The following is a 139,314-nucleotide window of genomic DNA, read 5'->3' as shown; positions in this document are numbered from 1 at the left end:
TCCGGCAAAAGGTGAGGATTTCATGGAAATGATTACCGGGCGGATATCCCGCGTCAGCCACCAGGGGGCGCTCCGTCATCGCGTTCCTGGGGTCTTAGCTTTAAATGCAGTTAAATGTTTATTTTTAGCCGGACGTCGCTGATCCTTTACAGAGTCAATTGCTGATCCCGCGATGTTTGTTTATAACAACGCAGATCAGGGACCCCCGGCAGCGAGTGAGCCTGCGCATGGTGCCCCCGACGCGTCGGACTCTCCCCCTCTCCTGACTGTAGTGTAGGAATATTTGGGGTAACCCTCAGTGACCCCTCCGCGCCGTGTCGCCTGTCTATCTGTTTGTATCGTGTCACTGATACGCCGGCCGCCCGCTGCTCTCTAACTCTCCGCCGTTGCGTTGTTTCACTGCAGATTTCCCGGATCGCGCAGGATCCACGGCGGGGGCCGCGCAGCGAGGTGAGTGGGCCGCGCAGCGAGGTGAGTGGGCCGCGCGGCGCTCTTTTCTCCGCAGACCGTCTCGTCAGAAGAAGCGTCATCCATCGATGTGTTTTTTTTCCTTTTTTTGTTGTTTTTTGTTTGTTTCCCGTTTCCAGCCACTTCTGTTGATTTGGGTTCCTTTGCAGACAGATGCAGCGGCTGGATAGAGCAGATTAAAGCGAGAGCTCACATGGCGAGGCGCGGATCGGTTAAGACAAGTAGGCAGCTCTCCTTTCTCGCTTGCGATGATCGTTTCAGATCCACGGCGGTGACGGCTGGAGCTTCCTTCTCATTAATGGCTACCGAGATCAAAAGCGCCACGTTAGCGGAGTGTGAAAGCTGCCGGCCCCTCGTCACCGCGTCGACAGAACGCGCCTTAGGTGACGTTCCCCAAATCTCACCCGTCCAGGGTTCGGGTGCCCGAAACGCTAAACCCGGACGATAAATGGTTAAAACCCCCGATTGTTCTGGAATAACAGCCGAGAGATCTTTAAAATATGTCTCGTCCAGTGAAAGGGATCGATAGCACCAAGGCGTCCTGTCTGCAGGGTCCCGGTGCGTCGCGCATGCGCATTCCCACAATGCACCGCAAGCAGAAAACGGGGAAATGTATCAAGATTGAGAACGGTCATCTTATACGCATGTTGGATTAACCCTTAGAGCATGAAACTAGTAACATCAAGCTGTAAAGCGCCCAAGGGGGCCGAACGCAGCCCGCGCACCTCTCCCGATTCCTGCACCAGTTGGAAAAGTGTTAGAAAGGACAGAGCGTTGCTGGAGATAGATTTCTATTTAATTTCCTCCTGGTGGTCTTTTGCCGACCCCCCCCCGCAGGGGACTCCGTAGCTTTAAATCATGGGGGCTCTGTTTGGGCGAGAAATAATTTAAAGATACAATTATTGCAATTAGAAATAATTAATAAATAAATAAAACCGGTCAGTTACTGAACCCCGGCATTACATTTCCATTGGTTGTCAGCGGTTGCCGTTGGTTTCGGGAGGTTCGGGGGATTTTCAGACTCCCGGCAATCTCCTCGATATTCGTTCCAACTTTCACACTCTATGAAACGCGATGATCCTTCCGCCCGATGACAGAAATCCCGCCATCCTTTTCTCTCCCTCTTTTTTCCTAGTTTTTCCTGTTTTGTCGATTTTTTTCTGCTCTCATTCATGATTCTTTTTGCAGGAATGTGTTTTTTCCCCCCCCGCCATCTGCGCATGCACGCTCTCGCATGACCCTCCTTCATTCACTCGCTCTCTAATGATGCCACACGGCCCTGCTTCACCGGTACCGCGTGTGAATGTGGCCCCCGATCGCTGTGTATCTCGCAGCCCCCGTCCTTTGCCCCCCCCCGGGGGTCTCACCGCTTTGCTTTCCTTTCAGCCACGTCGCTGGAGAAGGCGAGTCCGCTGGCCGAGGGGCTCCTGCGGCACCGATCCGCCGGCGCGGTCCCCGCCATCACCGTCGTCAAGATGACTCCTCTTTCATTCATCCCCGGGGCCAAGATTACCAAATACCTCGGGATCATCAACATGTTTTTTATCCGAGAAACCACGTCCCTGCGCGAGGTGAGAGACCAATCACAGTGATCCTCGGCCCCGTAGACCACCCCGCGGAGCCCCCCGACCCGCCTGAAGCTGGTTTCATTTCACGTTTTTTTGCACGTTTTTAGGAGGGCGGAGTCAGCGGCTTCCTGCACGCGTTTATCTGCGAAGTGTTCGCCATGGTCCGGGCGCACGTGGCGGCTCTCGGGGGGAACGCCGTGGTGTCCTATATCATGAAGCAGTGCGTGTTCATGGAGAATACCAACAAGAATCAGGTGCCTTACTGCATTGTGTAGATAGGGAATTATTTATATCGCTCTACAGATCTGCCCCATCCGGCCCCCGTCTACTCTGCCAGTCCTTCCATCCCGTAGAGACTCAAACCTTAATCAGTCGTCGGTCTCGTCTTAGATTCAGGAGCCGTATGTCTATCCCGCGCATGTTTAATACCCTCACTGTATTACCCTCTACCACCTCTGCTGGGATTCTGTTCCACTTATCTACCGCCCACTTTGATATAATTGCATGATACCAGCGCCTGGCTGAGATCTGTTAATGGTTTCGTGTAGTTTAGGACCGGGACGGGTGGTCAGAGGGTCCGCTGGTGGCCGGGACGGGGTGTAATCCTCTGCTCTCCTCCCCGCAGGCGCAGTGCCTCATTAACGTCAGCGGAGACGCCGTGATCTTTAACCGCGAATCAGAACTGGAAGCCGCGGCCGCCGCCACACACCCCGCGCCTCAGGGAGACGGCGCCACATGAATCCGGCGTCCCGCGTGCCGGCGCCGCGTGTTGCTTTCAGTGAAAGACGCTAATGGCGCCGATCCGTGGCTCCGGAACGTGTTTTCCGCGTTATTTATCCTCGCATGCGCGATGCTTGTGGCCGCCGCACGGTCAGCCGGTGAAACCGCATTCATTTAAACGGCGCCCCGGGGAAGAGCGGTAATCCGCCGCCGGACTTCTACGCGCCCAACCAGCTCCTCGAATGCAACGAAATTGGAATAAAATATTTTTTCTCATTTTGTAAATATTTCACACAAATATATTCTTGATAAATTATCACTGAGTGGCTGGCGTTGCCGCGGCGATACCCCGATGTACTTCTCTGTAGCGTGTAACGGCGGCTCCCCCGCTTCTGTGAAACGCCCCGCCAGGGACCCCCAAACCCCGGCAGCTTAAAGCGCGATGAGGAGACGGGAAGCGAACCGCGTCGACCTCCACTCGTCCGTCAGATGGAGCCGCGCAGCCGAGTACAACAGCGGCAATCCCGGGGCCCCTCGCCATCCGCTCCCTGACCGTATCCGGCCCCAGAGCCGGCGGGCGGACAGCCCTGGACTGAGATGGAAATACCTGGAACGCGTCTGTTTGTTACAGCGAGGGCTCCACGCAGCGCCTGCGCAGTAAATGGTCTGCTGTGAGGAGATCGTCCGCGGGTTCCGAGCTGCAGGTGGCGCTGTCGCTTTAGCACCTTGTGTTACAATGTAGCGGACGGGAGATAATGGGGGGGCAGGGGGGGTTCTACCTCGTAGCCGGTTCTAGGTCTGCAGAAGTGAAATAAAACGACAGAACGAAGCTGAAAAAGCGTTTTCTCTGATTTTGTGTCGTTTGCTCCGTGATCTACTGAGAAACCCAGGAGATCGGCCCCCATCCGGCCCCCGTCTACTCGCCCGTTTCTCCTGCTGTAAAGACTCAAACCTTAATCGGTCGTTGGTCTCGTCTTAGATTCAGGAGCCGTATGTCTATCCCATGCATGTTTAATACCCTCACTGTATTACCCTCTACCACCTCTGTTGGGAGGCTGTTCCGCTTATCTACCACCCTCATGGTGAAGTAAAACTTCCTTATGTTACATCTAAGTCCCAGAGCCTCTTAGATTCAGAAATTAAAGTTAGGTGACGCGTAAAGGGATGGGGAGAGAGGCCCTGGGGATTGGCTGAGGCCCGGAAAGTTATTTTGGTTTATCCGTTAGATTTGTCCAGCCGGCTCCTCCATGGCAGAAACGCGTCGGGTCCTCAGCGCAGTCAGGAGTCTTTCTGCGGTCGGGGGGGGGGCGACGCACGTTCATGGCGGAAAAATCCTGTGAGCTGACTGCGTCGGGTAAAGAGAATACAAATCTATTGAAAGAAGAGTTACTGAGAGGGTGGTCTATAAATGGAAGAGTCTTCCGGCAGAGGTGGTAGAGGGTAATACAGTGAGGGTATTAAACATGCATGGGATAGACATACGGCTCCTGAATCTAAAACGAGACCAACAACTGATTAAGGTTTGAGTCTTTACAGCAGGAGAGACGGGGGGCCGCCGGGGCCACTAAATGGTACCCCCCCCCGGGGCCACCGGTCTCGTCCGCATCATAAAATATTAATCAGTGTTTAATAAACGCGCCGGGGATCAGCGGACAGCCCAGCGGATCGCCGCCTCCGACGGGGGATCCCTGACATTTACATTCACGATGAGCGCGCTCTGCAACGGCTGCCGGGCGTTTCCATAGCAACAACCCAGGAAATGTGCCAAGTCAGCGATATTAAAAAAAATGGATTGGTTGCGTCGTTTGCCGTAATGAAAGCGAATGGCGTCCCGTCGCTCCGGTTGTCGCTGTCCTCCTGTCTGCCGGCGGCTGTCAGCCTGGGGGAGGGGAAGGCGCGGGTTCTGTTAACGCTCTCGTATAGTGGGGGGCAGATCGGAGTCGGGGTCACCATGAGCCACCGGCATAAATTTTCCCATTGTTACTGATGGGGCTTTTACCCGGCCGGGGTATCCGGGCGCCGCGTGTGACATGTTAGGGTATCAAACACGTCGGGGCAAGAAACCATCTTACCCCATGGACTAATGGTCCAATCACCATAGCGACCTGTAATAAGACCCGGTCCTGTTTGTACCATAGCCCCATCGGCAGATGCGTTTCTAGCCCCGTTGCCCCTACCCGGTGCCAACTACGTTCAGGTTTTCAGATTATGCAGCATTCCTGTTGGTTGGTCCTTAAAGTCGGAAGCCCCTGATTGGTCGTGGAACGGGGCAATTTGCTTTGCTTTTCTTTGTGTTTACCCCGAGTTACCCCGCTTCTGTTGCCCTTTAAACCCCCGATATTCTTCCCCAATAAAGTGTGTTATTTTGGGGGATCCTGCGGAAGCTGTCATGCGTATTGAGGTGGAGACGCATTAAAAGCCCCCCAGTGCAGTCCATTTACAGAGGGAAGCCGCTGGTGATCTCCTTAGCTGAGTACAGCACTGGGTACAGTGCTGGGTATATTGCTGGGTACAGCGCTGTGTATATTGCTGTGTATATTACTGGGTATATTGCTGGGTACAGCGCTGGGTATATTGCTGTGTATATTACTGGGTATATTGCTGGGTACAGCGCTGTGTATATTGCTGTGTATATTGCTGGGTACAGCGCTGTGTACACCGTGCCTTTTGTCTCTGGAGTCTCCGGGGATTTAAATCGTGTTGGGGGGGGGTCTGAGTTGGGGGTGTATGTAGGGGCGTGGCTGAACAGATTTGGGGGCGGGGCCGATGAGAGATCGCAGTCCAGACGCCGGGGCAACGGGAGGAGGATAGTTACCCCATCAAGAGCACAGATACCCCGTCAGGGGCCACAGCTGGACACCCAGGGATGATGCCAGGCATGTACCCCCCCGGATGAGGGCCGCCGCGGGGCTGTGGGGCAGGATGTGGCCCCGGAGCCGGCTGCCCGTGGGGGCCAGTGCCCTGTGCGCGCTGCTGCTCTGCTGGCTCTACCTGAACCCGGGGGACCGAGCCCCGCGAGCCGGGGACATCGTGCGGGACGTGCGGAGGCTGGGGCCGGAGGGCTGGAGGGGCAACAAGACCGCGGCCGAGGCATTCAGGTACTGGACTGCTGCTGATAATACCCCTCCGACCCCGACAGTAATACCCCCCCCGGTACTATTACCCCCCGACCCCGACAGTAATACCCCCCCCGTCCCCGGTAATATTACCCCCCGACAGTAATACCCCCCCCCGGTACTATTACCCCCCGACCCCGACAGTAATACCCCCCGACAGTAATACCCCCCCGTCCCCGGTAATATTACCCCCCCCCCGTCACACAATAAACCTCCTTTTACATCCATTGAATCCTCCTTTAAACCCAACATCCCCATCCAAACAATGCAGCAGCTTCATGGTACCCAGAACTGCCCCTCCCCGGGTTCCTGCATCCAGAACTGCCCCCTCCCCAGGATCCAGCATCCAGAACTGCCCCCTCCCCAGGATCCAGCATCCAGAACTGCCCCCTCCCCAGGATCCAGCATCCAGAACTGCCCCCTCCCCAGGATCCAGCATCCAGAACTGCCCCCTCCCCGGGTTCCTGCATCCAGAACTGCCCCCTCCCCGGGATCCAGCATCCAGAACTGCCCCCTCCCCGGGTTCCTGCATCCAGAACTGCCCCCTCCCCGGGATCCAGCATCCAGAACTGCCCCCTCCCCGGGTTCCTGCATCCAGAGCTGCCCCCTCCCCAGGATCCAGCATCCAGAACTGCCCCCTCCCCAGGATCCAGCATCCAGAACTGCCCCCTCCCCGGGATCCTGCATCCAGAGCTGCCCCCTCCCCGGGATCCAGCGTCCAGAACTGCCCCCTCCCTGAGATCCAGCATCCAGAACTGCCTCCTCCCTGGGATCCTGCATCCAGAACTGCCCCCTCCCCGAGATCCAGCGTCCAGAACTGCCCCCTCCCCGAGATCCAGAGTCCAGAACTGCCCCCTCCCCGAGATCCAGCGTCCAGAACTGCCCCCTCCCCGGGATTCTGCACCCAGAACTGCCCCCTCCCTGGGATCCAGCATCCAGAATTGCCCCCTGCTTGGGATCCAGCATCCAGAACTGCCCCCTGCCCGGGATCCTGCACCCAAAGCTGCCCCCTCCCCAGAATCCTGCATCCAGAACTGCCCCCTCCCCAGGATCCTGCCTTCTCCCCTGGTGCCACCTTACACCCTAGTATCCATATTATTACTGCCCCCAGGTGCCCCACTGATATCGCCCTGTTGATGCCCCACGTGGTGCAAATTCTTTCATTCCCCTATAGGGTTCAAAATCACTTGCCCCTTGGCCTCCCCCTCCTGAGTTGTGGCCCTGGCTGTGGGCATCGCCTGAGGGTACTGAGGATTTATCTGCCCAGCAAAATGTAATTGCCCCACGTGTATGCGACGTGTCGAGGGAGGGGTACATAGAACGGGTTGGTTGAGTGTCCTGAACCGACACGGAATCCAAAAATAACGAGGCGGAATATAAAAAGATCCAAAAATCAGATAATCGGCCCCAAAAAGAGGAGCCCATTTGCGGGAGATGGCGCAGACCCTTACAAAATAACCCTGCAGTGAGAGCAGTGAGAGTGCAAAACCGGTACGCGGTGCAGACAGGGGGTAGGGCCGGGGTAGGGCCGGGGTAGGGCCGGCAGACAGGGTTCACAAACGGGGTATCAAGGCAGAGGTCAAAGTCCGGGGACTCAGATAATCAGACAGATAATCGCCCCACAAACAGAAGCAAAAACAACAGCCAGATCCTGGGCCGGAGGTGCGGCTGATCTTATAAAACCCGGTGATGAGGTCAGGTGAGAGGGGCGGGGTTCAGGCCATAACCACCCGGCGGGGGCAGAAGGGGCCACGCATTTAACTTCTCGTTTGGCTCCATGATCGTTTACGGTGTAATCTCGACTCCATACCTCATGTGTGTCCTTATTTGGTTGGCCCAGTCCCTCTTTGGGCCCTAAATCTAAATGCCCCCCCCGATGTCTTCTAAATAGCTTAGTCAGTAAAACTAGGTCACATAAAAGTCACATAAAAAGTGTGGACAAAGCCACACCCATAGCCACACCTCCTGCCACACCCCTGGAACCAAATTACCCCTGTCTGGCCACTTGAAATGTTGACGTGTGGCCCTGAGGTGCAGGGTGATGGACGCAAAGCTGACGACGCGTTTCGCCGCCGGGTCTTCTGTCTCCGCAGGAAGCTGCTGCAGGACTGCTGCGACGCGGGGAACCTGTTCTCTGTCACCAAAGTAAACACTCCTGTCGGGGAGAGCGTCTGGTTCGACGGAGAGTTCCTGTATTCGCTGACCATCGACAACACGACTCACAGCCTCTTCCCACAGGTCAGCGGAACGACTCATAAAATCTGCGTAAAAAAAAAAAAAACAGCACTTTATTTACTTATTTATTTGCTCGAGTGAGGTTAGTGGATAGGAGGCCGGGGGCTTCACTCCTGCCTCTCTTCACACCTGCCTCGCTTCACACCTGCCTCGCTTCACACCTGCCTCGCTTCACTTCACACCTACCTCGCTTCACTCCTGCCTCTCTTCACTCCTGCCTCTCTTCACACCTGCCTCTCTTCACACCTGCCTCGCTTCACACCTGCCTCTCTTCACACCTGCCTCGCTTCACTTCACACCTGCCTCACTTCACTGCTGCCTCTCTTCACTGCTGCCTCTCTTCACTCCTGCCTCTCTTCACACCTGCCTCGCTTCACTTCACTCCTGCCTCTCTTCACACCTGCCTCGCTTCACTTCACACCTGCCTCTCTTCACTCCTGCCCCGCTTCACACCTGCCTCTCTGAGAGGCTGGGGAATGTCACATTTGGGGGTGTTGAGATAATGCATTTGGGGGGACAGGATAATGTCACATTGAGGGGGGGGGAGTGTGTGAACCAAAGAGATTTGCTCTGGATTATCACCTTTTGGTGGTTTGTTGGTGTAATTGCCCCTCAGGTGGTACATTGATCTGCCCCTGGACCACTGAAGCTCGTTGCCCCCAGAGGTTATTTATTGACCTTATGCCTCCTCATTTAGGGCACAATGCGCAGACCACCAAATATGTTAACCCTATAAGAGCCACGGACTGCACCCCCTCCTCATTGTAATGATTTAGGTGGAATGGGTTCAGGGTCTGGGGGCTTTGTTGGATGTTGATTAATACCCCCCCCAGTACCCCCCCAGTACCACGCTATCCCTGCATTGGGTGGGATGCAGCCCTGGGGCTTTAACTCTTGCTTTGCCAGCTGCCCCTCCCAGTTTTCAGTGTAACAAAGACCGCGGCAGCTTGTTCACCCCCCTTTCTGTTGCCAGGATACGCCGTTCAAGCTGCCATTAAAGAAATGCTCTGTGGTGGGCAACGGTGGGATCCTGAGGGGCAGCGGCTGCGGGAAGCAAATAGATGAGGCCGACTTTGTTGTGCGGTAAGTAAGACCCCCAAGACCCCCGCCCCCATTCTACCCCCCTTTATGCCCCCCCTCTACCCCCCTTTATGCTCCATTCTGAAGAGTCTGAATGCGGACTATTAATACCCCGGCAGGGGGTAAAATCTGTTATTTAGAGAAGCACATCCAGCATTTCAGCTCTAACAAGGGAAATACCTGCCGAGTGTCCCTGTTAAGTCTGTCCAGTCCCTCCTGTATCCTCATGCCCTTCCTTTCTCCCTGATGCCCCTCTCTCCTCCCCTGATGCCCCTCTCTCCTCCCTGATGCCCCTCTTTTCTAGGAGGTCAGAATGTTTGCTGGGTATGAGGGGATCGCAGGGTTCTACAGCCCTAAAAGCCCCGATAATGTGTATGGAAATTAAACAGAACATCCAATCATTAAAATACCCGGAGCCCCGATATATGGGGGCAAGTGGTTAAGGGCCGGGGTATGAATGTTTTATTCTGGAGGGGGGTGTAGAGGTTACTGAGTATTCAGACATGGGCACGATGGGTTAAATGGCTAAACTCAGCTCTCCACGTCGGGGCAGGAGCGTAAGGGAAGCCTGCTGAGGAGCAAATAATGCGCAGAGCGGGGGCTTTTCATGGGTATGGGGCAAATTTTAGAGGATACGGCTTTACTGAGATATTGGGGTGGAAACTGTGGTCACGGCAGATGGGGGTATTATTGGGGGTAATAACAGGGTGTGACCCCAAGAATCGTCAGTCGCTGTGCGAGGGGACTAAAGGAGGGGGGAACGGGGAACATGCGCAGGCTGCAGCGCCTCTGTCTGTCTGCGGGTCACTTAGTAGACCAGCCCCGTTTATACTCTCTGCGGATTAAGTACCCATCAGGGCTGTGTCTCCCCCACAGGTGCAACCTGCCCCCGTTAACCAGCAAGTACACCAAGGACGTGGGCTCCAAAACCCACCTGGTGACCATCAACCCCTCGATAATCGATACAAGGTAAGCGGATCCTCCATACGCGGCAAGAAGGACACATTGGTCTCATCTACACGAGACGATACATCGAAAGGGCCCCTCCAGCCGCCATCCGCACGTAAACACCTACGCCCCGCGGCCCCGTCACATTCCCGGGGCGGCCCGCTTGCATGAATCTGCAGAATTCCCCCCCCCGTATACGTTTGCCCCTTTACACCCCCAGCCGAGTGCTTGTCCCTGCCCCCTCACCTCATTCAGCTCCAGCACGGCGGGAGCAGCCAATCAGCTCTCGGGGCGAGGAGGGCAGCTGCAGCTCCGTTCCGTAGCGGATCTTCCGGTTACATTAAACTGTCCCTTTACTGAAAGCAAGAAACGCCCTGAATTTCCGCGCGGAACGTGTTTAGCGAGCCGGTCGCCGCCTCCCACACGCGTTTGAGAAGCGCAGCCGCGCGATAGTCTAGAACCTGTCCTGAACGACCCAAACCTCCCTTTCCTGCAGGTTCCAGAACCTTCTGTGGTCTAGAAAAGCCTTCGTGGACAGCGTGAAAGTCTACAACTCCAGCTACCTGTACATGCCGGCTTTCTCCATGAAGCACGGAACGGACCCGTCGCTCCGCGTCTATTACACGCTCGCCGACTTCCGCACCAACCACACCGTGCTCTTCGCCAACCCCAACTTCCTGCGCAACGTCGGCAAATTCTGGAGGAGCAAAGGCGTCCGCTCCAAGCGCCTCTCCACCGGGCTCTTCATGGCCAGCGCGGCGCTCAGCCTGTGCGACGAGGTCACCATCTACGGCTTTTGGCCCTTCCAGACGGACCTGAACGGGAAGTCCATCAGCCATCATTACTACGACGACGTCCTGCCGCTGTCCGGGTTCCACGCCATGCCGGAGGAGTTCCTGCAGCTCTGGCTGCTTCACAAGACCGGAGTCCTGCGGATCCAGCTGGACCGGTGCGCCACCCACTTCAGCTAATAGTGTGGGGGTTTTTTTTGGATAAAAACATGGAGTTTCTTGTACTGGGGCACATCTCTTCTCCCGGATACCAGCAGCGGGGGCCGTGATTGCCCCCAAGGGCAGCTTTTCATGAAAGTGCCAAACTGTGTCCGCAGCTTTACCGTCTTCCTGACCCCCCAGCTGATGAACGCACGTCGTGGACGTTTTTATATGTTTTTTTTGTTTCTTTTTTGGCTGTTTAGGATCAAAAGAATGTAGTATTTTTTAAGACCAGCGCGGGACGTTTTTTTGTAACTCGTTCCAGTCGATCTCCGGAAGTCGCAGAATATTTTATTTTTAATGCAATCTGCATTTTTAAGACAAAAATTTAACTCTTATGGTGACTCATATGGTGACCGCGTTGCGCATGTTACAGCCGCTCTTTCTCTTGCTGGGTCAGTGGTGGAATTTGAACGTGTCGCATCCGTGTCTGATGTGCATGGGGGGGTTATTTTGCACTGATTTGTATTAAAAAAAATTGGAGATGGTAGGATGGGCCGTTCGTTGGCAGGATGGGTCTTTCCTTGTGGGCAGGATGGACCGTTCCTTGTGGGCGGGATGGGCCGTTCCTTGTGGGCGGGATGGGCCGTTCCTTGTGGGCGGGATGAGCCGTTCCTTGTGGGCGGGATGAGTCGTAGGATGGGCCGTTCCGTGTCAGTAAAGATCGGCCAGTTTTTACCGTTTACAAGGTTTTTGCACCCTTTGTTGTTTAGAGGGTTTCTGCTTGTGATGTTTTTTTAGCTGCATGGGTGATGTCTGTCTGTCCGGGGGGCAAACTGTGTGTCCTTCTGCATCCTAAAAATACCCCTTTGGCTTTTTGTTCTCCCTCCGAGGGGTGAAACTTGGGTCTGTCTTAAAGGGACAGTGACCCCTAAGCTGCCTTGGAGCGGGACGTTTAACTCTACGGGGAATGTGCCAGTCCTCAAAGCCAAGCGTATTAAACTATTTAAAAACATAAGACTAAAAGTAATTGTACAGCGCCGCTGAATATGATGGCGCTATATAAATCAATAAATAAGATAAGTAAGGTTAGTACTCGCTTTCATCGATAGTTAGCAGCTTGGCGTTAAGTTAGAGGGCCGCTGTCACCCGGGGTCTTTAGGGTGAACATAAGCACCCCGCCCGATGATGTCATATAATTATTAGATTACCCAAAATCGGGACCTTCTACATGATTTCATTTTACAGAAACACGAGTGTTCGAGGCCACGCGGCAAAGCATTATGGGAACAATGGCACCGAAATTCATTCACGACGACTTATGATCAATTCCTTCTTCTGGCCCGATCAGCCGAGAGCGCAGGGTCCTCCTGCCGAGCGCGGGGTCTGCATGTAGAACGAGGGGTCTTCCTGCCGAGTGTGGGGTCCTCCTGCCGGGCGAGGGGTCCTCCTGCTGGGCGAGGGGTCATCCTGCCGAGCGCGGGGTCCTCCTGCCGGGCAAGGGGTCCTCCTGCCGAGTGCGGGGTCCTCCTGCCGGGCGAGGGGTCCTCCTGTCGAGTGCGGGGTCCTCCTGTCGAGGGGGGGGTCCTCCTGCCGGGCGAGGGGTCCTCCTGTCGAGTGCGGGGTCCTCCTGTCGAGTGCGGGGTCCTCCTGTCGAGGGGGGGTCCTCCTGCCGGGCTAGGGGTCCTCCTGTTGAGTACGGGGTCCTCTTGTCGAGGGGGGGGTCCTCCTGCTGAGCTCAGAATCTTGGCCCAAAATAGCACAAACTGAAAGCGACTGACAGATTGTGCGAGGATTTCCCGCTCTTCTCTCGCGTGTCGCCGGCTCATCTATTTCCTTTCTCTGTAAAATGACGGATTTAGTCTTTTTTTCTCGTAGGAGCGGAAACTGCGGGTTTTTTAACCGATTCGTTCACAACTTTCCCCAAAAAATAAATTTTCTGACAGCTGCAGATTAAATTGTGGGAAGCGTCGGGTTTGGGGCCAAATTCACGATCGCTGGAGATCCCGACCCCTAAGAATTAAGTAAATCAGCGCTTTTCAGATATCCCCTTAATTTATTTTGGGTTCATTTCTGTGAAATCCCAACGGCTGCCGTAATTCCTGTAAATATTCTATTCAGCGAGCGAGACGAGTGCCGCCGGTATAACAAACGCATCCTCGGGGGCGGAAAATAACAGCAGGTCGTCCGCTAAACTTCAGAGAACCCGCCGGCAGATCGGCCCCCATCCGGCCCCCGTCTAGTCGCCCGTTTCTCCTGCTGTAAAGACTGAAACCTTAATCAGTCGTTGGTCTCGTCTTAGATTCAGGAGCCGTATGTCTATCCCATGCATGTTTAGTCCCCTCACTGTATTACCCTCTACCACTTCTGCTGGGAGGCCGTTCCACTTATCTACCACCCTCTCCATTCCATCTGAGCCTCCGACCCTCTAGTGTTAGATTCCGGTCTCTCGTTGTCACTTCATGGTTAGTCCTCCTCCCGGGATTCGCAGGAATCCTCGTAACGCAGTCCGTTCCATGTTTTTACTCGGTCAGAAGTTAAAATAGTTTTTTTTTATTTTTTTATAATGTTATGTTCTTGGTATCGGTGGCCGCCAGCGATTAATGACTACAGATTGTATTATTTCGTTAGCCGCGTCGGGCGCCGGGCCTGATGGAAGCAGAGATGCGTTCTCCTTCGATGGTTTTTTTTTTTATGGCAAAAAGAAAAAAACTATTAAAATATTTCCAAAAATGTGATATATGGTATGAGGTCATTATTCTTTTTATTATTATTATTTCATGGCTTTATTATTTATTTATTTTTATTCTGATTTTACAGGAAGAAATCAATTTATTGCCTGAAATTAAATGCAAAATATTCCGCAGAACCGAATTTCTCAAAAGGGTAGAAAATAAACAAAATAAAGGAAAAATATCATTAATCTGGAATTAAATGAGATTTGTGTGAAATGATGTAATAATTGTTTAATAATAAATTGATGACGGATCATTTAACCCTTTCTTTCCGTCGCCGCGGCGTTTGCGGGAGGAGGGATTTCGAGGTCGCGCCGTCTCTCCGCCTGAGCCAGCGCTTCGGGATTTTTGGCCGGAACCGTCTTTAATTTGCTGCCATCAGGAACTTACTGTCTTTCCCCGACCTTAATCAATGGCGGCGGGGGAGGGGATGATGGCTGCTCCTCATACCCCCTCCCCCGCTCGCTAATTAAACAGGGAACTAACTTTCAACAATTTACGGAGTGAAGCTGCAGAAATGTCTTTCCGCCGGAGCGCGCGGGGTTAAAACTCGACGACGCGTTTTATTTAAAGTGACAGAACGCTTATTAAAGCGCTGCGTAGATCGTCGGCGCTATATAAATAAAAGATAATAATAATAAAGTATCTGTGAGTAACCGGAACCTTCCGCGAGGACTTTAACAAGCATTCATCAAAGCAAAATGAGAAAAAAAACGCACTTGACCCTTCTGCTGCCGCTGCCCTCCTTTGTGGTCCGACAGTCCTTGCCAGTGATTGGCTGCATCGAGGCGGGGGCAGGAAAGAGCTCCCGCCGAAATCAATGGAAGCGCTTTCTGAACAGACCCCGCCCACAGCGGCCCCCGAGTTGGAGCTTATTGGTGGAAAGTAAATTCTGTGGGGGAGGTGGGTGGGGAAAAGGGGCAAAAGGTATGAAAATGTAAAGGGGTCGCGTGGCTGAAGCCCCCTGCTGGCCGGAGGGGCCCTTTAAGAGATTGTTTGGCAAACGTACCGTTATTCAGATCTTTGTGAGAAAATCCCCAATCAGCGGCCCCAATGCGCTGGGGGGGGGCATCGGGGCGGGGGATGGGGGGGGGCTCCTCTGTGCCGAAGGAGATTTCTCTTTTGCCGGAAGATGCTGCCCCAGTTTTGGGATTCTAATTATAGGAAGGTGGGGGGTTCGGTGATTTTTATCTCCGCGGCGACTGATTTTCACGTTAAACGGTTTATTGAAAAAACCCATTTTGAGAACGAAGAAAAAAAATTGCCCAAATGCGAAAGGTAGAGGGGTGACCCGCAAAATGTAAAGGGGTGACCCACAAAATGTAAAGGGGTGACCCACAAAACGTAGAGGGGTGACCCGCAAAATGTAAAGGGGTGACCCGCGAAACGTAAAGGGGTGACCCACAAAATGTAAAGGGGTGACACACAAAACCTGAAGGAGTGGCACCAGAAAACCTGAAGGGGTGACCCGCGAAATGTAAAGGGGTGACCCGCGAAACGTAAAGGGGTGACACACAAAACCTGAAGGAGTGGCACCAGAAAACCTGAAGGGGTGACCTGGGAAACGTAAAGGGGTGCTCCCCTGAAACATAGAGGAGTGACTCGCGAAATGTAAAGGGGGAACCCGCAAAACGTAAAGGGGTAGCACCGGAAAACCTAAAGGGGTGACCCGCGAAATGTAAAGGGGGGACCTGGGAAACGTATGAAGCGACTGGCAGCTGCTGCCAAAAAGACGCAGTTTGAAGAGGAGATAAAACGTGACTCTTACCCCAAAAGTCTAAAATGAATTACGGAGGTGGGGTTTTATTTTTGGGGGACGTCGTAACCCCGCCGTACAGCCGCTCTGCTCAGGGTCCCTCTCCCTCCCTTTACGGGAATCATTTTTTCCGTGTCCTGTTCCGGCCGGGCCGTTTTTTTAATGACCGGTTTTATGAAGAGGATTTGGATTTTCCGGCGTTGGGTTACCAGGGACGCCCGCAAGTTTCTGTATTATTAGTAAATAAGCTGCAATGTTCTTGAAATCCTCTATTTTTGGTTTTGATGCCCGGCCTGTCTGCTGGGGGGGGGGGTTGTCCGTCTCGGCCCATCTGGTGTCTTCTTCCCCGTTTCATCTCCTAAACCATCTGCTCTCCGAACGTCTTATTCCTCCCCTGAAATCCATTTCCTTCTCGCATCCAGCTCTGTAATTAGCGCTCTCTGTGGAGCTCGGAGTGAGGAGTGAAGTCTCGGGGGGCCACAGGGCCGTCTCGCAGGGGTCCCTGACCCTCCTCCGACGGGACCACCTGCCGGGTCATCAAACCACGAATGGCAGCCAAAGGGATTTAAATAATAAAAACCTTGCAAATTCCACAACTACAGAATCCGTCTAATAAAAGTGAGTTGGGGGGCCGCCGCGTCGCCCCTCGGAGATTCTCATTCACAATGCCGTCTTCCCCATCCCCGCGGAGTAAGTCACGGCGCTGTCGGCGTCCTTTCCGCAAATAGCAGCCGTTTGCCATGTCGGGAAATTTCCGAGGCTCTGCGTGACCTCATCGATTATACAGAGACGCGCACTGATGACATCATAAGTCACACCCGGGATTCTAGCTTTATTAGTCTTTACATTTAAACAAATCATTTTAATTAAGTTTTGGGGGATTTTTAATCCCGAATTCCGGATTTTGTGCAGAATAAGAATTCTTTTGGAACTTTTTTTTACCAGAAATTTCTCGCCTCTGATTCTGATAAAATAACTTCAGAAAGAAACAAAAAACGTATTTTAAAAACGTTTTTTGGCACGCCGTCATACTCTGCAGCGCTGTACAATGTGTGTTATTATTTATATATCGCCGTCATACTCCGCAGCGCTGTACAATGTGTGTTATTATTATTTATATATCGCCGTCATACTCCGCAGCGCTGTACAATGTGTGTTATTATTATTTATATATCGCCGTCATACTCCGCAGCGCTGTACAATGTGTTATTATTATTTATATATCGCCGTCATACTCCGTAGCGCTGTACAATGTGTTATTATTATTTATATATCACCGTCATACTCCGCACCGCTGTACAATGTGTTATTATTATTATTTATATATCGCCGTCATACTCCGCAGCGCTGTACAATGTGTGTTATTATTATTTATATATCGCCGTCATACTCCGCAGCGCTGTACAATGTGTGTTATTATTATTTATATATCGCCATCATACTCCGCAGCGCTGTACAATGTGTTATTATTATTTATATATCGCCGTCATACTCCGCAGCGCTGTACAATGTGTGTTATTATTATTTATATATCGCCGTCATACTCCGCAGCGCTGAACAATGTGTGTTATTATTATTTATATATCGCCGTCATACTCCGCAGCGCTGTACAATGTGTTATTATTATTATTTATATATCGCCGTCATACTCCGCAGCGCTGTACAGTGTGTGTTATTATTATTTATATATCGCCCTCATACTCCGCACCGCTGTACAATGTGTGTTATTATTATTTATATATCGCCGTCATACTCCGCAGCGCTGTACAATGTGTGTTATTATTATTTATATATCGCCGTCATACTCCGCAGCGCTGTACAATGTGTTATTATTATTTATATATCACCGTCATACTCCGCAGCGCTGTACAATGTGTGTTATTATTATTATTTATATATCGCCGTCATACTCCGCAGCGCTGTACAATGCGTCTCTTAACACCTTTGAAGATTATTAACTGTTTTCCTGCTGCTTTTTTGTCTTTTTCACTAATTAGCTGGAAATTTGGTGTCGAGGTGGAAGGAAAACGTCAGACAAAGACCCCGGAGGATGCGGCGGCAGGAAGCCCGGGGAACGGGATCCACTTCCTTCTCTCCTGCTGTTTCACTTCTCCCTCAACCACCGACTAGATTGTAAGCTCCCGGGGGCAGGGCGCTCTTCTTTTTGTTCCGTTTTGTTACAGTGTTTGATTTTAGTTTATTCTGACCCTGTGGTAACAGCGCTACGGAATCTGTTGGCGCCATATAAATGCCATGTAAATGAAATGAATGATGGCGGGGCTTCTCAGCTGGTGGTACCCCGTGGGGGGCTTCAGGCAGGGCTGGAGGGGGGGTTACTTTATCACCTATTTGAATGTAAATGGCAATTGGGATAAAACACTTCCTGGTCGGGGTCCCCGAGGGGTTAAAATGCCTTTAATTTGCTGAATTGAGTGTTCTGGGCTATACAATAACATCGCGGGATTACAGAAATATCTCATACCGAGGTAAAACGTTTGGAAAATGGGCTTCAGGCGGATCTTCGGGGGTCCGGGGCGGAAAAAAAACCTGACATGCGATTGCCGAGTTTGTATGTTACACGCGTGTTTTGCAGATTTTGTGTATTTTTTCCCCTTTTTGGTTAATTTTCAGAAAATTCCCTTCTTTTCGGGTTCTTCGGGATGCCGGCTGTATTTTTTTCACCTTCGGATTCGCCTGAACTTTCATTTTAACGAAATTTGCCGATTGTCCAAAAACAAAGAGGAACCCAGAATGCGTCATCCCCACAATAAAACATATCGCTGCCTGAGGGTGATGGGGGTTGGGCTGTGCGGCAGATGGAGGATTTATCGCCCGCACACATTAAGGAATTGACTATTGACCGGTTTCTTCCCGGTTTGTTGGGGGGGTCGGAGGTTATAAATCCCAACATCACTAAATACGGAGAGAAATAAAATCTCGTGAAATGTTCCCCCCTCCCCCCTACGCAGAGCGGGCCGGGGGGTCTTTGAGTCACTGAGGGGTATTTGATTCCCTGAGGGGTAGGTTCAGGGTCCCCCCCCCGCCGGAGTCTGAAGCTGCATTGCAGAGATTTCTTTGTCCCTTTGTCACTCTGTGGGACGCTGGCGCCCCCTGGGGGTCTCCCTTCATACGGCACCGGATGGCGCACGTTTCTGATGAATTATTATTTATTGATTTATATAGCGCCAACGTATTCTGCAGCGCAGTACAACGGACTAAACCTCGTCGCCCCAGGGCCCTTATTATTGTTTTTTTTAAGCCCGCCGCTCCGCAGTGCCCCCCGAGGGCTTCACGGATAAATGATACCAATAAAAAGCACCAGGCAAAATGATGCATTGTACAGCGCTGCGGGATAGGGTGGTGCTATATAAACCAATAAATAATGATAATAATAATAATAATAAATATTACCGTCCTCCATAATCTATACGCGCCGTTTCTACGTCTCTCTCTCTCCAACTTTGTGTTCAGGTGGAGGGGATGAGATAACTCGGTTATTATACCCTCTGATTGCTGCAAATACCGTATAGAAAAGCCCTGTTATGGCGTCCGTCGCTAAGGAGGAATAAACACTGATAATAGCTGCTAATAGCCTAGATAACAGGACTGGCCCAGAGCTTCGGATACGCTAATCAGGAGCCATAAAACGTTCTTAGAACATAAAGCTGCCACGATTGCCCCATCTGGATATACATTAAACATATAGAGGATCGCCCCGTCATCGGTTTATTATCACTGCTATTATTAGTGTTCCTATTATTATTATTATTAATAATATAACGTATTATTGGTGTTTTTCTTTATTATAAATATTATTATTACGTCCTGTGTCTTATTATTTTTATTATTATTATTATTATTTGTATGTTATTATTGTTTTTAGCAGTAGTATTATTACTTCCTGAGTATTATTATTTTTGTTGTTTTTTATTATTATTATAAGTATTTTCATTACTTCCTGTGTCTTATTATTTTTATTATTATTTATTATTATTATTTTTGTTGTTTTTTTAATTATTATTATAAGTATTATTATTACGTCCTGTGTCTTATTATTATTATTATTTGTATGTTATTATTGTTTTTAGCAGTAGTATTATTACTTCCTGAGCATTATTATTTTTGTTGTTTTTTATTATTATTATTATAAGTATTTTCATTACTTCCTGTGTCTTATTATTTTTATTATTTATTATTATTATTTTTGTTGTTTTTTTAATTATTATTATAAGTATTATTATTATTTGTATGTTATTATTGTTTTTAGCAGTAGTATTATTACTTCCTGTGTAGTATTATTATTATTATTATCATTTTTTATTATTATAAGTATTATTATTACTTCCTGTGTCTTATTATTATTATTATTTGTATGTTATTATTGTTTTTAGCAGTAGTATTATTACTTCCTGTGTAGTATTATTATTATTATTATCATTTTTTATTATTATAAGTATTATTATTACTTCCTGTGTAGTATTATTATTATTATTATTTGTATGTTTTATTGTTTTTAGCAGTAGTATTATTACTTCCTGTGTAGTATTATTATTATTATCATTTTTTATTATTATAAGTATTATTATTTACTCCTTCCTGTTCTCTGCACGCGCTGGGCCTCCAGAGAGCGATGAGTGTCGGATCCTGGTTCCCGTCTAAAGGCGGATATTTAGGGTACAGACAGACCCCCTAACTGTGGGGACCCTCAGGATGTCTTCCCCATATCGGGGCAGAATAGGAGCGGTCAGTCGGGCGTTGGGAGGGCAGAAAGTCCCTTTTGCCCTAGTCACACAGTACAGTGTCTGGGGGGGGGTATCAGGGAGGGCGTTTCACTAAATGCCCCACTGGCCTCGTCACAGACACTGGAGTCGCGTCCGGACCCTCTGCCTGCCCCCGTTTGTCGGAGAGATTTTGAGGTTATGTAAAGATTTTGCGGATGGGGAGGCCGGGACCCCGAATCTCTTTCCCCGAAGAGATCAGGCTGTGATTCTAATCCTTTCCGCACTCAACGGGGCGACGGAACTCAGATCCATGCCCCAGGGCAAGCGGCGGGAAATGCCTTCACCTCCTGGCCATGATAATTGCCACCCACTGTCCCCTCCACAGTGGAACAGCCTCCCAGCAGAGGTGGTAGAGGGTAATACAGTGAGGGTATGAAACATGCATGGGATAGACATACGGCTCCTGAATCTAAGACGAGACCAACGACTGATTAAGGTTTGAGTCGTTACAGCAGGAGAAACGGGCGACTAGACGGGTCGTTACTGAAAGCCGGTGGGATTGGTACCGGCAGCGCCGTCCCGTTTCCCTAAGGCTAAATCTCTTCATATACTCCGTGACGCGCTGGACCGGATCATACGTGTGCAGCAGACGTGTCAGCGTCTCTACATGCTCTTCATGGTTACAGCGGGTAATAAATCCGGGGCATCCGTCCCGTCTAGCGTCATAAAAATCATCTGCGATGAGCTGGAGGTTTCATTTTTAATTAAGATCGGTGGGCCTGCCTTGGCCTCTCTTGGCACCCCAACCCCCGGCCTCTCTTGGCACCCCTTTGCCTCCTTTGGCCCCCCCTGACCTCTCTTGCCCCCCCCCGGCCCCGCGCAGTAATTAGGTCGATTGTGAAAACTTCCTTATTGAGAATTCCGAATTTGCACAATTTCAAACAAAACAATTTGAGGCCAAAGTCCAATAATTACACTATTCGAGGCTTAATAAATAACTCGGCAGCATTTCATTTCCTGCACGCGGTGAAACGCGTCGCGGCCTCTGAGGAATAAACGTCTCCCGCTGGCTGCGCTTCCATATCCCGTCTCCCCGGCCCCTCGGCTTCATTTCTCAATCTGCTCCTCGCCCCGGACTCTGGTTATCTCATTAATCATCCATCGATAAAGTAATAATTCCCATCATTTCCTGCGCAGCCGACGACCCGGAACTTCCAATGATGTCACAATCTGTGTTGGCGTTTAGTTTTATGATGTCACATATCAGAATTTACAGCCAAATGATCAGCAAAAAAAACTTTGCGGGGGGAAACCAGGTAGGGGGTTCTGCCCCTTTACGCATCAGTGGTCAGAACTCACCTAGAGTAGTGGGTACAGTGCTGGACAGCCCATCTGCAGAATATCAACATTCCGGAGAAAATTCAGAGGAAGCGACTAAAATGGGGAACGGTTTGCAGGAGAAAAATGATCAGGAAAGACGGAGGGGTCTCAAAATGTCCGGCTTGGGGAGAGAAGAGAGAGAGGGATGGAGGAGAGAAGAGACGGGGAGAGTGCGTTACCGGCAACTACATACCGGAGCACACGAAGCTTGCAAACTGAATACGTTTATGGACAGGTTCTGCCGCTGATGGATAAAGATGGCGGACGTGTTCCCCTCTACTCTCCTTTCTTCTCTTCCCTCCTTCCCTCACTTACCCCCCTTCTCTCTCATCTCTATTCTTTCTCCTCTGCTGTTTCCTCCTCTCTGTTCTCCCCTCTTTTTGCTCTCTTCGTTGCTCTCTTCTCCCCTCTTTTTGCTCTCTTCGTTTCTCTCTTCTCTCCTTTTTTGCTCTCTTCGTTTCTCTCTTCTCTCCTCTTTTTGCTCTCTTCTCTCCTCTTTTTGCTCTCTTCGTTTCTCTCTTCTCTCCTCTTTTTGCTCTCTTCGTTTCTCTCTTCTCTCCTCTTTTTGCTCTCTTCGTTTCTCTTTTCTCTGTCATTATCCTCTCTCCTGTCCTCACATAAACCGAGTCCAGCGAGTGGAGCCGTCACCAGCCGCGTCATTCTCGGTATTAAGATACCGGTAATTGGGGGGAGATAAGGGAAACGTAAGGGGTTATCGGGTTACTTTATCCCGGCCGTGACGCTCGCTATAAGAGTAAGAATGAGTTTTTAATGATGTTATTTGTCATTCCCTTCTCCTCTCCTTTTTTCTCCTCTCCTTTTCTCTCTTCAGTCTTTCCTTTTCTCACTCCCTTCTCTGCTTCTCTTCTCTCTCGCTCGGTTTCCCTCTCTCTGTTTGCCTCTCTCTTTTTTCATTCCATCCTCTCTTGTATCTCCTCTTTCCTTTCTCTCATCTCTTCTTTTCTCTCTCCTCTCAAGGATTGTCCAGTAGATCCGTACATAAGACTGTTGTGGTCTCTCTTTGCGGGAAGTTGCGTAACCATTACGTGGGGGGGGCTTGAGGTTCCACTTACGGATCCCCCTGATATTCTAGGGCACAGGTTATGATGTCGGCCTCAGGAGCCCCCGACAGGTTTTAGGGCCCACTGTTACCCATCTGCCCCTACGTGGATTATTCCTGCACCTCCGGGGTCCTTTGGATCGCATTAGGGGCCCCCCTGGGGTCATTAATGTCATTGGGAATATAATTTTACGTAATATCTTCGGATTTATGTCTTGCTGGTATCACCAGTTAAACCCAGTCCGAACCCAGTCCGCGGGGCCGAGGCAGATACAGACAGGAGACCGACGTGGCGTCGTGGAATTGGTGGGAAATGAATGTAAATGCTGAGCGCGGCATGACACAGCTAATTAGCGCATCGTACGAGCCGCGTCCGGAGCCCTGTCATTCCCGGGGTAATTATCCCACTCGGGGGGAGATAAGGGGAGCGGACGGGGTTATTAGGTTCCCGGCGGCCGCGGCGCTCGCTCATGCCGGGGTTATATAACCGCTGCTTCGCTTCCAAAGTGTTCAGTCATTAATCAGGAAAGTTATAAAAAAATCATAAAGCTGGAGATAAGCTTTGTTTGTAATCAATAGCAGGAAAGGTCCGACTATCGGATGCCAACGCATCTCGCTATATAAAGAGAGGCTCTGTCAGCACCGAGACATCTCAGCGGGACGGAGGATCCAGCCTCAACATGTCAGCCTCATCCGGCCTCATCCACGTCTTCAACGGCATCCCCTTCACGGCCCGCTCGGCCCCGGAGCTCCTGAGATCCCTCAACACCTTCCAGGCCAGAGACGACGACCTCCTTCTGGTTTCCTACCCCAAATCCGGTGAATATTTGTGGAGAATTCTATGAATTTATTTAGATTTTTTTGGGTTAATCACCTATTCCTGGCAAATAATCCCGTAACGTCTCAGTGCCCGGGGCGTGAGGGTCTTTGATTAAGGAGGCGAGGGTCCCCAGGGCCGCCCCGAGGGTCCTGTTTGCACAGGCATGGAGTATCAGACAGCGTTACATTGTTACGTGGCGGCTCGCGATTGATATATTTTGTGATTAACGGTGATTTTTTCCCCAGGCACCCATTGGCTGGCGGAAATCATGAAGCATCTGTATCCGTCTAAAGTGTCCCTGACGGCCCCCATCGAGTTCGGGGATCTGTCAAAACTGGAAGAACTGAGTAACATCAACTCCAAGCGCATCATCCCCACTCACCTGAGCTACGACATGCTGCCCACCGACTTCAAGGTCAAGAAATGCAAGGTAAGGGCGCGGGGGGGGGCGCATAGACCTACAGGACATCGCAAGAACCCTAACATCACTAGAACACCAGAACCTGCCGGCAGATCGGCCCCATCCGGCCCCCGCTTCTCCTGCTGTAAAGAATCAGTCTTCTTTCTATCTGTAATAGTTTTTTTCCCTGCTTATTATTCTTTTAGAAACAAAGAAACTGCTATTTAGAAATAATCAGAGTTTAGAAAATGGTTAGTAATGGGGGTTTTCTATCGTTGCACGTGGGAGCCGCTCTTCATTTTAAAAAAAAATATTTATTTTATTTTTTAGGCTATTTATATCATTAGGAACCCAAAGGACACGGCGGTCTCCTTGTTCCACTATTACAGAGAAAACCCCCACCTGCCCACCATCGACGCGTGGCCGGCGTACCTGGAGATGTTTCTGCGCGGAGAAGGTGAGAACGGATTTTATTTGTTATATATTTATGATCGGAGCGGAGACTGCGGGATATATCTAAAACGTGATCACGGAGCAGTCGCCATAGCAACAACACAATGTTCCAACCTAACACCGCTTCCATCTGTTCTAAATTTGCTCTTCAGTGATACGGATCTCCTGATATTTCCAACGTAGCACGTTTAATATACTTTTAATTCATCTTAACGCCCCGCTCCCAAAACGTACCAAATATATACTTTTTATCCAGAATATTCTTCCGGTATTCAGACAAACATCTCCCAGAAGATACAAAGTATCCTTCGTATCGTTCTTAAATATTTACCCACCTGGAAAAAGATAACAATCTTTGGGAATAAATCCGAGATCTTTCCCGACTTGTCATAATACGAGGAAGCCGCGGTGCGTCGCCGCCGGATATGTTTCCTAGGAAACGGGTGTTTGGCATAAATCCCTTAATCTCGGGGTATTGGGGTGATAAAGGGGTGAACGTATCCGCACAAAGGTCTCTCGCCGGTCCCAATTCCTAAACATGGGATTTTGGACTTTCACCACCAAACACGCGATCTCAGTCCATCCTTGGGTTATATCACTAACAGCCGATTGCTTTATCTGGGGAGGAATAAAGGAGATAAGGTTACAGTGTGAAATCGACAAGGAGTCCGCTATAAACTTTCCCTGGAAACGAGAGTCATTGATTAGGTTACCGCCGGTGATGGAGGAAACACGCCGTTCGAGATAAAGAAGCTTTGTTTAGATTGCGCAACAATTCATTGAATCCGTCGGCTCGTTCTGCCGGCGACAGCAAACACTCGAAAGTCACGGCGGGAATCCGACGTCTTCCTCACCGCCGTCTGTCTGTCTCTGTTCGCAGTCGTCTGCGGGTCCTGGTTCGATCACATCTTGGGTTGGGAGGAACACAGGAACGAAACGCCAACGCTGTTCCTGTATTACGAGGCCATGAAAAAGGTACGCTTTACGATTATCGGGCATTAACCGGCGAGTCGCGTTCAGTAAAATGCAGTTAAACCAACTTTTAAAGAGAAAAAAAGAGAGGCAAAGAAAGAAAAAAAAAAAGGGGGAGAAAAAAAAAGAGATAAAGAAAGAGAATGAGAGGATAAAAGCCGTCGGTACCGGCGGAGACGTATTTAGGGGGCTGCCCTAAGTCAGGATCTCAGCTGCCACTCAACGGGCAGCCGGTGCCTTAAAGGCGCCCGGCGCCACGGAACGGAGTCTGCGGAGGGCTGAGCACGTGGTGTAAAGGGGCTAACCCTACCGAGCAGCCGCACACCGGGGGGCCTGATCACACCGGGGGGCGACCCCCCACCCCGTTTTGCCTTAGTTGCCTGCCCCCCCACCACCTTCAGCAAGAGCTAAAGCGAGGGTTTTAATAACATTTTATAAAATACAGACATTTAATTTTACCAAATCTGTGGATTAATGCTTAACTTCGTGACCAATTTCCCCTTCAGGATCTCCCTAAAGCTATCAGGAAAATCAGTTCCTTCCTCGGCATCAACATCAACGACAACGAAATCGGCGAGATCTGCAAGAAGACGTCTTTCAGCGAGATGAGGAGCAACGTGGAGCGAGAGCGCAGCGACCCAAACCACACGGTGTGCAGCCTGACCTCCAACAAGAGGCTGATCTTCCGGAAAGGTACGAGGGTCTTACCCCTCCCCGGGGGTTACGCAATCACCGATAAGCCGCCAGGGCCTGCTTCTACTACTACTTTAGAACATGCTTTGCTCACATTCCTCCCGTCTCTTCTGCCAGGGACCGTTGGCGATTGGAAGAATTATTTCTCCAACAGGCAGAATCGCCTCTTTGACGAGATGTACCAAACAAAGATGGATTCCAGCACGCTGGCGAAGTGCATCCATTACGAGAACTGAACGCAGAAGCGCCATCTGTTAATATGTTACACGGCAACCGAAACCCGGCGGGACGTCCTCCCGCAGAAGAACCCGGCGGGGATACATCGTATTGTGCAGTAATCTGTGACTATAAGGGGTTATTGAGATATATATATAGGGGGGGCGAGCGCAGATTTACTATAACGTCCCTTCGTTACAATGTAGTCTTTTTACATAGTAGATAAGGGTCCCGTGCAGAAGCCCCCCGGGGGCCGCACGTTACAGCATGAAGGCAAAGCTGAGATTTGTAACAATTGTTCCCCAAGTCTGATTTATTAAGAAAGGGGTTTAAAAGGAAATAAGGATTAGATGTTTTTTTCTTTTGTAATGTAAATACGACGGCCCGCAGGGTCACTGTTTGGGTGAAAATCGCTCCCCCCCCCCTTTCTTCTGTAGTAAGGCAGCGGAAGTGGAAGGAACCCTCTGTAAATAGCGAACACGCGGAGCGGTGTTATAATTGAGGTTTTTTATTCTGTTATCTTGCCCATTAAATAAATGCAGTCATTTAAATGGTGTTTTGTGAGCTTTTCATCGGTTTGAGCGCCGTCGGACCCCGTCGCTGACACTCGCAGGGAGGGCTGGCCGTTCACAACATTCATGGTTTTTGCCCCAAATCTAATTTTTTGACGTTACCTGTTGGAGTTATCTGAGAGTTTATCCCGCAGGAAGCCTTTTTTGGGGAATTCAATTTTCCGCAAAGGGCTCAGCGAAGCAGAGAAACATCTAGAAACATTGTCCATGCGCCAGTTGGATTTCAGCAGATTCTTTTTTTTTTTTTTATAAAATGTAAATCAGGTCATCTGATGGAATTATATGACAAAAAGGTTAATAAAAAAAACTACAGATGTGACCCAAACCGATCAGACTTCGCCCCAAAATTAAGAATTCTTTAAACTATTTTTCCATGAACAGCAATCACTGCGTTACAGAAATTATATATTTTTTTAAAATAAAAGTTCTGACCTGCTTTTGTTTCCAGCAGAACCAGTCCACTGACTTAGTTATAAACCTCACACGAGAGAATAAACGGGTCAGAGCCGTGACTCGCTGGGTCTGCAGAGAATTTATTGCTTAAAATCATTTAACATGAATATAAAATTACATAAAACCAGCATTATAAACGTAAAAAAATTACAGCTTCCAGCAAACTCTTTGAAAAATCTGCAAAGAGAGATAAGAAGTTCCTATAGCGGCTTCCGGTTAGATAAACGAGCCAGATAGCGGTGAGCGCTTCTTACCAATCCCAGGCACCTCCTCGCCCTGCGATCCGTCTCTCATTAATAGAGACGCGGGAGCCCCCGAGTGAGGCCGCGGGAGCCCCTGAAATGTCGCCGGTGAAAATGGCAAAGAAAGCCGGCAGATAAAAAAAAACCAAAAAAAAAAAAACCCAAAGATCCATAAAACACAATGTATTCATTTTAGAGTTTAAAATAAGTTACATTGCAGTAAATCAGAGTCCTTACAATCGTGATCCTAGACACCCCACCATGTATTTAGGAAAGCGTAAACCTCGCATGAGGACGCTCTGGATGGTCTTTAAAGTCACGCTAAAGGTGACATCACGGGTCGCATGTCATTCTACAACAGAAACGCATGGAGCGTCTTCAGTAACATGGAGGTTACAGGACTAAAGTCATCGCCGTGATCAGTCTCAAGGCTCGGAAATCTGCAAAATCTGGAGCAAAGTTTACAGAAAGATTCCTGTGGTTTCCCCAGAACCGCTCCAAAAACCAGCTCCGTGCCCCAGAACCGCTCCGTCATCACTTGGATTTATTAAATGCGCCAAAATTCACAATCATCCTGCAAAACTCGCGCAAAGACACGCAGCTAGTTTATCGCAGAGAGGCCGCAACACTCCGCCCGACGTTATCAGGACAGACATTGGCCTCGGGCGAAATACTGGGGCAACGGAGTAAAGGGTAACAGGGCTAGGGTCAGGCTGTATAAAGCTCCAGGACACGAGGCAGATGCCACGGGCAGAGAGGATTCAGACAATGTCGGCACAACCCTAGCCGGCTCTGGCACTTAGTCTGCCCCGCGGGACTATTCTGTAAGGAGTTCATTTTACGTTAATTTAACCCAATGAAGCAGCATCCGAAATGAATGAAAAACAGATACAGCCCAGGGAATGAAGGGTTAACAGATTGACCGGGTATTGATCCTATTACCACACATTCATTTCCTATCGCAGTAGAGATTGCCGTTCCTCGGCCCGGGATACATCTGTCCTACAGCCCGGTGATTTTCCCCGAACGCTTTAACCGACCCGTTCAGTTAAATCTTTCCTGCGATGGCTGATATTATTTGCCTCCGGGTAACACAGGGGGGGGGGTCCTCGGTCAGAACGCACAAAACAAAATCATTAGCTGCGGTCGGCCGTGCAATTTCCATCAAATGAGGACAGATTTACAGCAACATAAAGACGTTTAAAACACGAGTACAACGCATTACATCCCCTCTCCCCGCCGTAAAATAACCATAAAGCGGGTCACAGATTTGATGAAACGATACAGAAAGTGGAATAAAGTAAGTCGCCGGTAGCCGGGCGCACGGCTTTCCCCCGCGTGCAGTTATACCGCAGAGGACATATAACACGGGATATATATATTCCCAGACCTCTATGAACAGTTTAAAAACGTCAATAGAATTAAGTTATAGCAGCTTTGTGCTCGGATAGCAACATTTCCTACACGTAACCAAACAGGCAGGGGCCGGCGGTGAAGCTGCTGATGTGAGGACCTCCGGTTAGCTCCTCGCTTCACCCAGGAGGGAGATGATGTGCTCGGCAAACTCCAGAACGGCTCCGTAGCCACCTCTGTATTCGCAGACAAAGCTGTCGGTCATCTTGGCTGCCAAGCAGGCGTTGGAAGGAACGCCACACATGCCGGCCAGTTTCAAGCACTCCACGTCTGAATATTGGCAGCCTGCGGGGGAGAAGCACAGCGAGGACGATGAGGGTTTATTGGGGACTCTGTTACCTGCCACCGGCAAACACGGCGACAATCAGGTGAAACACGGCAAGCACTCGAAAAAAAATAACCCATTAACTAAAATCATTATTAAAACTAAGAAGAATGATTAACGTCACCAATTCCCTGCTTTTCCCATTTTTTTCCTGGTATTTGGTGTAACATGTTGGGACAGACCCTCCATAACCAGTTACTGCCCCTACCCTCACAGGGAAGTGGTTATACACGGGAAGTCGGGGCGGCTGCTGCCCTGGCCGTGGCGGGTTACGTATATCTATCTATTACTTATTTTAATCAGTTTATTTTTTTATCCCAATTCCACTGTTTTTGTGGCGTATAGCTCCGTAAGAGTATTTCGGGGAGACGGTCAGTCAGACGAGGTGCTGATGCCGCCATTCTGCGCAAAGATAGGTGGAAGCCGCGATCACGCGGAACCCATCACTGACCCATGAAGGCGACCTGGTCCCAGGACGATAACTCTAACTCCAGCATCCACCGCTCCACGGCCTCCTGCTTGTTGGAAACGTTGGCCTCGACCCGATACGGCAGATGCAGCGCGGAGAGCAGCGTGGCGCTAATATCCCGCTCGGAGATCAGCCGCACCTGAGACAATAATAAAGAACGTCAATAATCCTGCATCTGATCCTCACCTTTCAGCTCCACGTGAGATCTCTGACTAAGCAGCACAGATAAACTCCGTGCAGAAGCAAAACCTTGACCTGGTTCAGAGTGCGAGCGACTCCACATACTTCCGTTAAAGCCACGGTAACACCAAATGCAAACACACCGACGGGGGCCGTATGCAGAAACGGCACAGGCACGCCAGAAATTACCTTTAATGTACGATAACGTAGTGGTCTTTGAATTTTTGCGTCTGGGGAAAAGGTTTGGGAGGGGGGGTTGGGTTAGCAGGACCAGCCGCGCACAGAAAGTGCTCTAATTGAGTGTGCGGGGTGAGAACGGCACCACGGACAGCGCGATGCCTCACAGCTTCTCCTTAAAGGTAAGCAACGTATTTATTTTGAAAGGTTGAGGGATTCATATTAAAATATCTGCATTCTCTGTCGGTGAGGCTGCCGGGGGCCGCAGAACGCGCCGGCAGGAGGGACGATCAGCTTACGACGCGACGTTGAATATAAACCCTGGGGCCGGAAAGGGATTTTTACCTCCACTTTCTTCTCCTGTAACAGTTTCATTCCGTCCAGGTCTTGGAGGTGACAGGAGATCGACTCGTGACCTTGATTCACGTAGATGCGTCCGTCGGTCAAACAGCCGTCGATGTTACAAACAAACAGCTTCACTGCTCTGGGGTTACCTTTCCCAAAATACCCGAATCTAAATGATAAAAAAAAATAACCCCTGTCAGAGGAGCTCTTTATCAATCGCTGTCAGCGTTTTATTGTGTTGCCGATTACCGTTTTACTCTTTGTTCAGCAATCGGCCAGTCAAGATCGACATCTATATCCACGCTGTGCTCCGGCTTCATCTCGTAATACGCCATCCGCCCCCCCTGCGATAAAAAGGCTGAAAGTAGATCCACGCTTCCCTCCGAGACGTTCGAATCCCCGGTATTATTCAGGTGAGAATATTAACCCCGAACAAACCGACCCCCCGGCTGAAAGCCCTCACCTGCAGGTATCCCCGTGTGATCAGATCTTTTGTCGCAAAGTAAAAGGAACCGTTCTCGTAGAGTTCCCCGCTCCAGTCCTGCCGGCGCGGTCTACACGCAGGGTTAAAGTTCTCAGCTGCCGTCACGCCACCTGAACGACGAGCAAATACGTTAATTACCCCGTCTGAGGAACGCTACGTTATTCACTATGTATAGGGGTAGCGATAAATCAATGGCCACGGCCTATAAATCTCAGCCAGAGGGTACAGGCGCGGTGACACTCTGTGGTCCGTATATAAGATTCTTAGAACGAACGATATCGTAAAAGAAATGATTCAAAACCTAACATATTCCCCAGAAGCGCGGAAACGATGAAACATTCCCAGCGGTGCGTAAATAAGCCGATGAAAAGGTCACCTGTCTTGCTGACGTCTCTCCATCTGAACAGGTGATGCCTCACAACGGAAAACACCGAGTCAAAGCCGTCCTTACGGATCATGTCAACCACTTTGGTGAGGTCGTCGGGATGAAGACACGGAGAGGTGGCTTGGATATTCCCAACGATGTCAACCTCTGCAAGAAGAGCAAGCAGCGCATGAACGCGGTGACAACGCAAGGCGCCGGAGACAGAAGGGAAGCCGTCACCCTGCGGGGGTCTCTGCAGGGCTGTTCCCCATAATAATATTGGAATCAGAGATAAAATAACTTTACTGTGTGGAGTAACAGATTACGGTCGCTGGCTGGTAAACATACTGGGGAAGGGGCCGATCCCACAGCTACCAACCTCACCAAGCCGGCCGCCGTAACCCGGATCCAACAGAGGCGGGGATCTGTTGACAGAAGCAGAGTCAATACACGGCACCCAGAGAGACCGCTTATTTTCCTTCCCCGCGTGTGCAGCGCATTGTCTCAGCTTTTCAGAACACGCTGCGTTGGACAGACGGCTGGATCGATAGGTTTGTGCCCCGGTAAACAAACACATATACATATATCACAAACACATATACATATATATACACACACACGTATATCCGAGCCCCACCTGGGTGATATTTCAGGAACTCTTGTATGGTCTCCAGGGAGGAAGTCGTATCCTTGGACACGTCGGCACATCTCCGGTGAACCTGCGCGCCAAAATCCTTGGCCACCTTTTCAATTTCATCGCTGTCTGTAGAGACCCAGACGCTGAAAACACGAGGAGAGCGGGTCGGCGCGTGTGTAGGGTTACACATCACACACATATATATATATATATATATATATACACACATACATACAGCACGCAGTGTACACATTACACTAATGGCTTTAACTCGGCCCCTGACGTGTTAAGCGTGTTCCGGGTTGTAAAGGTCACACTATTGTCTTTTAATCTCTGTTGAAATATTTTCTCCTGGGAACTCGGGACTCCGTCACTCCCCGAACCCGCAGCCGGTGCTTACGGCAGAGAACGGGGGTCGCCTGGCAGCCGGTAACTCGATGGGGTCGGCCGGTAAAATGATACACGCTGGGGGAACCGGCTTCAGGCTGACAAACACGTGAGGGCTGGGAGAACGACGGGGCTCTGTTGCTAAGCAGCACCAGCGTCTCATTAAAACATAAAATACATCTTAAGGTGATGGGAGCACCGAGAAGTCCGAGACAAAGCAGCCTCTGGTGGACCCAGCACCGGCAGTCCCTTCCCGCCGATGGCCGATACGGTGTCAGCAGCAGTGACTAGCAGTCCCTTCTTATCAGGGGCCCTTGGATTTGATCATCCTTCTCAAGTGGCCCCTGGATCATCTGCTCCCTGTCACTGGCTCCACAAAGTTCACCCCTCGGTTTGTCACCCCCCTCAGGCCACACTCCCTCATCCTATGGCCCCCAGATCCCCCCTAGCCCTGTGGCCCCCAGTCTACTCCCTCACCCAGACTGTGGCCCCCAGTCCACCACCTGTCCCATCCTATGGTCCCATCCTGTGGTCCCAGCCCACCCTCTCCTATACTGTGGCCCCAGCCCACCCTCTCCTATACTGTGGCCCCAGCCCACCCTCTCCTATACTGTGGCCCCAGTCCACCCTCTCCTATACTGTGGCCCCAGCCCACCCTCTCCTATACTGTGGCCCCAGCCCACCCTCTCCTATACTGTGGCCCCAGTCCACCCTCTCCTATACTGTGGTCCCAGTCCACCCTCTCCTATCCTGTGGTCCCCAGTCCACCCTCTACTATCCTGTGGTCCCCAGTCCACCCTCTCCTATCCTGTGGTCCCCAGTCCACCCTCTCCTATCCTGTGGTCCCCAGTCCACCCTCTCCTATCCTGTGGTCCCCAGTCCACCCTCTCCTATCCTGTGGTCCCCAGTCCACCCTCTCCCATCCTGTGGCCCCCAGTCCACCCTCTCCCATCCTGTGGCCCCCAGTCCACCCTCTCCCATCCTGTGGTCCCTCTGGTACCTGTCGAAGCTCCTGGAGTCCAGAGCAGCCCTCAGCACCCAGCCAATGAGCGGCTTTCCCGCCAGCTTCTTGATGTTTTTGTGGGGGATTCCTTTGCTGCCCCCGCGGGCCAGTACCAGGGCCGCCAGATGCCCACTCCGCTTAACTGCCCCGCTGTCACCCTCCGCCGCCATCTTACTACCCGGACACGGCGCACTTCCGCCTACGTCACCGCCCGCAAGGGTCGCCGGGAAACGCAGCTCTGAGGAGGGGCCGAATGAAAGGGAGACCCAGAGCAGAAGCGACAGGGTTAATTATATTAATTCATAGTAATGATAATAATAAAAATAATACAGAAATAGAAGCATCATATAGAGAAATAAAACATGAATCTGATATAATATGCAATAATAACCGGAATGTATAATATGTATTAATAATATAATATATAATAATAACCATTCTATGACCTACTAATAATAACATTAATATGTAATAAAAGATTAATAAAGGAGGAATAATGTTACATTAATCTAATTTTCTAATTTATAGTGTAACAGCGCTACGGTATCTACTGGCGCTATATAAATAAAACGTAATATTAATAAAAGATAAAGGAAATGAATTTATGGCTTTAGATAAATCTACCTATATAACTCCTATCACGCCGAGGCGCCGGGGTTAGCACCGTATAACCGTGTGTGGAAGCTGCTGCAGAGCATTACAACGACAAATGTGATTTTGGGTAAAAATTGTTAAAATCGGGCTACAGGAACAGCAAACCCTGATTACCAATTTTACAGCGCTGCGGAATATGATGGCGCTATAAAAAACTATAATAATAATATGTATTCGATGCTGTGCGGCGGGAGAAACATTTCTCTACCAAACCCGACGCGTTTCGCTGCCGCAGCTCGCCTGAAATCTAATACTCTGAGGGGGGTAAAAAACCAGGGTTCTGGTGAAATGTGATTTAAAGCTGATATTATCTATAATATAATCAATAATATAATCGATTCGGTTCCGGTATTATGTCCATAAACCCCCTGTTTATAGAGAGCAGCAAAGTCTTTTGTTTCTGTGATACTTTTGGGGGTCTCCCTGCTCCTAAGGGTTTTGGGGGCCATTTTTCCCGCTTGGAGCAGGGGCCAATCTGAGAGGAAAGAGGGACCAAATTTAATTGTACAGGGGTGGGGGTCGGCTGTACCCAAACATATAGAACACCTCGGTGTATTGAGACCCCTTAGGGGTGTTTGGGGGCAGTATGAGCTGCTCTGGAGCCGGGGGGTATCCCAGGGATGGGGCACCTTCGGTCTCAGGCTCTGGTGGGAAGGTAACCATTTATTTAAGTTGTAAAGTATTAGTAGCCTCCGTGGCCCGCGGCCCCCGGTTTGGTGAACGATGGGTTCAGGTTGCGTGGCTGACATATTGTGCACCAGCCACCAGGGGGCAGCACTGCCCCGCACGCTGCTTCTCGCCGCAGATCACCGCCGGTCCTCCGAGACGTCCGGCTTAGTCGTTCAGACCCTTGGATTTCCTCATTGTCTTTAACCGTTTTTACGTTTTTTTTTTCTGGACAGGGACGCGTTCTCATCACCCCAAACCCTGCGCGGGAGCCCGTCAGCCGCACGCGGGATGGCGAGCCTGCTGGATCGTGTCCGACGCCGATTGCTCTGGGTTGGTCTGTCTGTGAGGACTGAACGCCGGAATTCTCTTACCCATCAGTTCCATGCCTTCACTTTGTTTCTGTGTGAATAATTTGTGAAGGTTTAATGGCTTTAGGCGTGCGCTCTATGTATACACGGATGCATACACGCCTGGCGCAAACCGTATGACATGGTTTATACCGCGCCCCGGCACACAAAGAGTTACGACACCTGCGCGGATGGCTGGTACCCCAAAAAGCAGAGGTCACCGGGGAAGCTCAGGTGTTCAGACAGGTGAAGCTTTCAGTGGGATTTACATTTAACCCCATGGGGTGCTGGCTGCAGGGATTCCCAACACGTAGTGAGGACTAGGTTAGGGAATGCCCCGGGGTCACGCTCCGGGGGTCACACTCCGGGGGTCACGCTCCGGGGGTTATTGAGTAAATCCCTCTACTTAGTGATTTATGTGGAATGTACACAGTGGGAGCGTGTGACAGAGCGGCTCACGGCTCTTTCCGGTGCCTGGAGACACGAATGATTGAGTCCATGAGAAAGCACATGAGTCCCTGACCCTGCTGCACATTCACAGCCTCTAACACTAAACACGCGTGTGACACCGGAGGGGGGGGCAGGACAGGACTCCGTGACCTCTGCGTGTTACAGCAGAACTGGGCAAACCGCACGCTTTCCGGAAAGGAACGCGATGTGGGGGGGGGGGGGTCGTGTGCTGACCCTCCTGGCGTGGATCACGTAGCTCTCAATGTTCCAAGCATGTTAATTATTATTATTTATTGTTATTATTGTATGAATATTACGTCTAATATATAATATATAAATTAAATATCACTTCTAATACCTCCCTTTCTTTGCTTCCTGCAGATGCTGTTCTGGTGAAATTCTGGACGGTTACACCGATTCTCACCGGGAGGGAAAACACCCCCCCCAAAGCGTTTTGGGCACCACGGGTGAGCTGTGTCCGGAGAACGTGTTGGCTTCATGTTTCATGCCTCCGGACTATTAAATGCCATCCCAAGCCATCACATCAATCCAACAACTTCCAAATTCCTAAACTCAGTTCCTTTAGATGGCTGAGCATTTTGGGATTTGTAATCCACAACGTATTCCATGACATTTCTTCCGATATGGCTGGCTAAGCACAATGGGAGTTGTATTTAAATCGGATGAAGTATTAAAGGTTTATTGGCTTATTTTCGTAGTGCAGTCACGTGTGGCCTTTGTCACTCTAGCTGCTGATGACTACAATTCCCATCATGCTCAGGCATCCATGTTCTCCAGGGATCATGTGGTTTGTAAATGGATATTTCTATCTCTGTTTTTTTATCTCAGTGACCCCCTCACCGCACACACAGCCAGACCGGCTCCGAGCTCCAGTGAATTCCCCGCCGGGTTTTCCTTGATTCATGGAAGGAGACGGATCCGTCTCCTTCAGTCCCACCTATTAAAGCCCCTCTGGGTAAGTGCCACCTCTTGGGGTATCTGTGGGCGACTCTGAATAGATGGCAATGATTTGTACGTCATGGGAACGGGGAGGTTGCAGGGTATTGGGGGCTGAGGCTATGTTGGTCAGGCCATTGGAGGCACTGAGGGTTCTTGTGGGTTGGAGCTGTAATGGGGGTATTAGGGGTGAGGGCTGTATGGATAGGGGTATTGGGGGGTATTGGATGGAGGGGAATGACCCTGTGTGGCTGCCGTTTTGTGTAAATGCCTCCTGCCGTATTGTCTTGCGGATGCTCTGAGCTGCTTTGTGTTTTTGTGTCACGGCTCCCCAGCGTCTGCACCGGGCTGCGGTTCAGGAGTCAGGATCTCCCTGCAGCCCCTTCCTACCCCCACAGCCCCCCCTTCTTACCCCCTCATACCCCCTGCAGCCCCCTCCTACCCCCTTTACCCAGTGGATACATTGAGATTTCTGTAAGTTACTCGTCATCTTCTTGCATTCCCAGCTGTCAGCAGCATTCCTGCAAAGACTCTCCACACAGCACGGCACAGAATACAGAACATGGTACAGAAGACGGTACAGCACACACATTCCACGGTACAGAACAATGGTACAGAACACGGTACAGAACACGGCACAGAACACGGTACAGAACACGGCACAGAACACGGTACAGAACACAGTACAGAACATGGTACAGCACACACATTCCACGGTACAGAACATGGTAGAGAACACAGAACACGGGAGAGAACACGGTACAGAACACAGTACAGCACACACGTTACATGGTACAGAACACAGTACAGCACACACATTACACGGTACAGAACACGGTACAGCACATATATCATGCATGTTACCATCTGCTTCGTATTGATACACACAACTCATACGGTGCTTCACATGTTACACATATTTATATATGTTAGATGTTATACACTGTAACACAAGCATAAATACATATCACATGCGACACATTGTATCATAAACTACACGTAACAAAAGGTTTAAAACAGCAGAAAGGCCCCCGGATTCAGTCCGCGGAGCGCACGGGGTTAACAAGCACATATTTTAATAGCAGATTCCCTGGGAAGATTCTCTTAACCCCCCAGCTTCCCGTTCTAATATATTACAGAGACTTTAAACCAGCAGCCAATCAGAGAGGGCGGGGGTGGGGAATATATTGTATATTTTATCAAACCTCCCTAGATCATGATATAGATTCTTTACAAATACCCTAAAACGCTACGTTAAAAATCAATCTTTACGCCTGAGACGCTTCTGCGGGTTCTAAGGTATCTCACTGCCAGCATTCATTGCCGGTTATTACCCCGGCGGGGGGCAACTTTAAGATCCAATCATTTTCACGTTGCGGACCCTCACAGTAACCTTCCTAAAAACGCACAAAATATCCCCCCCGATTAAAAATCACGAAAAATCTCTCTATTTCTAGAAATATTTCCCTTCTGTATAAACATGTAACGGATAAAACACACATTTATGGTCAGTAAGGGGTTAATGCTGGGAATAGACGGCTACGAATTCATGGAAATAGTTGGTTATTGTGGGTTTTGCCGGCCACGTTATATTTGGGGGGTTTATAGTGTTTACTGATACCCCAGTGCCTGTCCCTGGGTGATGCGGAATGGTGATTTCTACCCCACAGAGAAAGCCCCGAATCTGCCCCGGACCAGCCTCGTCTCGAACACCAAATAAGCGACTCCTGACTGCGAGCGGCTCGGAAACTCGATAGGAGGCAGCATCTGATCTAACAACTAAAAATAATCCCAGCCCAGCCTGCTGCACGTCCCCTGCCTGTGAGCAAGCGAGCGAGCGGGGAAAGCAATAAGGCACTGGCTTCAGCGGGACTGCCTGGGCTACAACAAGGTAAGACTGGGCTACTGAACGCGGGTCCCCGGGAACCCGGACTTTCCTGATCACGCTTTAATGACCCGGCGCTAGAGGGGAAATACTGCAAGGAACTGAGGAACTAACAGGGAATTACTTTGGGCTTTAAACGCAGACGATCCACGGGCTCTCCCGGGAAGGGTCTCTAATCGGAGGCTTAGGGGTTAAACTGCAATCTGCCCTTAAAGTTTAATCCCCCCCCACTCTGTTTTACTGTCTAAATTCCCAGTTACCCCCCCCAGGCATTTTTTTGCTCCCTAAACGTTAAAGTCCTTGTAAGCATGTTGGATACTTCTCAGAGGCGCAGACCCCGGCTGCCCCCGAGCCGTTAGGAATTGCCCCCCGTTCGGGGTACTCTGTGTTATGGATTCAGAATCGGCTGTTAATGTCACGAGGAATTCGGATTGTTTCTGAAAAATTGCTTTGTTTTATTGTCATCGGTGAGAATCGTCGGCAGGAGCTCATTACATTACATTACTGAGGTTTTACTGCGCTGCGGAATATGATGGCGATATATAATAATTAATAACACACATTGTACAGCGCTGCGGAGTATGACGGCGATATATAAATAATAATAATAATAACACACATTGTACAGCGCTGCAGAATATGATGGCGATATATAAATAATAATAACACATTGTACAGCGCTGCGGAGTATGACGGCGATATATAATAATAATAACACATTGTACAGCGCTGCGGAGTATGACGGTAATATATAAATAATAATAACACACATTGTACAGCGCTGCGGAGTATGACGGCGATATATAAATAATAATAATAACACACATTGTACAGCGCTGCGGAGTATGACGGCGATATATAAATAATAATAACACACATTGTACAGCGCTGTGGAGTATGACGGTGATATATAAATAATAATAACACACATTGTACAGCGCTGCGGAGTATGACGGCGATATATAAATAATAATAATAACACACATTGTACAGCGCTGCGGAGTATGACGGCGATATATAAATAATAATAACACATTGTACAGCGCTGCGGAGTATGACGGCGATATATAAATAATAATAATAACACATTGTACAGCGCTGCGGAGTATGACGGCGATATATAAATAATAATAATAACACATTGTACAGCGCTGCGGAGTATGACGGCGATATATAAATAATAATAACACATTGTACAGCGCTGCGGAGTATGACGGTGATATATAAATAATAATAACACACATTGTACAGCGCTGCGGAGTATGACGGCGATATATAAATAATAATAATAACACACATTGTACAGCGCTGCGGAGTATGACGGCGATATATAAATAATAATAACACACATTGTACAGCGCTGCGGAGTATGACGGCGATATATAAATAATAATAATAACACACATTGTACAGCGCTGCGGAGTATGACGGCGATATATAAATAATAATAACACATTGTACAGCGCTGCGGAGTATGAGGGCGATATATAAATAATAATAATAACACATTGTACAGCGCTGCGGAGTATGACGGCGATATATAAATAATAACACATTGTACAGCGCTGCGGAGTATGACGGCGATATATAAATAATAATAACACATTGTACAGCGCTGCGGAGTATGACGGTGATATATAAATAATAATAATAACACATTGTACAGCGCTGCGGAGTATGACGGCGATATATAAATAATAATAACACACATTGTACAGCGCTGCGGAGTATGACGGCGATATATAAATAATAATAGTAACACATTGTACAGCGCTGCGGAGTATGAGGGCGATATATAAATAATAATAACACATTGTACAGCGCTGCGGAGTATGACGGCGATATATAAATAATAATAACACACATTGTACAGCGCTGCGGAGTATGACAGCGATATATAAATAATAATAACACACACTGTACAGCGCTGCGGAGTATGACGGCGTTATATAAATAATAATAACACACATTGTACAGCGCTGCGGAGTATGACGGCGATATATAAATAATAATAACACATTGTACAGCGCTGCGGAGTATGACGACGATATATAAATAATAATAATAACACATTGTACAGCGCTGCGGAGTATGACGGCGATATATAAATAATAATAACACACATTGTACAGCGCTGCGGAGTATGACGGCGATATATAAATAATAATAATAACACATTGTACAGCGCTGCGGAGTATGACGGCGATATATAAATAATAATAACACACATTGTACAGCGCTGCGGAGTATGACGGCGATATATAAATAATAATAATAATAATGGTAGTTTTACTGCGAGGAGTTGAACTTAATCTGAAATGTTAAAGGAAAATGTCTTGGGCATTGTGTGTCCGTTATACTGCGCTACTGAATATGTTGCTGCTATACTAGTTTAGGGGCTTTGTATTCAGTGACAATTCATATCCGCTGGAGAGATTCACTAATTATTCGGAGAGCGCTCCGTCGGGTATACAGTTCACACGGGTGAGGATAGTGGGAGTTGGCGTCTGCAGTCTGTTTAATGACTTTACCACCATGTTAGCAGAACTTTATGGGGATCTGCCCCACTGTACCCTTATAGCAGAGTCAGAAGGAAGGGGCAACTAGAATCTGGGGTGGGAGGGCTAATATCTGAAGTGGGCTAGTAATTGATGTGGGATGACTAGTACCTGGGGAGGGGTGGACTAATATCTGGGGTGAACTAATACCTAGGGAGGGGTGAACTAATACCTGGGGTGAACTAATACATGAGGAGGGGGTGGGCCAATAACTGCGGAGGGGTGGCATAATACCCGGGGTGGGTTAGTACCTGGTTTTGGGGCACTGCTGTGTTTACCTGTAATTCTTGATGCTGCCCCACGGGCGGCCCCGACCATCCTTCTCCATGCTGATTTCTAGGACCGTGTTCTAGATACCTTATGTAATTGCTCTAGACTGGATGGCTTGCGCTTCTGGGGGTCTAGATAACATAAAGAGCAGATGATGAATGGGGGTCTCTCTTTCTGGTTGCAGAGAGATGAGCCTCTCGTTCTGCGGGAGCAACACCAACTTCTCCTACAACATCGACAATGGAGTCCTGAACAACATCTGCTTCCTGGACGCCCTCAATCTGGTTCCGCACGTCTTCCTCCTCTTCATCACCTTTCCCATATTATTTATAGGTGAGCATGCGCCGCGTATCTATTGGTTAATGAGAGCGTTGGGACCCCGCATTGACGCTGATCCCCGGCGCGTTGCTGCGTTTAGAGATCAGACCCACCGGCCCTGAAAGCTCTTCTTATGTTTTTTTACTGATTTGCTTTATCCGCTTAGTTTGTATTTTCTCATAAGTTTGATAGCAAAGAAAATAAATGAACTCTTCTCCTACTGGCCATACAGAGAGTTTGCTTGTAGGTTATAGGGAACCAGAGCTTATAATATCCACAGTCCAGCAAATATACAACTCTGAGCATGGTAGACAAGCGGAACAGCCTCCCAGCAGAGGTGGTAGAGGGTAATACAGTGCGGGTATTAAACACGCATGGGATAGACATACGGCTCCTGAATCTATGACGAGACCAACGACTGATTAAGGTTTGAGTCTTTACAGCAGGAGAAACGGACGACTAGATGGGGGGCCGACGGGGGCCGATCTGCAGGTTCCGTGTTTCTATGAGATTCAGGAAGTGATGGTTTAGGCCGCTGTTTGATGTTATTGCAGCCCCCATCGGCGCAGGATGGCAACATAAAAAACGGCGTCTTCAAGAAACATCTGGATAAAATCCTGTAATTAAGAGTTTTTAGACATGCGGGTTTATGACGAGGAAGGCGCTCTGTTTAGACAGTTCCCGGCCGCTCCGTGACTCTTTTAGGGCAGTCGTTCATAATTCAGAGCTGCATCCATAAAACCAGATCTGTAACCCAATGTTCTGAACAGAGACAGAGTAGTGGGGCGACCGCCTTTGATCCGTCTACCAGGGGGGTTATTTGTTGTGTCATTATTTTCCAGGATGGGGCAGCCAGAGCTCTAAAGTCCAGATTCATCACAATACCTGGCTGCACTTCCCCGGACACAACCTGCGATGGATCCTAACCTTCGCCCTTCTGTTTGTTCACGTCTGCGAGATCGCAGAAGGCATCGTTTCCGACACGTAAGTCCGCCGAGCGCATGGATGAAGATACCGGGAACGTCCTCCCCGCATCTCCCTCCCGCATCTCCCTCCCGCATCTCCCTCCCGCATCTCCCCCCCGCATCTCCCCCCCACATCTCCACCCGCATCTCCCCCCGCATTCTCCATCAATATCTGTAGTGCTTGTTTGATTGGTCCGAGGGCCACGCGGAATCCACTGAATTCCCTCAATCTGTGTGTCCGTAATTCATAAGGGAATGGATTTGGGTCCGAGAGAAGATGGAGTGGATACCTCTTATTGTAAAAAATAGAAAGTTAGATTGGCACCTCGGAGGTCTCTTCCTCAAATGATCATCTGTGAATATATCCTTTCTCTGTAGGAAGATGGAATCCCGCCACCTGCACCTCTTCATGCCGGCGATTGTGGGGTTTATCGCTGCTACCACATCAATCATCTACTACCATAACATCGAAACGTCCAACTTCCCCAAACTGCTGCTGGGTACGCGAGCCGACGCGCGCCCGGCGTAATATTAATAACGCTTTATATACAGGACAAGGAATTTTTACCATCCCGATAAAATTCATGGGGCAGACGACTCCTGACCCCAAACCCTCCTCGGAACAATTACCACCGATGTCTTCATACCGCCTTAAATGAGAGTGTTTTAAGAATTGTGGGTGGGGCATCGCCAGGCTAGGGGTGTGTCATGGGCTGGATAGGGGAGGGTCATGGTAGAGGCACACTGGCTCATTTACATTCTAACCACGCCCACTGGAGCCCCAAATGCCCCCCTGGTTATAATATATATATATATATAAGGATGGCAGCATCTGTAACAATGTGACAAATGCCGCGTGATACTCGGCGACCAACCAGACAAATGGAAAAGCACGGTCTGGATTTATTCAGTCAGTAAAAGATTATTTAACCCCCTGAGACCACGAGAGCAGAGGGCAGTCATTTGTCATGTTCTGAGTGTTGCCTCTGGTAACCAGTGGTTTTGGGGTCTTTTGCAGCTCTTTTCGTTTATTGGGTGATGACGTTTGTCTCCAAAACCATCAAGCTTGTGAAGTACTGGGAAAACGGGATCTGGCTGAACCAGCTGCGTTTCTGCATCACGGGGACGATGGTCATACTGTACGGCCTGCTGATGGCGGTGGAGGTCAACGTGATCCGCGTCAGGGTAATACACGCCGTTCTGGTAACGTAAGGGGGGGGGGTGCTGGTTAAACTGGATTTTTATGGGTTTTCCTCTCTTCTTTGTTGCAGAAATACGTGTTTTGCGTGAGTCCCCAAAAGGTGAAACCGGCAGAGGATCTGCAAGACCTGGGCGTGAGATTCCTGCAGCCGTTTGTGAATCTGCTGTCGAAGGCCACCTATTGGTGGATGAACGCGCTCATCATCTCGGCGCACCGGAGACCCATCGACCTGAAAATCATCGGCAAGCTACCGATAGCCATGAGAGCGCTCACCAACTACGTCAGCCTGAAAACCGCGTACGAGGAGCAGAGGGTAAGGACGCCTTTACCGCCACGCCGAAAATAAATGCCCTGTATTACTGTCATAACCCGGGACACGCGGGGTTAACCCCGTTATCGGAGGGGGAGAAGGACCCTCGCGTTTTAATGGCTCGCCTCCTTAAATGCGGCTTTTTGGCAGCCGGTGCGTTTTTCCATCTCGAGGTGCGACACTTCTCTGAAACGCACTTTAAACAAGGGCTTGGGCCGCGGCCAATCAGTTTGCCTGTCAGACGTCGTACATCATGCTGTGACGGGGCGCTTATTGTCCCCCTTTCTACCGGCTGACTCAGGAAAATTTATCGTTTTCGAGAACAGCCTTTTTATTATGTTTTCTCCATTTTTTTCGTAACGAATCAGTTCTGGGCGAGACGCGATTCCTCTCCGCTCTCCAGAGCCACATTTGATACGAGTTTAATTATAGCCATGATGACGAGACGTGCCCCGGGCACAGCATGCGCGACAGGGAACTCGCTTACACTATAAATACCTTCAGAGGTGTAAATCCTTAGCCCTGATACCCCGGACCCTTATCAGGTTTCTGGGGTCCTTCACAACTTCATAAGTAAACATTATTCTGAATTCTGGGACCACAAGTGGACTTCTTACAACCATTTAGAAGTCGGGGAATTCTTATATTATCATATATATTATATATTTATTATCATTTTTTTGGCATTTCAGGATTTTTGTTGTTGTCATGGAGATGATGAAAGTTTGATTCTGTGCTGTTTCCTCCCCAATATGCAGAAAAAGGTGGCTGACCGGCCCCACAAGAACCCGTCTATCTGGCGGGCCATATACAAAGCATTCGGACGACCCATATTGCTGAGCAGCACTTTCCGGTACTTGGCCGACCTGTTGGGATTCGCGGGTCCTCTCTGCATTTCGGGAATAGTTCAGCGTCTTGGGCCGACTAATGAGACAAAGCAAGAGCAGGTAAGCAAACGCAAGCGCTGGTTTCTCGCCGTCCCTGCTGTTATAGTCTGATTTCTTTTCACCGTTCGCCATTCTTAACGATATTTATTCTCGTCTCCGTAGGAGTTGCCGGAGACTACTTTTGTCAGCGTGTACTTCCTTTCATCCAAAGAGTTTCTGGAGAATTATTACGTTCTGGCCGTCCTCCTGTTCTTGGCTCTCATCCTCCAACGAACCTTCCTTCAAGCGTCCTATTACGTTGCCATAGAGACCGGCATCAACCTGCGGGGGGCATTAATGGTAGGCTGTTTGATGAGATGCAATCGGTTGGGGCGTTTTGCTGTGAGATGCCTCCTACCCCAAAATCCAGACAGTTTCATGATACGATGACCCACGTGTAGATACCCCCTGACTGGGGCAACTACCCCGTACCCCGATCCTAGCACCCCTGCCTTTCACAATGTTGGGTTGCTGCTCAGACTGGATCTGGTCTTTGGGTAACAACAGATAAGGAAGAAGCTGCACCCAACGCGTTTCATTCCCCGATAAGCATCGGAACGCACGCTAGAAAATACCCCAAATACGTCACGGAAATAGAAGAATATGAAGCAGAAAATACGTAATCCGGTGCTTCCCGCTGGTTTTTAGAAAGCTGTGTTTTTCGTTCCTTTACAGGCGATGATCTATAACAAGATCTTAAGGCTTTCCACGTCGAACATGTCCATGGGGGAGATGACTTTGGGGCAGATCAATAACCTGGTGGCCATCGAGACCAACCAGCTGATGTGGTTCCTGTTCCTGTGTCCCAATCTGTGGGCCATGCCTGTGCAGGTAGAGCATTAAAGTAAGGGCATGAAACCTCGAGGAACCCAAAGAAAGATAGAGGCCGCCCTAAAATAGCTTTTTATGTCGATGTTTTAGTATTAATCATATTTAGATTATTTTATTTGTTTTTGTGCTTCTGTTCACTTTTCACTTGCGTTTCCGTTGATTTTATTTGGATTTTCTGAGTAGATGTTTCCGTTTGCTTTGCTAAATGCGCCTTTTCACGTAGTCTGCAGAAAACTTTTATACCAAGTTCAGCAAAAGAAAACCCATTAATAATGGGAACATTTTGCCCTTTTCACATTTTTCTTGGGGACTCCTTAATGCCAGATTTAAGTCATGTGACGCAATTGAAGTCCACCGATAGGCTGCTATACTTTGTTGCTATGGCAGCAGTCCTGAAAAGACGACATGCTTTTTTTTCTCGTTTGATATTTTTGATATACCCATAAATGTTGTTATTATAGACAAAAAGCACCTTTAACCCCTTCATGACCAGGGCCGTTTTGTAGCCCAAGAACCAGCGCTTTTTGGGCATTTCTTAAACATATTTTTTGAATGTATTTGTTCACCTATCATTTTTTGAGGTCTTTTTTTGGAAACGTGTTCTTTTCCAGATCATTATGGGTGTCATCCTCCTGTACAAGCTGCTGGATGTGAGCGCGCTGGTGGGCGCAGCGGTCATCGTGCTCCTGGCCCCCATACAGTACTTCATCGCCACTAAACTGGCCGACGTCCAGAAGAGCACGCTGGTGAGTGCCGTCCCGACGGAGCCGGCGAGTAGACGGTGACCGGACAGACGGCCCGGCTGCAGAAAATACTCACGTTCTTCCTCTTGGTTTAAGGATTATTCTACCGAGCGCCTGAAGAAAACCAACGAGATTCTGAAGGGGATTAAGCTGCTGAAGCTTTACGCCTGGGAGAACATCTTCTGCGCGAGCGTCGAGGAGACGCGGCTCAAGGAGCTCAAAAGCCTGAAAGCGTTTGCACTTCACACCTCTCTGTCCAGTAAGATGGGGTCTCTCTCTTCTGTATCGGTCGCTATGCTGGAGTAGTTGGGAAAAGCTAATATGGGGAGTTATCCCAGCGGAAAGGGTTCTTGGTAAAGCTGCCAGGGAACAATTCTATGGACGGAACTGGCTGCTGGTTCTAGGAGTGTTGGTCATGCGCGGGCGCCGAATCCTCGTCTGTAGATGCTCAAGCTATCTGGGCTTCCTTCCCGGGATTCCCTACGTGTTACTCGGATGCAGAATGTTTAACGTTGGATACATTCTAACCAGCGACCGAATGCTTTCTTTTGCAGTTTTTATGAATGCAGCGATCCCCATCGCGGCCGTTCTCGCGGTAAGAAAGCTTTCTTTTATCTTTTCATTTCAGTAAAAATAAAGGGGCAGATATAATGGGGGGGTGCTTGGGGCAGGAGGGGGATTAAAGAGAAGGGGGGGATAGAGACTCTGTGGTTCCCCCGCTCAGGCTGTACCGTTAATTACGTATACTGGGGATTTATGGATATCTTGTATAGAAATAGAGAACAGATAAGAACCATTCGGCCCGTCCAGTCTGTCCATGTTATTCTGTGGTTCTAATCAGAAAGCCCCACTCACCGGCACTGTCTTGTCCCAACACGCTCTATAGACATTTGTAACTCATGAGTATGTGAGTGACACTCAGCTGACGCCAGCCAACGCGTTCGCATCGCTGTCTCTATTCCACATCCTCGTCACGCCGCTCTTCCTCCTCTCCACCGTGGTCCGGTTCGCAGTAAAAGCGCTCGTCAGGTATGTAATAAGTGAGATGCCTGTTAATACTACAGGCGACTTGGAATCAGTGTGAGTGACTGCCGTGTAGGAACACGGAAACTTTCGGCAAACGTCTTTATTTTTTCTCTCCAGTGTCCAAAAATTAAACGAATTCTTTATAAGCGACGAGATTCGGGACGACGGCTCTAGAAACGGAGACTCTTGCATTCCTTTAGACGCCTGCCGGAAACACCCCGGTATAGTAAGTGTATTATTATTACAAAGAGCGGCGGCGTGTACAGTGTGCCGGGTGCAAATGATGCCGTTTCAGATCATCTCGGCAGGCGGAAGCCGCTCTTTCTTTTCTTGATAGTCCCAATGCGCCATTTCGTTTTAGGAAGCGTTTATTCGTGTTGTCCGTGAATTGACTCTTTGATTTCCGGGTGATTTTAGAACTCGCGGGCTATTAACAGAAAGCATCCGCTGAGATACCAGCTGGACCGGTACGAGCAGACATCACGGAGACAAACTCGCTCGACTGAGACTGAAGAAGCTGCGATCAAGGTGTGTAGAACCCGGAGCACCTTTTATTAACCCCTAAAGTGACCTGGAAAGAGGGGCAGTAATGCTAAACCATTAAATAGTGATAAAACTTTTGTAAAATATCCACACGCTGTTGAGTTAGTCGGCCCCACTCTGGGATTCAGCCGTTCAGCCTGCATCCCGACTCATTAGGAGATCTTGAAGGATCGTCAGCGTGTCCTAGAACTTCAAACACAGAGTAATAGCGCATAATAGAGTGTTAAAAAATGTCTAATTACTCTTGGCCTTTTGTTAAAGGTTTACAATGGATATTTCTCCTGGGGAAGCGGTCTGGCTACATTATCCAACATTGATATCCAGATACCTACAGGTACGTCACGTTCCCTATCCCCCCCCCCCCGGCGGATGCTGAAGGGTAAAGCTGCTTTCTAAGCACCGACAGACACCGACAGGCTTATTTGCCCCGGCAATGACATTTCTGGCATCACTACAGATAGACGGTTATTTTTGTACGAAATTCGATGGACTGCAGGATGTGCCATAAACTGGCTGACAGGTAAATGCTCTGCAGATTGCGTTTCTGTTCAGTTGTCACTGAAGGTTCCCCTTTCTCCTGACTTCAGGTCATCTCACCATGATTGTCGGGCAGGTCGGATGCGGGAAGTCCTCCCTTCTGCTTGCGATCCTCGGCGAGATGCAGCCGCTGGAAGGAAGGGTCTGCTGGAACAGGTAACAGGAGTTTTGGGGCTCTGCTGTCTATTGCATCTTTTGCAGACTCGTTCAAATTTATTTTAAAATGTATGTTTTTTTTTTCTCTTTTCCTACAATTTCCAAGACCTGCCTAGAATTAATCTGGAAGGCCAGAGGGACCGTGGGCACAGCAGCCCAGCTCCCCTACCCCCACCCAAGGGCAAATACCCCCATTGCCCCCACCTAACAGCATGTTTACCCTGAACAATCAGCATTTTGTGTATTTCATTGGGTTTTGGAGCTGACACTATCTGTTGCAGATTAAATAATAATTGTTTTTTTTTAGGTAGCTGATAAGTTGTCTTTGTGTCGATATTGTTTTTTCTCTCATGCAGTCTTCATACACGTGTAAAATGTTCACGCTTAAGCCCCGTGTAGCGTGTTTTATTTTCCCTGATATCGCTGTATTTTGCTGCCAATTCCAGGCCTCCTGACGGTGAAATGAATTCAGACAGACATTCCAGGTACTGACTTTTAACATGAATTATCTCTTTTTCTGTAAAACATTAATGGGAACTGACCCCACTACCCCTGTAGAGATATTACCGGACCCCGTACTGTCGCTGCCGAGAACCACGTGCTTCGTCTGCGGTTGGAGATTACTAGCTGTGCCGGCTGTGATTAAATACTTGGCCAGCACGCTGGTGTCTGTCATAAAGGGCCCTTTAAAATGAATGTCTACAGAACTCACAATGGAAAGCGTTAGTCACCGAGAATGTACGAACCTCGGCCTTTTCCCTTTTTATACCCCACATGATGTGTCACTGATTCTCCAGCAAGTTTACATAAAGATAATAATATGTGGATGACTCTTACTTCTAAAGACCTAGATATAATGTAACGTTTTTTGCTATTTTTTCTGAGCAGTTAATTGTCGTTTTCCACGATTTCCCTTTAATAAAATAAAACCATGCTTTGGCGTTAGCCTCTCATATTTACCCCTTTTAGGCCGGTTACAGTCCTAGGCCAACACTGCCCCCTATTTATTAGCATCTTCTCCATGGCTGTGCAGATTGCAGTAACGCTGGAACCTCGTAGTTCCTCATGGGCGGAGCTTGTTGTTTATGCTATAATATAGTATTATTATTATTACTATGTTTAATCAGCACCAGCCGGTGATGGAGGACGGTTAGTCTATTATTATATTATTATTATTATCATTATTATTATGTTTAATCAGCACCAGCCGGTGATGGAGGACCGTTATGCTATTATTATTTAATTATTATTATTATTATATTATTATTATATTTTTGTTATTATTATGTTTAATCGGCACCAGCCGGTGATGGAGGACCGTAATGCTATTATTATTATATTATTATTATATTATTATTATTTATTATTATTATGTTTAATCGGCACCAGCCGGTGATGGAGGACCGTTATGCTATTATTATTATATTATTATTATATTATTATTATATTATTATTATTTATTATTATTATGTTTAATTGGCACCAGCCGGTGATGGAGGACGGTTATGCTATTATTATTATATTATTATTATTTATTATTATTATGTTTAATCGGCACCAGCCGGTGATGGAGGACCGTTATGCTATTATTATTATATTATTATTATTATTATATTTTTATTATTATTATGTTTAATCGGCACCAGCCGGTGATGGAGGACCGTTATGCTATTATTATTATATTATTATTATTATTATTTATTATTATTATGTTTAATCGGCACCAGCTGGTGATGGAGGACGGTTTCCTCTCCCAATACTTTTTCTAATAGTAGAATGTTTTGGTGCTTATGGGGGGTGTTTGCATCGGTTTATCGGTCCGCGTGTCCTCTTCTCACAGAACAGCCCTGCGTACAGAGAAATATTTATGGGAAATGAGCTGCATTTTCTGCATAGCGCAGAAGACACGCTCTCCGGAAATCTCTTTACATTCCCCAGACACTCGAAGCGTCCTGGCTGTTTCTATATGGGGTAAAGGCTGTCGGGGGTAGCCGAGAGGTCACTCCAGTTCATCCCGGGCAGTTAGCAGACCCCACGCGTTTCAGAGAGCCCTTCTTTGAACTGTGTTCGGTGCAGAACCTGACATTCACCCAAACACATCTCCTGCGCTGGAAAATAGCTGGGGGAGGGCAAAGGGACAAATGAGGACCTCCTGCAGAACCCCCCTATGTAGCAGGGCACGATAATAACTTCAAATGACGTCTCAGCGTTCACACGCGTTATAGGGCGGACGGTGGCCTGAGTGTCCCAAATTCACTTCTCAAACCCCAGTAACCGACGCCGTTCCTACGACCCCCAAGGACGAGAATTTCTGGAAGAAACCCAGACTTTCCCCGTCTAGAAAGGGTTTGTAAATATCGCGTCCCGAGAGCCGGCGATGCCTTTCACAAGCAGAATTTGGTGGGAAGTCGTCGCCGTCCCAACATTTAGGTCACGCGGCCACCTGTGATGTCACGGCGTCTGCAGCATTTTGGGAAATTTTGCACACGCTACGGGGTCAGAAATGTGCGGTTTCTACCCATTTTCTTAATTCTCTTTGTTCCTGGAGGAGTATCTGTGAGATGAGGCGAGGTTTCTGGGGCAGCCCCCTTGCATTTCTCGTAGATATTATTGAGGGGGTCAGAGGCCAGAAATCTGTGGTTAACAGAAGTCGGTAAACTATCCGGCGCGTCTTCTGACGAATCAAAGAGGAAATTTAGGGAAAATCATGGATATTTATTAAGCAACTTACTGGAGATTAACCAATTCAGACCCATTATCGTCTGTGCTTTGAAGTCATTTGCAAGAGAATGAACCATTATTTTCTTTACAATCCGCAAAATTGGATTTTTATTTTTTAACATACGTTGGAATGCTGCGGTTTACTGCATGGAAATCAGCGCAGCCCGTCTTTGGTTACTGGAGTTTGAAGATGAGACTTCTGTGTCGCATTTAACTGGGAAATAATTAATACTGGGGAATAGTAACAATAAAGGGGAATTAAAGGGTAAGAGATCAGAGAAGTGCCTGCCTCCCAGGTACCCCTGAAGTCTGCCCCCTCCCGGGGCAGTTTGGATCTATGGCTCCGCGTTAGGACTATGTGCTGGCGTTCTAGGCTCTGTGTGATCTCTGATCAGCGACGCGTTCCCTGACGCCAGGTATTTCTTCCATCTTCTAGAATCCGTTAACTCGCTTCTCAGACCCGTTTCTAATTTCTAACCCGGCCGGGGGCTCGGAAGTTTGTAACCGCGCTGGAGATCAGACACGGCGTTTAGTTCCTTGCCCCTAATCCATGGAATGAGTTTTCAAATGCTGGTTTTTTTTTTTTAACACTTAAAGTTTATTGGTTTTACAATAGACCATGCCAGGACAAAATCAGCAAAGGTACATAAATTGGAAATTAACAATTAACAATGGCAATGAGAACCAAAATACACGGAACCAAGGTTCCCAAACACTCTCAATACAGCCTCGTAACAGGCCATATGACATGTGAAAAGAAAAAGAATAATAACATACAATAGAAAGCACAGACAGAAATAAAAAAAAAAAAAAAAAAAAAAAAAAAAAAACACCACATAAAACGAAGACAAGGACACACAAAAGGGAAAAACACACCAAAGGAGAGACAAGGAGGGGGGGGGACAAGGATAGGAAACCAAGAACTAGGCTGCAACCAGTCGCTGATACGCCTGAACTATGAATCCGCAGTAGCCTTGAGAAACCAAGGCGTACGGAATGACCCCAGTATGAAGCCCGAAGGGGTATGACCAAATTGATTTTGATAGAACGTAAGCCAGGCTTCCCAAGTCTCCTCAAAAATATGTGGTGTGTTACCAGCAAAATGAGCCGCCCTCTCATATTGGCAAGTCGTAGTAAGAGAATAAAGGACATCATGTATGGAGGGGGGGGATACAGACTTCCATTTCTTGGCGATACTAATTTTCGCAGCAATAAGCACATGCGCCAGCAGCTTCCGACGAGGGCCAGAGAGGTCATCCGGAAACATGTCCAGGAGCGCCAGTTCAATCGACCGAGGGACCTGACAGGAGAGAAGGTGAGCACCAAGATCAAAGACGTCCGTCCAGTAGCCACGCAGGACAGGGCAGTCCCACCAGATATGTGACATCGAACCCCTGGCACCGCATTGACGCCAGCACAGTGGAGAAACCGTCGGGAAAATGGACGCCAACGTGGTGGGTACATAGTACCAGCGAAACAAGATCTTCCTATTAGTCTCAAAGTGGGTTACATTTTTGGAGACACCACGGATCGTGGACAGAGCCTGAAACCAGTCGGAGACATCAAATGTGCGACCCAATTCGCGTTCCCACGCGACCATATAAGGGAGCTTAACATCCGTACCAGGATTCAGCAGAGCCAGGTAACAGAGCGAGATGGCCTTGGAGACCAGTGGAGCCCGAAGGCACATTTTGACGACAGGCGTAGCCGGAGCATGTGACACAGACTTCTGCAGAACAGAGCGGAGCTGAAGGTATTTGAAGAAATCCTGTCTCATGAGACCAAACTCAGCACACAAGTCCTGGAAGGAGCGGACGTGCGATGATGTAAAAAGCTGTGAAATTGACCGGACACCATGCCGGATCCAGGCATCCAGGGACGTTTGCGGCAGGAGAGCCTTCACGGCAGAGAGCGGAGCATATCGGGAAAGCAGCGGTGGAAAACGGAGAGAGAGTCTATGTTTATCCCACAGAGCAATGGATCGTTTCGTAGTAGGTAAGGCGTCCGCCAACGACGGCCGCAGCGACTGAGGGAGCCACAGAAGATCTCCAATGCCGTATGGACGAGCATAAAGGTTCTCCAGATCAACCCAGGCCACCCGGGAAGCATCCGAGAAGAGCAGCAGAGCCTGAGCCAGATGGGCAGCCAAATAGTAGAGCTGAACATCCGGAACACCTAAACCTCCAGAGAACTTGGGTCGCTGCAGGAGCTTCGTAGATATCCTCGGACGTTTGTGAGACCAAATAAAGGCAATAAGCCGGGACCGAATGGAACGCAGGAAGGCAGCCGGGAGGACCACAGGGAGCGTCCGGAAAAAATACAGGAGTTTAGGTAACGCATTCATTTTAAACGCCGTGATACGCCCCAGCCAGGAAACCTCCAGCTTCGACCACCGATTAAGGTCCTCTTGTATCCGGTTCCAGAGGGGAAGAAAATTATGCTTAAACAAAGTAGAAGTGCACTTGGTGATACGAATCCCCAGGTAAGGAAGAAAATCCGAACGCCAATCGTATGGAAAGGAGGACGAAAGCGTAGTCACCAACGAAGAGGGATATCCAATATTAAGGGCCTGGGATTTGCTCCAATTAATTTTATAATAGGAAACTGCACTGAAGGAGTCCAGCAAAGCATGCAACCGCGGCAGCGAAGTCAAAGGTTCCGTGACTGTCAGGAGCACGTCATCCGCGTACAAACTGATTTTAAACTCCTTAGCACGGGCAGAGAAACCCTTGATCTCAGGATCTTCACGGATTGCGATCGCCAAAGGTTCCATAGCCAACGCAAAGAGAAGCGGAGAGAGAGGGCATCCTTGACGTGTACCATTACATATGCGAAAAGATTTAGAAAGGAATCCAGAGGAACACACCTTGGCCGAAGGGCTGCTGTAGAGAAGAAGGACCGCGTTGATGAACGCCACTGGAAAATTAAAGGCCTCTAGGGTAGCTCTCATATATCCCCAGTGGAGGCGGTCAAACGCCTTCTCCGCATCCAGGGAGAGGAGAAGGCACGGCGATTTAGTAGCATTAGCCAAATGGACAATATTGACAATCTTGCGGGTATTGTCCGACGGCTGGCGGCCCACAACGAATCCAACTTGGTCATTTGAAATCAGCGATGGGAGAAGGCCATTCAACCGCAGGGCTAAGAACCGGGAAAAGAGCTTGGTATCCGTGTTCAACAGCGATATTGGCCTGTAGTTGGCACAGCTGGTGGGAGATTTACCCGGCTTGGGGATGGTAACAATCTGCGCCTCCGTCATTTCACGCGGTACAGACGATGCAGACAGAAGATGACTAAACAGAGAGCAGAGACGCGGGGCCAGTATGTCACGAAATTTCTGATAATACGAATTTGGAAGGCCGTCTGGCCCAGGCGCCTTATGAGGCTTAAGCCCCTGGAGAACTGCCTCTATTTCCTCAATCGATGGAGGAGCAACAAGAGAGTCCCAATGCGTAGTTGACAAAGCAGGGATAGGGAGCGACCGTAGAAAGGCAGCAATGGAGGCCTGCGACGGCTGGGCAGTATGTGGCTGGGAGTGCAGATTATACAAAGAGTCGTAATAGTCCGCAAAACTATCCCCGATATCTTTGGGGTTATAAAGCCGTCGACCATCAGGAGCCTGGAGATACTGCGCCGAAACCTGGGCCGAGCGCTGAGTAAGCTTTTTAGCAAGCAAAGAGTCCGCCTTATTGCCCTTAGCATAATAGGTCTGCTGGAGCCTGCGGAGCATATATTCAGTGCGTTGTAGTTGAAGACGGAGGATATCCGATTTAACAGCCAGAAGTTGACGGTAGGTATCCTCAGACCACGACATCTTATTAGACAGCTCCAGCGCTGTGAGACGCTGTGTCAGATCAGAAATGGAGTGCGCATAGTCCCGCTTGCGCCGAGACGCCAATTTAATGAAACAGCCCCGAACAACAGCTTTATGGGCCAGCCACAGAGTGGTAGGAGCAACGTCGGGAGTATCGTTGAGCTGAAAATAATCCACAAGAGAATCAGAAACTGCTGTAGAAACATCGGAATGCTGTAGCAAACTTTCATTCAGCCGCCACCTAGAGGAAGCCACACTCCGGGGAAACAGGTCAAAGGAAGTCCATATAGGAGCATGGTCAGACCATGTTATAGAGCCTATGTCCGCTTGTGTGATTGTTTGCAAGGTAAGTTTATCCACAAGAATCAAGTCAATTCTGGAGTAACTGGCGTGTGCCGCCGAGTAGAACGAATAATCTCTGTCGAGGGGATGGGTAACCCTCCAGGAGTCAAACAACAAATGCTGGTGCAACAAGTCCTGGAAACGAGAGCTTTGAATGGTCAGAGACTTCAAATATTTGGACGACATCTTAGCAGAAGAGTCAAGAGACGGGATCGGTAGCAAATTAAAATCCCCTCCAACAAAAATCCGGCCAGCAGCAACTCTACGTAACTTGGTGAAGACACGATCCAGGAAGGAGAGCTGATGAGTATTAGGAGCGTAGACATTGAGGAACGTGCACACCGAACCATTGAGAGTGCCATGGAGGATGAGAAAGCGACCTTGAGGGTCACAGATTTTCGAAAGGAGTTGGAACTGGACATCTCTGCGAAATAAAATAGCCACTCCGAGTTTCTTGGAAGTAGAGGAAGCGTGGAAGTCTAAGGGGTAGTATTTAGAGGTCAAACGAGGAGTCCTCGATTTGAGGAGATGAGTTTCTTGAACCATAACTACAGAGGCGTTACGTGATCTCGCTTCCTGGAGAAGCATATGACGTTTATGGATAGTATTAAGGCCCTTAGCGTTGATCGAGAGCAGCGTAATAGAAGACATAGTCAACAGAAGGCAGGAGAACAGGGAAAACAGAGGAAGACACACACAACAACACACACAAGGGGGAGAACTAACAGGACAGAAGACAAAAAGAGACAAGGGGAAAAAAAAAAACTATACAATCGAGTTTTAGGCCAGAATCGTGACAACCGAGACTAAGCCACAATTTATTCCCACCGAAAACCAGAGGGGTTCGGAGGAAAAGAAGGACATACAGAGGGCGAGGAAACATCAGCCCATGGTAACCATATGAGAAAGAAAACAAAACAAAAAAAAAAAAAAAAAAAAAAAAAAGGAAGGTGCAGGTAAGTAATCACACATGAATCAAGGCCACAAGGAGCCAACATATATGCTGGTACAAAGAATAATCAACGAGGGGGGGTAACCTCTACACTAAGGGAGTGGCAAGTCAGCATGAGGGGCACCAAGCATGGACAAGCCAAAAAGCACCTGTGTACAAGCATGTGTGCATGGGCGTACGGATGCGTGGGTAAGCAATCCTAGCCATATTGGGGTGAAAAGCTGCCAGACATGTAGTGAACCCCTATAAAGCAGGCAATAAAAATGAACGAGGGGGCAACCTCTGCACCAACAAGGCACTAAGTCCGCACGGGGGGCCCCAATCATGGACAAACCAAGAAGCACCTGAGTACATGTATGTGTGTGCGTGTGGATGAGTGGGTAAACAATCCCATACTGGGTGGTAACCCCTGCCCTAACAGAGTGCCAAGTCAGCATGGGGAGTCTCAATCATGGACAAGCCAAGAGGTACACGTGTAAATGTACGTGAGTGTGAGCGTGTAGGTGCGGGGATAAGCAATCCCATACTGGTGAATAATCTCTGCACTAACAGAGTGCCAAGGCAGCATGGGGGACCTAATCGTGGACAAGCCAAGAAGTACCTGTGTACACGTATGTGTGCGTGTGCGTGTGGATGCGCGGGTAAGCAATCCCCCACTGGGTGATAAACACCGCACTAACAGAGTGTTAAGTCAGCATGGGGAGACCTAATCCTGGACAAGCCCAGAAATACATGTGTACATGTACGTGTGCGTGTGCGTGTGCGTGAGCGTGTGGATGCGGGGGAAGTAATCCCATACTGGGGTGGAAAGCTAGCAGACATGGAGTTAACCCCCATAAGGCAGACCATAATAAGCAGTCGTGTGGTAACCTCTGCAACAGAGTGCCATTGCAACGTGGGGGGCCCTAATCACAAATAAACCGAATGGCACATGTGGACATATACGTGCGTGTGTGTGTAAATGTGGGAAAAGAACCTCTCCCACTTAGGGGTGCAGAACCGTCAGACAGGTAGGGAACCCCCACCGTGCCAGAGTGCCAAGTAACATGCGCAGGAGCAACTTCTGCAATGCTGGAGTGGAAACCTACAGGTAGCCAACCTCCGCCATGCCAGAATACTACCGCCCAGCTTAAACAACCCTGCATTATGGAAATGCAGCAGACAGGTGTATGTATGGATTGCTACTGTGTCCGTGTGTGTGTGGAGTGCATCTTGGACAGGCTGCAATTCAAGTCCCCTTATTACGTGGGCAACAGCTGCAGTACAGTAGTGAAACATACAGTTATGTATACCAGCATAACAAATGCAATAAAAATAAACATGTAAACAGCGAGATGTAATACACCTCCACAAAGAGGTAGACCGGTCCGAGAGCCCGTTAGAAAGAAAAAAAAAAAAAAACAAACACAAACACCGGAGCCCAGACAGACCATTCACTCCAAAACGAAGGAGCCCTGCAAGTCCCATAACAGCAGACAGTCCATACCAGCCAGGAGATGGAAAGATCAGGTGGCCTGAGATGACACGGTAGGCTGAGAGCTAGAAGGGCCACGGGTAAAGCGGCGTCGATCCTTGCGTTTCCCCGGCGAAACTAATTCCCATTCGGTGGAGAGACCGCGAGCCGGAGCATGTTCCGGAGGCATAGCAGCAACAGACGAGCCATCAACCACAATGCCCCAACGCTGCAGAAGCTGGAGTCCCTCAGCGGGAGACTGGACGGTAGAATGGATCCCATTCCTGGACACCAAGAGCTTGACCGGGAACCCCCACCTGTAAGGTATGTTGTTGGTGCGTAGTGCAGAGGTGATCGGTGCGAAGGAGCGTCTCTTAGAGAGGGTAGCAGCAGAAAGATCAGCATAGAGATGAAGGTCGGCATAAGGCTCAGGTAAGGTAGGGAAGGCACGGGCACATCTCAGGAGAGCCTCTTTAGCGTGGAAATAATGGAGACGAATAATAACATCCCGAGGAATGTGTGATGGCAGAGACTTGGGTTTGGGGATGCGATGGATGCGGTCGAGGAGAAAGTCCGAGGGGGGAACATCAGGTAGCAGAGAGCAAAAAAAGGTAGAGACATACTCCGGTAGGGCAGCCATAGACACCTCTTCCGAAATCCCCCGAATGCGAAGATTGTTCCGACGGGAACGGTCCTCCAGGTCAGCAATCTTGCTGTGCATCGTCTGAACTTGGTCTTCCACAGTGTTATGCCGGTCCACCAAATCATTAAAGGCGGAGGCGAAGTCCTCAAACCGTCCCTCCAAGTGATCCGTTCTGGAACCCAATTGCTGCAGATCTGATTTAATGTCGGACAACATGTCCTTAATCTCTGAAGTCATCGCCACCCTCATACTATCCAGCATATTCTGCAAAAGGTGAGTGGTAACAGGAGCATCCACTGCGTCATCATCTTCCTCCAACTCTGGCTGGGAAGCTGGGAGTGGCGGGCCATCGCCATCTTGGTCAGAGAAAGGCGGCCTAGCCCGTTTCGGAAAATATTGCTGGAGCTTCTGCGTGGATCTCTTCGGGTGTTTAGAGGCCATGAAAACGAACCCCCAAGATGTCCGGAACAAAATAAACCAAACCAAATAAAAAAGAAAGAAAAAAAAATCGCAAATAGGCTATGTACGGCTGATATTTCGTCGGAGCTCTAGTGAAAGACGGCCATGCGGTTAGGCTGCCAGACCACGCCCCAAATGCTGGTTTTGTTTGATTTTAACCCATAATCTGCCGCCGATTGTGTTCCTTTCATTTTTGCCAAATCCGCTTCCCGACTCGCTGATCTCTCATCTTCTGCTTTCTTCCCTGAATAATTCTTATAGTTTCTTTGCTTTTCTCCATTGTTTTTATCTGTTTTTCCTTTATGTTTTCCGTTTCTTTCTCTCTCTCATCAATAAAAGCACTTTCTGAGTTTTCCTGTTTACAGATCTCTAGATTCTCCAAACTGCCTCCCTGTCTTTATATTCCCCACAGAGTGGCATTACTTGGTACGGTTAGGGGTGGCATTACTTGGTACGGTTAGGGGTGGCATTATTTGGTCAGACCGCCACGTGCCCCCATCGCCACCTTTTTTTAATATTCATTCTAAATACACTCATTAGTAGCATTTAATGTAATTCCTGTTACCATCGCGTGGTGTGCGGCCGTGAAATACCCCGACCACCGAACTATCAGCAAATCCCCCTGGAGTAATTACCCCACAGGTGGCAGCAACACACCGGGGCGCCAGGTATTTTCTCCTTAACACTTTATCCTTCCTTTCCTTTTTTTGCTTATGTTTTCTTTTTTCTCCAGGCTTTGCGTGTTGTTTTTATGTCGGTGGGTAAAGAGCCGTTTGCCGTGGAGTGAGGGTCCCCCCTGTGATATTCCTTAATATTAACTCTATTTACTCGGCAGCAAAGTCAGGCATTCGGTGGCGTACGCCGGGCAGAAGCCGTGGCTGCTGAACGCTACCGTGGAGGAAAACATCACGTTTGGAAGCCCCTTCAACAAGCAGAGGTAATGAAAACGCGCCGGGGGGTCTTTCACCGCATGACTTGTTTGATCTGTATATTTCCGATATTCTCTCTATATTCCTGGAATGTGTTTTTCCGGACGCAGGTACAAAGCCGTTATCGACGCCTGCTCGCTGCAGCCGGATATCGATTTATTACCTTTTGGAGATCAAACTGAAATTGGAGAGAGGGTGAGAGAAAAAATGTCTGTGGCAGATAAACGAAGCACTGGGTGCCAGACCAAAAATATGTAAGCGAGGAGAGCTAATATCAGATGGAAATGAATTATAAGCGAGAAAAGACCCGCTGTACACAAATACGAGTGAAAGTAGCGCTTCATCCTGTAAATGTTTATCTGTGACGTCTCGCGCCCCCAAATTCCCTGAGCTTCTGCCAATAATATTCGGGGAGAAAAAAACCCAGCATTTTATCTCCACGATAACGTTAAGATGATTGCATTCCTCTAAATCCGGGCCTGATAATCATCACGGGCATTTAATGTATTCCTTTAACCCTTACGGTGCTGAGGGGGTGACATGGATCCCGTTCTTTTTTAACCCTCTCTTCCCCCTACACTAAAAGGGTTAATTAACCCCCCATGTCTTGTTAGCGGTCTGGGGAAACCTCTGTGATTCCCGGAAGAAACAATGAAGACTGACCTTTAAATCCATCCTCAAGGAGGACGGCGGCGGCGGCGGCGCTCGGGACTTCTCTGCCGAGACTCTCTTATCTAAAATCGCTGTGTTTTGTCTCTTCTGACTAATGACATTTAACCCATTTGTGTCCGTTAGGGCATTAATTTAAGCGGCGGCCAGCGGCAGAGGATTTGCGTGGCGAGAGCTCTCTATCAAAACACCAACATCGTCTTCCTGGTGAGATATATATCAGCAGCCGGCGCTTCATGATTCCAGCCGGATAAATGCCCCAAGGGTCAGGCCACGGGCCGGCAGTTGCCCCTGGGCTGCCCTTATTTGAACATACGGAGCTGTATTGTTTGTATGTAATGGCCAGATTCAGTACTGATCCTATAAGGGGCTTATGTGTGACAATTGTGTCTTCATCTGTAATACTGGGACCCCCAGAGCCCCCCACATGCAGAGATGTCTCACGCTGCCCCTGGACGTTTCAGGAAATGGGTACTGAATAAAGCTCACGTCTCACAGGTTGGCGCGGGGGGCTTTATAATGCCCCCCAACACGTCTCTGACAGGGTTATTAAGAGTACTTCTATTCTCATCATCCTCAGCCAGCCTCTTCAGCCTGGTGACAGGGCCGCGGGTAACACTTTCCAGATCCACGGGGCAAGGAACACGATATAGCTAATGCCGCAGAATCCTGTTTATTGTAAAAGATCGGTGGAATCCTCCAAGGAAATGATTACTATTTCTGTAACCTAAATGATGACATCATGCGGGTAAGAGAATATTACACGTTCCGACTCGTCTGTCTCTCCCGTCAGGACGACCCGTTCTCAGCCCTCGACATACATCTGAGCGACCACCTGATGCAAGAAGGAATCCTGAAGTTTCTTCGAGAGGATAAGAGGACGGTGGTCTTGGTGACACATAAGTTACAGTATCTTCCGCACGCCGACTGGGTAAGAAGACGTCACGGGACTCATGCCGGCCGCGGACGTCGCAGGGCATACAGCTTGTTACTACGGCGACTGCACCGCTTCTATCACCGTGCACCAGAGCTGCCCTTTATACATAACCCTCGTAACATTAGGAATCTCGTTAATATTTCAGTTTATTTCATCTAAACCCAAATAATACGGCTTTTCAGCTAAAAAAAGGTAATTGTTTGGCTGTTGGAAAAGCCGCTAACCCTCCTGATTAATCGCATCTGGGACCGCGAGATCTTCCCAGACGGCAGACACTTTAGTTTTATGGTTTGGAGATGTGCCGAGAGCAAACCGTTTTATCTTGTAATACTTTTATATCATCGCTGAAAGTAATTAGTCTGTAACGGGAGATCGTACGCGGGGGGGGGGGGTCGGCGGTCTGTACCCCACCCTAAAGATTCCTATACATGTTAAAAATGTGCAGCCGCTCGCTGGAGAAAAACCCTTATAAAGTTAGGGGTTAAACGGTTAAGTTAACTCTCCGCTGTCCGCCGCGGATGGAGTTTCTGCCGCACCCCGTACGCTATGTGAGGTGAACCTGCGCTGACGATGATTGTGAGAGACGGCTGTAAATGCCACTTTTTGTTAGTTTTTTTATATTATACGTTACCTTTTCCCTCTTTTTTCAAGGACGCATTACTGGACTTTTACTGTAAAAAGTGAATTAAGATAATTGCCCCTAAATCCTGGGGATCGAGGTTTTTATAAAGCGGATAAATTGGAATAAAAAGTGTTTGTGGCCCTTGGTATTTTCAGATTATCGCCATGAAAGACGGCTCCGTCCTGAGAGAGGGAACGTTAAAGGACATTCAGAACAACGACAACGAGCTGTACGAGCACTGGAAGACGCTGATGAACCGGCAGGACCAGGAGCTCGAGAAGGTAGAAGCTCGTGTGCCCCCCGCGGGGTGTGATATCGCTTGTATATTCCATAGGGGGGCCGAATGGGGGGTCTTGTTACTAAATCTCAGGAAGATGCCGACAGCAGGAAATATCCGCGTCTCCGACACCAGAGAATAGAAAGAGATTCCTGGCGCTTCCCAGCATTAAAAAGATTCCACTGAAGGGTCCGGGATCCCCAGATCATTCCATTCTTACAAACCTAGAATTTACCGGCAGATCGGCCCCCGTCGGCCCGTCTAGTCTCCCGCTGTAACAACTCAAACCCTAATCTCGTTTTAGATTCAGGAGCCGTATGTCTATCCCATGCATGTTTAATCCCCTCGCTGTATTACCCTCTACCACTTCTGCTGGGAGGCTGTTCCACTTATCTCTCCACCCTCTCCTGAGTAATTCCGCACCGAGTCATTATTAGTTTTCTAATGAATGGGGTCGATTATGTGTTACGCGGCTGTTTCCACGTTTCTGTGTGTTTTGGGTAATACTCATTACTGTTGCGTTGTGCACCAAAGGGACCGGCACATCATATAATATTTTTTATGTGTCTGTATGGTGGCTGTGATTGGCCACTTGGCATATTTACTGATTGGAGAAATCCCCCCCCCTGCCCCCCGGCACTGATTTATTTAAGAACGTTGTCTTTGCTCTGACGGATAATACGTTTTCTCAGGACACCGATGCTGACCAGGCCGCCATGGAGCGGAAGACTCTGCGGAGAGCGATGTACTCCAGAGAAGCCAAAGCCCAGATCGAGGATGAGGAGGAAGGTACGGGGGGCCGGGGGGCTTCACTTCGGGAGTCAGACTGCCAGCGGCATGCTGGGAAATGCCGGGTCCTATGGAGGTGCCCGTAAACACATCTTTTCCCCTTTCAGAGGAGGAGGAGGAGGAGGATGAGGAGGATAACATGTCCACCGTGATGAGGCTGAGGACCAAGATGCCGTGGAGAACGTGCTGGAAATACCTGACGTCGGGTGGATACCTCCTGCTTTTTCTGATGGTCGTGTCCAAGCTTTTGAAGCACTCGGTTATCGTAGCCATCGACTACTGGCTGGTTCACTGGACCTCGTCTAATAGCACCAGCGATGGGGTAATAAGGCACCCGGGGGCGGCTGCTTTCTGTGTTTAAATCGTATCGTACGCCAAAGGGGAAATTGCGGGTTTTGGGGTTCTGCCCTCCCCAGGAGCACCTGAAAATAAACGTGGTGTGATAAACAGGCCCCCGCGTTATAAACAGGCCCCCGCATTATAAACAGGCCCCCGCGTTATAAACAGGACCCCGAGTTATAAACAGGCCCCCATATTATAAACAGGACCCCGCGTTCTAAACAGGCCCCCGAGTTATAAACAGGCCCCCGAGTTATAAACAGGCCCCCGCGTTATAAACAGGCCCCCGAGTTATAAACAGGCCCCCGCGTTATAAACAGGCCCCCAAGTTATAAACAGGCCCCCATGTTATAAACAGGACCCCGAGTTATAAACAGGCCCCCATATTATAAACAGGACCCCGCGTTCTAAACAGGCCCCCGAGTTATAAACAGGCCCCCGCGTTATAAACAGGCCCCCGAGTTATAAACAGGCCCCCGCGTTATAAACAGGCCCCCGAGTTATAAACAGGCCCCCATGTTATAAACAGGACCCCGGGAGAGCAGTCATGTTGTGGCTCTGCACAGGCTCCGTGGTCTCTGTGGTGGGATCGCGTGGCGTTAAACCTCTCTCTCTCTCTCTCTCTCTCTCGCTCTCTCTCACTCTCTCTCTCGCTCTCTCACTCTCTCCCTCTCTCTCACTCTCTCTCTCTCTCACTCTCTCGCTCTCTCTCTCTCTCTCTCTCTCACTCTCTCTCGCTCTCTCCCTCTCTCTCACTCTCTCTCACTCTCTCTCACTCTCTCACTCTCTCTCTCTCTCACTCTCTCACTCTCTCTCGCTCTCTCCCTCTCTCTCACTCTCACTCTCTCTCACTCTCTCTCACTCTCTCACTCTCTCTCTCTCTCTCGCTCTCTCTCTCTCCCTCTCTCGTGCAGACGGATCGCTCGTACTACGTTGTGAGATTCAGCATCCTCAGTGCTCTGGGGATCGTTCTGTGTCTGGTCACCTCGTTATCGGTCGAGTGGTTGGGTCTCACAGCCGCCAAGAACCTCCATGACAACCTCTTGAAGAAGATCATCCTGGCACCGATCCGGTAAATATTAATTCCCGTTAACCCACGAGAGTAACTATCAACGGCGGAAATAAGTTGGCTTTTCTGTAATGTCTGTATTTTTTGTTCTTATCAGATTTTTTGATACGACGCCGCTTGGTCTAATCTTAAATCGCTTTTCTGCCGACACCAACATCATTGACCAGGTAAGAAGTTCTGCGCGGAACCGGCTGGGCTCTGCCCCGGCTCTGCCCCGGCAGGATGGTAATTGTGCCCTGGCAGGTTTTGGATCAGGGCTCGGCCGTTACAATGTACCTTTAACTCTGTGATTGGGAAGCTGTAGTGAGCCCGTAAGGTGCTGCGCAGGCTCTTCGCGTTGCCCGGGGCCCGGTGCTTCATTGAAATAATTTATTTATTGGAAAAGACATTGGCGAGCCGAGCCGGGGTTTGGGGAACCTTCCATTTATTTCTTCCTTTTGGGTTTTTCCGCCAGCACATCCCTCCGACCCTGGAGTCCCTGACCAGGTCCACCCTGCTGTGTCTGTGCGCCATCGGCCTGATCTCCTGCGCCACGCCGCTCTTCCTGATCGCGCTGGTGCCGCTCGGGGTGGCGTTTTACTTCATCCAGAAATACTTTAGAGTCGCCTCCAAGTACGTACGACGGGATGAACGTGCGCAGCTTAAAGCTAGTAAAATATTGGAAAAGGACCTCGTAAAATTAAATATTTTAGGTCCGCCGGGTTGCCGGGCAGGCAGTGGGGGGTCTTCCCTTCCTTCTGCGTAACCCAACAGACCTAAAACCTGAATTTTATGGGATTATTTTGGCCGTTGCACACAGTCGGGGGTTTATTGATGTAAGAGGCGTCAGGTTGAGTATTTTGCACCCCCTTGGCCCTCACAGAGTTACCCCTGTTTTATTACCCCCTTTGGGGTTATTTTCCCGCAGAGATCTCCAGGAATTGGATGATAATACCCAGCTCCCGTTACTGTGTCACTTCTCCGAGACCGCCGAGGGACTCACAACGATCCGCGCATTCAAGTAGGTGCCCTGCGTGTCCTGTGTATGGAACACGCGTGTATCCTGACCGGTTACAGGTTTTACGCTGTCGTTAATGTCCCCGAGAACTGAAAGGGACCTGGAGAAGAGCCCAGCGGTGACACTTTGTATCCCCGCCATCCCATTGCATAGAAACGTCCGGGAGCCGTCCCTGGAACCCTCGCTAGACTTTCTGAGACCCCCTATGCAGTCTGCACTCGGTGAGAACTGCAGAGTGTGGGGTCCCTAAGACCCTCGCGGCCCTCCAGACCCTTTCACGCACATGTCACCCGAGCCGTGACAGAGCCCCCGGACATCTCTTTTCCCAGCACGTCTCTCCAGCGCAGTGATACGACGGCCGCGGCTCGGCCTTCATCGTCTGTCTGATAACAGTCGTGAAGGAACGCAGACCATCGTCTTCCTCATGTGCCAAACACAGATACTCGCCGTAAATTACCCCGTGACTGGCTCCGCTCTTTAGATCTTCTGTGTTTGTTTGACGTGTTGTTTGCTCGGAGGAAGGAAATTCTCATGATGTGGAATTTTCTTTTTATCTCGCGTCTCACACAGCGCTCCATGAGACATATTTACAGCCCTACCCTTAATACACAGGGGCGCCCCGGACCCCCAACTTCTCAGCTCACACGATGGATATTATATAGCTTTACCTTATATAGCAATGTGTAGGGGGTCCCTTTAGCGCATGGTTGGAAGGGAGACCGACGGGTCATGTTATGCGCATGTGAATAACGATACGTTAATGAATTAATAACACGTTAATTAAACGTCTCTCTGCAGACACGAAGCCCGGTTCAAGCAGAGGATGCTGGAGCTGACGGACACCAATAACCTGGCGTATTTATTCCTGTCGGCGGCAAACCGGTGGCTCGAGGTCAGGACGGTAAGTGTGTCGGGGGAAGCATCACCCCATGGGGGGCATTTTATACCCCATCCCAAGCCCAGACCTGGATAAATGAAAGCCAGAGCACATCACTTGGACTGCAGAGGTAGCAAAGGGGTTAATTAACGCCTAGAATGTGAATCTGGTTCGTTTTACATAAAAGCAGAGATAAGGGCAGGAGATAATTCCCAGCACACCCAGCCTTCTAATGTTACTTGGGCTCAGCTAATACCCTACTTGGAATTTCAGTACTCAAACTGTCTCTGCTGGGAGGCCGTTCTCAGAATCCTCTACGTTTTCCAGAAACCCCTTCAGATAAATGAACGTACAGGTTTCGCAGGAAGAAAATCGCAGAATCCGCAGGAAAGGTTTATAATTGTGGTTTTGGGGAGGAATTTGATTCCGGTTATTTGATAAAGTCGGAGGGTACAGAACGCTCTGTTTAGGACTCGGCGAGAGGCCGAGCCGCGCTAATCTTTTGTTTAAATTACATGCGATACAGAAGTGGCCCCAGCGGCAAATATTTACATAAAAGCACAAAGCAGAGGGGAGCGCAAACTCTTTAAAGTCACAGGGCAAAAACACAGTAATATAACCCCCAGCGCTGTATACAGTAATATAACCCCCCAGCGCTGTATACAGTAATATAACCCCCAGCGCTGTATACAGTAATATAACCCCCCAGCGCTGTATACAGTAATATAACCCCCAGCGCTGTATACAGTAATAACCCCCCCAGCGCTGTATACAGTAATATAACCCCCCGCGCTGTATACAGTAATAACACCCCCAGCGCTGTATACAGTAATATAACCCCCCAGCGCTGTATACAGTAATATAACCCCCCAGCGCTGTATACAGTAATATAACCCCCCAGTGCTGTATACAGTAATATAACCCCCAGCGCTGTATACGGTAATATAACCCCCCAGCGCTGTATACAGTAATATAACCCCCAGCGCTGTATACAGTAATATAACCCCCAGCGCTGTATACAGTAATATAACCCCCAGCGCTGTATACAGTAATATAACCCCCAGCACTGTATACAGTAATATAACCCCCAGCGCTGTATACAGTAATATAACCCCCAGCGCTGTATACAGTAATATAACCCCCCGGCGCTGTATACAGTAATATAACCCCCGGCGCTGTATACAGTAATATAACCCCCAGCACTGTATACAGTAATATAACCCCCGGCGCTGTATACAGTAATATAACCCCCAGCGCTGTATCCAGTAATATAACCCCCAGCCCTGTATTCAGTAATATAACCCCCAGCGCTGTATACAGTAATATAACCCCCAGCGCTGTATCCAGTAATATAACCCCCAGCCCTGTATTCAGTAATATAACCCCCAGCGCTGTATACAGTAATATAACCCCCAGCACTGTATACAGTAATATAACCCCCAGCGCTGTATACAGTAATATAACCCCCCAGCGCTGTATACAGTAATATAAACCGCCCCAGCACTGTATACAGTAATAACCCCCCCCAGTGCCGTATACAGTAATATAACCCCCAGCGCTGTATACAGTAATAACCCCCAGGGCTGTATACAGTAATATAACCCCCAGCGCTGTATACAGTAATATAACCCCCAGCGCTGTATACAGTAATATATCCCCCCCAGCGCTGTATACAGTAATATAACCCCCAGCCCTATATACAGTAATATAACCCCCCAGCGCTGTATACAGTAATATAACCCCCAGCGCTGTATACAGTAATATAACCCCCAGCGCTGTATACAGTAATATAAACCGCCCCAGCACTGTATACAGTAATAACCCCCCAGTGCCGTATACAGTAATATAACCCCCAGCGCTGTATACAGTAATAACCCCCAGGGCTGTATACAGTAATATAACCCCCAGCGCTGTATACCGTAATATAACCCCCAGCGCTGTATACAGTAATATAACCCCCAGCGCTGTATACAGTAATATAACCCCCCAGCACTGTATACAGTAATATAACCCCCCAGCGCTGTATACAGTAATATAACCCCCCAGCACTGTATACAGTAATATAACCCCCAGCACTGTATACAGTAATATAACCCCCAGCGCTGTATACAGTAATATAACCCCCCAGCGCTGTATACAGTAATATAACCCCCAGCACTGTATACAGTAATGTCGGTCGCTGACAAACACCTGGTTGTATCTCGTTTTGCCCCAATAAACTCCCTTTATTTGCAGACCCTGATGAATTCACCTCTTTTCTCCCCAGGATTATTTAGGCGCCTGCATCGTTCTTACGGCTGCAGTGACCTCCATTATATACGGCCTGAACTCTGGGATCGTAGGCCTGGGCCTCACCTACGCGCTGACGGTACGTCCTCCACCCAATGTCCCAATATGGCGCGGATTTACATGAGAATATTTATAGAGTAACCGATAAAGGTGACGCGGAGCACAACGTGAAAGCGGGTATAATCGTATTTATTAGTATATTTATATTTATTCTTTTCTCTCTGATTTATTTTATCATTTTTATTTATGTAGAAGGTCGCAATATTCTTAATGATTGTAATTGTCTAGGTAACCAATTACCTGAACTGGGTGGTGAGAAACCTGGCCGACCTGGAGGTTCAGATCGGAGCCGTGAAGAAGGTGAACGGATTTCTGAACATAGACTCGGAGAGTTACGAGGGGACTATAGGTACAGGATGCACGTTGCTAACGGTGACCGTCAGGCGTTCGGTGACGTCGTCATGATGTCATCCCGAAGCACTCGGCGCGTGAGGGGGGGCTCCGCGGGAACGCGCGGCTTTGTTTTCATTTTATCTCGACTTCTCTGTTCTTTGGAGAGACCTCTGATGAAGTGACAGCAGATTCCTCTAACCCCAGAAAAAAGAAAATAACATTGTGTTCTTTACATGAAAAATATTATGATTTCTAAACTGGCGATAATGTTGTTTAACATCCTGGACTTCAAAGTAATGTTTGTCCGTATCCAGCACGGCTTCCACCCCGACGCCTTCTAAGACTCCCCTCCCGGTCTTTCAAAACTCTGGGCTTACGTTTGGGTGACGGGGGTAATACTAAAAAACAAAGCCCCCCCGTACCCCCTGAAACTCCAGCATGACAGACCTGAAACCGGGGTCATTGGGAGGGGGTGGTAGTGACATAACACGGACCCCCGCCATGTCCAGGGGCAATCGTATCATCTAATTTGGGTCCACGTGAGGAGCCGGGTATCGAGGGTCACCTTGTGGTCGCTGCCCCCTGGCTACAGGGTTACAGAAGTTGTCAGCAGATCAGAACCGTTTGTTTCATCATCCGGTTAACTTTAATTATAAATGTATAAATCTGTACAATTAATCCTTTTTTGGGTTTTTCTCTTCCAGACGCTCAGCAGGTGCCGGAGGATTGGCCGAGTCAGGGAGAGATAAAGATCAGTGATCTGTGCGTGAGATACGACAATAACCTCAAACCGGTCCTTAAACACGTGAAAGCGTACATTAAACCGGGACAGAAGGTACAGCACACGCGTGCTCCGGGGTCATTGTGCGGTGAAAACACGGAATTACTTAACCTGATTTATTTATCTCACGTGGAAAATAGCAAATGACAAAAGGACAAATCTTCCCCTGCGGACAGACAGTCGGATCGGGGTGCTCAGGGGCCGCTGAATCATTGGGCTGGCTTTCTTTTGATAGGAATTCTGATTGTGTGTTTATATCGCGTGGTCCGCACTATAGGCGTTGAGTCTGCGGTGGGAAATTTAGTTAAAAATTAAGAAATGACAGGCGAGAGCGGAATGCCCTGAACACTGGCCAATGGCGGCATCGCGCATGCAACTTCTACCCGATCGTCCCCTCTGATTGGCCTCAGTCGCTGAGAAAACCAATATTAACGTGATTATTTTGCAGGTCGGCATCTGCGGAAGGACCGGAAGTGGGAAATCTTCCCTCTCTCTCGCTTTTTTCCGGATGGTGGATATATTTGACGGTTGGTTTAAGTGCTTTTTATAAAGCGTTTGCGCCAGCGCTGGATCATTTGTGTGTCTTTGATAGCGCATGCAACCTGTGTGTAACGTGGCCGTGGCTAGATCCAGAAGGAGCTCACAATTTCTAATTGTGCCTCAAAGGGGGTTAAAATACTCTCCAGCCATATAACTAATCCCGTCCTTATAACCCGTTATATCCGGTATATTCCTCATATTATATATTATATACTCTCCGGCCGTATAACTAATCCCGTTCTTATAACCCGTTATATCCTGTATATTCCTCATATTATATATTATATACTCTCCGGCCCGTATAACTAATCCCGTCCTTATAACCCGTTATATCCTGTATATTCCTCATATTATATATTATATACTCTCCGGCCCGTATAACTAATCCCGTCCTTATAACCCGTTATATCCTGTATATTCCTCATATTATATATTATATACTCTCCGGCCGTATAACTAATCCCGTTCTTATAACCCGTTATATCCTGTATATTCCTCATATTATATATTATATACTCTCCGGCCGTATAACTAATCCCGTCCTTATAACCTGTTATATCCTGTATATTCCTCATATTATATATTATATACTCTCCCCCGTATAACTAATCCCGTCCTTATAACCCGTTATATCCTGTATATTCCTCATATTATATATTATATACTCTCCCCCGTATAACTAATCCCGTCCTTATAACCCGTTATATCCTGTATATTCCTCATATTATATATTATATACTCTCCGGCCGTATAACTAATCCCGTCCTTATAACCCGTTATATCCTGTATATTCCTCATATTATATATTATATACTCTCCGGCCGTATAACTAATCCCGTCCTTATAACCCGTTATATCCTGTATATTCCTCATATTATATATTATATACTCTCCCCGTATAACTAATCCCGTCCTTATAACCCGTTATATCCCTGTATATTCCTCATATTATATATTATATACTCTCCGGCCGTATAACTAATCCCGTCCTTATAACCCGTTATATCCCTGTATATTCCTCATATTATATATTATATACTCTCCGGCCATATAACTAATCCCGTTCCTTATAACCCGTTATATCCTGTATATTCCTCATATTATATATTATATACTCTCCCCCCGTATAACTAATCCCATCCTTATAACCCGTTATATCCGGTATATTCCTCATATTATATATTATATACTCTCCCCCCGTATAACTAATCCCGTCCGTATAACCCGTTATATCCTGTATATTCCTCATATTATATATTACCGTATTTATCGGCATATAACACGCACTTTTATATCTAAAAAAATAAGTTTAAACCCTACCTGCGTGTTATACGCCGATAACTTTCTGTGCTGCACGATCTGCAGCCGCGTCTCCCGCTCTTCCGGTTCCGGTGAGGGTGCGTGTTATACGCCGGTGCGTGTAATACGCCGGTAAGTACGGTATATACTCTCCCCCCGTATAACTAATCCCGTCCTTATAACCCGTTATATCCCTGTATATTCCTCATATTATATATTATATACTCTCCGGCCGTATAACTAATCCCGTCCTTATAACCCGTTATATCCTGTATATTCCTCATATTATATACTCTCCACCCGTATAACTAATCCCGTCCTTATAACCCGTTATATCCTGTATATTCCTCATATTATATATTATATACTCTCCGGCCGTATAACAAATCCCGTCCTTATAACCCGTTATATCCTGTATATTCCTCATATTATATATTATATACTCTCCGGCCATATAACTAATCCCGTCCTTATAACCCGTTATATACTGTATATTCCTCATATTATATATTATATACTCTCCGGCCATATAACTAATCCCGTCCTTATAACCCGTTATATCCCTGTATATTCCTCATATTATATATTATATACTCTCCGGCCGTATAACTAATCCCGTCCTTATAACCCGTTATATCCCTGTATATTCCTCATATTATATATTATATACTCTCCCCCTGTATATTCCAAATATTATATATTGTATACTCTCCAGACCATGGTTGAGCATCTCCTGGGACTTCAAACTCCTGATTTTTATTTTTTTACCGTATATTAGGTTCCCGGCTCTCGCTGACGCCAGACATCTGTGTTTAGGTTTTACTAAAAAATGCAAATAAAGTGTAAATCCTATTTTTAGCCGTTTTTGCCGGGGCTCGTTCCGGTGCGCAGCTCCTGTCACCGTATTTCTGATTATTCCGTGTAAATGAGGGACGGCGAACCAACAGCGAAGATTCTTTCTGTATCTCTCAGGAAGATCTTATGGTTTTTATTGCATTTTTGTGGCTTGTAATAAACGTCTCGGGTGTTTATGGCGGATACTTAACATCTGACGGCGGCCCGTTTATTGTATGAATGTATTATACGGCCTTAACGCGCCCGCTTAGCTGTAATTACTGCGGAATGTCCCGCGTTCGGCGCCGTTTGGTTTCAGAGCCCTTTTTCTTTCTCGCGCAGGGAAGATCGTTATTGATGGGATCGACATCTCCAAGCTTCCCCTGCACACGTTACGCTCCAGACTGTCCATCATCCTCCAGGACCCTGTACTGTTCAGCGGCTCCATCCGGTGCGGAATCAGTTACCCCAATACCCCCCCCAATCTGTCTCCCCAAAATCACACACTGGCCTGACCTGGTGCAGAAGAGAGGGGCGGCTGGCTGTGTCTGCGCATGCTTAGCTGGCAGTTCCCGGAATATATTATTATTGGAACGGCGGAGTGTTATGTATTTATAAAAGCCCCCCCCCCGCCGTGATGCCGACCTCTGGGGTTAACGGTAAAAGTGTTAGATCAGCAAGTGGAATACAGCCAATGGGAGATTGACGCACCACCTTACTCGTCTCCGATTGGCTGTCCTATTTCAGACTCCTTACTTATATAAAGAAGTTAGGGTTCCCAGAAAAACCCCAGACTTTCTGTACGTGAACATGTATTGGGGTCCCCCCCGGAATCCCCACCGATCGCTGTAGTCACCCCGGTCCGGTGGGTTTATTTAAATACCGGCACCTTCTCTTTTACTGGTTTATAACAAATGTTAACCCTTTGAAAGCAATGCATTACTGACCCCCCGGCAATCAGATGGTTAACGTCAGTTTTAAGAAAATATCTTCCGCCTTAACGCCATATTTTTGGAAAGAGTTGAAATTGTGTTTTTTTCTCCGTTATCGGAGCTTTTGGGACCCTTAGAAGTCCCTGAGGAAGTTTTTACAGTATTTAAAAGTCAAATATTTTTCAGACTTTGGGAACTTGGTGATGTCATAAATATAGATTTTTTTTCCCAGAAAATGTCTGTTTACAACTCACACGATCATCAGCCGTACGCGACGAAACGGGGATATTTATAGCCCTCTCTGCTGATTAATGGGATAGCCTCGTTTTAAGTCGGTTTCGCTTTAAGTCAGGTGACTGGCGGTGAAGATAACGGCCCCCGGTGTGTTTTGAGCTCTCGCCGTGTGAGCGAGGAATAAATCGTGACGCGTACCGCGGGTTTTCGGTAGACGGTAGGAATGTGAGCTCCGCGTCAGAGCCGAGGGGCTTCACCCTTCCAGACGCAAATAACGCCACTCTCCCCGCTTCTGATTTCTGCGCAGGTTAAACCTGGACCCGGAATGTAAATGCACCGACGACAGGCTCTGGGAGGCGCTGGAAATCGCGCAGCTCAAGAACCTGGTGAAGGCTCTGCCGGGAGGGCTGGGTACGTCCTAAATCTCTCCGCTTTATTGTACGGCCGCCAGACCCCTGATGAAAGGGAGCGGCGTTTAAACCCGTCTGGATGGGATCAGCCGCGGGAGGCAGATTTCCATTTAAAGCCATTGGAATAAACTCTCGGCTGGAGCGTTCCGTGCGAGGAGGGCAGAGGAAACCACGTTTAGAGAGCTGATGGCGTCAAATAACTGTGAATGTTTGAGTGTGCGTGCCTCTGAGTGCGCGTGCCTCTGAGTGTATACATATGAGTGTGCGTGCCTCTGAGCGTATGCATATGAGTGCGCCTGCACCTGAGTGTATGTCTCTGAGCGTGCGTGCCTCTGAGTGTGCGTGTATCACATTTGAGCGCGTCCGTGTTATTACAGGTCACCCCGTGCAGATTATTTCAGTCTCATTCTATGTATTTTTAGCTCTGGTCTCAGACCCCATCCATTTTCTCCCCGTTTTTGTGCCGCCCCGGGGGCATTAAGCATCACCCAATCAGGCAGCAGCTTCTTGCCAGGTAGACGGTTCCCGAGTGTTATAAGTTACGTTTGGTTCACAGACGCGATGGTCACGGAGGGAGGGGAGAATTTCAGCGTCGGACAGAGGCAGCTCTTCTGCTTGGCCAGAGCCTTCGTACGGAAGAGCAGCATCCTGATCATGGACGAGGCCACGGCTTCCATAGACATGGCCACGGTGAGCGTGCCTGTCCCCGCCGGCCCTTCTCTCTCTCTCATCCCTCTATCTCTCATCCCTCTATCTCTCATCCCTCTATCTCTCATCCCTCTATCTCTGTCCTTCTCTTTCATTTCTTGCCCCGTCTCTCCTTTCTGCCCCTCTCCATTTCTCCCGCCTCCCCTCGGCGTAAACGATTAACGCGTGAACTCCTTTCTTTGCAGGAAAACATTTTGCAGAAGGTGGTGATGACGGCGTTTGCTGACCGGACGGTGGTGACCATTGCAGTAAGTAGAGGAAACGGGGCAGATCGCTAATCGCAGTTCACCCTCGGAAAGTACCCCCCCCGGGGCAGTCGGGTTCAAGTGATATATTCTGTTATCCTCGTCTTAATGTGGCGACTCTTCAGGGCAGTTTAGGGTTGATGGCCACTTTCTTGGCCCTCTGGTTACAGACGGGGTAACGGCTCCGGCTCTCTGAGTAAACTAGGTCACAGAGAAGGGCACAGAATGCCGACGGGAACAATGTTACCGGGTGACACAGAGAGCCAATCAAATCCCCGGCCAGAATCTCTTGCCAATGAGCGTCGGGTACCTGGGGTATGGCAGCCAATCAGTTATGAACGGGACGGTCCGTGGGGGAGGGAAGGGGAGATTTACACAAAACAGCCAATAGGCACATAGCCGGGGGCGGGGGTACTGTGGGAGCGACCAATCGAATCGAGTGAGAAATTACCTGCCAACAGCGCTACACGTGCCGGCGACGGAGCTGGAAACACAAAACCGAGAACAAAGAAACGGTAACAGGGCGGGTTACGCTTACAAAACGCGTCGGCCCCCCAGGTCATAAATATGACAGGAAACAGATTTCTCCGTTTTTTTTTTCAATTTTCTGTGATTTTATTGAATAAACCGAAAAATTTGATATTCTATTTCTCTGTACTTTACTGTCTCTCCCCTCTCGCACCTGACTGTCTCTCTTCTCTCTTCTCTCTGTCGTGTCCGTCCCGCTCTGTAGCACCGAGTCTCCACCATCTTGGACTCAGACATCGTTCTAGTCTTTTCCGAGGGTATTTTGGTAGAAAGCGACACTTCCTCCAACCTGCTGTCCATCCCGGCCGGGCTCTTTACTTACCTGGTTAAAAGTCACAAGTAGAATTTCTGCCGACGCTCGCATTCTCTGGTTGGTACAACGAGTCTCGCTCCGCTGCCGGACCCCCGAACCCCGTAAAGAGAGGGGAACCCAAACAACAAACAGCTTTTCTTTACATAGAAAATGCCTTCATCGCTGCCCTTAATCCCAAAACCCCCTGCACAGTAAGTGCGTCTCTGACCCCAAGAGCTTACATTCAGATATCTATTATGGAACATTGGCTGTTCATTATGCTCACACATACTCTGTCTGACGTCCTCTGTAAGCTCTTGGGCCAAGTTCCCACACGCAGCCTCCTTCTCTGTCCTTTCCTCTTTTCCCGGTTATAAGCCTTCTATCTAAATGATATATTTATAAATGACACAAAAACGTGTATTTTTGGCCCGTTATTCCCGCAGCGACCCGGGAATCGGAATGATTTTTATTTTTTCCTGGCTGTTAAATTCCATATATTTTTTTGCTGGATAAACGTATTTCTGACTCTTTTTGTCCGTCGCAGCATCGGGTCCACACGATTCTCACGGCCGACCTGGTGATCGTCATGAGACGGGGAAACATCCTCGAGTACGACACTCCGGAGCGTCTCCTCGCGCAGGAGGACAGCATCTTCGCCTCGTTTGTACGAGCCGACATGTGACCGCCCGTCCCGCGGCCCCCCGTCACTCGTCCAGCGGCCCCCCGTCACCCGTTTTTATAGCTTTTTATAAATAAAGGAAACCTTTCTATTTTCTATTTAAGAGCTTTTTGGGTGAGAAATGTCGGGTTTTACTATATTTTTATGTCACATAGAAATAAAATTTTCTGCACTGATTTTGAAAGAACTCGGCGTCGGTTTCATTCAAGCGTTAAAGCGAGGAGCCGGAGAAAGAGACGTCCAACTATACATTATCCAGGGCCCCGGCTAACTGATTTATCTATACATTATACAGGGCCCCGGCTAACTGATTTAACTATACATTATACAGGGGGCCAGCTGGCTGATTTATCTATACATTATACAGGGGGCCAGCTGGCTGATTTATCTATACGTTATACTGGGGCTGGTCACTGATTTATCTATACATTATACAGGGCCCCGGCTCACTGATTTATCTATACATTATACAGGGGCCAGCTCGCTGATTTATCTATACATTATACAGGGGCCGGTCACTGATTTATCTATACATTATACAGGGGGCCGGCTCACTGATTTATCTATACATTATACAGGGCCCCAGCCTGCTGGTTTAACTATACATTATACAGGGGGCCGGTCACTGATTTAACTATACATTATACAGGGCCAGCTCGGGAGAAGCTCATCAGGGTTGCATCCTTAATGTACAGTGAGGTCAGGGAGATGTTTAACTCCTGGGTTAGTGAATACCTGCCAATGGCTTGACTCTTTCTACCAAGTCCTGCAGCTAATTACCGATAATCAGGAAGGAACTCGTAAATTTCGCTAAAATCTGTGATCCGTCTGCCGGGAATTCCCGGTTTCTCTCAAAATGCCTTTTTTCCATCTCAATCCTACAAAAATGTGACACATGATTTTCCCACAGCTGTCTGTTTATCGTTCCGTCCACCCCACGGGGCTTCAGATTCTAATACCCTGAGACGGTCTCTGGGTTCACGCACTTTATGGACACAGAACAAAGAGGCCACAAGAATCATTTAAGGAAAAGCTTTCAGTGTCATAATTAATTATAATAATAATAATTATACACAACTAATCCAGCGAGGGAATTTAAGCATGCATGGGATAAGCATATGGCTGAATATAAGCAGGGTGGTGGATAAGTGGAACAGCCTCACAGCAGAGGTGGTAGAGGGTAATACAGTGAGGGGATTAAACATGCATGGGATAGACATACGGCTCCTGAATCTAAGACGAGACCAACGACCGATTAAGGTTTGAGTCTTTACAGCAGGAGAAACGGGGGACTAGATGGGGGCCGGATGGGGCCAATCTGCTGGCTGGTTCTGGGTTACTATCCTCATTTTTTTTTCTGTCCCGTTTCATTAAATGTCTTACATTAAAGTCCGACATGACATCATCACGTCCTGGCTGGATCCTCCGTTTAAAGGGACAGTGAAGGGTCTGGGAGATCAGGGACTGGATTTTAGATTTTATTTTGCGTGTAATAAATGCCTCCTATGATCGAAAAACTCTTTTAAATGTTTATTTCATTACTAGATTTGGGGATCATATTGAAAAAGTGGCTTCTCTGTGAGTTTAATGTCTTTTTGTTAGTTAGAGAGCGGATCGCCGTGCTGAGGAACACCTTTCACCCCAGTCTCCATGTCTTACAGTGAAGGGGCAGATTCTCAGGCTTTTTACCCCAATCTTCAGGTTAAGGGGCAGATGCTCAGGCTTTTTAGCTCAGTCTAGCTGTGCCTGTCCCATATTCCTACCCAAAACAAGTTTAAATTCCCTCGTCGCGTTAGGTTTAAAAAGGTTTAGAAAGGTAAAAACTGTTCCAAGAGCCAACATAATGTTTTTGCCCACATTTGTATTTTTGTTTCAAATCTAAACTTTTCCAGGCGTTAGGAAATGTTTAATGTTCTAATGAAATTCCTGGGACCTGCACCAAGGTGACAAAGGGTGGAACATGGCGATTACGAAACGCTCCTCCATCCCAGACACATTGACCCGCTGGTAGGTTTGTGAGTGTGATGGTGCCGGTTTGGTACGATCCATTGTATAGGTGGGTGTTTAGTATGATCCAAAATGTTGTCTGGTATCTGTGTGGTATGGTCCAGAGGGCTGACATCTGTTTGCTATAATCCAATGTACAGGTTACTGTTTAGTCAGGTGCTTGGTATGGTCCAATGGGCTAGTGGTAACTGTTTGGTATGGTCCAAACTGCTGTAGCTGTGTGGTATGGTCCACTGTGTTAGTGGTAACTGTTTGGTATGGTCCAAAGCACTGGCAGCTCTGTGGTATGGTCCAGTGTGCTAGTGGTAACTGTTTGGTATGGTCCAAAGTGCTCGTAGCTGTGTGGTATGGTCCAATGTGCTAGTGGTAACTGTTTGGTATGGTCCAAAGCACTGGTAGCTCTGTGGTATGGTCCAGTGTGCTAGTGGTAACTGTTTGGTATGGTCCAAAGTGCTCGTAGCTGTGTGGTATGGTCTAATGTGCTAGTGGTTACTGTTTGGTATGGTCCAGAGTGCTCGTAGCTGTGTGGTATGGTTCAGTGTGTTAGTGGTAACTGTTTGGTATGGTCCAAAGCGCTTGTAGCTGAGTGGTATGGTCCAGTGCGCTGGCATCTGGTCTCATGGACAGGTGGCTTCTTTAAGCCTCCCCTTCCCCAAGCCCTGGGTGCAGGAAACTCGCAGTGTCTGTGGGGCAGCTCAGTGATTGCTGTTCCTGCAGCTCAGATAACGCAGGGAGGGAGTTTCTCCTGGTCAGTACGTCACTGGAGGCTGCAGGGCTGCAGTTACAGCGAGAACCAGAAGAGAACTTTTCCAGCTGAGATCTTTGAAAAAAGAACATGGGATGGGGATGGCCAGAAACTGAATAAACTTCCCCGGCAAAGTGTCTCGGTGACCAGGAAACGTGGCTGCTGACCACACAGGGGGTATCTTAGTGCTGACCACTAACCAGGACAGAGCCCCAACCAGATAAACTGAATCCGGGTGCAGGAGCCGAACCTCCAACCAGGACAACCAGAGGGCTGGAGGAGAGAACGGACTATATTCAGATCTTGGAGAGGACCATTCGACGTATCTTGAGACTGGTCCGGAGCCCTGAGACCAGTACCACTGACTGCGCAATGTGCGATCCCAGTAAGTTTCCAGTTAGCTCCTAGTCTGTTACTGGGCATAAAGATCTGTGTCTTTTGCTTTCCACCCGTTATTATAGAGCCCCCAGATTCTGCCACATGCTGCAGGCTGGGGGGCTGCTGATAAGTCGGGGTCATTTAGGGACTCAGCATGCAGCCTTCCCCGGGGTACCAACCTCACAAAACAGCCCCATGGGGTACCTTCCTGATACAGCACAGCCTCCACCGGGCACCAACCTCACCCAACAGGCCCATGGGGTACCTTCCTTATACAGCACAGCCTCCACCGGGGTACCAACCTCACCCAACAGCCCCATGGGGTATCAAGCTCACACATACAGCCTCCACCATAATCATTTTTTTTCTGCACAAGGATAACGCATAGGGTTAAATTTAGGTCGATTTTCAATTTTTTTTCTCTTAAAAAAGGAAATTCCTTTTAATTCTAATTTTTATTTTAATGTCGGTCTGACTGTTGGGCAAATTTCCAGTTTTCTGCAACTATTTTAAAAAGCGTTACAAATATTTGCAAAAACGTAAGAGAAATCAGCCGATGGGGATGCGGGGGGCGTGTGCAAGCGGGCGGGAATATAAGAAGCGTAAACGCAAAAGTAAAAATAACTCGAGGTCCGTTTTTTTACATTTTTATGTTTAATTGGTGAATATTTAGTGTTTTCTGCCTGGTGGAAATAAATTTTGTTTTCAGTTTGTTTTTAGAGTCGCTGTTCCGTTCATAGCCGCTCCGTGTAAATTATTCCTCCCCGTACGATAGAAGCAGAATGCTGGCCCGTAAGAGTATTATTCCCGAGGAGTATGTCCTGGCGAGAATCGCGGCCGAAAATTTACGGAAGCCCCGAGTGCGCCCCGCCGCCAGGAAAGCGCGATTCGTGGCCAAGAGTGGCGCCTGCAACGTCGCCCACAAAAACATCCGCGAGCAGGGCCGCTTCCTGCAGGACGTCTTCACCACCCTGGTGGACCTGAAGTGGCGCCACACGCTGGTCATCTTCACCATGTCCTTCCTGTGCAGCTGGCTGCTCTTTGCCATGATCTGGTGGCTGGTGGCGTTCGCTCACGGAGACATGGACATCCGGGACAACCTCAGGCACCCGACGCCCTGCGTCACGGACGTCACGTAAGTTACCTGGGAGGGGTGAAATAATATGGCCCGGCACTGTATGCAGTAATATAACCCCCAGCGCTGTATACAGTAATAACCCCCCAGCGCTGTATACAGTAATATAACCCCCAGCGCTGTATACAGTAATATAACCCCCAGCGCTGTATACAGTAATATAACCCCCAGCGCTGTATACAGTAATATAACCCCCCAGCGCTGTATATAACCCCCAGCGCTGTATACAGTAATATAACCCCCCAGCGCTGTATACAGTGATATAACCCCCCCAGCGCTGTATACAGTAATATAACCCCCAGCACTGTATACCGTAATATAACCCCCAGCACTGTATACAGTAATATAACCCCCAGCGCTGTATACAGTAATATAACCCCCCAGCGCTGTATATAACCCCCAGCGCTGTATACAGTAATATAACCCCCAGCGCTGTATACAGTAATATAACCCCCAGCGCTGTATACAGTAATATAACCCCCCAGCGCTGTATATAACCCCCAGCGCTGTATACAGTAATATAACCCCCAGCGCTGTATACAGTAATATAACCCCCCAGCACTGTATGCAGTAATATAACCCCCAGTGCTGTATACAGTAATATAACCCCCCAGCACTGTATACAGTAATATAACCCCCAGCGCTGTATACAGTAATATAACCCCCAGCACTGTATACAGTAATATAACCCCCCAGCGCTGTATACAGTAATATAACCCCCCAGCGCTGTATACAGTAATATAACCCCCAGCGCTGTATACAGTAATATACCCCCCAGCGCTGTATACAGAAATATATAACCCCCCAGAGCTGTATACAGTAATATAACCCCCCCCAGCGCTGTATACAGTAATATAACCCCCCAGCGCTGTATAGAGTAATATAACTCCAGTAATATTTTTGGTGACTTTCCCGGCTGAAACCCCACATGGAGCTGACTCTTTATGGCAATGTTCATGAAGTCCATTCCTCCATAGACTTTCATTAGTCAGAGAGTCTGTCTGGGTGATTAAGACTGAGTCATTCTATCACCCCCCCCCACGCAGTATGATAAGAAGTCGGGAGGTTTGTCTAGTAGATTGGGGATCAGACAACAAAGCGAAAATCATAATGACTAAAGTTGTTTTCTTCTTATTTTCCTTTCACTGTTTCTTGTTATTATTATTATTCTTCATTACTTTTGTTTTATCAGATCCTTCACTTCGGCTTTCCTTTTCTCCATCGAGGTTCAAGTAACGATCGGCTTCGGGGGGAGGATGATGACAGAGGAGTGTCCATTGGCGATCTCGCTGCTGATTCTGCAGAACATTGTGGGTCTGATCATTAACGCGGTCATGCTGGGATGCATCTTCATGAAAACCGCCCAGTCCCACCGCCGAGCCGAAACCTTGATTTTCAGTAGGCACGCGGTGATCGCCCTCCGCAACGGCAAGCTTTGCTTCATGTTCAGGGTTGGTGACCTGAGGAAAAGCATGATTATCAGCGCGTCCGTGAGGATCCAAGTTGTGAGGAAAACGGTCACTCCAGAAGGAGAAGTCATCCCCATTCACCAAATAGACGTCCCCGTGGAAAACTCTATGGAAAGCAACAATATTTTCCTGGTGGCCCCGTTGATCGTCAGTCATGTGATCGACAAGAGAAGTCCGTTGTATGAGATTTCCGCATCCGACCTGTCGACCCAAGATCTGGAAGTCATCGTTATACTTGAAGGAGTGGTGGAAACCACCGGTATCACAACGCAAGCCAGAACCTCTTACATTGCAGAAGAAATCCTTTGGGGCCATCGATTTGTTTCTATCGTCACTGAAGAAGATGGAGTTTATTCGGTGGATTACTCCAAGTTCGGCAACACCGTCAAAGTGGCGGCTCCTCACTGCAGCGCCAGAGAATTAGACGAGAAGCCGTCCATTCTGATCCAAACCCTGCAGAAGAGCGAGCTCTCTCACCAGAACTCTCTAAGGAAACGGAATTCCATGAGGAGGACCAACTCCATGAGACGGAACAATTCCATGAGACGGAACAACTCAGGCCTTATCGTACCTAAAGTCCAATTTATTGCCTCGGAACAGAACAAAATGACAGTGGAGACATGATAGAGGACTCTGAAGGACCTAGCAATCTTTATAATGGTGACACGTTACAGCACGTATTTATTCATGGGACGAACTTAAGGTGCTCTTGCGTACCGTTCCGGCTCAACGTATCACGCACTCTGCACCCAGCCCATGATTTGTCACCTTTTGTCATGTGAGCTCGGCTGGCCAAGGGGGTTAGTCTTTCAACGTGCGGGATGTGGAGCGATTCAAACCTCCTTCAAGACAGCTGAGGGTCCCGGCAGAATCAGAGAGGAGCGGTACGGTTGACTTGCAGGTCCTCACCCTGGAGATGGCCCTTCTGCTTTTCACATTATGCGTTCATATTTGCCGGTCCCGTCCGCCTTCCACCTCGGCCTCGTCCACCTCTTGGACTTTATTGAGACCATGAAGGTTTTTTGGGTAGTTTTATGATGGTAGCCTCATACTCTGAGCTCCTAGAAAGAGACAAATCTATTAAAAAATAAATACGGGAAGAACATTACACGATCTCTTGATTTCCTGAGAACCAGAAAGAAATCCCATTCCGATCAATATTAGAAAACTTAGTGGCCAGCAGGAAACCTTTATTATTCGAGACTTTCCTGGACCTGCCAGACTCCGCATAGAAAGAAATATTCTAGAAATCCTGTTCTTTTAATGATTTTATTACATGAATTACTGTAAATGAATGTAATGAGTTGACTTGTATCTCTTTGCGCATCCAATAAAGATGGAATATCGTGGGATACGAATGGATACAATTATCTTCTTTTATTCAGATTCCCCGGCGTTTGCCGCTGGGCGCCGAGGCTGGGATTTGGTAAGGAAGCTGTTGTGTAGATTCTAGATCTTATTATTTATTGATTTATATAGCGGCATCATATTCTGTAACGATGTACAATAGGTAAACATAAGAAGTAGCGAGTCACATAACACTATGGATACAAATAAAAGGCGAGGAGGCTCCTGCTCAAAGAGCTTACAATCTAGGAACCCTGACCAACCTAGTGCTCCAAAGAGCCACCAACCCCAGGCTTATGGATAAAAGGGTTAAATTAGCCTTGTCTGGGGTATATGACATTTTCCGGAATGTTCCAGGCTATGAATGATCTTTTATCGCAGTATTTCCCAATCATGGGGCGGACTTCGTCTCTGTCTTTCTGTCCTGAAGCTGGAATCTCTCCGGTTAAGGTCTGCGAGACGAGCGCAGTGAGCGCTCTCACTGAGTGTCCTCGTCGCTGTTCATTTCCGTGAAATACCAAAAGTGTGAACGATAAAAGGAGAAATGAATTTCTTTTCACTCAGACTAAACACACATGTAGCGGCGGATCAGCCGCCGAGGTCTCTCACACGGGACGTTAATCGCAGCGTCTCGCAGCACGGAAGGAATTCTCTTCATGACCTAATAAGGAAGATTCTGAAACATCTCGAACAATTGAAAACATTACAATGTATCACGCCCCCCTCCCCCACACGGCACAGGAAGGGCTATGATTTAATATTCATATATCTGCATATCTGCCAAGTGTCCCGGTCTACTTTGACAAGTACCTCTCTGGGCCCCAAAACCCTGTGTCCCTCTTTCCTCCCTTGATTCCCCTCTCTCCTCCCCTGTGCATCACTCTTTTCTCCCTGATGCCCCTCTTTCCTCCCATGAAGCCCTCCTTTCCTCCCCTGATGCCCCTCTTTCCTCCCTATGTCCCTCTCTACTCCTCTGAAGCCCCTCTCTCCTCACCATGCCCCTCCTTTCTCCCCTATTGCCCCTCTTTCTTCCCCTAAAGCTCCTCTCTCCTCCCCAGATGCCCCTCTCTCCTCCCCTTGATGCTCCTTTCCTCCACCTGATGCCCCTCTTTCCCCATTATTCTTCTTCTAAATACCCCACTCACTTACACAAATACCCAGCGATAAAAGGTCTGGGGAAAGCCGCGCGCCTAAAACCAATGTGTCCCTCCTTGTCTGCCTGAAATGATGGGAGTTGTGTCGGTGGATCCGATGATGTCGTTCTGCTTCCTCTGTGTGAATTTGACAGGTTGGAATAAACAATATATTATGATGTCATCAATCCTGTTTTATTTTTGCAGTGTTCCTGTTACATTTTAGTGAAATAAGTACATATAATCCGCGGATACATCACGTTACACGGATCCGGGGGTTGGTGGCTGCGTCACGGAGGGGGGACATCATGCCGGGGCGGTCTCCGTCCCCCTCGGTGGCCAAACTAGGAAACCGATTCCTCCTTCTGACTCTGTCAGATAAGGAGCCCCTAGGGGGGGCCGGAAAATTGTCATCAGTCAGCGGCTGCCGGTCTGTCTGTCCAATCCAAATATTAACGTCCCGCAAAAAAGAGATTTCCCCGGCACCCGGCCTCTAACTATACATTATACAGGGCAGAACCAGCTTTTATACTTAACCCTAGGTGTGTCGGCTGGAAAGCGGAATCTGTCATTAAATTCGTCTATGATAATAATCTGATGAATAAATCACATTAGCATAATAATAAATATTAATAAATAGAGCAATAAATAATTATAGTGTAAATAAATATCAATAAATAACGCAATAAATAATATGAATTATAGTATCAATAAATAACGCAATAAATAATATGAATTATAGTATCAATAAATAATGCAATAAATAATATTAATTATAGTATAAATAAATATTAATAAATAGTGCAATAAATAATATTCATTATAGTATAAATATTAATAAATAGCGCAATAAATAATATTCATTATAGTATAAATAAATATCAATAAATAACACAATAAATAATATTAATTATAATATAAATAAATATCAATAAATAACGCAATAAATAATATTAATTATAGTATAAATAAATATTGATAAATAGTGCAATAAATAATATTAATTATAGTATAAATAAATATTAATAAATAGTGCAATAAATAATATTAATTATATTATAACTAAATATTAATAGTGTAATAAATAATATTAATTGTTTGGTAAATAAATAGTAATAAATAGCTCAATAAACTGGTAAAAAAAACCTGCATTTCATGTGTCTCCTCTGTTAGGACCCCAAGTGTCCCCCGAGTGTCATCCAGATACTCGGGACTGCTGGAATGTACCCCAATGATCAGCGTGGGGTATCCTGGGATCATCGGTGTCCCCACAGGGGTAGGAGGCAACGTGCTTTGTTTAGAACATTTAAATAAATGCCCCATATAAAGCGATGACTTCCACGAGTCACGGACACCCTACCTACCCCTGTGTCCCTGTGCTGGGGGGCAGGAGCCCGGGGCCACTATGAACCCTCAGGTCCCGTCATCAACATTAAAGTTACTCCTCTATTAACTGAGGAGGAACCTCACGTGGGGCCAGCCGGAGCCTCATAAATATTTACCAAAAACCCCGGAATTCGGTGTTTTTGGAAATTACAGAAATAGTGAAATTGGTTGGAATTCTCTAAGATCAAATTTTTTTCTTAGTGTTCAGTAACTGCAGACGGGGGCTCTGGAAAAGTTTGGGGAAGAGACGATATTAACCGACGGCTTCTTCTTCATGCACGGCTGAGAATAAAACACGTATATACGCCGCTCCCCTAAACCCTCGCGGAATGTGATGGCGCTATATAAATCGGCGGATAATAACGCATACGGGCATGTATTGGATGAACCGCGGTGCGCCGGAGCCTGGGGTGCACGCCGCACATTCTGCGCCCGGCTCCAGTATATATATATATATCAGAGTTTTCTTCGCGGGCCGTTCGGGGCAGGCGGCTGGCCAAGTGTTTGCGGTTATTTTTCACGTTAGTTGGGGGTTGTTTGGCCGGCTTGGCGTTAATTTATAGAGAGAGAAAGGATGTCGTTTCCCACGACCCGGCGGCCCCGGCTCCCCCGGCCACAGCTGGTCTGCATTAAGACTACGTGAGTGTGTGTGTTACTGTGTGTGTGTTTTTGTGTGTGTTGCTGTGTATTGCTGTATGTGTGTTGCTGTGTGTGTATGTGTGTTGCTGAGTGTGTATGTGTGTTGCTGTGTGTGTCTGTGTTGCTGCGTGCGTATGTGTTGCTGCGTGTGTATGTGTGTTGCTGCGTGTGTGTCTGTGTGTTGCTGCGTGTGTATGTGTTGCTGCGTGTGTGTGCTGCTGCGTGTGTGGCTGTGTGTGTCTGTGTGTTGCTGCGTGTGTCTGTGTGTTTATGTGTGTTGCTGAGTGTGTGTGTTGCTGCGTGTGTATGTGTGTTGCTGCGTGTGTATGTGTGTTGCTGCGTGTGTATGTGTTGCTGCGTGTGTTGCTGAGTGTGTGTTGCTGCGTGTGTATGTGTGTTGCTGCGTGTGTATGTGTTGCTGAGTGTGTGTTGCTGAGTGTGTGTTGCTGCGTGTGTTGCTGAGTGTGTGTTGCTGCGTGTGTATGTGTGTTGCCGCGTGTGTGTATGTGTGTGAATGTTGGAGACCTGAAATAAAATCCAAGAAACTCGGGGGATTTCTCAAAATATCATTCCTTTTATAGAAGGCGCCTCACGATCCCAAGCCGGACACGACAGGAACGCTGCTACTCGGCTTAGCGTGATGGGATTCTGGACCGAATTCTGGGAAGTTAAAGAAAAGTGTGGAATATTTAACATTTAACACAAAGGCCTCTTCAACAGCTTTATATTTACATTAAAACTGCGAAGACGTTCAATTGAGCTACCCGGACACGGATGACTATTTACCGCTACATAGTGTGTTACACGCATCACATGTGAATCTGTTACACGCATCGCATGTGAACCTGTTACACACATCGCATGTGAACCTGTTACATGCAGCGAATGTGAACCTATTACACGCATCGCATGTGAACCAGCTACATGCATCGCATGTGAACCAGCTACACGAATCGCATGTGAACCAGCTACACGCATCTCATGTGAACCTGTTACACGCAGCGCACGTGAACCTGTTACACGCAGCGCACGTGAACCTGTTACACGCAGCGCACGTGAACCTGTTACACGCATCCCATACATTTGGAGGTTCTGTGTCCAAATATTTGAATTAAGGCCAAATTGACAAACTTTCAGGCATGAACCACATGTGTGTGTGAGCATGATAATTGTCAGCTCTTGGGCTCACGCTGATAGACTTTCTTAGTTTTTTCTGAAAGTTCTGTGAATAACGGCCTCCTAAGTCACTTTTTCCGTGTATTTCAGCCTCTTTTTTTTGTTGAACTGAAGCAGAGATTTGCCGAGGGGTCACTTCCTTTCTCATAGAAATTAAAATAATGGCTTCCCTTCCAAAGAACGAGTAGAACCCCCCCCGCGCGAGACATCGGACCCCGAGACATCTGACCCCATTCTTTAAACTGAGCTTCAAGGATTAAACCCGAACATCTGGCATCCCGCGTTTCTCTGTAAACTTCACAGAATTCTCCAGGATTCGGGAAACGCTTTACTTGAGTTAATACTTTATAATGATGTCTCTTTTAGATTGTAAGCTGTGAAGACTAAAACCTTAATCAGTCGTTGGTCTCGTCTTAGATTCAGGAGCCGTATGTCTATCCCATGCGTGTTTAATACCCTCACTGTATTACCCTCTACCACTTCTGCTAGGAGGCTGTTCCATTTATCTATCACCCTCTCAGTAAAGTAAAACCACAGGTTCCTGCTTCCCATGAGCGGATATATTCCTCACACCGCGCGGGCACCACAGCAGTGAGCTGCACACCCGCGTTAGGCAGCAGTCGGGCCGCATAGATGTCTGCATGGCGCCAGGGATGCTGAAGGTAAGGGGGTGCGGGAGATTGAATGGGTGAATGAGTGAGTGAATGAAGTGTTTAGGGGCAGAAATGGGACAGGCAGGCTGTTTAGGGGGGCAGAAATGGGACAGGCAGGCTATTTTACGGGCAGAGACATACCATGTCAATGTCTGGCTTAGTGTATAATGATAGGAGTTATGCTGCACTACCGCCAATGTCTGGCTCAGTGTATAGTGATAGGAGTTATGCTGCAATACCATCACTGTCTGGCTCAGTGTATAGTGATAGGAGTTATGCTGCACTACCATCAGTGTCTGGCTCAGTGTATAGTAATAGGAGTTATGCTGCACTACCGGCAATGTCTGGCTCAGTGTATAATGATAGAAGTTATGCTGCTCTACTGACAATGTCTGGCTCAGTGTATAATGATAGGAGTTATGTTGCACTACCATCAGTGTCTGGCTCAGTGTGTAGTGATAGGAGTTATGCTGCTCTACTGACAATGTCTGGCTCAGTGTACAATGATAGGAGTTATGTTGCACTACCATCAGTGTCTGGCTCAGTGTATAGTGACATGAGTTATGCTGCTCTACTGACAATGTCTGGCTCAGTGTATAATAAAGGGAGTTATGATGCACCATATTTGTTCAGTAAATATTGTTATTTAAACTTATTAAATGTATTTTTAAGTTAATTTTTTTTCAGGTGCATACAGTTTACAAATTTGTGAAACAAATATTCTTGCAAACATTCATTTTTTTGTGTGTGGGGGGCCACATACAGGATCTGCCCTGGGTGCCAAATACTCTAGGTACGCCCCTGCATTAAACTGCAGCGGCTGCACCCTCCCCATTCTAATAAATAATAATCATAATATAATAATATTAAAATAATAATAAAATATGATAATGATAATAATATCTTATTAATTATAAGCTGCCTCCCGTCCCGTCAGAGCCCACGAGGGCCGCGAGGTATGATCTTGATGTCTGTCATGGTAAAAGCACAAAGAAATTCTGCAGTTGCCGGCCTGGTCCTGCGCGGTTTATTTACGCTTCGCCTTCAGCCATGTTTGCACTCAGCCTGATTTAGAGCCACGAGATTGCGGTTTCCAGGAAAATACCCCCCGGTACCAGACTCACCCTGTCAGATTCCGTAAATACAGAGGAGATTCAGGGGCCCCGTTCTTCTACCCATGTATTGCAATGGTAAGGGGCCACAGATCCACAACTGCTGCTGGCTTTCCTAAACTACTCTCAATCCATCCAGGGATTCCTGAATTATCTCCCAGATACCCCATTAGAAAGGAGGAAACGTACCCCCTGCAGTGCAGAGTGATGGGTATCCAGACATAGCATATAAAGGGTTAGCAGAGGGGTGGATTACTGTCCAAATAAAGAAATACTCCTTTACTTGAGTTGTAGTGGGTGCATGGAACTGCCCACCAGAGATGTGGAAAAGAACTGAAAAATTCCTGCACAACATGAAATGCAAGAACCATAATGCAGAATATGAAATGGCCGGGAGGCTCACATAACAGACCCCGGGGGCCAGGGGCCCCTCTCTAGATGAGGAAAGTGTCCCGAAATAAGTACAATTTGTTTCTTTTAATCTCATCTGAAGCAGGAAGAGTGAGGTCAGACCTCCATCTGCTGGCCGCAGGGGTAATGGATCCACTGACTTCACATTCACAATCCCCATGGAAACCAGACAGAAACCCCACGGCAACCCCACAGAACCCCACGGCAACCTTACAGAAACCCCACAGAACCCCCCGAAAACCCCCACATAACCGTAGTCTTCATACCTACATTCTGACCTCCTAGAAAAGAGGGGCATCAGGGGAGGAAAAAGGAGCATGAAGGCACAAAAGAGTACACAGGGGAGGGGTGAGGGGCACAGAGATTTGGGGTCAGACTTGGCAGGTTCAGATTACAGCCTTTCCATGTTTTTTTTTTTAATATTAGGTTTATTTTAAGGAGATTTACTGTTTTTTGGAATAATATTTTGAGATATCATTGAATTTTGTTAAATCGCTCAGCAGCGAGCGGGAGGCGCTTTATGGGGCGGCTGCTTTTGCCCGTTTTTATCCCGTTTATATTTACGGCTCGGACTGACCCTCGTCCACATGTGGCGCAAACCAACCAATCAGGATTAGCGACACTATTTGCTGCGGGATTCACGTTTCTTCTGATTTATTTAAAAAAAACTGATTTACAGATAAATGTAAAATATTAACAAGCTGCAGTAAAAATAATGACTTTTTTATGACTTTTACTTTGATGCCCCGGCTCGGCTCCAATTCCCTGCGCACTTTTCCTGAGTCTCTGCACATCCCATTCCCGTATCGCGACCTCCATGTTTAAAGTGAACACACCCCCCACCCGAGACCCCCCCCGCGCGGATCGCTAAGAAGATTTCTATGAATTTGTGTTAGCGGAATGAAGACCGCCGTGACGCCGAACTGTCCGGGGAGAATTTCTAAATGAATGGCGTTCGTGTTTTTGAAGTAAACTCAGAAATTAGCTGAATAAAAGACATTTGGTTTTGTCGCCTTCTAATTGAATATATTTTCGGTTGATAAAGTAACCGCCAAATGTACGGCGTTACCCCCGCGAGAGGGGCCGAGCGGCCGGGCTCCGTGGCCCCGCGGGGAGACGCGGCGACTCTTTAAAGCGCTCCGTGACTTCGCCGAGCGAGAGTAATCTTCACTCCAAATTGGATGTAATTTGGAGAAGATAAAGCGGCGGCGGCGCCCCCGAGAAAATCGCACATAATGTGACGGCTGTAATGGGAGACAGAAGAGGATTGACCTGAACGAGAAATGAGATCGCGAGACGGCAGCCGGACGCGCCGGACCTCGAGTGGCCCTTTTTACAATAAATGACAAATATTTTTCACAATCTGATGTATTAATTACGTGGAGTTTTTATTATAAAGCCGGGGAAATCACATCCTGAGCCGCCGCCACGCATTGGGGGTATTATGGAACATTAGCGGTAATCAGTTTCTCAGTCTCCCATTGTTTTGTTTCGGGGGGGGGGCGATTGGGGCGAGATGGGGCATTTACTGCAGGACTGGATCACTGGTCGATCCACTGATTTGGGGACTGATCCTTCACGGGCAAGATGAGGACTGACCGACCCAGGAAGGAGGCAGGCTGGGGATTGGTGGGGTCAGGATGTGGAGCAGTAAGGGTGTTGGCAGGGCAGTATGATGGCTGATGGGCAGGATGGGGCAATATGGAGATTGGCAGGTGAAGGATGGGGCAGTAAGGGATCTGTCTGGGACAGGATGGGGGTAGTATGGAGATTGGCAGGGGCAGGATGGGACAGTGTGATGGGTGATGATGGGGCAGATGATGGGTGATTATGGGGCAGATGATGGGTGATTATAGGGGCTGTTGATGGGCGATTATGGAGGCAGATGATGGGTGATGATGGGGGTAGATGGGTGATTATAGAGGCAGATGATGGGTGACTACGAGGGCAGATGGGTGATTTTGGGGGCAGATGGGTGATTATGGAGGCAGATTGGTGGTTATGGGGGCAGATGGGTGATTGCGGGGGCAGATGGGTGATTATGGGGGCAGATGTGTGATTGTGGGGGCAGATGGGGGATTATGGGGGCAGATGGGTGATTGTGGGGGCAGATTGGTGATTATGGGGGCAGATGAGTGATTATGGGGGCAGATGGGTGATTATGGGGGCAGATGGGTGATTGTGGGGGCAGATGGGGGATTATGGGGGCAGATGGGTGATTGTGGGGGCAGATGGGGGATTATGGGGGCAGATGGGTGATTGTGGGGGCAGATTGGTGATTATGGGGGCAGATGAGTGATTATGGGGGCAGATGGGTGATTATGGGGGCAGATGGGTGATTGTGGGGGCAGATGGGGGATTATGGGGGCAGATGGGGGATTATGGGGGCAGATGGGTGATTGTGGGGGCAGATGGGGGATTATGGGGGCAGATGGGTGATTGTGGGGGCAGATTGGTGATTATGGGGGCAGATGAGTGATTATGGGGGCAGATGAGTGATTATGGGGGCAGATGAGTGATTATGGGGGCAGATGGGTGATTGTGGGGGCAGATGAGTGATTATGGGGGGCAGATGGGTGATTATGGGGGGCAGATGGGTGATTATGGGGGCAGATGGGTGATTATGGAGGCTGAGATCCGCTGGTGAATTATTAAACTGCATTTTACGAGACCCGAATTCTTCGCCGGGAGCAGAAGATGTAAATATGAATAATTTGCAGAAATGTCGGTGTTAAAATGATTGTCATGATGTCAGCGGATGTCACACAGCGATGTCAGAATTAACTCTTTCACTTCTGGTGTGTCACTACGAAGTTACCTTCATAAGAAATGCAGACTATTTACTCAGGTTATTAGCTGGGGTCAGGATATGGGGGGTCAGTCAGGATTTAGGGGTTAAATTCATGGGCGCTGGTATTATACACAGGGGGTATTTAAAAGAGGACAAATGCCTTGTTTCATTCATCCCAAATCCACTAGATCGGAAAATGGTTTTAATGGAAGTTTCTCACTGGGCCATTGAGATCTGACGGCAGAAAAGAACCAGTCAGTCTGTCCAAGCGGCCCTTTTCCCTAATAATACCTTAGAGGAGCTTTACGCACATCCCAAGCTTTCCCGAGATCCACTGGAAGTGAGTTTCAGGTATCTACTACCCTTTCTGTAAAGTGAACTATTCTCAATCTTCCATTATGTCTAAATATATCAAGATATATAAAATATATATAAAGACATGTAAAGATATATATAAAGATACAAATAAAGATATAAATATAAAAGTATAAATATGAAGAGCTATATAAAGATATATAAATCAACATAAATATAAAAAAATAAAAACTATATATATATAAAGATATAAATAAATATATATATATAAATAAAGATATATATATATATATATAGATGAACCTGCTTGGAGACTATATAAAAAAAACTTGAGACGGCCAATAGGAAGCTACGGCTGGGGTCTGCGTGGTGGGGTCTCGTATGCATTAATATGTTGGGGGGGTCTCGCTTGTATTTTGCTTTAAGTGAAATTAGCGAGTAGCTTCCATGGGGACTTGTTCTAAACGCGTCGCGAGCGAGTGAAATAAATGCATTAGCAGTTCTTTTTGCACACAGTGATCACGGTTAATTACACGCGTGTCGCGCGGACAGATAAGCTCTGAATCGCCAACGCCAGCCTGGAGAGATAAACCGTACAATGGGCTCCGTGGGCAGGTGCCGGCTCCTGATCGCTTTATGTAGGGACTGACGACAGGACAAGAGGAGCATTGTGTCCAGACAAACACTGCCCACACGCACTTGAACAGGACCTGGCGCATTTTATTGTTTGGAAGAGAAAACAAAATATTCACGATAATTAAATCCAGGTTTAGGGAAATATTTCACGGAATTACAACAGATAACGGACACGAGGATTGCATGTAAACTCTGATTGTATTCTGCACGTATGTGTGGTACGGTAACAGCACAGTAACAGTATGGTAACGGTACGGTAACAAAACGGTAAAAGTACGGTAACAGTGCGGTAACGGTACGAGCACAGTAACAGCACGGTAACAGTGTGGTAACAGCGCGGTAACGGTACGGTAACGGCACGGTAACTTGGATCAGAAACAATAAAAGTTTATATAAAACGTGTACAATAGAAAAAGACAATTTTTAGCAGTTGTCGCCCGGCTCCTCTCCGCACAGCTGTTTGTCTCTGAGTTTTAGGAGGTACGGTAGAAATATTTTGGGGACCCTCTTCGTCACAGGGCTGCTTCGATCTCGTTTCCCAAAGCGAAGTCCAAAGGGGTTAAAGTTAAACTTGCTTCTCGCAAAGCGCAATCGGCAGGAGAGCTGACTCTCCATCGGGGCGTCGGGAATGAAGTAGCAGATATTGGGAGGATCCGACCGGTTTGAGGTGTCGGCTTTTCCCTGATAGGGACTCCTTTTTACCTCCGTTTCACCATCCGGATAATCAGCTTCTGGAAGGACAGAATGACGTTTACTTAGCTTTTTACTTAATCTTAAAGACAGAAATAATTATTATTTTATTATTCATAAAGATCAGAGAATGGCACCCCAATATATCAAACACTGACCCCCCAATATATTACAGACGGATCCCCAATATATTACAGACTGCCCTCAATATATTAAACACTGACCCCCGATATATTACAGACTGACCCCCCAATATATTAAACACTGATCCCCCAATATATTACAGACTGACCCCCCAATATATTAAACACTGATCCCCCAATATATTACAGACGGATCCCCAATATATTAAACACTGATCCCCCAATATATTACAGACGGATCCCCAATACATTACAGACTGACCCCCCCAATATATTAAACACTGATCTCCCAATATGTTACAGACTGACCTCCCAATATGTTACAGACTGACCTCCCAATATATTTCAAACGGGTTCCCCAATATATAACAGACTGATCCCCCAATATATTACAGACGGATCCCCAATACATTACAGACTGACTCCCCCAATATATTACAGACTGACCCCCCCAATATATTAAACACTGATCTCCCAATATGTTACAGACTGACCTCCCAATATGTTACAGAATGACACCCCAATATATTTCAAACGGGTTCCCCAATATATAACAGACTGACCCCCCAATATATTAGACTGACCCCCAATATATTACAAATTGACCTTCCAATATATTAAACACTGACCCCCGATATATTACAGACTGACCCCCAATATATTACAAACAGACTGCCCATTTATATTATAGATTGTAAGCTGTTTGGTGCCCCCAGCATGCACTGCACCTCATACATGCAGCTCTTTGCTCTGGTTCCAAATCTGCCATGAACCCCTCTCCTGCCCCAGATTGCGCCCCCCGGCCCCAGGGGGCCAAAGGAGCTTTAAATTATGTATAACGAAGATTTTTTACCCGATGAGACAAGTTTGGAAGTTTATCACGGCAGTTTTTTGAAGGGTATTTTGGAAATGTGATCGTTAATTGGGTCCCGTATTGACGGAATTAGGTATTTTATAGACTTCTAAACATTATAAAGTCCCAGGAAATGGAAAACAACAAAATCATAAAGAAAAAAATGTATCTGACGGAAACATAGTTACCTGAAAGCCCCTCGACCTCCTCGTATCCATCAAGAGGTTTCCCGAAACAGTCCCCTTGGTAGACTGCTAGAGACAGAACCACTAGGACCAGTATCTTGGTCATGTCCTAGACGGAAAAAAGGACACGGCCAATCCAGAATCCGATTCAAATAAAGGAAATATTGGGCAAAAGACACTAAAAGAAATATTTCACTGGCTACTATGTAAGGTGGTTTTGGGGCAAAACATGTCAGTGGGGATCAGGCTATAAAAGCATGGCAAAATATTTAACCCTTTGAGTGCCTCTGTTTGCCCCTGAAAAGGTTAAAATACCGAATTTCATTTATTCACCATTAACTGGTTGCAAATAATTTCACTATTTTACAACCTTTCGAAAAAATATTTCTGTAAATATTTTGTTTTTTTAATTAAAAATCCGATGCAATTTTACTCTTCGGTTTCAGCTTTTTAACTTTTAAATTGGTTAAAAGTCGATTTCAAAAATACAAGTTTTTGTTTAAAATATCGTTTTTCATTTTTGAATTTATGCTGCAAGGAAAAAAAAAATATTATTTTTGGAATGCATCTCCCAACAGATTCAATAAAGAGGATGTGAAATTACCTGGTTACACAGATTTTCATATTATTATTATTTTTTTTTAAATTGGGGCATTTTTTATCTGCAATCCAAAAATGATTGCTTTTTAAAAAAATGGAAATTAAAAAAAAATAAAACAAAATGTTATTCTATATCTTACACCTTTTTTTTCTATAGCTTTCCAGACTTTTCTATGATTCCATGATTTATTGCACTGGTTAAGCAGGTTGGATGTTGGGTATATACCCTGCATGCGTGGCACCGTGTAGCTTCCCGTGGCGTGGGGCACTTACCGTTACTGCTGCCCTGCTAAGTGCCGCGTGATGCCCCTTCCTTCTCGCAAGCTTCGCTCGCTCAGCAGCTGCCGCTCTATGTGCTCCTGAGTTTCTGCCTCCCTGGGTTTTTATCAAATTACCGTTTTCGTGAATCATGGTTTAATGACAATAACAAAAAAAAAAGGGTTTGAAACAAAACTGTTCTGTAGCTGAGGAACAAATAGTAAAGTGACTGGTGCCTCCTACAGCTGCCTCCGCTTATTGCACCGTGCGTCGGATTGCCTCTAATTACCCCACACCTAGCCCGGCACCCGTGAGAGAGCCCCCCACGCGCGGAGTCTGCGTTCGGCTTGTTTACAAATAAAACCCGGCGGCCGATACTTTGTTTCTTTTCATTTTTAGTTCTTTTTTGTTCCCTGGAGATTTTTGTTTGTTTAAAAATAATATCAGATAATATTTATGTTTTTTTTTCTGGATTTCAGAGTCTTGAATATAAAATCAACAAACAGCAGGCACTCCGGGGTGTTCCGCGGGGAATCATTTGGGGGTCTCTGTGATCTGAGCACAATCTTGGGGTCTGCCACGAGGAATAATTTGGGGGTCTCTATGACCCAAGTAGGATCCCAGAGTCTGCCACGAGGAATAATTTTGGGGTCCCTGTGACCTGAGCAGAATCTTGGGGTCTGATGCGAGGAATAATTTTGGGGTCTCTGTGACCTGAGTAGGATCCCAGGGTCTGCTGCGAGAAATAATTTGGGGGTCTTTGTGACCCACTCATAGAATGTCCGTGTTCGAAGATAAAAGATGTGAAGTTTTTTTGTCTAACAAAAGGACCAGATGTGGTTAAAATAAATCAATGTGCAATTTCAGGCGAATACCCCCCAAAAGGGCAATCTAGACGCTAACGTTGGGGCAAATTTCCTGTGTATGAGGGCCCTCCGGTTTAGCTCTTTCTGATGTCCACCAAATAAGCAAAAACTCAATTCTGCTAAATAGAGATTTATAACCCCAAAAATGGAGATCTTCTCATCTCTCTTCCGTTCTCAATCATAGAGTCCACCGTGCAGGGCGCCACGAACTGGGGGCTTCTCTGCAGAAAACTGGGTAGGCGTTCCAGGGGCCCGTGGGGTCAAAGGTCATACAAAATATGGTTTTCAAAGAGGGTTGTGGACATTAAACGGTCAGAAAGCCACTGCCCACAAGTGATTCCCAGACACATGCGCAGCCCATGTCCCACGGTAGAGAAAGTTCTGTGTAATCCAGCGGCGCACACAGCTGACACGCGTGTGATAATTATTTAAAGGCCAAGTCTGATAAACTATAATACCGTGTAAGGAAAGCGAAACTTATTTATCTCCTCGGTGCGGCCAAAACCTTGTATTAATTCTTTAATTACAGAATGAAATAACCCCCCCACGGCGAGGAATCAGGTCCCGGGGCCCCGGCCGAAGCCAAAACAATTTAACCCAAATAATGAAAAGCTGCGTGGAAGGCGCCCCGCGCGTCCTCCGGAGATGATTTAGAATAATTGCCTGCGTGGCCCCCAGTTTGTGTTTTTGTTCTGATACCGGCTGGGAGTATTCGGGGTGATTCAGGGACCCCCCAGACTGGTCTGTTTCTCAGTGATAAAAAGTTGTGTTTATAAAGTGAGAGAAGCTCTGAGGGCCCCGAGGGCCGGGCTCCGGGGGAGACTCCAAGATAATCTCGGAAGCGTCTGCCTCTTCCCTTTAAACAGCCTCCAAATTACACGTTAATCACACGGCAAACAGCCGCGGCGCCTACTGAAAGGGACTGGCGACGGATGTAAAGCCACCGCGCCCCAGACACTCGTGGGTTGGGTGTCCTTCTATCGGTCTGTCTATCCGTCTCTCTGTCCATCTATCTATCTATCTATCTATCTATCTATCTATCTATCTATCTGTCGATCTATCTATCGATTTGAAAGTTCTATTTTGTTCATTATCTTTTACTGAGTTCATAAATCTTGTAGGCTTTGTATACAGAGCAATTTTGGTGCGAAGCAGCAAGTGTGGAGCAGTCGCCATAGTAACGGACTGAATGTTCCTGCTGCTTGCTCCACTTTTGTTTCAGACCGGACTCCTGGCGGACTGGGACCTGGGGGGCCAGATGCGGAGGTCACAGGCACCCAAAAGGGTTAATCCCCTGGAGGGGAGGTGTCGGAATCTGACAGCATTAAATTGAAGCTTGTCGGGGCCGCGGCTCCACCCGGTAAATGATCCGGAAGAAACTAATAATTATGTGTGTATTAAGCTCTATTATCCGGAATAATCCTCGCTGGGGAAAATGCATTTTCACATCAGCGTCAATCAAACCGCGTAGAATTCATATCCCCCATAACTCTGAGATCCCAGGAATAAACCGCGCATGCAGAGGGGTAATAAGGAGCAGATATGATGCCATCGCCCAAAATAAACAAAGAAAATGAGGTTAAATTGTTTGTAAAGATTATTATATTATTTGTTACGTAAAAAGAGAAGTTAGGAATTTGTTCCGTTCCGCCCCTTCACTTCGTTATTATCCTCCGTTCTGTCCATTTACTTTGTTATTTTCTTTTGTTCTGTCCCTTTACTTCGTTATTATCCACCGTTCTGTTCCTTTTACTTCGTTATTATCCACCGTTCTGTTCCTTTTACTTCGTTATTATCCACCGTTCCGTCTCTTTACTTCGTTATTATCCGCCGTTCCGTCCCTTTACTTCGTTATTATCCGCCGTTGCGTCCCTTTACTTCCTTGTTATCTGCTGTTTCCTCTCTTTACTTTGTTATTATCCGCCGTACCCTCCCTATACTTCGTTATTATGCGTTATTCCCCCCATTTACTTTGTTATTATCAGCCGTTCCCCCCATTTACTTCGTTATTATGCTCCGTTCCCTCCCTTTACTTCGTTGTTATCCGCCGTTCCCTCCATTTACTTCCTTATTATCCGCTGTTCCATCCCTTCACTTCGTTATTATCAGCCGTTCCCCCCCTTTACTTCGTTATTATCCGCCGTTCCCTCCCTTTACTTCGTTGTTATCCGCCGTTCCGTCCCTTTACTTCGTTATTTTCGTCCATTCCCTCCCTTTGCTTCGTTATTATCCTCTGTTCCGTCCATTGACTTCTTATTTTCTTCTCTTCCAATCCTTTTCCTTCATTGTTATATGCCGTTCCGTCCATTGGCTTCTTATTTTCTTTCGTTACATCCCTTTACTTCGTTATTATCTGCCGCTCCATCCCTTTACTTCATTATTATCCGCTGTTCCATCCCTTTACTTCGTTATTATCCGCTGTTCCGTCCCTTTACTTCGCTATTATCCGTCGTTCCGCCCCTTTACTTTGTTATTATCCGCCGTTCCCTCACTTTACTTAGTTTTTTTTCTTCTGTTCCACCCCTTTACTTCGTTATTATCCGCCGTTCCGTCCCTTTACTTCGTTATTATCCGCTGTTCCGTCCCTTTACTTCATTATTGTCCGTCGCTCCGTCCCTTTACTTCGTTATTATCCGCCGTTCCGTCCCTTTACTTCGTTATTATCCGCCGTTCCGTCCCTTTACTTCATTATTGTCCGCCGTTCCGTCCTTTTACTTCGTTATTATCCGCCGTTCCGTCCCTTTACTTCATTATTATCCGCCGTTCCGTCCCTTTACTTCATTATTATCTGCCGTTCCGTCCCTTTACTTCGTTATTATCCGCCGTTCCGTCCCTTTACTTCGTTATTATCCGCCGTTTCTTCTCTTTACTTCGTTATTATCCGCCGTTCCGTCCCTTTACTTCGTTATTATCCGCCGTTCCGTCCCTTTACTTCATTATTGTCCGCCGTTCCGTCCTTTTACTTCGTTATTATCCGCCGTTCCGTCCCTTTACTTCATTATTATCCGCCGTTCCGTCCCTTTACTTCATTATTATCTGCCGTTCCGTCCCTTTACTTCGTTATTATCCGCCGTTCCGTCCCTTTACTTCGTTATTATCCGCCATTCCCTCCCTTTACCTCGTTATTATCCGCCGTTTCTTCTCTTTACTTCGTTATTATCCGCCTTTTCGTCTTGGGCGTTATCTGCCTCGTAATTCTCCCGTATTTACCCCGTTAGGGCAGCTTTTTAGCTACTGTACAGACGCAGGGGCAGAAATGAGACTGAGGATCCTTTACAGCAGGAGAAACGGGTGACTACACGGGGGCTGGATGGGGCCGATCTGCCTACAGGTTCTAGAAGTTTTCCGATCGGCTTTCCGGGAATGAAAAACAATAATGGGGGGGGGGGTTTGGTTTCCATGGTGACTGCACTGGTTTTGTTCTTTGTAAGTAGGACAGACTCTGGCTAATGATTGTCCCGGATGGAGACGTTGCTCCCGGGTCCGGTCAGTTTCAAGGTTTCTCTCCTGGGCAGCCGTCCAGCTCTGGATCTCGCCGACCGTCAGCCTCGGTCCCAATCAGTCCACTTAACGCGTCCACGAGGGGTTTATCCGGCTGAAGCCTCGGATAATCCGGATCATCCAGAAAAAGTATCTTGGCTGAAGCTGGAGCTCGCAGACAGAATCTCACACAAGGGCCACAGGCTGAATGCTCCGCTCGGGGCCACGCTGAGCGCACGTTACAAGAGACTGCCGCAGAAATGCCCCTGAGCCGCTCCCTCTCCGTCAACTCGCTGAATGGCCTCCCTCAGTGGGACGAGGAAGAGCTTCCTGTGGAGGATTTGCTTTTATTTGAGGTCTCGTGGGAAGTCACAAATAAAGGTTGGTAACCCTTACATTGAGAGGGTGATGGATAAGTGGAACAGCCTCCCAGCAGGAGTGGTAGAGCCTAATACAGTGAGGGTGTTAAACACGCATGGGAGAGAGTGCTGTAAGAGAGAGCCTCTGAGATTGCATGGACTGCGGGGCATCGGGGCCGTTGACCGCGTCTCTGGAGCCAGTAGCTGACCTTGCTTTGCGTTTAGTTAAAAAGCCCCTGTGACCGGACGAGAGTCCTGGCCGGGACCTCGCTGGTTAATTGGAAGCCACGGTCCTGCAGAATGGAGTCAGAGAGCACGGGATCCAAAATAATGTGATTTCTACCGAAAATTGGTTCCGATTTAATGCTAATGAGACCCAAAACCCTGTTGGTGGTTCTGATTATCAGGTATTTACTGAGAGGGTGGTAGATAAGTGGAACAGCCTCCCAGCAGAGGTGGTAGAGGGTAATACAGTGAGGGGATTTAAACATGCATGGGATAGACATACGGCTCCTGAATCTAAGACGAGACCAACAACTGATTAAGGTTTCAGTCTTTACAGCAGGAGAAACGGGCCAACGGGGGCCGATCTGCCAGGGGGTCCTGGGTTCTTGATGCTGATCAATTATATGCCGGTTTAGGGTACCCCCGGGAGTATTAATGAAGCCTCTGTATCATTCCATGAGTCGTTACAGTAACTCTGTGATGTTCTGCAGCCAGTGTTTTTCCCACTAGGGGTCGCTCTCGCTCCACAGGGAGCTTTCTACGTTCCGTGTGAGATAAGAGCGCTGGACCGCCCCCCCACCCGCAGGGGTTTTTAGAGAGCATCCTGCCCCAAACAGAATTACCCCAAATTACAATTTTAAGCTCTTTGAGCGGAAACCTCCTTACCTGCAGTTTCTGTAAGTCAAATTATTATGTTACACGACATGTCCTATTTACCTACTTTGGCGCTATATAAATCATTAATAACACAAATTGTACAGCGCTACAGAGTATGATGGCGATATATAAATAATAATAACACACATTGTACATCGTTGTGGAGTATGATGGCGATATATAAATAATAATAATAACACACATTGTACATCGTTGTGGAGTATGATGGCGATATATAAATAATAATAATAACACACATTGTACAGCGCTGCGGAGTATGACGGCGATATATATATAATAATAACACACATTGTACAGCGCTGCGGAGTATGACGGCGATATATAAATAATAATAACACATTGTACAGCGCTGCGGAGTATGACGGCGATATATAAATAATAATAACACACATTGTACAGCGCTGCGGAGTATGACGGCGATATATAAATAATAATAACACATTGTACAGCGCTGTGGAGTATGACGGCGATATATAAATAATAACACACATTGTACAGCGCTGCGGAGTATGACGGTGATATATAAATAATAATAACACATTGTACAGCGCTGTGGAGTATGACGGCGATATATAAATAATAACACACATTGTACAGCGCTGCGGAGTATGACGGTGATATATAAATAATAATAACACACATTGTACAGCGCTGCGGAGTATGACGGCGATATATAAATAATAATAACACACATTGTACAGCGCTGCGGAGTATGACGGCGATATATAAATAATAATAATAACACATTGTACAGCGCTGCAGAGTATGACGGCGATATATAAATAATAATAATAACACATTGTACAGCGCTGCGGAGTATGATGGCGATATATGAATCAATAATAATAATATTTGATGAGATGGACCCGGCCGCATTCGCTTCCTAAAAATATTTAATAAAAACCTAATTTCTATAAATAAAAGCCTAAGAATTGAGGAACCCGGAAGGGCCAGCGATCTGCGATTGTTGCTGTCACGGCGTCACAGAATCTGTCTGTTCTACAGAAAGCGGGTAACGAGCATCACCGAGACCGGGAGGTAAAACGCTTCGGCCGTGAGAGCAGCCAACTTAAATTCCTGCTCTCAGGATCCGCAGGGTTATTCCTCCCCAGGAAACCAACTGCTCTGCTAAGTTCCCTTATCTTAAAACCATACAATTTCGGAAAAAAATCACTTTGATTATCAAACAAAAAGCAGCAGCTGCAGGAAGGTTACATGAATGAAAATGAAAGGAGCAGATTAACCTCTACCTCCTCTGCTGGGAGGCTGCCCCACCCCTCAGCCGCCCGTACTCCCTTGTAAACCTTTCTGTATGGAGAATCCGGTGTTTATTTGCAGTCGGAGGGATCTACACCGTCATCCAGACGAAAGCCAAGATCACGGCGGACGAATGGGGTGAAAATTACTTCATGATTGGTCCTTACTACGAGCAGAACGTCCGGACCCAGGTGGAGATCTGCGACCCTCCAATCCCATCTGTCGCCAAAGCTTTGGATTTGTTACGAGCCAAAGGGTCTCAGGTAAGAGATCTCCCTCTACGGGATTGGTCGACGTCTTAACAGCTCTCAGCCCTGATTTTAGGGGCCACAATGAATTAGCGCGAGAGGGTCGAGACCTCTCTGCTGGGTGAAGGATTAAAACATCCCATTAACCTCTTTAATCTGCTTTCCTCTCTATGTTTAGAAGTCATTGGCAAAGCGCTTCACGCGTTACATACAGGCCGCTGCGATGTATGTTCCGTATCACGCATGTATTCCGCACGCTTTCAGCATTTAGCAGTTTAGGGCAGTTTAAGTGTGTTTTTGGGGGGGGATTCTAGATTTCCGGTTATTTCAGTTTCCCATCGGCTCCGGCGTCTGATTATTTTGGCCCCCGCAGGTGTATTTTGGACGGTGGCTGATCGAAGGGAATCCCTACGTGATCCTTTTTGACATCGGTTCTTCTGCGTGGAACCTGGATCGCTGGAAAGGGGAGTTCTGGGAGGCGAGTAACATCGGGATTCCGTTCCACGACCGGGAAGCCAACGACGCTTTGATTTTTGGGTCACTGACCGCCTGGTTCCTAAAAGAGGTGAGTTTTTTGGGGTGTCGCCTACGATGGGGTAATAGTTGTGTGTCGGGTGTATTGCAAGGTCAATTAATGACTCAATTAATGACTCCTGTCTCTTTTACCAACTTCACATACAAACAAAATGGGTAGAAAGTCCTACAGGACCCTTTGTACAGCGCCGCAGAATATGATGGCAACATATAAATAATAAACAATAGTAATAAAGCACCTTGTAAAAGAAGCCAAACCGCCATTTTCTGTCTTCATTTCCCTCGGTCACTGCTGGGAGGGAGTCTTCTGACTTTTGGGACAATGTTATGGGGTATCATCTCCTGCCCTGAAGGGTTAAGCAGAGGTAGGTTTGGATCTTCTGGCCCTGGGCGGGGGGTATGGGGGCAAGTAAAGCCAAGTGGCCCCATCATCCCCCTCTCCATAACTCAAAAATGTAGTGACAGACATTTATTCACACACACACTTCAACAAACGTATACTCTCACGCTAACACACATACACATTCTTACACATCCCTGCTCATACACACGCTTACACACACTGCTCATACACACGCTTACCCATACACATACATGCTAACACACACTCACACATTGAGATTCATTCTAACACATACACATTCATGCTCATCCACACACTTACACATACAGATCCATGCTCATACACACACTCACACACACATATCCCTGCTCATTCACTCACATATCCCTGCTCATTCACACACACATATTCATGCTAACACACGCTTACACAGTAGCGTACCTAAAGGGGGCCGAGGGGGGGCGGTCCGCACCGGATGTCACTCATCGGGGGGGGTGCCCGGTGGCCCGACGGCCGCCTTACGCGGGTCCGCACCTTTCTGCTGTGGCGCCCGCGCACTGTGTGAGGAAACTCTTTTCCCGCGCAGAGGGGGCGGGCAGGAACCTGGGCGGGGAAAGACTTTCCTCATAGAGTGCGCGTGCGCCACAGCAGTAGGCTGCGGGCTCGCGTCTGGCGGGAGTTGGACCGCGTAGGCATCTGCACGGCCCGCCAGTGATGCTCGGCCGGCCCACGGACTAGTGAAATCTTCAAGAGAGGTAATGGGGTGAGGGAGAGTGAATGGTGAGTGGGTGAATGAATTTTAGTGAGTGGGTGAACGAATGAAAGTTAGTAAGTGGCACAGGCAGGCTCATTGGGGGCCAGAGGTGGCACAGATAGGCTGATTAGGGGGCAGAATTGGCATAGGAATGCTGATTAGGGGCAGAATTGGCATAGGAAGGCTGATTAGGGGGGGCAGAATTGGCACAGGCAGGCTGATTAGGGGCAGAAGTGGCACAGGCAGGCTGTTTCAGGGGCAAAGTTGGCACAGATAGGCTGTTTCAGGGGCAGACTTGGCACAGACAGACTGCTTCAGGGGCAGAGGTGGCACAGACAGACTGCTTCAGGGATAGTGGTGACACGGGCAGGCTGTTTCAGTGGCAGACTTGGCACAGATAGGCTGTTTCAGTGGCAGACTTGGCACAGACAGACTGCTTCAGGGGCAGAGGTGGCACAGGCAGACTGCTTCAGGGATAGTGGTGACACGGGCAGGCTGTTTTAGGGGCAGATGCCTACCACGTCACTGTCTGGCTTAGTGTATAGTAATGGGAGTTACGCTGGGCCATATCTGTTTAGTAAATGTAATTTACCAGTATTTTTTAAGATTTCTATTTTTTCCAGTTCACTAATGTTAAAAATTAGTGAAATATCTATTCTTGCCAACATTATTTTTTTGTGGGGGGGGAGTGCCACATACAGGATCCGCCCCGGGTGCCAAATACTCTAGGTACGTCCCTGCGGCGTACACATGGATATCCGTGCTCATACATGCACTTACACATACACTCTCATTCATGCAGTCATACATACTCCCTCCCCAACTGTGATGCGGAGGAATTGTGAAGATTAAAATTTTTGTATTTTTTAGCTCGCGGACCAATTCCAGGATAAGCCAAACATCCTGGCGCACTTCCATGAGTGGCAAGCAGGTGCGGGGTTAATTCTGTCTCGGTACAGGAAGCTCCCCGTGGCCACGATATTTACCACCCATGCCACGCTGCTGGGGAGATACCTCTGTGCTGCAAGCGTGGACTTCTACAACCGGCTGGACCAGGTAACAGATACCACATGTACCACGCCAAATCATAACCAATGGGATTATCTGCAAAGTGCACATAGCGGTGCAAAATGTAAGCAATTGCCATGGCAACCAATCCTACAGATTGCTCCAGATTTGCAGGTGAAACTGCAGATGTTAGCGCAGTTTTGGGGACAGTGTATGTGGATAGAGGGCCAGAGTTTAAGGGGCTGGCAGCAAATGTTCCACGGGGGAGGAGTCTGCTCGTGGCTCTGCAGGGGAGGAGTCTGCTAAGGGCTCTGTGGGCAAGGAGTCAGCTTGGGGCTCTGCAGGGGAAGAGGTAGCACAAGGCACTGTGGAGGGGGGGGATGGGCTGACGCAGGACTTAACTGCCTCTTGGCCATAAAAAGCTGATAATAATGCAGCCGAGGGCAGGACTGGGAGGATTAACCCCGCTCTGTCCAGTTGCCCTGCAGACTGCTCTCTGGGTTTAGAGGCCGTAATGAGGCTGCAGGACACCGACCACCAGCCCCGTATTCACTGGTGATGTCTCCTGCAAGTTGTCCGCCCCCGGCCCTCGCTTGGTGCAGGTTTGCGCTCTTTGTCAGCTGCATGTCTGTAAAGGTTACACGTCGTGCGGCGCGGGAGGCAGGAAGCCTCATTTGTCTGATTTTAGGCGAGTCACGTGTCTGACCTTCCGGATGGCAGACGTGGCATCTGGAAACAACCGCGAACTGCTGTCTGTCCGCGTCAGGCCACGAGGCTGGAGCCACGAACGCTCCTAACTGCATGGCCTTTGGGCAGAGGTGACCTTTCCGTAGCAGAGGAAGCCTCATTAGGACATCTGATCTCCCAGAACACGTTAACATTTGTCAGAACTAATAGTAAATGTCTGTACGAAGCGTCCACGAGCCTCTAAATACCAGCTGGGCTCGTCGAACATTCTGCCCCAAACGGGCCGTCACCAGGAGACCAAGGAGCACCCTCTACAGGGGTAATTGACACGCAGACAAAGATCCCTAAAACACCTAAAAAAAAATCCAACATTATGAGTTTATTCACAAAATATATTTCAGGTGCCTTACCAGCCGTGGCCAGAGGAGCTTACACTCTAAACAATACACTAAATACATGAATGTATCTGCTCTGATACATCATATCTCTGACATCACAGAGACAGCGGCGCAGTGGGTGGGGCATCTGGCCCCCTTGTTTGTTGCGGTTTGGGAAATTAGTTGTTTTTTTAATGCATTTGTTTCTATACGTTATTTTTTGTGGGATTTCCCGCAGTTTGATCTCGATCGAGAGGCCGGGGAGAGGCAGATTTACCATCGTTACTGCATGGAGCGAGCGTCTGTCCACTGCGCCCACGTATTCACCACCGTGTCCCAGATCACCGGCATCGAGGCGGAGCACATGCTGAAACGGAAGCCCGGTGAGGACATCCCGCTAGCAACCCCTGTGCATGCGCCATGATAACCCTAACCCCTGTGCATGCGCCACCCTAACCCCTGTGCGTGCGCCACGCTAACCCTACCCTCTGTGCATGCGCCACTCCAGGGCTGATATTCACTAGTATCAGAGGCATCTCGTGTACCTTTTTCCTGTGCTTGAAACTTCATGTTTTGTGGATATTTTTTCTAATTATTAATATTTTTAGATGTTATTACTCCAAATGGCCTCAATATCAAAAAATTCTCAGCCGTCCACGAGTTCCAGAACCTGCACGCGATGTATAAATCCCGGATCCAGGAATTTGTCCGCGGACATTTCTACGGGTATTTTACTTAGGAACTTTTACGATAATATATTGGAATAATACCGTATGGCCGTGATTTCATGAAATTATACTTTGGGGCAGAACGCCGCAGTCTGTAGGAACAGAAAATGATGGCTGCCCACGGAAGAAGAGTAAATGGATTATATTATTTTACTGGTATTATTATAGCACTGATTTATATTGTTGGTATTATTATATTAATGAATTATATTATTAGTATTATATTATCTGTATTATTATATTAATGAATTATATTATTGGTATTATTATATTATTGTTATTATATTAATGAATTATATTATTAGTATTATATTATCGGTATTATTATATTAATGAATTGTATTATTGGTATTATTATATTATTGGTATTATATTAATGAATTTATTATTGGTATTATATTAATGTATTATATTATTGGTATTATAGTAATGAATTATATTATTAGTATTATTATATTATCGGTATTATTATATTGATTATATTATTGGTATTATTAAATTAATGGATTATTTTAGTATTAGATTATCGGTATTAATGAATTATATTATTAGTATTATTATATTATTTGTTATTAATTATTTATATTAGTGTTATATTATCGGTATTATTAATGAATTATATTATTAGTATTATTATATTATCGGTATTATTATATTGATTATATTATTAGTATTATTATATTATCTGTATTATTATATTAATGATATTATTAGTATTATTATATTATCGGTATTATTATATTAATGAATTGTATTATTGGTATTATTATATTTGGTATTATTATATTATTGGTATTATATTAATGAATTTATTATTGGTATTATATTAATGTATTATATTATTGGTATTATAGTAATGAATTATTTATATTAGTGTTATTTTATCGGTATTATTAATGAATTATATTATTAGTATTATTATATTATCGGTATTATTATATTAATTATATTATTAGTATTATTATATTATCTGTATTATTATATTAATTATATTATTAGTATTATTATATTATCGGTATTATTATATTAATGAATTATATTATAAGATTTATTCTATTATCAGTAGTATTATATTACTGGGTTATATATTAGTGGTATTATTATTGTAATGAATTATATTATTGGTATTGTATTGTGATAAAAATACCGTGGCAGCCATTGAGTAAAATGTAGGCCAAATATATGAAAATACCTCAATTTATTTTTATGTGTCATTTTTTTCATACCCCTAAATCTTGGGGAATATTTGTCGAGTTTAGCCTTTTAAGTGATTTATTGTTAAAGTTGTTACATTTTCTCCGACACGGAACGTTCTAATTCCAGTTCCGTAATCCAGAAATGAATTTTTTCCCCCAAATAATCCTTCCAGACACCTGGATTTTAACCTGGAGAAGACGCTGTTTTTCTTCATCGCTGGGAGGTACGAATACTCCAATAAAGGGGCCGACATTTTCCTCGAGACGCTCTCCCGGCTCAACTTCCTGCTCCGGGTACTGTCTATTGATTCACGTAGCGCTATCATATTCTGCAGCGCAGTACAACGGGGTAACAAGGTTCCGAGTGTATTTATCATTAACCTGTTACTAGGCTGTTCTAAGCGGGATCAGTAAAGCGATAACACCCGGCGGCGCGGGGTCCGTCACGTGATTTATCCGTCTGTAGATTAAACTCATTTATTTGCCCTAAAACTGAGAAACGGGCTTCGTGGCCTCACAACTACCGACCCGTGAAAGCTTTCATTAACCTCCATCACGTTCCCCATCGCTGATAATCACCCAACGTCCAGATTAACTACGCGTGCGCTGATTGACGCGTGTCAGCCTCACCGGTCCGCGAGCCCCAGCGAGGGATTCCTCCTCCTCCTTTTCACCATCAGGATTTAGAATGGAAGCCGCTTACTCCAAAGCGATCGTTATAAATAATTTGCTTATTAATCAATCATTATTGTATCTCTTCCTGGTCCCGAAGGGTTAAGCTTTCAGTGTTTCTATTATCAGGTTGTTTCAACCAAATCCCAAGGGCCCCCAAAAAAGAGCCTGTTGTCACGGTAACAGATCACTTAAATAAAGTAATTCATTTTTTTTTTAGTTTTCTCAGCCTGAAACCGATTCAGTAAGAAGAATATTATCGGGGCCGAAATAAATAATTCTGCAAATTCTGCGACCATAACCTTTAGTATTTTATGGCATTGATATTATTAATAAATATTATAATATTAATAATTATTGGGTGAATCATTGATATGAATCAGTCGGTTTCTCTGTTTGATTGGCAGGTTCACCGGAGCGACGTCACCGTCGTAGTGTTTTTCATCATGCCGACAAAGACGGATAATTTTAACGTGGAGACGCTGAGAGGCCAAGCGGTCAGGAAGCAGCTGTGGTGAGGAGCCAGTGCCCCGACGCGATTTACACCACAAACAACCCCCCCCCCCCGGTGACACCAACTCCCGGCTCACGCGTTTCTCTTTGCTCGTTGCTTTAGGGACACGGCTCATTCCGTGAAGGAGAAGTTCGGGAAGAAGCTTTACGAGGCTTTGCTAAAGTGGGTGTTCGCTGTTCCTTCCCCAACTTCACAGGAATAAAACGTCTCCCCCGGAAAACGGCGGCAAGTTAACTCCTTATGTGTTTATTTAGGGGCGAAATTCCGGATCTGAACAAAATTCTGGACCGAGATGACTTGACGGTCATGAAAAGGGCGATATTCTCCACGCAGGTAACAGAGTAACTCGCCACGCAGGTAACAGAGTATCTCGCCATGCAGGTGACAGAGTATCTCGCCACGCAGGTAACAGAGTATCTCGCCACGCAGGTAACAGAGTATCTCGCCACGCAGGTAACAGAGTATCTCGCCAAGGAAATCTCTGCGCGTCCATACGCTCTGATTCCGGTGTCGGAATGTCCAGGCGACAGGGGGGCCGAGGTTCTTCTATATTGTATCGGGTACTCGGACTCATGATCTACATTCTGATGGCCCTCTCTTGGTTTTTGGCAGCGCCAGTCCCTGCCGCCGGTGACCACTCACAACATGGTGGACGACTCAGCGGACCCGATTCTGAACACCATCAGACGGATCGGACTTTTCAACAGCCGCTCAGACAGAGTAAAGGTTGGTCTCAGATAAAAACCACAATCCCTATCAGGCGTAAACCCAAAGTGTTGGTGGGACCATGATAATTGGGGAGGAATTACACCTGAAAATTAGAGGGGCTTACACTACATATACGAGAATAAATACCCTGCAATGTAATGGTGAGGTATTGCTGGGTACGGCTGAGTGGGGTTGAGTACTGGTGTGTAGGTTTAAGTACAGGTGGGTAAGGTTGAGTACAGGTGGGTATGGGTGAGTACAGGTGGATAGGGGTGAGTACTGGTGTATAGGGGTGAGTACAGGTGGGTAGGGGTGGATAGGGGGAGTACAGGTGTATAGGGGTGAGTACAGGTGTATAGGGGTGAGTACCGGTGTGTAGGTTTGAGTACAGGTGTATAGGGGTGAGTACAGGTGTATAGGGGTGAGTACCGGTGAGTACGGGTCAGTATACTTGCGTATAGCACCGGGTACACTGATGACTCTCTGTGACCGCAGGTGGTCGTTCACCCCGAGTTCCTGACGTCCACCAGTCCGCTGCTGCCGCTGGATTACGAGGAGTTCGTGCGCGGCTGTCACCTGGGGGTTTTCCCGTCTTACTACGAGCCCTGGGGGTACACGCCGGGTACGTCCCCCCCATTAACCCTCCGCAGGAATAAAAAGATTGAATCAGCAAAACCGTGAAGGATCGGCAGCAGAGCGTCTCCGCCTGACCGCGACGCCATCGCTCGTCTTATTGATCGGCTGAACGGGTCGTAAATCCAGAATTAGACGTCATTTAAAGCGAGGAAACCGCGAAGCCATTTATTACGCGGAAAAACTGCTCGGGCGAATTAATAATCCCCCCGTAATCATCAAGCGGCCCCCTCGGGGGAGACTTCGCTGTTAATTAATGGGATGCCGGGAATACTCCTACCCCCGGGGATTAAAGGGCAGGTTATGGGGGCTTCACATAGGGCGTGCGCGGCGGGTGCAGCCGTAAAGCAGGAGCCCCTCCGGATGGGGCTGCAGGGAGTCATGGGAGTTGTAGTTCAGCGAGCTTTTATTTAGGGGGCCTTCTGATGTTTCTGATGTGGAATTAGAGGCCGCGGAGGAGGACGTCACGCGTGTTACCTCTGCATGTCACACGTGTGATACTCATAGAAAACATGTCACACACACGGAGAGGTTAATCAGCCTCACGCCTTTTATACGCAAAGTTTTTGAGGTTAAAGACCTCGTTATTTGTCAAGTTGTCGCATTAATGACAGGTTTCTTGGAAATAATCTCCGGAAATTGTTTAGTGAAATCGATTCTAATGCGTTACGGGGGAGGAAAAAATCAGATTTAAAAATAGAGCGTGAAGCGCGGGATTGATTGCCGCTGGGTTAGAATTTATCTCGCGCGGCCGGCTCGGGGAATTAGTGATTCATTCAAGTGCTGGGACGCTGCTACCTACGTGAGACCCCGCTGGGTGGCAGATTAGGGCCCCCTGATCGTGGGGGGCAGCAGTGAGCGGTGGGGGCCCCTGGGCTCGGTATTAAAGCCGCACATTAACTCAAACACCACAATTCCAAGCAATTTCAAGAAAATCCCGTAATTCTGTTTTGCCCCAGGTTGGGGATTTGGTTGATTTTCTGTTGGGGGGTAAAGAGGGCAGCTGTCCAGGGAGCCCACCTCACACTCTGCCCTCACTCACACTCCCTTTAGTGGTACTTTTGTCAAGCCGCCCTGGGGGCCGGAGTCGATTTTTCTGGGCTGCTTGCGCTCTGCTGTTACGTTGGGGCAGGAATTTCTCTGCTGCCTGTCCCGGGGGGGGCGATCTCCGGAGGGTATCTGCCATGCACTGACCTGTCGGAGGGGGTAATGGCCTTTACTGCCCCCGGTATAACGATGCGGCGTGTCTTATTCCAGCCGAATGCACCGTGATGGGGATCCCGAGCGTCACGACCAACCTGTCCGGGTTCGGGTGCTTCATGCAGGAACACGTAGCCGACCCTGCTGCGTACGGTAAGAAGGTGGTGTGTCCTGCCATGTGGCACGTCTGTCCTGTCTATATCCCGTGTATATCCCATGTATGTCCCATGTATATCCCGTGTTTCCTGTGTATATCCCGTGTATATCCCATGTATATCCCGTGTTTCCTGTGTATATCCCGTGTATATCCCATGTATGTCTCGTGTGTATCCCATGTATGTCCTGTGTATATCCCCTGTATATCCTATGTATGTCCCATGTATATCTTGTGTATATCCCGTGTTTCCTGTGTGTATCCTGTGTATATCCCTGTATGTCCCATGTATATCCCGTGTTTCCTGTGTGTATCCTGTGTATATCCCATGTATATCCCATGTATATTCCGTGTTTCCTGTGTGTATCCTGTGTATATCCCATGTATGTCCCATGTATATCCCGTGTTTCCTGTGTGTATCCTGTGTATATCCCATGTATGTCCCGTGTATATCCCATGTATATCCCGTGTATATCTCCTGTATGTCCCATGCATATATGCCGCACAGACTGTGTATTTGGGGGTACGGGGTAACCGCTTGGTCTCCGTGCCGTTAGGAATATACATCGTGGACAGGCGCTTCCGCTCCCCGGACGAGTCGTGTAACCAGCTGACGCAGTTACTCTACGCTTTCTGCCAACAATCCCGTCGCCAGCGGATCATCCAGCGGAACCGGACCGAGCGGCTCTCCGACTTACTGGACTGGCGCTACCTGGGCCGAGTAAGAGGCTGACTTACACCCGGGGGCCCTCGGCACAAACACTCCCGTGGTCCCCGGGCCACGCTGGTGATGGTGGGGAGCGGTCCTGTAGCGAGCTGCTTGATTTATTTACAATGAAAAATGGTCTTATTCCCATAGCAACGAATGGAGTGGTCCAATCAGAAACATAGTATATATATATATAATAGTATAATATATAATAATAGTATAATATATATAAAATATATATTATATATATAATATATAATATATATAATAGTATAATATATAATAAATAAAGGCGTTTCCGGCCCTTTAATACCCGAGCCGGTTTTCCGCACCTTTTTTAATAAATAAGAAACACAAAAAAATGAAACACAAGAAATCGGACCTCATATAATTCCCAACAAACTTTTCTGATTTTTTTTTGTACTTTTTTAACTTATTTCAGAGTTTTCCTGTAAGTGAAATGTCAGTTATTTAGAATATGTGAGTTCCTCATAACCGATTTCCCCGTTATTTCCCGTCTATCAGTTTTATATGCATGCGCGACACCTTGCCCTCTGCAGGAGCTTCCCTGACCGCTTCCAAATGGAGCCCAGCGCCCCGCCAAAGGTAAGAGTCTTTTTTTTTTTTTTTGATACAAAGTCTGGATTTAAAGGGCCGCATTCTGCAGGTTTTTGGGCAACGGAATAAAAAACAGTTTTTTTGCAGTAAAACTTTCAAGCGAAAAAGGAATTTTATTCAATATTTTAGGAGCCGCCGCCGTAAATAACTTTCTACACTTCATTAGATCTCAGGATCAATAAGCCTATAAGATGTAGTGAAATCCTCGCGATGAGGTCAGAGCCTCGCTGTCAGCCCCGCGCATGTTCTCAAGGGGGGGGGGTGCTGAGGAAAAAGTGATTGTCATGGAAATGAGATTTATTTATGACATCAACATAATCCATACCGCTGTACAACAGGGAAACGTGAAATGGGGGGTGAGGAGGGGGACCCGTCAGAGACGCGACACAGGAGGGACATGAGAGGCTGGAGGGGGACAGATTTTGTCAGTACGGAGTTGCTAAAAACTTGTATTGAATTGGTTGCTACTGGGAGGCTGATAGATACGTGGAACAGCCTCCCTGCAGAAGTGGTATAGACATATGGCTCCTGAATCTAAGACGAGACCGACGACTGATTAAGGTTTGAAACAGGCGACTAGATGGGCCGCCGGGGGCCGATCTGCCCGCAGGTTCTAGGGTTCTGTGGTGAGAGAGTCTCTGTAGATGGAGGCTCAGGGTTGGCAGTGTGAGAGGTGACCCCGCGGCATTAACCCTTAACTTTCTTTCTGCAGACCGATGGCTTCCGCTTCCCGCGGCCTTCATCGGTCCCCCCGTCCCCCTCGGTCTCCCAGCATTCCACCCCCCACCACAGTGAAGATGAAGACGACGACGATGAGGAGGAGAGGTACGACGAAGACGAGGAGGCAGAGAAAGATCGGCAGAACATCAAATCCTTGTTTTCTCTCGAGCAAGCGCCTCACGGAAAGAAGAAAAAACACGGCGAGAACAGAAACTGAAACGTTGAGACATTTCCGAAAATATAGAAATTCCACGTTTAGAAATTTAGAGGTAAAAAAAAAGCTTTTTGTGAAAATCTACAGATATTTTAAATCCGCCTAAAACGCTCTTTTTCCGTTTCCCAAAACGAACATGAAACCCTAAAAAATAAAAAAAAGAAAGAAAGAAAAAGATTTTTGTTTTCTTAATTTTACCCTTTTTTCTGGGAATTTTCTTATATTATGTTATCTTTTATGGCATTTAGTTCTTCTCAGTGGTTATTAACCCCTAATTTCAACAATCAATTTATAACCCCCCCTCCCCCGACACGTCTCTTTCCGGGTTAATGGGGCAGAACTGATGGTTAAAGAGATGAAGATGAAGAGTCCGACCTTTCCTTAAAATACGGAATATCTGACAAGAAAAAAAACAACCACAAACATATTCCAGAATAAATCCGAAATAACTGAAAATAACTGAAAATAGCAAATTATTGAAGCAAAAGCCAAAGAACTTGATAATCCAGGACCTCAAAATGAGTGAAATTAACGCTAATCCATAATAATAATCATCAATAATTTATAAATACAATTATTTACACAGAAACCCCGAACCTGGCGGCAGAATGGCCCCCGGCGGCCCCCGTTTCTCCTGCTGTAAAGACTCAAACCTTAATCAGTCGTTGGTCTCATATTAGATTCAGGAGCCGTATGTCTATCCCATGCGTGTTTACCCTCGCTGTATTACCCTCTACCACTTCTGCTGGGAGGCTGTTCCACTTATCCACCACCCTCTCTATAAAGTAAACCGTGTAGTCAGTGTTTGATACGAAGCCTAATTTCAGTTAATATCAGGGAGGAGTTTCCAGGATTATTTAAAATAACGTCCGGATTCCGTTCATCGGGACGAAGGCAGAAAAAGTTCCTCGGAATCTCCTGCTTCCCAAGCCTCAAATCCCTATCCATTTATTCATTTATTAATAAAAATACGGAAACACCAAGAACGCCGCACACAAATGTATCCAAAATACCTCGGATTGACTTTATTGATCGGTTTCATGAAGAAAAATAAATATCGCATCGTTTGAATTTTCGGCGAGTTAAGCAGAAGTGAAGCGAGTCGCAGTGATGAGCGCGTAATGACGAGGCCGCCCGTGGCCGCTTTACTGGCGTGTTTTGGAAGTCTGCGAGGCGTTAGCGGGGTGCCGTCCGCGGAGCGCGGAGAGTTTCACATGGAACATTTTCACACGGAACGGGATTCGCGAGCAGCCGAGAACGCGGAGACGAGGAATTCACCAGCCGAAGAACCCGTCCGGCAGATACCCCGGCTGCTCGGCGGACTCGTCCTCGCCTGCGAGAAAAAAATCACGGGCATTAATAACGGCTGGCTGTCACGGTTACCGCATGTATCTCTGATACCCCCGGAGGGCATGAGAAGAACCCCCACCTTTCAGAAATATTGCCCCATTCTACACAGACATTTTTGGAATAAATAACACTAAAAATCTCTTTTTAGATATTCTGGAGTTACCCTCCTGCCGTCTCCTCTGCCCAGTTACCCTCCTGCCGTCTCCTCTGCCCAGTTACCCTCCTGCCGTCTCCTCTGCCCAGTTACCCTCCTGCCGTCTCCCCTGCCCAGTTACCCTCCTGCCGTCTCCTCTGCCCAGTTACCCTCCTGCCGTCTCCTCTGCCCAGTTACCCTCCTGCCGCCTCCTCTGCCCAGTTACCCTCCTGCCGTCTCCTCTGCCCAGTTACCCTCCTGCCGTCTCCTCTGCCCAGTTACCCTCCTGCCGTCTCCTCTGCCCAGTTACCCTCCTGCCGTCTCCCCTGCCCAGTTACCCTCCTGCCGTCTCCCCTGCCCAGTTACCCTTCTGCCCTTTTGGGGGGAATTGGCGTTATTTATGTATTTATACCCCCGGCGGGTTCTGGGTGTTTAGGAACTCACCCTCTTCTCGGGCTTTCTGGAGGGAGCTCAGGAACATCGCCGCGGCCTCCGAGATGGTGATCGGACTCGTGTTCCTGCGCGTCTCTAGAAAACGACAAAACCATAAATTGGATTTAGACAGATTGTGAAATAAACATAAATAACCGAAAGCTTAGACCGCTCCGGATTAACGGGGGTTAAAGGGCAGGAAGCCCCACGGATCAGCCCCCCCCCGTATAGCGACGCTGATTACATCATAGAAATCATTACATCATTATAAAGACCAAACTGTCTGAGCTGGAGGCGCCGATGCCCATTATGTGCCCCACGCCAGTCACATGACTGCTTTCCGTGCGATCTCATTGGGTGACAGCAAATCATCTTGGAATGATGTGTTTTTTTTTAAATATATTTTATTTTCAAATTTGAATAATGTCATCGAGATGCTTCCTATAATAAATATCACTTTGTTACTTTGTTATAAGAAGCATCTGGGTGAAATGAATCAGATTCCAAAACAAAATGTAAAAAAAAATGTACTAACTTCCGGGGGGGGTTAAAGAAAATTTGGAAAAAGGGGTGAAAATGTGACAGTAATTTGTGGGATAAATAAACGTTCTGTAATATTATAGAGGAATTACCCAGCTGCAGCCGGTCGTAAAGGTCTTTTCTTTGGCTTTCATCGGAAATAAATCTGCGTCCCTCTGCGAGAAAAAATAACAATCATTTACAGCCGATCTCTGGCATAAATATCCCCAAAAACAGCCGGGATTGTTTATAATCATCAGAATATTATAGATTTATATTTTTATATATATATATAACCAGCGTAATAATTTTCAACATAAAAAAAACCCCAACTTGCGAAAATCTGAGAATATAAATTTTTTTAAGAATTAAAAAAAAAAATTCTACACGTTTTGATGACGTCATAATTTTCAGGAGTAAACGTGTCGCCGGCGGAGGAAACCTGCGAGAGCCGCGGGACCGGTCCCTCTCTGTCTCATAAGTGAAACACGAAGGATCCGGGGGGCTCGGGATCCTTAACTTTGTTAAAACGTTTCCGCGCCGGTAACCGCGTGAAATAATCGTTATTTTAGTTAAAGCCGTTTTACTCACGGGCCCCCTTCAGATACAGCATGGCCTGCGGGGTCCAGTTTCTCCTCTGGAAATGGTTCTTCCGTAAAGAAAGGAAAGAAGACGTTAGAGAGCGCGAGAGAATCCTGGCCACGTAATTAAAGGAGACAAGCGGGTACCTGGGAGATCCCCCCCGAGGGGCCGAGCATGGACGCCGCCAGCAGCAGGATCAGGACGCACGTCGTATGAGAGCTGAAGTCCTGAAAACACAGCGAGAAACATAACGTGACCTTAATAAATCTCTCCGGATGTCTCGCTCGGCGGCTGAGCTGTCGCTTATTATCCGGTACATTAACCGGAGAGCGGAACCGAAACGGGGAGAAAAAAGAGATTCCCCGCTGCCGAGTCTCCAGCCTGATTCCCCATAAAACATCGCTTTATCCCCCTAAATTTAACAAAATAGATACAAATAAATAAAAGAAGTGACGCAGCCGACGCGGGACCATGTCTGGAGATCAAACAGTTAAAAAGAATTGTTCATACGGCTAAAAAAAAGAGATTTAACAAAAAAATATATATTTCTTAAAAAACTAAAATTATGGCTTAATTTATGATACTCTTACCCCCCCAAAAAAAGTCTTCTTAAAGGAAAAAAAATCAAAGTAAAAAGAAAAATATCACGAAATGACGTTTGATAATCAGAATTTGTGACTTTAAATCTTTTTTGACGGTATGATATTAGCAAATAAATTCAGTGAATAATTGGATTAATCGCGTCATGAAAGATTTCAATAAATGTCGTATATTTAGGGGAAAATAAAGTACTTGAAAAGATGCAGATTTTTTTTTTTTAAATAGTTCTATTTTCTGTTAAGTCTCCGTTTACGCCCCGGGCGATACATTTTGCGGGTAACTTGTTAATGTTGTTACATTGTTACCGGGGGCAGCACGTCGGGGACTCACCTTCATCCTGCTTTGTCCTGGGGCAGCTGGAGCGGAGGATGCCTGTGCCCACCTACCCCGCTCGGCGCCGGGTTTTAAACCATCGGAGGGCAGATCTCCTCCCTTCTCCCGTCCCGGGGATTAATCTGTAGTGATGGGACCTCGTGTCAGCCCCGGAGACGGCGAGGAGGACGCCCCGATGGCTCCTCCTTGGGGCTTTTTCCATCCCAGGGCGGTGATTGACGGGTGGACATTACAAGCTGCCATATTCCGAAGACATCAACTTCATCCTCGCCCCCTCTGACCAATCACCTGTCACCGCTTCGCCGGGTGATCGATATCCGCGGCTCCGAGCTAAAGGTGATTCAGATAATGAGCCGCGATTTTACTAACTGACCGTCACTCACAATCACTGCACCGGACCTCAATGGGTTAAAGCCAGGTCTAAGGGCCCACGAGAGGATTTTAACTCTTCGCCTACAAGAGACGAGCTCAAACCACTTATCAGAAACCCAACGGACCACCGCCTGACGCCAATAAACAATCCCTGCGGGGTTAAAGGGTTAAAACAAAGAAAAGGAGAGACGCTTTTTGCTTTTTCATCCAAAATGTTTTATTTTAGTTTTGAAATATGAAATATATAATCTGAGGGGCTCTAATATTATATAAAATGAAAAAACCCCAGAGACCGGAATCGAACACTAGAGGGTCAGAGGCTGAGGTGGAACAGAAGGAAGTTTTAAGTTACTGAGAGGGTGGTGGATAAGTGGAACAGTCTCCGAGCAGAGGTGGTAGAGGGTAATACAGTGAGGGGATTAAACATGCATGGGATAGACATACGGCTCCTGAATCTAAGACGAGACAGTGGGAGAAGCAGCAAATAGACGGGCCGACGGGGGCCGATCTGCCGGGAGACTCCAGGTTTCTATGTGTTGCAGAAAACATTAAAATCAATCGGTTTCATTTAGGGAAATATATGGCAGCAGATTTTATTCTTATTTATTATCGATCAATTTTAACGACATCGTCATATTCTGCAGCGCTGCGCAATTCCACGCGGGGAGCCCATAAATCCCGGACGTTACGTTTTAACGGCACCGCAGCAGATGCGACTAATTCTGCCGCCAGCCATAAATCACTGGAAACAACCCTATTAGTGTATGAGCGTTACCACGGAAACGCCAAAAGCTCCCCCGCGGCCCGTCGCACCATCGGACCTTTAAACGCTCGTTCTCTCTTCCAAAGCCGCCTGGGGCAGCTCTGCGGACGGACGGTACCGGGTGATCCCGACAGATTCCACGCCCGACACCGAGATCAGCTGCATGCAGATCCGCGCATGTATCAGCTGTCCGCACACATCGCAGCAAATGCAGAAACCGCACCGGAGATAAGAAAAGATAGCGATTCCTCCTCCTACGACAGCGGACGGACGCCTGGCACCGGAAACCCTCCCGGAACCGCAGCCGGCCCTAGAACCGCAGCCGGCCCTAGAACCGCGCTCAGCCCTAGAACTGCAGCCGGCCCTAGAAGCGCAGCCGACCCTAGAAGCGCAGCCGACCCTAGAACCGCAGCCGGCCCTAGAACCGCACTCGGCCCTAGAACCGCACTCAGCCCTAGAACCGCAGCCGGCCCTAGAACCGCGCTCAGCCCTAGAACCGCAGCCGGCCCTAGAACCGCGCTCAGCCCTAGAACCGCAGCCGGCCCTAGAAGCGCAACCAGTCCGAGAACCGCAGCCGGCCCTAGAACCGCGCTAAGTTTGGGACAGCACCCCTGGAACCGCGCATAAGAAAGTGAAGGATTCGTCGCAGGGGTCCGGGGTAAAACCTGAAAACAAGCGCCAGAGAACCGCGTTCCAGTAACCAAGTCCTAATACCCCGGGCCGGATCGATATAAATGCACTCCGGACCCCAGAGAGGGGCTCGTCCGCAGAGACCGCAGGAAAACAGTGACAAATCGAGCATTTAACCCCCAAATCCAGACCAAACTAAACCCCGGAACCTGTATACGGTATAACCCACAGAACGCTATTCGCAGAGGATTCAGCGGCTACAAGTCCCAGCATCCTCAGCCAAAGCATCGTTACATGCGCTCTGGATCCTTTTTCTGCATTATATGCATTTAATAATCTGTTCCTTTTAATAAGTCGGTGGTTTTAACGGTTTTTGGAACAGGGAACGAGGGCCGGGCTCGCCCGCTCAGCGCACCCATTGGTCACCTTCGGCTTTATCCTCAAGGCCTGCGAAACGCAACAAAACACACAAAATACCCCAAAAACGATATAATAAGGGATAAGAAATTTATTCAATTCCAATTTTACCCCCAAAACGCCGTCCGGCAGCAGAGAGACGACGGCTGCGCCCCTGGTGAACCCCTCCCCCCAAACAGACGCTCACCACGAGCGCATCCCCAACGCGTTGCAAGCAGCAACACACAGGGCTGTCCGGCCTCCGCCCCGGAGGGCCACAAAACAGCTGGGTTTCAGCGATAAGCACAGGAGCCGCATGTGAAGAGCCGGCAGAACACGTTACAAGACAGATCACCAGAGTAACACGTTTATTTCTCGGCTGGGAGTGATAGGGGCTTTTCAGGGGATGGATCATAACGACTCGGACTGGATCAGAGACGCGGTCCCCATTCCCGATACGCGACGTCGCACCGTCCGGAACGTTCTCTGCGAATAACGAATCGGCGAGTATTTACAGGCGAGCGGCTCGGTCACCGACCGCTTACAACACAAACAAGCAGTTTCCCCGCAGCCCCTCCGAGCGAGCAGACGATCGTCACCACATGTACAAAATCTGCTTTTATTCGCACAATAATAATAACCCAGGTTTCTTATTTTAATCTTTTTTTTTTTGTTTTCTTAAAAACGCCGCGGCCCGTCACGTTTCACGCATCATGTTTCACGCATCACGTTAAAGTCTCTCGTGCTTCATCCGCGTTTCCATAAATAAAATGAAATCCTGTTATGTTCCCGGATCCGCCGGAAGCTTCCGGAGACGGTTCATCCGACGGCTCGCGGGCTGCAGTCTGCCCCACATACTGAGTTCTAATGCATGATGCGGACCCTCGGCTGGAAAGTAACAGGTTAATCTTGGTTTGCACTTTCCTGGCAGAAAGGTGCGTGTAAATAGCGTGTGCGCCGGTCTGTTATACCATGTTGTTACTCTCGCCAACTTTGTCTACAAGCTGAAAAACAAACAAACAGGTGTTAACAACAAGAGAGGCGTCCAACAGACACGCAGACATACAAGAGGCACTCGCCCGACAGACACACAGACACACACACATACATACAAGAGGTGCGCCCGGCAGACACACAGACACAGACACACAGACACACACATACAAGAGGCGCGCCCGGCAGCTTTCAGCAAAGTGAAGTAAAGGACACACGATGTTTATTCCGCACGCAGAAGGTTATGTGTATGATGCTGGGTGACCTCCTACCGTTATGTGAACACGCGGTACACGCATTACACGCAAACACGCATTACACGCAGGGTGCAGGAGGAAGGGAACAATTCATGCCGTAATACGTAAAAGGTAAACCTTCTTCCCCTGAGATCTCCGCAGAGGTTTGGCAGCCGCTCGGAGATAAAACGCGCAGACTCGGGATATTTAAGGCCGAATATTCTCTTCCCGTCCCGTCATATAACCCCGTAGGGGGGGGCGTTTAAATGATAAATAAATATAAATACGGCATGCATTAAGAAGAGAGTGGAACTGACCATTACTCGGGAAATCCTTCTCACTTAGGACAGCTTTGCACAAAAACAGTAAAAAAAAAAAAAAAAAAAAAAAAGGTTTTTGTAAACACTAAAACGGGATAAAACAGCGGCCGTACGGCGCTACTGCTACGGCAGAGACATAGTATGTACCCCTCTCTCCGAACCCAGCAGCAATAATACGCAGCCAATGAACGGTAACGTCTTCACGGCAAAACCGAGTAATACAAGGTCGGGGGAGGGGGGTTGGGGGGGTTCTTACCGAACTGATTCCGGGTAAATTGAGGAGCGACCCCAAGACGGGTATTCTTCGGATGAAGCCGACGACCACCGGAAAAAAGCCCCTTTAACAAGAAAGAAGGTGAATTAATAACTCAAATCATTGAACGCGATATTCACGGGGAGCGAGATTTGGGGGTAAAGGCCGGGGGGGGCTGCATTCACTCCGGCCCCCGGCAGACGGGACCCCCCAGAAATATTACCTGAAGAGCAGAAAGAAGCCGTAGATTTCGAGGACCATCCCTATTAAAGGCCACCCGATGAGGACGACGAGGACCCCGCCGAGGAAGAAGCCGGTGGCTTTAGCTTTATGTTTCTGGAAGAAGAAGCGGAACGTTCTCTCCAAGCCGATGACGAAGGCCAAGCCGGCCACGAACAGCACCTGCGGGGGGCGACACCGAGAAGGCGGTAAACACCCCGACGGGGGGCAATATCTACACATCCGGGGGGGCGACACCGAGAAGGCGGTAAACACCCCGACGGGGGCAATATCTACACATCCGGGGGGGGCGACACCGAGAAGGCGGTAAACACCCCGACGGGGGCAATATCTACACACCCGGGGAGGGGGGACAACACAATGCAACGCGGCTCCAGGCAGGGTTTCCGGACACCAAGCCCCCCCGTCAATAATTAAAAACCCTCAACGGTAATTAACGGGAATTAAGTATTAATTCAGACGCCGAGGTCAGCGCGACAACCAGGAGAGCGGGCGAGAGCGGGCGAGAGCGGGCGAGAGACTCACATTCCCAATCGCCAGCAGAGCTTTATCGAAGAAGAGCAGCATCCCGAAAAACAGAAAGAAGACCCCGAAGCCGGTGAGGCCCATCCCGATCTCTGCAAACGAGAACAAACAGCCGGGGTTAGCGATCTGCTAAACGGCGCGCGGCCCCTAACCGGATAAATCCCACAATGCGGGGTGGGGGAGAGCGGGGAGAGTTGGCGGGGAGTTAAAAACCTTTCAGCACATAAATATGACCGGCCGGGGGACGGGACGCGCATGCATATATCGGGGTGTATGCTGGAGGGGGGTATATCGGGGTGTATGCTGGAGGGGGGTATATCGGGGTGTATACTGGAGGGGGGTATATCGGGGTGTATGCTGCAGGGGGGTCTATCGGGGTGTATGCTGCAGGGGGGTATATCGGGGTGTATGCTGCAGGGGGGTATATCGGGGTGTATGCTGCAGGGGGGTATATCGGGGTGGATGCTGCAGGGGGGTATATCGGGGTGTATGCTGGAGGGGGGTATATCGGGGTGTATGCTGGAGGGGGTGTATGCTGGAGGGAGATATATCGGGGTGCTCTTTGTCTCCCCCTCTACCCCGCTCACTCTGGGTGTCTGTTAGAGAGATCATTCTGATGCCGGGGCGTCTCTCAGGCTGGAGGCGGCCGGGGTCGGGGCGACTGGCGGGCTAGAGGCGGCTGTCAGTCCGGGAGAGGTTCCTGCAGTGGCCACGTCTTCCGGAAACACGCAGCGCGTTCCAGCCGGGTGCCTCCAGCCAGCCAATCATCGACGAGGTCAGTGTCAGCAGACAGCTAATCGGCTGTATGGTTGGGATCTCTTGACAGCCAATCCTAGAGCAGAAAGCCGGCAAGTGACGCGCAAATAATGCGCGTTTCTCTGATTGGCTGCAGTCCCGGCTCCGTGAAGAGGGCGAAATAAAGGCCTGGGGCTGGGGGTTAGAACCGGAGAACGCAAGGTGCTGCTGTGGGGTTATATGTTTTATATCTGGGATGCCGTGAGTGCAGTTGCCTGGGGCTGTAGGAGGGATGCCGTGAGTGCAGTTGCTTAGGGTTGGAGGAGGGATGCTGTGAGTGCAGTTGCTAGGGGCTGGAGGAGGGATGCTGTGAGTGCAGTTGCTAGGGGCTGGGGGTGCTTTCCGTGCGGTTCTGTAACTCACCTTCTCTTTCTATTTCCAGTCACCGAGCGGCTGCTGGAAGGCTTTTTTTCCTGTTGAACGATGGCTGCTGCTAACCTGTCAGGTGAGTGACTCCTCTGCCCGGCGGTGGATCCATGTACTGCTCACATTGATGGTTACTGATCTCTGTGGAGCAGGTGGCAGCCCGTGGCATGTTTTGTGACGTGTTCTGGGGGATGGAAGGAGTGCACTGATCCCCAGCTCCCTGTGTGCCAGCATTGCCCCCCCCGCACTGGCATTAACCCCCCCGCGCCGGCATTAACCCCTTGTGGTGATCCTCTGCGTCAGTCTGATCCCGGCTGGCCTCGTGTCTCTGCAGTGCTCGTGGAGGAGCTGGAGAACGTCTCCTGCGAGCTTCAGGCCGTAGAGCTCCAGATCCAAGAGCTTCTCGAGATGCAGCAGGAACTCCTTCAAAGAAAAAGCTTCCTGAAGAAAAAGATCCAGACGCTGTCCGAGGATCCGGATCCGGGCCCCAGCGCGGGGGCCGAGTCCGCGGCGGAGAGCTGGAATAAACAAGGTTGGCGGCTGTGCGGAGCGTGAGTGGCGGCGTGTGAGTGACGGCTGTGATTTGTGTGGCGCGTATATGATGAGGAGAGCCTGATTGGGTAAATAATCGTCCCGAGATGTTTGTTTATTTCACCCAGCGGCCCCTCCGGCTGGAAAGTCACATCCCGGGGAGATAAATCAAGTTAACCCTTTACCCCCCGTCTGTTGGCGTGAGAGGAGGACACCTGCCCTGTCCCTCCTCTTTATTACTTGAATGAAGGAGGAGCAGGAAGGATAGAGCCCCCCCCTGCCCTTTTATCCCCCCTGGACTCGCATTGAGGGGCACCCTGCCCACGGGGGCATTAAAGTTATACTGCGGGGGGGTCACCTTGGGGCAGTTCACGCCTCATTCTCTCTCTCTATTTTTTTCTTGTCAGACTTTCCCTGGTCGCAGAAAATTGAAGACGTTCTGCAGAAAAACTTCCACCTCAAAACCTTCAGGTCTCTGCAGCTGGAAACCATAAACGCCACCATGGCCAACAGAGACGTGTTTCTCATCATGCCGACCGGCGGCGGGAAGAGCCTGTGCTACCAGTTACCGGCAGTGTGCTCCGAGGGTGAGTGCCGCGTGCGGCCCGGTAACGGCTCTGGTGTGCAGACCGGGACGTTTAACGGCAGAAGCCGCCGAGTGTAGGAGGGTGTCTGAGCTTTGTGGGCATTAGATCCGGTGTAATGCCCAGAGGGGGGTTGGTGCTTCACTTATTGCCCTGTTATTGTAGGCTTCACCCTGGTGATCTGCCCCCTGGTGTCCCTGATGGAGGATCAGCTCATGGTGCTGGAGCGCCTGGGACTTCCCGCAACCTCAATAAACGCGTCCAGCAGTAAGGTTTGTTCTCCCGTCTGTGCTGCGGGTCGCGTTACCGCGTTCATTATTATTATTATTATCATTATTATTATTATTATTATTAATGGGGATCCTCTGGCTGCGGAATGCTGCAGTTTACATGAAAATGTCACCGTGATTGCTGGCTGGGTGTCTTTGGAGTTGTCGTTTAGCCGCAGCTGGAGATCCGCCTGTTATCGTGGCTACAAACCTGCATTTAAAACCTTCTTGCATGATTGGGGCAGGTGCCGGGGGATCGATTACCCCGGGGCAGATTTAAAAAGCTCTGCAGGTCGGTGATATTCTATACTGATGAAGTGTCTGTGTGTGTTGTATGTGTCTGTCTGTGTGTGTTGTGTGTGTTGTGTTGTCGCAGGAACACGTGAAATGGGTCCACAACGAAATGGTCAACAAAAAATCTCAACTGAAGCTTCTTTACGTCACTCCTGAGAAAATCGCCAAAAGCAAGTTATTCATGTCTCGGCTGGAAAAGGCCTACCACGCCGGGCGGCTGGCACGTGTCGCGGTGGACGAGGTTCACTGCTGCAGTCAGTGGGGACACGACTTCCGGCCGGGTCAGTACGTCCGCATCAAACGACCCGTTAGCGACGGTCGCGTCACACCCGCTATAAAGTTATTGCCGCAGGGCAGCTGCTGAATGTTAAAGCCGCCTGTCCTGATTTTCTTCCTTTTAGACTACAAGACCTTGGGGATCCTGAAGCGCCAGTTCCCCCAAACTCCGCTGATCGGGCTGACAGCCACGGCCACCAGCCACGTCTTACAGGACGGCCAGAAGATTCTGTGTGTCCAGAAGCCGATCACGTTCACGGCGTCTTTCAACAGACCCAACCTGTTTTATGAGGTACGTCTTTCGGGAGGTGAGCGTCGGACCCTCGCGCTCCGGCCTCGCGCCCCCCGGACAGAGGTGGCTCTGACGTTTCGTGGAGCGCTCTGTGTCTCGGAGGGGCTGACTCGTGCTTTGTTGATCTTTGCCAGGTTCGCCTGAAACCCTCACATTCTAATGATTTCCTCGAAGATGTCGTTAAACTGATCAACGGCCGATACAAAGGCCAGTCCGGTAATGAGAGGTTAACCCTTAGGCCGGAGAAGTGCCTTTATGGGGTGTTGTCGTTGTACTGTCCCAGTGATTGCTGGCATTAGGTCTGCGTAATGTGCCTTATCCTATGGGTGTTGGTGTATTCATTATGTATGCTCTGTTATATAGGGGGGGTATATAGGTGTATTCACTGTGACTGCTGTATTATATAGGGGTGTCTGCGTAATGTTTTATCCTATAGGTGTATTCACTGTGAATGTTGTATTATATAGAGGTGTCTGCGTAATGTGCCTTATCCTATAGGTGTATTCACTGTGACTGTTGTATTATATAGAGGTGTCTGTGTAATGTGTTTTATCCTATAGGTGTATTCACTGTGACTGTTGTATTATATAGGGGTGTCTGCGTAATGTGTTTTATCCTATAGGTGTATTCACTGTGACTGTTGTATTATATAGGGGTGTCTGCGTAATGGGCCTTATCCTATAGGTGTATTCACTGTGAATGTTGTATTATATAGGGGTGTCTGCGTAATGGGCCTTATCCTATAGGTGTATTCACTGTGACTGTTGTATTATATAGGGGTGTCTGCGTAATGGGCCTTATCCTATAGGTGTATTCACTGTGAATGTTGTATTATATAGGGGTGTCTGCGTAATGTGCCTTATCCTATGGGTGTTGGTGTATTCATTATGTAATGCTCTGTTATATAGGGGGGGTATATAGGTGTATTCACTGTGAATGTTGTATTATATAGGAGTGTCTGTGTAATGTGCCTTATCCTGTAGTCACTATACATGTTGTATGTGTGCGTATTCTTTGTGTCTGATCTCACATCTGACTTTACTTCCAGGAATTATTTACTGCTTCTCTCAGAAGGATTCAGAGCATGTAACGATGAGTTTGCAGAAACTCGGCGTCCGTGCCGGGGCTTATCACGCCAACATGGAGCCAGGGGATAAAACCAACGTGCACACGCAGTGGACCGAGAACAAAATCCAGGTATCCGAGCCGTTGCCGTGTGATTTCCCCCGAGTGTCCGTCCCTGTGACGTGTGACCCCGCTTTCTTGTTTCTTTTTCTCCCAGGTGGTTGTTGCGACGGTGGCCTTTGGAATGGGGATCGATAAACCCAACGTCCGCTTTGTAATTCACCATTCAATGAGCAAATCGATGGAGAATTACTACCAAGAAAGCGGACGCGCAGGTAAACCGGGCTAGAGATTGCACGGTGCCATGAGGTGGCCACATTTACCGAGTACTGAAAATCCAGCCGTTCCCAAACCTCTCGTTTCTCTAACCCACCAAAATGCGGCCCGCGAGACCTCGAGGTGCGGCCCGCGTAAGATCGGCAGCCAGGGCAACCAATCTTACACAGTCCGCACCTAGAGCCCTGCTACAACAAGAGCCCTGCTACTTACCTGTGGGAGGGTCTTCTGTACTGCACAGAGGAAGCGGAACCCAGCAGAGTTCACGTGACATCACATGACTCTGCTCCAGTCCTGCTTCCTCTGTGCAGTTCCAGAGAACGCAGAGGGAGGCCGCGCCCCCTGCTGAAGTCTGTGAGCGGCATCGAGGAGTTGCAGTGCAGATAAGGGGTTAGAGAGGGTGTTTGAATCAGTATGCGTGATTGAGGGAATGAATCTGTGAATGAATGAGTGTGTGTGTGAAAGCATGGATGTGTAAGTGCTGGAACCTAGGCATGATGGAAGTGTGATTGCTGTTAGCAATCACACTCCTATCATGCCAAGTCAGCCAGTACATGCTGAAACCTGGCTAGCTGCCCCCCTTGTGTATTGATGCTGCCAGTAGTATGGGGTCTGCACATGACTTACAGCCACCCTGTACCAGCATGTATTGGCTGACTTAGCAATCACAGTCCCATCATGCCAACAGCAATCACAGTCCCATCATGCCTAGGTTCCAGCATTTACTGGTTGGATGTAAAAAACTAAAAGTGCTGAAAAAACTTGGACACCGCTGCTCTAACCTCCTTTCTTTCATGGCTTTTTAAATAATAATGAGACAAAGAAAGGAATGAAATAAAGCGTTTAGTGAACGAGAGGATAAAGCGGTCGCCGCGTGAAAATTTCTGTTCAGCTTTTTTCAGCGAAAAACAGATAGTTCTGGGGCCTTGGATCGGTGCTTCTTCTTAGATTGTTTTTGGTTAATTTTGGAAGTTAACCCTTCATAGGCACAAGGAGACCTTGAACATTAGCCAGATTTCGGGTTCCTATAATGTATCTTCTATGCGGATGACGGTCATAAGACAAGTTTCTTCTTTACGATTACTTATTTCTTAATGAATTTTTCCACATTTATTGTCACATCGGCCTAAACCGCTCCCTTGTCCCGGTTGCTTTACGTTGTGTGTTTTCTGCAGGTCGAGACGACCAGCGAGCCGACTGCATCTTATATTACGGATTCGGGGATATTTTTCGAATTAGTTCCATGGTTGTCATGGAAAATGTCGGCCAACAGAAACTTTACGGCATGGTGGAATATTGTCAGAATTTAAATCGGTGAGAACCTTTATGTAGGTTTATTGTAGAAAATGGAATGATACTTTTTTTTTTTTTTTAAGATTTAAAAAGCTCATCTGCCGGGTCTTTGAATTCTAAGAATAAGGATTAGAAATATTGAATAAATATAAGTTTGAAGAATGTGTTTGGTTTTTCCTAAATAAATATATATATTTTTTTTTTTTGTTTAACCGGCCAAAGACCATAATAATAAATAAATAGCTCCAGCATTATGCACTCTGTCCGCTAACCGCTCGCTTGCGTCTCCAGATGCAGACGTGTGCTCATCGCTCAACATTTTGATGAAGTTTGGGACTCTGCAAAGTGCAATGAAATGTGCGACAACTGCAATAACCACAAGAGTGAGTAGACTGGGATTTACGTTCTTTCAGGAAGAAAGCTTGGTCCCGTCCTCCCTGTCCCGCTCTCCCCGTCCTCCCCGTCCCGCTCTCCCCGTCCCGCTCTCCCCGTCCCGCTCTCCCCGTCCCGCTCTCCCCGTCCCGCTCTCCCCGTCCCGCTCTCCCCGTCCCGTCCAGCAGCAGCACCTTCTTTCTGCCTGACAAATATAGCCGGATCTGGAATCCTGCATTCTTACTGCCGTTCCCAAAGTGAACGCAGCCGTGGATATCCCTGCTTTGCTATCTCCCTCCGCTGACAGAAGGAGCTTCATCCTCGGTTTGTTAAAGGGATGGTCCACTGCCACACACGGCCTCACCAACAAGTAACGCTTATTAAGATGCTTTTAACTTGTGGGGTAAAATCCTCCTGCTTTGTTGCAGAGCGGCAGCAGACCACCCTCTTTGCTTAAAGCAGCCAATCGCTGGCAGGAAAGCCCTCCTATTATACTCAGGGGGGAGCGCCAAAGGTGCATGCGTGAGAATTAGACCCCCTAATAATTTCCCAAGCGGCAGTGGGTTTCGGGCATGCGCTTTGCTGAGCGGGAACTGTTTGATGTAATCTCCTGCAAAGGCAAAAATATGGACGTTAGACGTGGAGAAAATACCGTAATTATGGGTAACTGTATTTAATATGTTACAGCGACGAGTCCTAAAAAGCTCCAGAGTGCAGAAGTCTCTGAAACGCCTCCCCCTTTCTTGTAGTTTATGAGAATGTGGATATAACAGATCACAGCAGAGACATCCTGAAAATACTGGATCAGGCGCAGAAGATGAATGAAAAGCTGACGCCGCTGAAACTCATCGATGCCTGGATGGGGAAGGGAGCCTCAAAACTGCGCGTGTCGGGTGTGCAGCCCCCAAAACTTCCTCGAGACCAGATAGAAAGAATTATCGCTCATCTCCTCCTCCAGAAGTACATCAAGTAGGTGCAGCTGGGTTTTAGGGGACAGTAAAGCTTCATGATCCATAAGTGCAAGGCAGTACTGGAGTCTACACCTCATAGAAGGAAAAAAGCCAAAATCACGCACTGTGGTAATAAATGTGACCGTGGCTTTATTGGGGTGAAGGCCCTGTCTGGGAAAAGGGTTAATGAAGGGTTAATACCCAGTTCTTGTAAAGAAAAAAACTTGTTTAATCTCTTATTGCAGGGAGGACTTCAGCTTTACAGCCTATGCCACTATATCGTACGTAAAAGTTGGACCAAAAGCCGCTTTACTCAGGAACGAAAAGCGTGAGATTATCATCCAAATGAGGACCACGAAAAATCCCACCGCCAAGGTTAGTGCGGAGCGCGAGAACCCGGTATCGGCTCCGTGACAGCCGATCAGGGCTAAAGATCCAGGTGTGAAACGCGGCGGAGGGTCTGAAGATAATATGGGCCTAACCAGTGGCTGCTTAAATCAAATGAGGGGCAGTTGACTTAATTTTAATTATTTTATAGAAATTTAAGATTATCTCCTTTTTCATCTTTATTTTTTTTTTTTAAAAAAAGGTAAAAACCTAGTTTTAACTGTTGTAATGGAAACATTTATTTTAAATTGTTCCCACAGGTCCAAAGCCGTGCATACTCCAGTTCCGAAGCATCTGATGTAAATACAGAGACCGCAAGTCAGGCCACGGTCCGGAAGTCAGTGGCTACAAAAGTTCACTCTGACCGCAAGCGGCCACCAGCATCAACTGCTCCGGGGGCCAAAAAGAGCCGGATCTCAAAGAATGACTCTGTTATAATAGACTAAAGCAGGAACTTCCTTTTCCTGAATACGAGGGTCCGTGTCTGCGCTCCGTGACACAGACCAGTTCAGCAGACTGGTTTATCTGCCGATTGTTACTATTACCCAATCAGATCGGCTTCCTACGGACCCCCAATCCCTATGATGTCACAGCGGGAAAACACGGATATCCAGCTTACCAAGATTCAGGATGCGGGAGAAACCAGAGAAGAAGCGCCTTCTGTTGTATTTGTTTAAAAATTGCATAAGTGATCACGTCCAATGAAATCCAAGAACTATATGTAATAACGGACAAAATTCATTTTGAACAAACCTGTTTTGTTAAACCGTCTCATTTAATGGCGTTATGCAGAGCCATATTTATAGTTTTGAAAGAAAATGGCAATTGAGTTCTGAATATTTTTATATATACATAAAAAAAAAAAAAAAGCTACCAGCTTCCGTGATTTCTGCTGATTTTAAAAGGGGGAAAAAAAAATAAATATAACTCTCCACAGAACAAAATAAAGTTCCCCATCAGAGCATCGCACGCATGGAAGCAGCCCCTTTGCTACTTAGAGAATTGGAGTCCGTGTAACAGAACTGCCTGCCAGCCGTCGCTAAAGTCGCAGTAGTTGGATTTTATCCACAATAATAATAATTTTTCTTTCCACAAAAGGTTACAAACAAAACGTTCTTAATCAAAATAATCTTCAATATCAATGTTGGGATCTAAAAGGTCTTTTCCGTAAATTGAAAGATCCATCTGGTTTAAAATCAAGTTTTCAAAGGTTTCTTCCAGATCCGTTTCCCCGATGAGGACGGCGCCCATCATCCGTCCGTTCTGCATTACGACTTTCACGTATTCCAAGCCTTTCGTGCATCTCACCATCAACTCGTGGTCCGTACCCAGACCCTGGGCGTTGTATTTACCCAACAAGATCACCTGAAATAAAGGAACAGTCTAAGAACTAGATGTCCCTTCCTTGAGCAAATTAAGGAAGGTGTGAGTTTAAGGGGCCCTCCCAGCAGACCCCCAGTCGTAGCGTCCTTACCTTATAGTTAAAGAACCTGGTGACGTGAGCAAAGAGTTCGAAGCAGAAATCCATGTCGATGGTCTCTTGCTGGAGCTCGGCTGCCATACATTTAGCAGCATAGCAGCCCATCTGCCGGGCCTGAGTCCACAACCTCATCTGAGACACGAAGAGATGGTCAGACACGGGGGTCTCCGTGCGGCATGCAGTCTACGTTATACTCAGAAGAAACAACCGACTTGTGATGGGGTTTATTCGCTAAACGGCTCCCGTTCAACTCCTTGATTCCACTATACGTTATGAAGACCCATCCTAATAAGCTTCTGCTATAGGGAGAGGTTGGCGTGTTCTGTACAGTTAGATTAATGACATTTCTTCTGTCCCCTTATCCATTAAATTATACATTATACGGGGCTCTTTCCGTCCTTCTTGCTGGAGGAACCTGCTAACGTTGGCCCTTCATAATGAAAAATAAGGTTCACAATTACGGAAAAGACCCCAATGCTACGAACGGCCACGGAAGACATGATGGTTTCTGTGTTACCTGCTGCCACAGGGGGCTTGGTTTCCAGGAAGCCGTGCAGACATCACCGGCGGCATAGACATCAGGCAGAGACGTGCGCATGTGCTCATCGATCTTCAGACCTCCATCGTCCCCTAAATCAAACTATAAACATGCCCTGTTAGAGCGTATTGCCCCCGGAAAGCAACTGCATTTTACCTTATTGACCCTTTAGTGTCTATCGCTTACTTAGAGTATCTAAGAAATTCTATATAAGAAGCTCCCAGCTCCTCGGCTCGCACTGTTGGCCCAAAGCTCGGACATGACGAGTAAAGGAAACATAAACCAAGAGACACAATTTTCACAAAACTGTAAGATCTTACATTATTGCCGCAGATAAAAGGCTCGACATTCGGCACAACTCCGGTAGCGCTGACAACGAAGTCACAACCGTATGTCTTCCCGTTGTTTAGCTGAACGTACACCGGCCACGTTGCTGGAAGAATCGACACGTGAAAGTGAATGTGCGTGTATCTCTACGAGTCGGCCACTAATGTGCTTCACTTTCCTCTCACTAGAGGGCGCCGTGCAAATAACTACAGCTATAAAGCGTCTGCCCCCCCCATGGGCCACCAGCAGACACTCAGTTACTTACATGTTATTGGAACAGAATGTGTATAAATATTTTAAAATGAAGCTGCAGGTAAGAATCTGAATGCTTTTCACCTCTTTACACATTTATTTAACATCCCGATAGCTGCTTCTGTGCCCGGCCGCAATATGATTTATTCCTTAAGATGGCGCTAAGGCGCTGCTGGTACTTACCGGCTTCTGGAGAGGGGCCGTGTCCCTGGCTTGGGGGACATGAGGCTGTTATGTTTAAACGCTCAAATTCCTCTTGCAGTAAAATCCGCTGCACCCCACATTGTGGCTCAATGTGAACGCGGTGAGAAAACTGAACGAGAGGAGAGAGACGTGAGGACGAGTCCAACGCACAACGTCCGGCCTCCGAGAACCGGAACCTACCTCTCCCCCGGCTTTAAGGTTCAAGCCTTCGTGCCAGTCGGGACCAAGAGCGCTGCCAACTTGGGTATCTTCTCTTCCTGCAATAAACCAGAAAAATAAATATTTAAGCCCGAGACGGCAGTCCGTCGTTTATTCATCCCGGGTGAAAACGGGGCGTTTGTGGATCACGAGAGCAGCTCTGGACTCCGTGCTGTATTATCCTATACGTGATTCTTACATCTGCTTCATATATGGAAGGCGGCATTAAAAGGGTATCAGCGAAGAGGTATATCAGCCCACAGTGAACATTTTAAATTCTTAGGTCCAATACACAGATCATTTGGGATATATATAATAATAATAATAATAATAATATACTGAATATAAATGACAGGATGAGATCACTCACCGGCCGCTTTGTCCGTTGAATACCTGGTTCTCTTACATGTGAGAGGGGACTTCGGTTTTTCAGACTTTAGCTGCGTGATGAGAAACTCTGCGGCTCCGGCATCAAAAAACGTGTTTCCGATGGCTTTGTCCTTTATGGCCCAAACGACCTCACAGCCTTCTACCTCATACCTACACTGACAGAACCGGTAAAGCCTCAGAACAGAGACTGGAAATGTATTATTTAAAAAAATATATACATATATGGCGTAATCTGTCTTGGAAGGACAGGGCATCTCCAGGTCCCCCAGGGATATTGGTGGCCACCTTAAGCATCCACAAGCCACACAATAGCCGGGGCCCGCTAATTCTAAGGCCGGAGACCGTTTGTCTTAGTAACAAGTTCACGGCTGTGATGAGAACTAATAATATGAAATATTTGGTGCATAAGGAGGATTTATACGATTCTTACACCAGTTCCAGAGCGATGCCGCCATTCCCCACAACCACGACCCGCTTGGCTTTGGAGAGATGTTTCTGGAACTCCTGTAACAAACCAGTAATATATAAATAAAACATAATAATAATAATAATAATAATAATAATAATAGGAAACCGGTATAGTTTACGGCTGTTTTTATTTCTATTTATTTATTTTTTACAGACAATTTAAACATGGGTTCTAGATGTATGAAATAACACCAAGGTGTTTCCATGGCGACACGCAGGATTACCTGCGCGCTGTCTGTGTCGCGTATACCCAGCATGTACGGATTTCCTTCGACGATTAGCTTCGGTTTGGCGCCGGCACAAACGCAGAGTTTCTCGTATATAAACTGAGCTCCATCTTCGGTGATGATTTTCTGGAACGGGGGAAATGATGAGGTTTTAGTAAAAATACTTGAGAATAAAACGTCCGGCGCCTTCAGCCTAAATGATCTTCGTTACCCGCTCCGCGCTCCTCAGCTCCCGCGCTGCCGCCTGCACCACTTTAATGTTCGGATAAAGCTTTTCCAACTCTGTGGACTTTTGCTCCTTAACTTCAAATTCTTCTAGAATCCTGGAGACCTGCAACAGAAACGAGCTCTTTACGTGAAACCCCTACAGCGGCTCCTACACGGACATTATATACCCAGAAAGGCACTTATACATAATATAAAGCAGCGGCTCCTACACGGACATTATATACCCAGAAAGGCACTTATAAATAAAATAAAGCAGCAGCTCCTACACGGACATTATATACCCAGAAAGGTACTTATACATAATATAAAGCAGCGGCTCCTACACGGACATTATATACCCAGAAAGGCACTTATACATAATATAATGCAGTCACCGACACGGACATTATATACCCAGAAAGGCACTTATACATAATATAAAGCAGCAGCTCCTACACGGACATTATATACCCAGAAAGGTACTTATAAATAAAATAAAGCAGCGGCTCCTACGCGGACATTATATACCCAGAAAGGCACTTATACATAATATAAAGCAGCGGCTCCTACACGGACATTATATACCCAGAAAGGCACTTATACATAATATAAAGCAGCGGCTCCTACACGGACATTATATACCCAGAAAGGCACTTATACATAATATAAAGCAGCGGCTCCTACGCGGACATTATATACCCAGAAAGGCACTTATACATAATATAAAGCAGCGGCTCCTACACGGACATTATATACCCAGAAAGGTACTTATAAATAAAATAAAGCAGCAGCTCCTACACGGACATTATATACCCAGAAAGGCACTTATACATAATATAAAGCAGCGGCTCCTACACGGACATTATATACCCAGAAAGGCACTTATACATAATATAAAGCAGCGGCTCCTACACGGACATTATATACCCAGAAAGGTACTTATAAATAAAATAAAGCAGCAGCTCCTACACGGACATTATATACCCAGAAAGGCACTTATACATAATATAAAGCAGTCACCGACACGGACATTATATACCCAGAAAGGCACTTATAAATAAATATAAAGCAGCAGCTCCTACACGGACATTATATACCCAGAAAGGCACTTATACATAATATAATGCAGTCACCGACACGGACATTATATACCCAGAAAGGCACTTATAAATAAAATAAAGCAGTCACCGACACGGACATTATATATACCGAGAACATCTATGCTCTTTCCTGGGCTGCCTGGGCTGTGGAAGGAATTCCTATGTAATTGAAGGTATATAGAGAACCGGGTGAAGGGTACGGAGACATTTAGGTGACCGAGGACGGGTTTTCCATGAGAATGTTTAGAAACGACCCCCAAAAACCTGTGTACTATATAAAGACGCCGGGGGCCGAGCCTGGCCCCTACATTATGTTTGCAAGGGATGTAAATCATGCATCTTACCTGCTTTAAACCGGTCACTGCCTTAATTAGCGGAGACGCTGTAATCAGGTATATATCATCCGAGGGAAACTGAGCCGCAAGCTTGGGAAAAAATACAGAAAAAAAGTTCAGGAAATCCAGAGCAAAGTTACATTAAATCGTTTAACCTCACGCCCTGAGAGCTCATTCTCAGCCTGCCAGAAAGTAGCGTTCAGTCAAGCGACTTGTGCCGCGTTGTAGGGTCAGCCCTGGTAACAGCCTGGGTTCAGAAGGGTTAAAGGTTCAATCCCTGGCTGCTGTCTGGGTACAGAAGGGTTAAAGGGTCAATCCCTGGCTGCTGTCTGGGTACAGAAGGGTTAAGGGGTCAACCCCCTGGCGGCTTTCTGGGTTCAGAAGGGTTAAAGGGTCAACCCCTGGTTGCTGTCTGGGTTCAGAAAGGGTTAAAGTGTCAACCCCTGGCTGCTGTCTGGGTACAGAAGGGTTAAAGGGTCAGCCCTGCCTGTAACTTGCAGAAGGAAGGGTTAAGGTGCTGGAACCCCCGGATACGCGGGGTAACCCCAACAGGGATTACCCCACACACTGCCTTACCTGCTCTGCGCAGGTCACTCCAGAAATTCCCCCTCCTACGACCACAAACCTGGCCCTCACGGGCGCTGCCATCTTGCCCGGTGCCCCGTTACTTCCTGGTCACATCTCACGCAGCTGTCATTCCAGCTGGAAGCTCATTGGCTGCCAGGCTCCTCTGTCACACCTCCTTACTGGCTGCGCGCTCCTCTCTTCGGTCACACGCTGGATGGCAAGGGCGCGGATTTGCCATCCAAACGGGTCGCGGGAGCGGCCAATCTCCGCCGTGTGAAACTGAACAATACCACGGGGGTGCGATAGAGGGCACCAAAGAGGCACTGATAATTATTTATATAACGAAATAGTTCATTAATATTATTTATTACCGTATTTATATAATTAAATAGTTCATTATTATTATTTATTATTTATATCATTAAATAGTTAATAATTATTATTTATTGTTTATATAGCGCCATCATATTCTGCGGCGCTGTTCATTAGCAAATCACGTATCGCTGTATCTGGGAATGGCAAGAAGTGAATCCGGCGTCAAAAACAAACAGATATAAACAGAGCGTATAGAATTCTTTAATGGATGGAATTTTAAGGCTCTTAATTCTATAAAATAAATTGTCCGCTGTGGATTTTTCTGACACTGAATGCAGGGAATTCTGGGGGGGAGAAGGACGGCCGACCCCCCCACCTCAGCTTCACCTGACGCCACTTCAGCCCTACCCCTTCAGCCCCACCTCGGCCCAACCTGCCACCACTTCAGCCCCACCTGCACCACCTCACCTGACACCACCTCAACCACATCTGCCCCGCCACCTCAGCATCACCTGCTGCCACTTCAGCCCCACCCCTTCAGCCCTACCT

General features: G+C 47.8%; 11 protein-coding genes across 18 annotated transcripts in view; 7 read left to right on the top strand and 4 right to left on the bottom strand.

Moving 5' to 3' along the window:
* Positions 1-3,072, top strand: part of C2CD5 (C2 calcium dependent domain containing 5) — a 24,747-nt gene extending 21,675 nt beyond the window's left edge. For 3 of the 4 annotated variants that reach the window (XM_053464149.1, XM_053464148.1, XM_053464150.1), the window contains exons 17-21: positions 1-11; positions 406-471; positions 1,855-2,039; positions 2,144-2,290; positions 2,662-3,072. The exon at positions 1-11 is cut by the window's left edge and continues 76 nt beyond it. In XM_053464149.1, the coding sequence (XP_053320124.1) occupies positions 1-11; positions 406-471; positions 1,855-2,039; positions 2,144-2,290; positions 2,662-2,775 (523 nt within the window). In that variant the 3' untranslated portion in view covers positions 2,776-3,072. Of the gene's footprint in view, positions 12-405; positions 472-587; positions 690-1,854; positions 2,040-2,143; positions 2,291-2,661 lie in introns of all 4 variants that reach the window. The other variant, XM_053464151.1, reaches the window with a different exon arrangement.
* A 2,518-nt stretch (positions 3,073-5,590) lies between these two features.
* Positions 5,591-11,106, top strand: ST8SIA1 (ST8 alpha-N-acetyl-neuraminide alpha-2,8-sialyltransferase 1). The gene is made up of 5 exons (XM_053462050.1): positions 5,591-5,854; positions 7,966-8,110; positions 9,081-9,190; positions 10,064-10,156; positions 10,632-11,106. Exons 1-5 carry the CDS (start codon positions 5,649-5,651, stop codon positions 11,104-11,106), a joined length of 1,029 nt encoding a protein of 342 aa, XP_053318025.1. The 5' UTR covers positions 5,591-5,648.
* Positions 11,107-23,291: 12,185 nt separating this feature from the next.
* Positions 23,292-26,358, top strand: LOC128492031 (sulfotransferase 1C2-like). The gene is made up of 6 exons (XM_053464444.1): positions 23,292-23,538; positions 23,785-23,969; positions 24,270-24,396; positions 25,273-25,367; positions 25,871-26,057; positions 26,175-26,358. The coding sequence occupies exons 1-6, from the start codon at positions 23,400-23,402 to the stop codon at positions 26,291-26,293; spliced, it is 852 nt and encodes a 283-aa protein (XP_053320419.1). The 5' UTR covers positions 23,292-23,399; the 3' UTR covers positions 26,294-26,358.
* Positions 26,359-28,700: 2,342 nt separating this feature from the next.
* On the bottom strand, positions 28,701-33,509 carry CMAS (cytidine monophosphate N-acetylneuraminic acid synthetase). Its single transcript, XM_053462995.1, has 8 exons — positions 33,322-33,509; positions 31,935-32,077; positions 31,310-31,465; positions 30,913-31,043; positions 30,699-30,793; positions 30,450-30,618; positions 29,730-29,886; positions 28,701-29,238 (listed from the first exon to the last, which is right to left on the bottom strand). The coding sequence occupies exons 1-8, from the start codon at positions 33,492-33,494 to the stop codon at positions 29,060-29,062; spliced, it is 1,203 nt and encodes a 400-aa protein (XP_053318970.1). The 5' UTR covers positions 33,495-33,509; the 3' UTR covers positions 28,701-29,059.
* A 2,866-nt stretch (positions 33,510-36,375) lies between these two features.
* Positions 36,376-76,913, top strand: ABCC9 (ATP binding cassette subfamily C member 9). Of its 5 annotated transcripts, XM_053462991.1 has the most exons (41): positions 36,376-36,420; positions 38,072-38,292; positions 41,299-41,447; positions 42,275-42,416; positions 42,776-42,897; positions 43,416-43,582; positions 43,669-43,911; positions 44,667-44,855; positions 44,958-45,134; positions 45,510-45,665; positions 46,277-46,411; positions 46,505-46,667; positions 46,963-47,003; positions 47,295-47,437; positions 47,552-47,660; positions 47,852-47,962; positions 48,239-48,311; positions 48,565-48,670; positions 49,117-49,155; positions 59,890-59,991; positions 60,094-60,178; positions 60,779-60,859; positions 61,446-61,583; positions 62,367-62,492; positions 63,181-63,277; positions 63,385-63,599; positions 64,531-64,688; positions 64,783-64,852; positions 65,140-65,297; positions 65,593-65,685; positions 66,481-66,583; positions 68,826-68,927; positions 69,137-69,257; positions 69,946-70,076; positions 70,471-70,549; positions 73,038-73,146; positions 74,169-74,272; positions 74,828-74,961; positions 75,165-75,227; positions 75,958-76,122; positions 76,592-76,730. In XM_053462991.1, the coding sequence occupies exons 3-40, from the start codon at positions 41,303-41,305 to the stop codon at positions 76,093-76,095; spliced, it is 4,668 nt and encodes a 1,555-aa protein (XP_053318966.1). In that variant the 5' UTR covers positions 36,376-36,420; positions 38,072-38,292; positions 41,299-41,302; the 3' UTR covers positions 76,096-76,122; positions 76,592-76,730. The 5 variants fall into 5 exon arrangements, 4 of the variants coding, with proteins under 4 accessions (XP_053318966.1, XP_053318965.1, XP_053318969.1 ...); XM_053462990.1 differs by lacking the exon at positions 75,958-76,122 and having other exon boundaries at positions 76,592-76,913; XM_053462994.1 differs by lacking the exon at positions 49,117-49,155.
* A 2,796-nt stretch (positions 76,914-79,709) lies between these two features.
* KCNJ8 (potassium inwardly rectifying channel subfamily J member 8) lies at positions 79,710-83,210 on the top strand. Its single transcript, XM_053463164.1, has 3 exons — positions 79,710-79,863; positions 80,566-80,991; positions 82,184-83,210. The coding sequence occupies exons 2-3, from the start codon at positions 80,639-80,641 to the stop codon at positions 83,082-83,084; spliced, it is 1,254 nt and encodes a 417-aa protein (XP_053319139.1). The 5' UTR covers positions 79,710-79,863; positions 80,566-80,638; the 3' UTR covers positions 83,085-83,210.
* A 17,970-nt stretch (positions 83,211-101,180) lies between these two features.
* Positions 101,181-115,845, top strand: GYS2 (glycogen synthase 2). Its single transcript, XM_053464703.1, has 16 exons — positions 101,181-101,515; positions 103,735-103,916; positions 104,275-104,466; positions 106,403-106,588; positions 107,843-107,987; positions 108,213-108,330; positions 109,702-109,822; positions 110,608-110,714; positions 110,817-110,876; positions 110,969-111,047; positions 111,327-111,440; positions 111,918-112,044; positions 113,313-113,408; positions 113,967-114,130; positions 114,644-114,724; positions 115,449-115,845. Exons 1-16 carry the CDS (start codon positions 101,395-101,397, stop codon positions 115,671-115,673), a joined length of 2,118 nt encoding a protein of 705 aa, XP_053320678.1. The 5' UTR covers positions 101,181-101,394; the 3' UTR covers positions 115,674-115,845.
* Positions 115,846-116,668: 823 nt separating this feature from the next.
* SPX (spexin hormone) lies at positions 116,669-119,986 on the bottom strand. The gene is made up of 6 exons (XM_053464359.1): positions 119,617-119,986; positions 118,833-118,913; positions 118,696-118,753; positions 118,218-118,280; positions 117,598-117,681; positions 116,669-117,003 (listed from the first exon to the last, which is right to left on the bottom strand). Exons 1-6 carry the CDS (start codon positions 119,620-119,622, stop codon positions 116,945-116,947), a joined length of 351 nt encoding a protein of 116 aa, XP_053320334.1. The 5' UTR covers positions 119,623-119,986; the 3' UTR covers positions 116,669-116,944.
* Positions 119,987-122,135: 2,149 nt separating this feature from the next.
* GOLT1B (golgi transport 1B) lies at positions 122,136-125,092 on the bottom strand. The gene is made up of 5 exons (XM_053462569.1): positions 124,935-125,092; positions 124,348-124,439; positions 123,806-123,984; positions 123,586-123,667; positions 122,136-122,784 (listed from the first exon to the last, which is right to left on the bottom strand). The coding sequence occupies exons 1-5, from the start codon at positions 124,957-124,959 to the stop codon at positions 122,746-122,748; spliced, it is 417 nt and encodes a 138-aa protein (XP_053318544.1). The 5' UTR covers positions 124,960-125,092; the 3' UTR covers positions 122,136-122,745.
* Positions 125,093-125,238: 146 nt separating this feature from the next.
* RECQL (RecQ like helicase) lies at positions 125,239-132,630 on the top strand. Its single transcript, XM_053463542.1, has 15 exons — positions 125,239-125,304; positions 125,525-125,587; positions 125,843-126,040; positions 126,447-126,626; positions 126,789-126,895; positions 127,269-127,467; positions 127,588-127,754; positions 127,889-127,970; positions 128,803-128,951; positions 129,037-129,154; positions 130,331-130,469; positions 130,740-130,831; positions 131,570-131,789; positions 132,016-132,145; positions 132,418-132,630. Exons 2-15 carry the CDS (start codon positions 125,566-125,568, stop codon positions 132,601-132,603), a joined length of 1,989 nt encoding a protein of 662 aa, XP_053319517.1. The 5' UTR covers positions 125,239-125,304; positions 125,525-125,565; the 3' UTR covers positions 132,604-132,630.
* A 283-nt stretch (positions 132,631-132,913) lies between these two features.
* PYROXD1 (pyridine nucleotide-disulphide oxidoreductase domain 1) lies at positions 132,914-138,555 on the bottom strand. Its single transcript, XM_053462400.1, has 12 exons — positions 138,460-138,555; positions 137,893-137,973; positions 136,453-136,572; positions 136,239-136,367; positions 135,977-136,050; positions 135,527-135,696; positions 135,139-135,215; positions 134,938-135,067; positions 134,496-134,608; positions 134,155-134,277; positions 133,632-133,769; positions 132,914-133,522 (listed from the first exon to the last, which is right to left on the bottom strand). The coding sequence occupies exons 1-12, from the start codon at positions 138,529-138,531 to the stop codon at positions 133,274-133,276; spliced, it is 1,476 nt and encodes a 491-aa protein (XP_053318375.1). The 5' UTR covers positions 138,532-138,555; the 3' UTR covers positions 132,914-133,273.
* Positions 138,556-139,314: the final 759 nt, after the last annotated feature.

This window comes from Spea bombifrons, chromosome 4 (assembly GCF_027358695.1).
Source record: "Spea bombifrons isolate aSpeBom1 chromosome 4, aSpeBom1.2.pri, whole genome shotgun sequence".
NCBI lineage: Eukaryota > Metazoa > Chordata > Amphibia > Anura > Pelobatidae > Spea > Spea bombifrons.
This window is presented reverse-complemented; position numbering and strand designations above follow the sequence as displayed.

Excerpts from the sequence above, each read along its gene's own strand:
- GOLT1B (XM_053462569.1), bottom strand. The coding sequence starts at position 124,959 with ATGATCTCTCTAACAGACACCCAGA. Across the intron at positions 123,985-124,347 it reads CTCTGCTGGCGATTGGGAAT|GTGCTGTTCGTGGCCGGCTT; the intron begins GTGAGTCTCTCG and ends CGCCCCCCGCAG. Across the intron at positions 122,785-123,585 it reads ATTTACCCGGAATCAGTTCG|CTTGTAGACAAAGTTGGCGA; the intron begins GTAAGAACCCCC and ends TTTGTTTTTCAG.
- CMAS (XM_053462995.1), bottom strand. The coding sequence starts at position 33,494 with ATGGCGGCGGAGGGTGACAGCGGGGCAGTTAAGCGGAGTGGGCATCTG. Across the intron at positions 31,466-31,934 it reads GTTCCTGAAATATCACCCAG|AGGTTGACATCGTTGGGAAT; the intron begins GTGGGGCTCGGA and ends CTCTTCTTGCAG. Across the intron at positions 30,619-30,698 it reads GCTGAACAAAGAGTAAAACG|ATTCGGGTATTTTGGGAAAG; the intron begins GTAATCGGCAAC and ends TTTATCATTTAG.
- GYS2 (XM_053464703.1), top strand. The coding sequence starts at position 101,395 with ATGCCCCTGAGCCGCTCCCTCTCCGTCAACTCGCTGAATGGCCTCCCT. Across the intron at positions 110,715-110,816 it reads GCGGTCAGGAAGCAGCTGTG|GGACACGGCTCATTCCGTGA; the intron begins GTGAGGAGCCAG and ends TCGTTGCTTTAG. Across the intron at positions 113,409-113,966 it reads AGCCGACCCTGCTGCGTACG|GAATATACATCGTGGACAGG; the intron begins GTAAGAAGGTGG and ends CCGTGCCGTTAG.
- SPX (XM_053464359.1), bottom strand. Across the intron at positions 117,682-118,217 it reads TTACGACCGGCTGCAGCTGG|AGACGCGCAGGAACACGAGT; the intron begins GTAATTCCTCTA and ends GTCGTTTTCTAG. Across the intron at positions 117,004-117,597 it reads CCAGAAAGCCCGAGAAGAGG|GCGAGGACGAGTCCGCCGAG; the intron begins GTGAGTTCCTAA and ends TTTTTCTCGCAG.
- ABCC9 (XM_053462990.1), top strand. The coding sequence starts at position 41,303 with ATGAGCCTCTCGTTCTGCGGGAGCAACACCAACTTCTCCTACAACATC. Across the intron at positions 66,584-68,825 it reads GGTGGCTCGAGGTCAGGACG|GATTATTTAGGCGCCTGCAT; the intron begins GTAAGTGTGTCG and ends TTTTCTCCCCAG. Across the intron at positions 74,273-74,827 it reads GGCTCTGCCGGGAGGGCTGG|ACGCGATGGTCACGGAGGGA; the intron begins GTACGTCCTAAA and ends TTTGGTTCACAG.
- KCNJ8 (XM_053463164.1), top strand. The coding sequence starts at position 80,639 with ATGCTGGCCCGTAAGAGTATTATTCCCGAGGAGTATGTCCTGGCGAGA. Across the intron at positions 80,992-82,183 it reads CCCTGCGTCACGGACGTCAC|ATCCTTCACTTCGGCTTTCC; the intron begins GTAAGTTACCTG and ends TTGTTTTATCAG.
- LOC128492031 (XM_053464444.1), top strand. The coding sequence starts at position 23,400 with ATGTCAGCCTCATCCGGCCTCATCCACGTCTTCAACGGCATCCCCTTC. Across the intron at positions 23,539-23,784 it reads GGTTTCCTACCCCAAATCCG|GCACCCATTGGCTGGCGGAA; the intron begins GTGAATATTTGT and ends TTTTTTCCCCAG. Across the intron at positions 24,397-25,272 it reads GATGTTTCTGCGCGGAGAAG|TCGTCTGCGGGTCCTGGTTC; the intron begins GTGAGAACGGAT and ends CTCTGTTCGCAG.
- RECQL (XM_053463542.1), top strand. The coding sequence starts at position 125,566 with ATGGCTGCTGCTAACCTGTCAG. Across the intron at positions 126,041-126,446 it reads GGAGAGCTGGAATAAACAAG|ACTTTCCCTGGTCGCAGAAA; the intron begins GTTGGCGGCTGT and ends TTTTCTTGTCAG. Across the intron at positions 131,790-132,015 it reads CTCCTCCAGAAGTACATCAA|GGAGGACTTCAGCTTTACAG; the intron begins GTAGGTGCAGCT and ends CTCTTATTGCAG.
- PYROXD1 (XM_053462400.1), bottom strand. The coding sequence starts at position 138,531 with ATGGCAGCGCCCGTGAGGGCCAGGTTTGTGGTCGTAGGAGGGGGAATT. Across the intron at positions 137,974-138,459 it reads GAGTGACCTGCGCAGAGCAG|CTTGCGGCTCAGTTTCCCTC; the intron begins GTAAGGCAGTGT and ends TTTTTTCCCAAG. Across the intron at positions 133,523-133,631 it reads CCAGGTTCTTTAACTATAAG|GTGATCTTGTTGGGTAAATA; the intron begins GTAAGGACGCTA and ends CCTTTATTTCAG.
- ST8SIA1 (XM_053462050.1), top strand. The coding sequence starts at position 5,649 with ATGAGGGCCGCCGCGGGGCTGTGGGGCAGGATGTGGCCCCGGAGCCGG. Across the intron at positions 5,855-7,965 it reads ACCGCGGCCGAGGCATTCAG|GAAGCTGCTGCAGGACTGCT; the intron begins GTACTGGACTGC and ends CTGTCTCCGCAG. Across the intron at positions 10,157-10,631 it reads CCCTCGATAATCGATACAAG|GTTCCAGAACCTTCTGTGGT; the intron begins GTAAGCGGATCC and ends CCTTTCCTGCAG.